This window comes from Taudactylus pleione, unplaced genomic scaffold (genome assembly GCF_031769625.1).
Source record: "Taudactylus pleione unplaced genomic scaffold, aTauple2 ptg000007l, whole genome shotgun sequence".
In the NCBI taxonomy this organism is placed as follows: domain Eukaryota; kingdom Metazoa; phylum Chordata; class Amphibia; order Anura; family Myobatrachidae; genus Taudactylus; species Taudactylus pleione.
Genome location: NW_028284410.1, coordinates 4,766,554 through 4,893,274, shown reverse-complemented (window position 1 = coordinate 4,893,274; position 126,721 = coordinate 4,766,554). Strand labels below are relative to the sequence as shown.

At 42.9% G+C, this 126,721-nt stretch overlaps 1 protein-coding gene across 3 annotated transcripts; it reads right to left on the bottom strand.

The window, feature by feature from the left end:
* Positions 1 to 24,322: 24,322 nt before the first annotated feature.
* CSF3R (colony stimulating factor 3 receptor) lies at positions 24,323 to 118,902 on the bottom strand. 3 transcript variants are annotated; one of them, XR_015873446.1, is made up of 17 exons: positions 118,797 to 118,902; positions 77,704 to 77,787; positions 76,991 to 77,269; positions 74,933 to 75,056; positions 74,647 to 74,846; positions 58,834 to 58,982; positions 55,946 to 56,099; positions 54,879 to 54,961; positions 52,352 to 52,562; positions 51,447 to 51,626; positions 49,724 to 49,825; positions 46,817 to 46,963; positions 42,742 to 42,878; positions 40,705 to 40,814; positions 27,571 to 27,649; positions 26,649 to 26,783; positions 25,451 to 25,517 (listed from the first exon to the last, which is right to left on the bottom strand). XR_015873446.1 is itself a non-coding variant. In XM_088460397.1 (16 exons), exons 2-16 carry the CDS (start codon positions 77,762 to 77,764, stop codon positions 25,044 to 25,046), a joined length of 2,490 nt encoding a protein of 829 aa, XP_088316523.1. In that variant the 5' UTR covers positions 77,765 to 77,787; positions 118,797 to 118,902; the 3' UTR covers positions 24,323 to 25,043. The 3 variants fall into 3 exon arrangements, 2 of the variants coding, with proteins under 2 accessions (XP_088316523.1, XP_088316526.1); XM_088460397.1 differs by lacking the exon at positions 26,649 to 26,783 and having other exon boundaries at positions 24,323 to 25,517; XM_088460400.1 differs by lacking the exon at positions 25,451 to 25,517 and having other exon boundaries at positions 26,619 to 26,783.
* Positions 118,903 to 126,721: the final 7,819 nt, after the last annotated feature.

Here is a 126,721-nt window from a genome sequence, read left to right as displayed (position 1 = left end):
GCTGACTGTGTTTGGCCTATTTCACACTTGCCGTTTTTTTTGCCGTGTGTGAATAATAGTGGTGGCTGAAAGCAGGTGCCTTCTATCACACGGCATCATCCCAGCGCTGCACTGCAAACGTGAAAAAAAAACATTAGGCCCAACAGCTACCATCAATGGCAGGAAACTATCTGAACCTCTGACATCAATTGTAAAACCATCTACTATCTGTGGATGTACAATGATTGCTTATAATCATTGATGGTCAATGACCATCCCTAGTCTTCTTACATCCTTTCTTAGAGACCCCTTCCACCATACACAGGGGGCTATTTAGCAAGCCCCATTTTTACTTAAAATAATGCTTAGCCCCTATGAAGACTTTATCACTTGAGATGGAAAGCTATCAGTTTACTGCCAAACTTCTCTCCAGGACAGCCTCTTATTAGGGGTGGTCACCGACCATCAATGGTTAGCAACCATCGATGGTCTGTTGGTGACGGTAAGTGTTTTCACCATTGATGGGATGCCACCAATAGAAAAACATTGGTGACTGATCCCAGATGGTGAGTGCCGACCCCGCTTTGCGCAGGCTACATCTACGCATGTGCATAGCCTAACAATCTATGGCCAATTACCAATGGCGTAAAACAGGAGTGGGGAACCTTTTTTCTGGCAAGGTATATTTTGATATATATAACATTATTCGTTGGCCCGGTGTAGGCAACGCCCCCTCCACGTGATATCACACGGGAGCGTGGCCACAATACCCGGTGATTACAGCAATGCACGGATCATCCTGTGGATACTCCGGAGAGCTGAAGGGCAGAAGTGTGACCATCTGAAGCTGCCTAAGGACGCTCCAGGCGGCACTGCTGCATAGATTCTAGTTGCAGTGTGCCATTCTAGGCACCCTGCTAGCCAGATGAGGTTAGCAGAAAAAAGCTCAGAGGGCCAGACCAAATGATTCCGAGGGCCTGATACGGCCTCCGGGCAGGAGGTCCCCCATCCCTGGTGTAAAACCATCAATGATTGATTGCAGATCCATCGATAGTCTTTATCTTATTGGAGCTGTAGTCTCAGTAGGAGCTTTTTCTTCGATTGAAACAAAAAAAATCATACCTTAAAGCCGTGATATGCAACAAAAATTATAAATAGGCCCCAAAATGCTCCGCCTCCTAATTACCCATTTAATTTACAATAGCAGTTACCTATGCTGACTTTATTTCTTGATAAAGTTTTTCTTTAAAATATCAATTTAGCACAGGGAGTGGTAACCCTGCCAATGGTTACACATGCACTTGAGTTTACCAGATGTGAGAGCATATAGGAAGACTAGTTTATCAGAAGTGACACATGTAAAAATGCTATTATCTGGATGTCAGCCATGTTTGTGTATCTCATGCAGGTTCGATGGTGTTTGTACTCATTTTTTTTTTTAAACATCTAAGTCCGTCAAATGTGCAGAAGTCCTGCATGGTGATGTGGTGGGTTCAAGACTTAAGGTTGTGTTCTTATAGGTGATGTGTCATTATACCAGGATGAATTATCCGAGTCTAGTTCCAGTGCTAGAGAGCAGTATAGTTCTCATAGAATCAGTCCCAATAAATTGAAGGAACTATTCACAACAGATGTTGTGTCTAGTGACTGGTTGATTTCTATGTTCAGAAAAAGAGGGCCACCAACCCCAATTTAAAGAGAGGTGAGCCCCCTAACCATCAGAAGAGCTCAAGAAACAGGGCACAGAGGGCCTGATTCAGAGCCGGACGCTATTTGCGGACGGTCGTTCCTAAAAAGGGGCCGGCTATTTAAATTGAGCGCTCGCTCATTGCGGTTTGTTGACGCCTCTATGTCTGAGCGAGCAAACGAAAAATGCGCTCGCTATTTTGTAAAGACGCCCCTTTGCCGTTCGCATCACACGTCATCTCCGGTATTTATTTGATTTATCGGGTACATCGAAAGGCATCTCAACTGCTCGCAGTGCTTGTGGTAGGTTTATCCTACCGCAATCACTGCGAGCAGTTCAGGCTAAAAGACAACCAAGTGACGTGGTCGATGACGCTCCTTTACTAATTATGCACTCCCATTAAACGCCCTTTTTACTGTTAGGCACGCCTGCATTCGGATCTCCACTCCCCCGTTTTCAAGCACCTTCCCCTGTTACCACCCACAAACGGTACATTCTGTCAATCAAATTAGCAGCCCCTCGCTGTTTTGCGAGCGCTCGATTTCCGACCGCAATGACTGGTTTGCGCATGCACATTACGACCTATACGCATGCGCAGTTGTGAGAACATCGCTCATAGCGAACGAGCGGATGCTTACAAGCGGCTCTGAATCAGGCCCTGACTTAGGGATGATGTTTATTGCATGCATTAAGGGTGAAGCTTTAAGACTTAATAGAAGTTATATCATAAATAAATCTCAGTTACAATTAAATCATTCTCTGATTTTTTTTATGATTATCATGCATCTTTTTAGTCAATGAGAGGTGAGAGGTGAGAGGTCCTATGGCAGTTGGCTCAAAAGAAGGAACCCTATGCCACATTGAAAGTACTGTAAAAACAAGAATTACTATAGCAAGGTTTAAAAGGTAAGTGGAGATCCTGATAAAGTAAAGTGAAGCAGGTTGAAAAGGTAAGTGGAGATCCTGATAAAGTAAAGTGAAGCAGGTTGAAAAGGTAAGTGGAGATCCTGATAAAGTAAAGTGAAGCAGGTTGAAAAGGTAGGTGGAGATCCTGATAAAGTAAAGTGAAGCTTAATAAAGTGTGCATGTTCATCAGCTTGCATTGGTTAAAAGACAATTCCCATAAATGTCTAATAAGACTTCTTTTTGTTTCACAGTTTGCAGTTGGATGTTTAATGAGAAACTGAAATTATGTGTTCTGTTGAACAATTTAGCAAACAATGCATCCACAGTTATTCTTGATGTGGCCCAGACAGTGTCACAGCATGGGTGAACCCAGCTCCCACTTACCGGGTCCGGTAGCGCTGGGGTCCTAGTCAGCGTAGGGAAGCAGGCAGGGAGTCTCCGGAAACACACTGCTAGTGTCCCGGCTCCCTCCTTGGTGGCTGTAGTGCAGGCGGCCGCAGCCCCCCTAAGGGAGCGGGCACCAGCCTGCTAGGAAATTTAAAGAGATAGACGCGCCAAATGTGACATCACATTTGGCGCGAGAATTAAACTCCTCCCTATAAAAGGGAGTCCCTGGGAACTAGGCAGGTATCAAAGTATAGGCTCCCAAACCATACTGCTGTGTTCTCAGTGATTACTATGACTCGTTTCTGACCGTGGCTTAGTTTCTGACCTGCTTCCATCTCATCCCTGGTACTGCACTTGGTATTCTGGTTTTAACCTTGGCTTTCCTCCGTGACCTGTTTTACATCTGCTCCCTGGTACCATCATGTCCATTTAGTTCTGACCCTGTTTGTCGACTAAGTGATACATCTGCATTGTACTCTGATCCTGAGAACACCAGCACCTGTACAAGGGAACCAAGATTGAGGGCTGTGATCTGCATGTTGGACGCATGTCGGGGTCCCTGGTGAATACCGCCAGCACATTATACTCCGCACACCAGTACTAGGTCTCGCCAGTCCCAATGTATAGGCTAGCATCCATTATGAGTTGTGACAGAATACTCTGGCCACAAACATGGATGTTGCTGGTAATCTTTCACCTCGAGATCTGCTGGAACACCTCCTAGCCAGGGTCTAGAAGCAGGAACAAGACCAGGCCCAGATTATGTAGTGCCTACAGACACTTATGCAACAAGATGGTGTAGTTTAGGTATAGCCAGCACCACCTCCTGTGGCGTCTTTGCAAGCTGCAGGTGCGTCCACACCATTACAGATTCCAAATCCCTCGAAGTATGATGTGGATCACAAAGGCTGTTGAGGATTTCTGAATTAGTGCCCGATTCAGTTCGAGGTGCAGGTGGCGAATTTTCCTTCCGAGAGGACGAAGGTAGCTTATGTTATTTCGCTGTTGTCCAGACAGGCATTGGCATGGGCTTCTCGGTTTCCTAGCAGCCTTCTGGAAGGTCTTCGATGAGCCCAGACAAGTATCCTCCGCAGGGTCGGCTATTCTGCAGTTGAAGCAAAGCAACCAATCTGATGGACATTATGCTGTGCAATTCTAAACCCTTGCCTCAGACTTAGGGTGGAATAATGAAGCCTCTGTTGCCGCAATTATGTAAGGTCTGTCAGAGCAAATCAAGGATGTACTGGCATCCAGAGAATTGACAGCAACCCTGGATGACATGATATCTTTGTGCACCCAGGTGGACCTTCACCACAGAGAGAGGGCACAAGAGAGGGAACAGTCTCAGCACTCCAGATTCAAGCTCATCCCATGTTTCACAGCTCTGGTTGAGTTTCCAGAAGAGCCCAAGTAGTTTGAGAAGGCTTGTCTCCCCACTGTAGAAAGGGAAAGGGGATTCAAGAATAAGCTATGTCTGCACTGTGGCGAACCGAGTCACCTCCTTGCCATCTGTTCCAAGCATCCGGGAAATGAGAAGCTCTAACTGATCGAGGGGTGGTCAGGTTAGATGCATTTAATCACACCCCAAAAGAGAGCAGTTGTTATTAGAAAAGACCCCAGAGACTCTCAGGCCTTCTTGGACTCAGTCGCTGACAGCAACTTCATTACAGCGAAGATGGTGCAGGAGTTAGGAATTCCTAGTGTGCCACTACAGACGCCACTCTGTATTATTAAAGTGGACGGGAATAAACTTCCCACAGCTACCATTCACTCCCAGACGACAGAAGTTACCATGCAAGTGGGTGCTCTCCATTGTGATTTGATATCCTTCTGCATACTCCTATCAGCCGAGAGTCCTATTATCCTGGGTCTTCTGTGGCTATGCAACCACGCTCCAACATTAGATTGAAGTTTGCCCCAAATCCTGTCATGGGGAGTTCAGTGCCATAGGACATGTGGACATGTTTGCCAACTATTAGACCTCCACATCATGTCATCCAGAGTTCATCCATCTCCCCAGAGGACCCTCTACCAGCTCCATAACAGTCCTTTAGACATGTATTCAGCAAGAAGGCTGCTGAAACAGTCCCAGCTCACAAGGGGGGTGGGCTGCTCTGTAGATTTACTGCCTGGGAAAATGCCTCCTCGTAGAAGAGTTTTTCCTTTCTCGCTTCCAGAGGCCCAAGCAGTATCTGAATACATCAAGGAAAACCTTGAGGGTGGGTTAATCAGGGAGTCTAAATTACCTGTGGGAGCTGGTCTATTTTTTGTTAAGAAGAAAGATGACGGACTGAGACCATGTATTGATGATCGGCGTCTGAATGCTATCGCTGTCAAGGATCGGTATCTATTACCTCTAATCTTAGAGCTCATTGACCGTATAAAAGGGGCAAAGGTTTTTTCCAAATTAGATCTCTGTGAGGCCTATTACCTAATCAGGATCCGAGAAGGGGGTGAGTAGAATATGGCCTTCAACATGTGGGATGGTCTTTATGAGTACATGGTCATGACCTTTTGGTTTAAGCAATGCACCTGCTGTTTTCCAAAAGTACTTGAATAACCTGTTATACAGGTTCGTAGTGGTGTATCTGGATGACATCTTGATCTTCTCTAAGGACATAGCGAGTCATCGTAAGCATGTATGTGAGTGCTGTTATGACTTTGGGGTAACAAACTCTTCTGCAAGTTAGAGAAGTGCTTTTTCGAACAAATGGAGCTGGCATTCCTGGGTGTAACAGAGTAGGTCTCTCCCACTTTCTGAGTAAAGGGTTAACCTCCTACAGCCAGGGAGGAACCACATCCTTACCTCAGTTAAGACCAGCTAAGGTATAAAACCTGTGAGGGAGAGGTTGCACCTTCAGCAGCTCTCTCTATGCTGGACAATCTGAACAATGAATGTACTATGAATACTCTGCTCGTTTGAACTGCTGTCTCATGTAAGCTGATTTATTGTTCCTGAACTGTATTTGCCTTATATAAGAAGCCATTACACTGGCTCTGCCTTTTCAACTCTGGAATTTCAAGCTTTCTCATTTGCAACACCTCAGTCTCCTATTGGTTGTCTGAACTTACCCGCTATACTGGGGTAAATAATTTCGGGCTCTAGTCTCCAAATGGACCATGAGAAGCTTTTTGCCATTATCAACTGGGGTTAAAGGTAATACAATGTTTCTTGGGCTTCTGTAACTTTTACAGTCAGTTTATTGTCTGTTGCAGCTCCCATCACTGCCCTCACCAAGAAGGGCCAAGACACCTGGGTGTGGCCTCCTGAGGCAGAGGAGACATTTGACCACTTAAAGCAGTGTTTCACCTCAGTTACCATTCTGAGGCAACCCGATTGTGACCAACCTTTCTTTCTACAGGTGAACACCTCTACGGTCAGGGTTGGGGCGGTGCTTTTGTAGAAGGACAAGGAAGGACTGCGGTACTCTTGTGGTTTCTTTTTCCAGCAAGTTTTCAGCTCCAGAGAAAAACTGCGCCACTGGGGATAAAGAATTGTTAGTCATCAAGCTGGCCCTGCAGGAATGGTGACATCTATTGGATGGGGCAAAATTCCCTGTAAATGTTTACACCGACCACAAGAACCTTACTTACCTCAAGACCGCTCACTGAACTATCATCAATCCAGAGGGTTGCTGTTCTCCGATTGCTTCAATCTGGTGGTCACTTACTGGCCAGGCAGCAAACACATCAAAGTGGATGCATTGTCTCAGACATTCAGTTCTGCTGAGGAGGACGAAGTTCGAAAGGAAAGCACATTTTGAACCGGGCCTGGTTTGTAGCAGTAACCATCAAGGTCAAAATATCTTCAGGAAAGACATTAGTAGCACATGAGCTCTGCTTAAAACTGCTACAATGGGCACATGGTTGTCATGCACCTATAAACAGAACTCTGGAGCATATCCTTAGGGATTATTGGTGGTTGTCGGTCCATCAGGATGTTAAGGATTTTGTGACAGCCTGTTCTACCTGTGCTCAACACAAGGTGTTATCTCACTCTCCCTTGGGTCTTCTGCATCCATTGCACATGTCTGATTGTCCTTGAACCCAAATTTCCATGGACTTTGTCACCGATCTGACATAATCTCAAGGCTTCAATACTATCTGGCTGGTAGTGGACAGGTTCTCTAAGGTGGCTCAATTTGTTCCATTTGAACCATGGGGTGTAATTTATCTCCAAATTGTGGAGAACATTATGTAAGTGTTTTGTGGTTAACCTGAGCTTTTCATCAGATCAGACTACCATGCTCAAAGTAACAATCAGACGAAGCAAGTGAAACAGAATTTAAAGGAATTCATCTGAATGTACGTGTCGGCCAGTCAAGATGATTGAATCTCTTTATTGCCATTGTCTGAATTTGCTCACAATAATCTGTTCCATTAAACATTCATCATCCCTGTTTTTCCGGAAGTACCAGCCCTTCAGTCGGTATCCCTCACAGCTGTCCGTGACACGGCGAGACAATTCCGCAATATCTGGAGAGAGCTAAAGAAGAATTTGTGCAATCTCTTCAAGGTATAAGGTGTTTGTGGACAGGAAGAGGAAGAGGGTTCCTTTTACTGAGTGCTGGTGATAGTCTGGTTGTTAACGAAGCATCTACGGCTGAAGGTGCCCGCAATGAAGTTCACTCCCAGGTTCATTGGGCCATTCCAGATCCTCCAAGTGATCAAGCTGTCAGGGTTCAGCCTAGGATCGGCTGTCTCTTACCTCCGCGCTGGCTTCCCCTGACTTCTTGTACGGTCAGACGTCTGGTGCGGCGGCGGGGATGTGCTGAGAATTCTGCCTTAGGGGCTATAGGATTCCATGGGAGGCCCTGTGGTTCGGAGATGGGAGTCTCTTTAACGTCCAAACCTTGTGGATGAGGAGATCATACATTCAGGCCCCTTGCCTCTGATTTCTTCCCCAACCTGGGATCTCTGCTTTCAACCCCTCAGTGGCAAGCATGACACAAGCCAATGCATACCACCTGAGGCTTCCTGGCACAATTAGGATTCTGAATGTCTTCCACATTTCTCTCTTGAAACCGCTGGTTCTGAATCAGTTCTTGACACCCTGTGACCCTCCTTCAGCTATTTTAGTGGATCATCAGGAGGAGTATGAGATGAAACAGGTTTCGGATTCCAGTGTTTCTCAAGGTACAGTCCAAATCCTTGTGGATTGGAAAGGTCATGGTCCTGGGGAACGTTTTTGGGTTAAGGCCTCGGATATCCATGCACCTCAACTTCTCAGAAAGTTTCATCAGAAGTTCCCTGGCAAGCCATTTGTGGGGTGTTCAGTGTCCACCCGTAGAGGGGGATAATGTCACAGTGTGGCTGAACTTGGCTCCCACTTACCATATCCGGAAACACTAGGGTCGTAGGGCAGCGAGCATGGAGACCCCGGCATGTGCTCTCTTCATCCTCTGCGGCTATAGTGCAGGTGGCCGTGGCTCCCCTAGACATGCGCGCACCGACCTGCAAGGAAATTTAAAGAGAAAGACGTGCCAAATGTGAGAATTGAACTCCTCTCTAAAAAAGGGAGTTATATTGCAACTGTCCAAATATTCAGTGAATTGTTAGAATCAGATAAGAGAAAACAAAGGCAAGAGATAAGGAAACAGACAACTTTCACAATCTTTGGTAAGCTTGTGTTCTAGTCTATATGCCATGCCATCGCTGACTACAAAATGTAAGTCTGAAAGAAAGGGATATCTTTGTGTTATCAAATCACTATGTTCGAGGTGATAAGGAAGACCCAGGATGTCCAATAAGCACTGAGATTAGCACTTCTTAACTTTACCTGAATAGTTTTGCAGCTGACCTTCCATTTTTCTAGATTTGCTCCATGTTGTGTCATTATCATATGATTGTGGGATATTATGAGCCTATGGGGTAAATTTATCAAGCCCCACATTTTAGCCCTAATATGTATAATTTCTTAACACTGCATTTTGTGGCATTAAACATTTTTGGAGTAATGTATTAAAAAAGTTATGCAGGGACACGGGTTTCAACAGGAGCACATCCCTGTGAAGTCTAAAGCTGCATACACTAGGGGTGAGCGGGTTCGTATTTCCGAAATCCGAACCCCCCCGAGCCCCCCCCGATCCGAGGCAGATCCGAGTCAGGCTCGACTTTTCCCGCCTGACTCGGATCTGAAATCGAGGCAAAACGTCATCATCCCGCCTTCCGAGTCTCGCGGGTTTTGGAACCTATATAAGGTACCCGCGTCGGCGCCATTTTCTCACTCAGCTGTGGACAGTGAAGAGGGAGGGTGGGAGTTAGGGCTGGCTGGGCTGTGTAGTGTAGTGTAGTGCAGAGTAGTGTTGTGCTGTGCTGTGCTGCGCTGTGCTGCTGTTCTCCACTACTTCAAAGTCCATAGGGGCTGGCTGTGTTGTGCTGTGCTGCTGTTGTTAATAGGGGCTGTGTCCACTACTTCAAAGTCCATAGGGGCTGGCTGGACTGTGTTGTGCAGTCAGTTCTCCATAGGGGCTGTGTCCACTCCAAAGTCCTGTGCAGTGTCCCAGTCCTAAAGGGGTGCTGTAGTGTTGTCCAGGGGGTGCTCTGTCCATCAGGGGTGCTCCCCCCAAGTGCTAAAAAAATAATATTTTTTGTGTGTTTGTGAATTGTGTGCGCAGTAGCCGCACGTGCATCAACAAAGTAGTGCCAAGCGTGCGCCTGTGTCATAAGTAAAGGGCCGGCTGGCTTGACCGTTAAACGGTGCTGTAACCCCCAAAGTACACTCCAGTCCAAACCAAAAAAAAAATAATTTTCTGTGTTTGTGAATTGTGTGCGCAGTAGCCGCACGTGCATCAACAAAGTAGTGCCAAGCGTGCGCCTGTGTCATAAGTAAAGGGCCGGCTGGCTTGACCATTAAAGGGTGCTGTAACCCCCAAAGTACACTCCAGTCCAAACCAAAAAAAAAATTATTTTCTGTGTTTGTGAATTGTGTGCGCAGTAGCCGCACGTGCATCAACAAAGTAGTGCCAAGCGTGCGCCTGTGTCATAAGTAAAGGGCCAGCTGGCTTGACCGTTAAAGGGTGCTGTAACCCCCAAAGTACACTCCAGTCCAAACCAAAAAAATATATATTTTCTGTGTTTGTGAATTGTGTGCGCAGTAGCCGCACGTGCATCAACAAAGTAGTGCCAAGCGTGCGCCTGTGTCATAAGTAAAGGGCCGGCTGGCTTGACCGTTAAAGGGTGCTGTAACCCCCAAAGTACACTCCAAACCAAAAAAATATATATTTTCTGTGTTTGTGACTTGTGTGCACTGTGGCTGCACGTGCATCAACAAAGGAGCAGCGCCAAGCGTGCGCCTGTGTCCCATAAGTAAAGAGCCGGCTGGCTCATGTCTTAAAGGGTGGTGTAACCCACAAAGTGCACTACTCTCCAGTAAAAATAAAAAAATATTTTCTGTGTTTGTGTGCGCTTTAGCCGCACGTATATATCAATATAACATAAATGGAGGACCAAACTTTCTCCGATAAAAATAAAATAGGGAAAGATCAAGAACCACTTCCTCCTAGTGCTGTTGCTGCTGCTGGGAGTTGTTCATCATCCCAGAGAGGAGGTAGGAACATCACTACTTTTACTAAACAATTGACCCTCCAACAGTCCCTAGCGATGAGGATGAAGTACGACAGCAGTCATCCTGAAGCAAAACGTATAACTGAGGCCTTGACTGCTATGTTGGTGTTAGACGTGCGTCCGGTATCCGCCATTAGTGCAGTGGGATTTAGACAATTGATGGAGGTAGTGTGTCCCCGGTTCCAAATCCCGTCTAGATTCCACCTGCATCCTCAAAGCAGCAGCGACAAGCGTGCGTCTGTCTGTTAAAGGGTGGTGACACCCTCAAAGTGTGCTACACAAACAATTAAAATATTGTTCTTTTTTTTCTGTCTTTGTGAAATGTGTGGGCTGTAGCCGCACCTGCATCCTTAAAGCAGCAGCGACAAGCGTGCGTCTGTCTGTTAAAGGGTGGTGACACCCTCAAAGTGTGCTACACAAACAATAAAAATATTGTTCTTTTTTTTTCTGTCTTTGTGAATTGTGTGGGCTGTAGCCGCACTTGCATCCTCAAAGCAGCAGCAACAAGCGTGCGTCTGTCTGTTAAAGGGTGGTGTAACCCTCAAAGTGCGCTCCATAAACAATAAAAATATATATTTTTTTTTTCTGTCTTTGTGAATTGTGTGGGCTGTAGCCGCACTTGCATCCTCAAAGCAGCAGCGACAAGCATGCATCTGTCTGTTAAAGGATTACATCGGTGACAGCATCCAAGTAGGCATGTCAGAAAGTCCGTACCTGTACTGGCAGGAAAAAGAGGCAATTTGGAGGTCCCTGTACAAACTGGCTCTATTTTACCTGAGTTGCCCACCCTCCAGTGTGTACTCCGAAAGAGTGTTTAGTGCAGCCGGGAACCTTGTCAGCAAAAGGCGTAGGAGGTTGCTTCCACAAAATGTGGAGAAGATGATGTTCATAAAATGAATTATCAACTCTTCCAGGGAGACCAGCCTCCAGAACGTACAGAGGGACCTGTGGTTGTGGATTCCAGCGGAGAATAATTCATACTCTGTGAGGATGAGGATGTACACAACACTGAAGAGGATGAGGAATTGGTGGATGAGGAGGATGAGGACGACATCTTGCCTCCGTAGAGCCAGTTTGTGCAGGGACAGATTAATTGCCAGCTTGTTTTGTGGGGGCCCAAACGAACCAATCATTTCAGCCACAGTCGTGTGGCAGACCCTGGCGCTGAAATGTTTGGTTTGTTAAAGTGTGCATGTCCTGTTTATACAACATAAGGGTGGATGGGAGGGCCCAAGGACAATTCCATCTTGCACCTCTTTTTTTTCTTTGAATTACCTACAGTTTGGGGCCTGTCTGCCACTGCAGTGCCACTCCTAGATGGGCCACGTGTTTGTGCCGCCCACTCGTATCGCTTAGCATAGTCACCCAGCTACCTCGGTGCAACCTTTTGGACATAAAAACACTATTGTGAGGTGTGAGGTGTTCAGAATAGACTGGAAATGAGTGGAAATTAAGGTTATTAAGGTTAATAATAGCATAGGAGCAGAAAAACACACAAATTCTGTGATTTTAGCTGTTTTTATGCTTTTTTTTAAAAAAATACAGATCCAAAACACAAAACCCAGAACCCAAAACACGGAAGGGTAGTTTTGGCAAAACCAATCCATATCCAAAACACGAAGAAAGATCCAGATCCAAAACCAAAACATGAAAAGTGGCCGGTGCACACCCCTAGCATACACACACACAACAATTTTGTAAATGAACGATTTTAGTAAACGATTTTTGTTCATTTTTTCAAGGGAAAAATGAACGAAAATCGTTTACTAAAATCGTTCATTTACTAAATGTAATGAACAATTTTCTTTTTAACTACAAATGATTTTTGCATATTCCTTTAATGAAAATGGTTGAGTTGGTCAGTCTGACTGAACTACAAACGTAAACGGGCATGAACGATAATTGTTCATCGTTATAACTCAGAAACTGAACGATTTTTTCAACGATTGAAAGATAAATTATATCGTTAACGATAATCGTTTAAAAAATTGTGTGCATATGCACTTTAAAAAGTAAAGAGACCTTTTATGTGATCACATTACTTTATGGTACATACCTTGCAGAGCTACTGTACATGCATGGCCATCCCTATGATCTTGCTCAGTAAAATAATGTGATGTTGAAGCCTATAGGCTATAGTCTATCGCCATCTAAAGCTTTTCTAGACAATCCTAGTGAAGCTACTCTTAATTGGTAATTTAATGACAGCGCCAAAGGCTCTTATTCAGCATAGACCAGATCTACATCATTACTTCACTTTACTGTAGCTGCACTTGCAGACCCCTGTATTGCCTCCCCAATTATAGGGGGCTGCAGGAGAAAATCTGCTGTCCACCTGAATGCACAATAAAATACACCAGAATGCTGCTCTTTAAAGCTGGACATGTTCCCAATTATACATGAGCTCCATTATGCGCTGGATTCACTGAAAACTGTTAAGAAAACCATCTAATGATCAGAATGAAGCAACAAAGTTACAATATGTTGAATAAATTGTTACAATTAAGCTGTTAATAATAATACTTTAATATAGTATATACCAATAATATACATACAACAGTGCAGTTGATCTGAAAACAATATTCTCACATACATTATGACTTCTTATATTTAAAAACAGAGGTGTCACCTGGTCTGGTGACACCTGGTGCGTACTCTATATCCCCCTCGCACTGGGATAGGGGGCATGGCCTAACATAACAGGGCGTGGCCTCACAGAAAATTCCTCCCCAGTGATGCTGGGCTGCCTCTGGTGGCTACTGCCTGCACTGTCGACTCCTCCTCTGTGACAGGAGCCGGGTGCTGCAGGTGAATGTCAAACTGCAGCACCCGGCTCCTGTCACAGAGGAGGAGCCAGCATTTTGGTGTCACCCCCCTCCGAGGTTGACATGTGCAGCCCGCACCCCCTGTGTCCACATAGCGATGCCACTGTTTAAAACAACTAATATCAGTCATTAAAAAAAACTTTTCATAATAAAAACCTTATTTTACAAATTTCTTAATTCCAAATGATTATCTCCTGAGTGATTTTATGTAGATTATCAATGAATTATGTTTTTCCAAAGCAGACTATTCATTTCTTTTGATTCCCCTCTATTACGGTCAATGGGCCTGATTCAGATCCACACGCCAATGTTTACACAGATTGAGTGATAGTTACTGTAGCTCGAACGCCACACACAGCGATTAGTTTGCGATCACGCACACGCAGAGGATTCACTCACAAAGTGAGTGACAGGTGGTCAGAGTTTGGCGGAGGTAATGGGCTGTGGTTAGAAGAATGCAGGAGTATCGGACCATTTTAAGGCGTGCATAAATTAGCCATTGCGTCCTTGCTCGCAGCAGGAGAGCTCTTCGTGTGTCTGGAGAATCACTATGTCTGCGACAGCTTAGACTTACTCAGAAGGCTGATGGCTGCCGGATCTCAGTTCAATGTTTCCTATGTTTCCTGTTTTGTGCATAAGCGGCGGATGTGATATATACTTCCAGGGTCATTAGCATATTTTTACAATTGTGATCCATGAGAGATCGCAGCTACTATGGCATTTGCATATGGATCTGAATCAGGTCCAATATACACAGGCCTTTTCTTTTGCACACATGGGGCCTCATGCAGAGTTGGGCCTAAATGCATTTTTCCCACAAGATGGGAAGGGGAGTAGCAGAAATACAGTAAGTCATTTTTTTTTAATACCAAACAAAGACATATGCATTTGTTTGAAGGTGGATCACTTACAGATGCTATCCCTGGTGCTAGTTGAATACATCTGAATAACTTCTGTTTTTGCTAATATTCTCATAATAATGTTGCTGCAATCTGTTTTGCAGGATTACAGTGAAATGAGTAACTGAGTAAAAAACACGATTCCAAGTCAGTTTCCAAAGGAAAAAGCTACTGATATCTTTATTATTGTGCATTTTAAAAATTGTATTTGCAACCTTAATTTTAATTTTCCATTCTCCCTGAGACATTTTAACATCTGAAATTCACTGTTCCACCATGTGCTGTAATGTGTGTGCATTACATACTGATTTTAAAGGGTATGTAGTAAGGAAGCCAAGGTTCGAAATGCCGACCGCCGGCTTCCCAACTTCCAAATCCCGGCAGGGGTCTAATGATAGGCATCAAAATCCCAACACTTATCATTATCCCTACGCCGGGAGTCCGATGCCCCGCATACCGAACGAAGGTAGGCCATGCGGCGGGCACGGACAGCCATGGGGGGGAGGGTTAGGGGCTCCCGGGGGGGTCTTAGTGTTAGGCACCTCCCCAGAAGGGTTATGGTTAGGCTAGGGGAAGGAGGGGTTAGGGTTAGGCCCCCTTGGGGGGGAGGTTAGAGTTAGGCACCCCCTGGTGATTTATGTTTAGGCTGTGGGGATAGGGGGTTAGGTTTAGGGACTACTGGGGGAAGTTAGGGTTAGGCACCCCTAAAGGAGGGTTAGGGGTGGAGAGAGGGTTAGGGTTAAATTTACTTACCCCATTGGGATCTTCACTTCCGGTCTTCAAGCTCCTAGATTTGAACCGCCGTACTTAGGTCGGCGGTTAATCATACTCTCCATATTTGTCCTATAAGTGAAGCACTTCACTATACCAAGATGGGCGCTGTTTCGTGTTCTGTGCATGCAGGGCGCCATCTTGAAGAATGCCACAGTGAAATATGGACGCATTCTACTTAGCTCCAGAGACCCTGCATATATCATGCATATTTTTACACGGCTGCCATCATACTGTATATGAAGACTGGTCCTCTGTATCCCACTCAAGCTCCACTCTATCCAGATCCCCTGAGTGTATAACTGTAAATATAACTGTACAAACACCTCTACTATATTTCAGTAAACCAAGCACTTGGTTAAGTACTAAGATTGCCTGCTGTATCTGGATTCTGCTGGTGTCTACTATTACAACCAGTATATGACCACAAATAGTACACACATATCAACAGTTTATGGGCCCAGGCACCTAAATCCCAGGCACCTAAATGTAGGGGCACATCAGGCTCCATAAGAAAATACACATGTCAGCAAAACTAAATCAGCAGAGTTAACCAAAGAAATTAACCATTTAGGCTGCATCAGTGTTTTCAGTATATTGCATGTACACAGGAGCTGCATTCATAATGGGGTTTATTAAGCTGAAAGGTTCAGTGAATCACATGGAAATTTGCAATGGAAATGCAAATTAAGCGTGAGAGGTTGTGGAAAGCTACTATGTATTAACCCAGATGACAGTCCAAACTGTGATGATGTAGATAAAGCCATGGAAACCATAGGCTAAAGTGTTGAACAACATGTTTTTTCTATCATACATGGGAACATGTCAGCACATGACATATGGACAGTCCTGCAGGCAGAATAAGGGTCTCATAATCTGAGGTGAATACTATACTATAATACAAAATTGAGTGAATGCACAATTGGGAGTGACTACATTGTTAAGAAGATGTCCATAACTCAGCAATTAATGTCTGTAGGAGTCCAAGTCAATGACAAGAAGATCGCTATGGCGATGCTACAGAACTTAACCTCAGAATTTGATATCCCAGTGGTCGCTCTAGAAGCTAATACAACCAAGCTGTCAACAGAGGTCGTTGGGAAAAAAAACGCTGCAGTTTCAAGAACGTGTACCAGTTAAAATGCTGAGAATACTGCATTATACACTAAAGATGTAAAGCTCTGAAAATTCAAGTACAAGCGCAATGTATTTCATAAGACAGAAAACAGTGTCTGAATGCAAACTGATACAGAACAAATTATTGAGCTTTAAGTGTCACAGACAGGCTATGAAGAGATTGCTGGTACAGTATATTGACTCAAGTCCCAGAAGACATTTCAGTTGCAATCAGGTGTGATTAACTACATTGAGCACTTGTGATCCTATAATAGTAAGATGTATAGGAGAAAAAGTACTAACAGCTACAAAAGTTGGGACAGTCACAACCCACCTGAGAATAGGCGGTTAAATTGAAGTCACAGAAATCCAAGATGTGTTATGTGTACCAGATATGGAGACAAACCTCAAAGCCATAAGTGTCCTGGAGCAGAAGGAATTTAATGTCCCAGAAGCAAAATGTGTCATGCAGAATAAAAGAGGGACTGTAATAGCAATAGGTACCCAATACCGACAACTATACAAATGTACACCAAGCCTCAATACACCATGCAGCGTGACATGCCTGTCATGAGTGAGACAGCAGGTTCCATATAACTCCCCTTGCACAGAGCGTCTCATTCAGAAATCACTAGTGCATGCAGAGGGGGTTCTGAGTACCTAGACATCCCCTAATGGATCGATTCCCCTCTTTACCGGCCACAGTGGGGGAGGAGCCAATGAAGCAAGCCGGTCCCGTTAACACCCGCGAATTCTGACATTACGTTGCAAGGGGCCTAGTGATGCCAAGGGCCCGTCCCCATTGGTGACCTGCAGCAGCTGCTACATCAAAAGTGTAAATATGTATGTGTACAGTGTATATATGTGTATCTATGTTCTGATGAAGGACCCATTAAGGTCAGAAACGCGTTAAGAAAAGCTCACGTTCTATGTTCAAGACTCCAAGGACTTTTGCTTCTACAGAAATACCCGCATGGTGGATCCTGGGTCCGGCAACTTGATTCATCCTGCCTTTAATTCCATTCCGGAACTGCGGTGACTATATCCTGTGAAGCTGTTGTGCCTGTTTGGAGTATTTTATCATGCTTATTTATCTTTGTATCTTGTGAGTGCAAATTTGTATTAAAATACAGTATCTCCCTTTTAAAAGGATAACTGCACTATATTTCACTTCTAGTGTCTCCCCTAACGTATATGCAAGGGAAAGGGAGACATTTGTGTTTATACCCAGAGACCTTCAAACAAGTGGAAACTCAAAGAGTGGGAACTATTCTGTGCTATTCTGTGCTTGTATGGTCAATGTTTGACCTTTACTACCAGTTAGAATATTAGGGTGAATATATCTTTTAATTATCTACACTATGGTGGTTTATTAAGGAAATGTGGTAATCATAGAGCGCATGTTATTATGTGGAATATTTTTCCTAAGTCAAGTAACGACAGGTGTGAGTGAATATCAGCACTAGACAAGGAGGTCACATCACGAAATGACAACAATACATGGACTGTAGTTGAGTCACCACAAAACAGTCAAGAGCAAGTGGATGTTCTGAAAAAAGATGAAAGCCGATGGGACTATCGTCCATTACAAAGCTTGCCTTATCGCAAATGGCTATATGCAAAAACTACACGTGGTCATTACTATAGTCTATTTCGCTAGTTTTTAAGTTTGTCCCCCAACTTTGTACTTTTTCGTCCCCTTTTTCAAAGTAATTTTTTAGGGTGTTCTTAAGTATTTTTTAAACTTTTTTTCACACAGTTTACCTTTTGGTGGGCTGTCCCAAGGGTGCAGGGTGGTTCCCGCAAGATTGCCCCCCAAAACCCCAATTCTGCACTTTTTTTCGACAGCTTTCATAGGCAAATCTTTTTTGCCGATTCCAATGCATTGACATTCCGCTCCAGCGAATAGTCTTTGGAATTGAATACTGGGATAAGTTTTCGCCTGGCGAAATGACATCACCGGCGATACTTTTCCACAGAAACTGACTTTTCGCACATAATTGAATATACCCCTTTGTCTCAGCTTTCTTGAATGGAGAATTAATAGAAGAGATAAAAATGGAACCTCCACAGCATTACTGCGAGAACATGTCTCAAGAGGGAGAAGTTTGTCTTTTGAAGAAAACTTTGTATGGTCTAAAACAGAATGGTCATTGTTGGTACATCAAACTAGATGCTGTAATGCAATAAATTAACTTGGTGTGTTCAAAGACTGATTATTCTCTCTACCACAAATACATAGAAGATAACCTATTTGTTATTGTGTATGTAGATGATATCAAGCAGCTGTTAGGTCAAAAGATGAATGATCTAGGTCCTGCACACTGCTTGCTAGGTCTGAGACATCTTTGCCAACCCTCCCTCATTGTCAGGGAGAGTCCCTGAAATAGTAGTAATCTCCCTGTCTCCCTGAAGAGCCCAGCAATCTCCCGGATTGCACCTTACACCCATTATGTAGCTGTTTTATAAAAAAAAAAAAAAAAAGATATATTCATTCAAATGGTATCAGTGTGTTTTCATCAACAAATAGATCTTACTAATTGCTTTGGCTCTCATTTACATTTGGATATAAATCTATTTTATGACACACCTCTCAGATGTAGCAGTACACGCCAACTTTAACGCCACGCTCATAGGTGTTGATTTCACAATCTCCCTGAAATGTTTTCTCAAAAGTAGGCATGGTCTGAGAATCAGCCAAGATTTAGAGAAAGGAATGATATCCATTGATCAGGAAACTTACATTGAAAATATACTTGTAATAAGCACTCCCATTGACAAAGGCGTCAAACTAACTAAAGCCATGTCACCAATGAGTGAAGAGGAAACATAAATTGTGAAAAAAAGTTCCTTATCAGAACGCTATTGGGCATTTAATGTACAGTACGCAAGTGTTGGAACTTGTAAGAGTACAGTAAGTCAATTTGCCATTGATCATAGGAGACAGCACTGGAAAGCAGTTAGATAAATTAATCTTAAAATGCTTAAAAGGTTACTCTTCCTTGAAGTTGGAATTTACCAAATCTGGAAATTCTACACTAACACAGATAAAAATTCCTTTGTGCTAATAAAATATGCAACCATAACAATTAACCAATGTAATATTTAAATGAAAACAAGTGAAAAAAATATATATATTTCAGCAGCTCGTTCCAATAGTAACTTGTGAAGTAATCCAACAAAGTAAGTGAACCAAAAACCAAAAAATGTGGAACAGCGCTTATTCCAAATGTTTTTAATTTTATATATAACAATAAAAAAATAGTGTCATATGCAGCAGGTGGTGCACAGTGTGTGTTTGTGTGTGTGACAAATTTGTGTCTTAGCGCACTGTGCTCATTATGTCCAATGTGTATGTCTGCACCAGCATGGTGACATCATTTTTATTAGTCTCCAGTTTTATTTCTATATACAGTAGAAACGACTCGCTTAGATCCATCTCTGAACTGCTTAATAAATCAAAGTTACCTTTTAGAAGTTAGATTTTATTGTTATACAAGCACTAATTCTCAATATATATATATATATATATATATATATTTATATATATATATATACAAAACAAATTCATATAAGTACAATATAATAAACATTTCAGATAATTCATATTTCTCATCAGTAAATAGAACATACACGTTTAACAAAAAAAGGTAAAATATACTTAGCTTATACTGTGGATACTGTAAATCTCTAATATAAAAAATAAGTAAATAAAAAACAGCAGTTGCTTATTACAAACAGAAATTTTGCTCACAACTAAGAGCTAATAATTAAAAATTATGCAAACTAATATGATTTCACTGCAAACATGAGGGCTGATGCAGAGATGAATGTAAGTCGACCTTAATTGCTCCGGCATTAAGTGCACAGAACTAAAGGTGTATATTCACAGACCGCCCATATCATATGCTTCGTTTCATAGTCGTCACCATTATTTATTCCTGGTGCCAAAGATCCATCTGAAAATAGATGTACTTATGCATCTGCGGGACTTTGCCTATTCTACGATTCAGTCCACATGCCCACACTGACCTTATCTTTGTGAGAATGTTGTGTTACTGCACGTCAGTCATAAATGTAGATGCGATCAGTCTGCTTGTGATACAGGGGCTGATTCAGAGATGGACGGTAATGAGATTACAGCTGCGACTTTGTATTCAACACAGCTGCAAAAATATACTAATGTGTGCAAAGATCACCCGAGCATAGGAACGCCCACTGCTGCCTTCTCATCTGCGTACAACGTCGCTTACCTGCTTAAATATCGGTAACATTGACGCACATCGAGCGACCATCTTGCCCTTGCAGCAGGTCTGTTACCACCCCCAAACGCTGACACTCACTTTGTGATTAATTCTCCTGTGTATACGAAATCGCAATGCGATTGCTGCGCATGCCCAGTGCGACTTGTACGCATGCGTGATGGCACACAGTCGCTCGATCTATGTACGTAATCGCCATTGTGTCTGTCTCTGAATCAAGCCCACAGTTGTGTTTGCTTGGTTCTAGAACATGCACAGAGCAAAGACACACAAGATACGCTCTGCAAGAAAACTTATATTCATCTCTGCATCAGCACAGTTTATGGGCAGTGGAAATGTGCTGAAAGTATAAAGTGCAGAGCAGCATTATTGTGTTGTGTTCACCAAACTGCTTGAAATAAAGTGTGTGCATGTGATAGATAGACAACAAGAAAACTTTCATGAAGATACATTTTTATATCTTGTGTGTAATTAAATGTTTTAACTTTGCTATCTGTTTTCATTATACTTATTGTTTCATGATGATGCTCCTCTTAAGGGCTTGTCCAGCATGAATGCTTTTTATCATTTCTGTCTTATTTGAGCCAAATGAAACATAGATGGAGGGGAACATGTAGGAAAATTATGTTTTGCAGATTGGGCAGTGGTGAAAAACTGCTCATGGACAATTAATATGGAAGAGAGTGGTACATGTATGGCATTTAATGTTCTCTTTCAACCTCCCCAAGTGACTGACGCTCCTTTTCATCATGATGGATGCTTCCTTGTTCATTCTTTCACACTGCTTTCCTCTATGAGACCACTATTGATCATCTGCTATCTCCCCTCCACCAATTTAACCTCTTTGCATTCTACAGTATCTCTACCAAGCCTACAAATACCAGCAAAATTCTCAGTTCTATTAGTTTTACGCTTTCAATTGCAACAAATTTTCTTGCCTGTTTTCTCATTCTCCTGCCCTGGTAGTCCCACATCATAATCACAACTTTGTATCTTTGCTCATTACTTCAATACATTTAACATTATTTTGAACCCTCCCACAGCAGCACCTCATACCACCATCACTATCCAGGCTCTAACTCAGGGGTGGGCAATAAGCAGTCCTCCAGCTGTTGTTGAACTACAAATCTCAGCATGCATTGTAACATTTAGCATGGCTAAATAGCAAAACTGTTGCAGGGCATTCTGGGATGTGTAGTTTTACAACACCTGGGGGGGTGCTTATTGCCCACCCCTACTCTTATTTCTCATTTTAAGGACATGATGGATAACATCTGATATAATTTGTAACAGCTTGATCACTTCCCTTGCCACACTCTTTGCCTCCTTATATTAATTTTATCCCACAAGTGTAGTCTTCTTCTTTCCTTTACCCTCTACTCACATATTAGTTGTTTTCTGTGCTCACCCCAGCCTTCATTGGCTTCTGTAAGTTTTCCCTCTCTACTCTTCTGCCTGACCATCTTTGGACAGACTTTCTTTCACGCAGCATAAGTATACTGACTATAGTGGTTGAAGATTTGATAACTACTTAATCTAAGTGCCACTAATTGCATCTTTGTGTTTCCGCTATGTTTGACAATGTCAATCTGATGCATTCCAACAAATGCATGTGCTAGACTTTTGCAACACTGTCTTAACCTGCTTCTTATCCTACCTATCAAGCTACTTTTTACTGTTTTGCTTCTCTGGAAGCCACCTCCTCTCCACTTGATTACAAGTTGGAGTACCACAAAGGGACAGTTCTTAATGGAAGAGCAATTTATTCACCTTATATGTGTGGTTTTTATATATATATACAGTCAGGTGCATAAATATTGGGACATTGACAGAATTTTCATATTTTGGCCTCTATTCACCACCACAATGGCTTTGAAATGAAACAAACAAGATGTGCTTTAACTGCAGACTTTCAGATTTAATTTGAGGGTAATTACATCCAAATCAGGTGAACGGTGTAATAATTACAATGGTTTCTATATGTGCCTCCTACTTTTTAAGGGCCCAAAAGTAATGGGACTATCAACTCAAAAGCTATTTCATGGACAGGTGTGGGCTATTCCCTCGTTATTTCATTATCGATTAAGAAGGTAAAAGGTCTGGAGTTGATTCTAGGTGTGACATTTGCATTTGGAATCAGTTGCTGTCGACTCTCAATATGAGATCCAAAAAGTTGTCACCGTCAGTGAAGCAAGCCATCATTAGGCTGAAAAATCAAAACAAACCCATCAGAGAGATAGCAAAAACATTAGGTGTGGCCAAATCAACTGTTTGGAACATTCTTAAAAAGAAAGAACGCACCGGAGAGATCAGCAACACCAAAAGACCCGGAAGACCACGGAAAACAACTGTGGTGGATGACAGAAGAATTATTTCCCTGGTGAAGAAAAACCCCTTCACAACAGTTGGCCAAATCAAGAACACTCTCCAGGAGGTAGGTGTATATGTGTCAAAGTCAACAATCAAGAGAAGACTTCACAAGAGTGAATATAGAGGGTTCACCACAAGATGTAAACCATTGGTGAGCCTCAAAAACAGGAAGACCAGATTAGAGTTTGCCAAACAACATCTAAAAAAAGCCATTACAGTTCTGGAACAACATCCTATGGACAGATGAGACAAAGATCAACTTGTACCAGAGTGATGGGAAGAGAAGAGTATGGAGAAGGAAAGGAACTGCTCATGATCCAAAACATACCACCTCATCAGTGAAGCATGGTGGTGGTAATGTGTCATGGCGTGGGCATGTATGGCTGCTAATGGAACTGGTTCCCTTGTATTTATTGATGATGTGACTGCTGACAAAAGCAGCAGAATGAATTCTGAAGTGTTTCGGGCAATATTATATGCTCATATTCAGTCAAATGCTTCAGAACTCATTGGACGGTGCTTCACAGTGCAGATGGACAAAGACCCGAAGCATACTGCAAAAGCAACCAAAGAGTTTTTTAAGGCTAAAAAGTGGAATGTTATGCAATGGCCAAGTCAATCCCCTGACCTGAATCCGATTGAGCATGCATTTCACTTGATGAAGACAAAATTGAAGGGAAAATGCCCCAAGAACAAGCAGGAAGCGAAGACATTTGCAGTAGAGGCCTGGCAGAGCATCACCAGGGATGAAACCCAGTGTCTGGTGATGTCTATGCGTTCCAGACTTCAGGCTGTAATTGCCTGCAAAGGATTTGCAACAAAGTATTAAAAAGTGAAAGTTAGATTTAGGATTATTTAGTTTGTCCCATTATTTTTGGCCCCTTAAAAAGTGGGAGGCACATATAGAAACCGTTGTAATTCCTACACCGTTCACCTGATTTGGATGTAATTATCCTCAAATTAAATCTGAAAGTCTGCAGTTAAAGCACATCTTGTCTGTTTCATCTCAAAGCCATTGTGGTGGTGAACAGAGGCCAAAACATGAAAATTCTGACAATGACCCAATATTTATGCACCTGACTGTATATATATATATATATATATATATATATATTCCAATGGAAATGAACAGGCGGCACTACAAGGCTGGTGAAGAAACGAGTGTATTCTCCAATCGACGTTTCGGGTATTTCACCCCTTAATCAGGATATAAATCAGTGACACACACAGTGCAAATAAATACTAACTCCAGCGCTGCCTGGATGGATTGCATGCGCATCCGTTTCCATGGAGACGCTGACACTAGGGAACCCTTGCTCCCCCGCATCCATTTCGAGTGAGAACACAACCGGTGAGATGTCACTTCCGGAAGCAGAGGTGCGGCATGTGCTGGACGCCGGTGACCCACGGGAGGACGGGTAAGTCCTGATTAGTGTTAGTATTTATTTGCACTGTGGGTGTCACTGATTTATATCCTGATGAAGGGGTGAAATAACCCGAAACGTCAATTGGAAAATACACTCGTTTTTTCACCAGCCTTGGAGTGCCGCCTGTTGAATTCCATTGGATTACGTATGGGTATTTGTTCCCTTAGAGGAAGGCACCCAAGCCAGTTCTATATATATATATATGTAGACCACACATATAAGTGACTATATAAATATAAAATCTTCATGTTCTAAAAATGTATTTCCTTTCATTACAATATAATCTATAGGGGTGTGTTGTTGCTTTATAATTAACAATGAAAAGTAATGATTGAAAATAAAGAAAATCCAGAGTGGGCAGGGATTGCTATCTAAGAGTACCTTCAGGTTATTGCATGACTTACCAACTCATCCAACACAATGCTGAATGGTCTGATATGCATTTTTGTGACACTGTGCTGTGTTACTGACATGTTGTTGCCCACATGAAAGTTGCCTTTGCTCATCTCTGTTTTATGGGTATTTATGCACATTCCATCAGCAACTGCCTTACTTAGTCAACCCAGAGTCAACCCTGAAGCCATTGCCTGAGAAACAGCACAGGATTTTTTACTTTGCCCCATGAACAACAGTGGAAGTTTCCAACTGCTCAAGCATCTCATGATGAATAGATGCTTTCAACTTCTGTTCATTGAGGTCAGACGCAACACAAGTGCATTACATACAATAGATGTGTTTTGGTGTGAAGCAACATATACAGATATTAGGTGTGGTGCAGTATTATGAGTGAATGCCACGTGTGCACAGCTTTCTGAATGCATTTGACCTAACAACTGGTTTGAAATTATTCAGTTGAACAAACTTAAGGCTTCTCCACCCTCATGAGTCTGCAAAGCCTTGAGAAAGGGGAAGTCGGCCAAGTTTTCCTCTTTTACCAAAAATACACTATCTTCCTGGTTGTTGCTGTGAAACCACAAGTTCTCATAATTCTGTGGGGTAGGAGATACATCACAGAGAAGAGGTTGTGTGGAGTCAGATCTCACATACATAGAAGTTGGGGGGCTTTGGTCACGGTAGCCCCCTGTAATCACCTTGGCATACTGGACAGTGTCGACATTGATGTAGGATCTCCATGTATTTGTACCTTCTGTGGAAAATGATGGTTGTTTATTGCATGTAATGAAATACTCTTGAAAGGAGGTTGAATTGGCTTTTGTTTCACTTTCTGCCAGTGGTTTCTTTCCTTGACAATCCTCCAAAATGAAGATATCACTTGTAATGGGCTGAGCAACTTCCACACTGTTAATAATCATTTTAGGTTTCTGCAAAGAAATAAATAATTCACTATATTGCCATGTATAATAAGAGGTGAATCCTTTTTTGACTAGACCAACATTTTGTAAATTGATATATCTACATTATTTGGAGGTGATGTAAACTCATACTTTTAATGGGAGGTCAAGTGCACAGAAAATGTGCTTGGCATATGGTTGCACACACTGCAGTGTAATATTTTGTGAAAATTACTTTACTGTAGACCATAGGAGACAGCTCTATAGGCAACTGAGCTTCCCCAATATTTGTGCTGTCACTAGCCAAGTCAACGCAATGCTTTTTTCAGTGATAGGGTAGGTAAATTAAATAGCGCAACCATTATCATTTTTAAAAAGTGGATTAGCATTTCTAAGGCGCTAGGCATATCCCTTGCCAGTTATGCATACTTCCATATATGTCCAGGTGACTCCCCTACATGAATTTGGACCACCAGAAAAAACTTCCTGTGAATGCCCATGTGAGAACATGCAAGAGTGTACAACTAAATACAAATTGATAAATATTTATGTTTTCAAAGTATAGATTTTTAGAAGGTGTATTAGCAAAGTTTATGCAATAATCACTCTATCACATCCATTGTCCATGGTTTATTATTGTGTAACACATGCAATACTTATTCAGTGACCATTAGCAAAAAGCACCAGAGTGACAGAGTGAGGTAATAAGTGCCATTTAAATTGCAATCAAATGCAAATCATATAAAACTGTAGGAAGTATGTTATACTCAGCGACTTGTAATTAGAGATTAACAGTTCACTTTTTGAGAAAACTAAACACCCCAGAACTTATCGGTTCTAAGTCAAACCGAGTCCCAGTTCAGAATCACTGTGGGGTTCAGAGTATAACCGAGCCCTGACTGGGGTCTTCTCACAATTCTGAACTCAGATTTAAAAGAACGATCTTGTGTGTTTTGTATTATATTTAAGTCCCTCCCCCTGTGATTTCAGGTGCTGTGAGTTGGTCAAAATTTATTGGAAATGAAAGTTAATATTATTAATATTATAGGAACAAAATCAGGTGCAAGTTACATGATTTTAAAGTTTTTTTTACATTTTTAAGGAAATCTAAAACCAAATCTGAACCAAAACACTTGAGGGTGATTTCGACAAAATCAAAACCTTTGAGGGTGGTTTTGGTAAAACCAAAACCAAAACATGGGGGTCCGCGCACATCTGTACTGATAGTACACAGAATGGCAGTTGCTCAAATCAATGTATTGGTCCATCACAGGTGCTTGTGAGGAAGGGGCTCATCTACAGAAGAAAGAAAAAAACACAGAATTCCCCAGCACACTACAAAGGACCAGCAAATAAGAATGTCATCCTACATAATAGCAATGTAGAGATTTTGGTTACATAAATTTGCAAACATGTGGTACATCACAATGAGTGGAATCGGTATGATTTACGGCCGGACGCAAGTCCGGCGGTTGGAATCCCGACAGCGGCTGCCCGACATGGGTGAAAATCCTGATCGTCCCTAAGGTAAGTATAGACTAACCTAATCCCTCCCCTAACCCTCCCTTAGGGGTGGCTAACCCTAACCTTCCCCCCAGTGCCTAACCCTAATCCGCCCCCTAAGTGCCTAAACCTAACCCCACCCTTCCCCGACGCCTAAACCTAAGTCCCCCGGGGGGTGCCTAACCCTAAATCCCCCCAGGGGGTGCCTAACCATAACCCTCCCTCCCCCTAGCCTAACCCTAACCTCCTGGGGGGGTGTCTAACCCTAAGTCCCCCCCAGGAGCCATAAACCTAACCCCCCCCTTTCGATCGGGATGCCGGGAGCCGGTCTTCCGGCGTCGGTAAAATGAAAGGCGTCTAGATTTAGATGCCTGTCATTTAACCCTAGCTGGGATAAAGCAGTCGGGAAGCCGGCTGTCGGGATTATGTCCGCCAGCTTCCCGACTGCATACCCAATGAGTTCTACCTCCCACAAGGTGCTGTTAATTACTTAGAGATTAATATGTATTTCCACTGGGCACCTGCAATACATTATCAAAATCTCTGGGTGAGAATTAAAGTTACCACATATATGAATTACCTCTTCCATGAAGGAAGCCCATTCAACCATAAGGCTTTTGGCTGGGTCTGGAACAGAAGGCCAGAAACGATTCTTTATTCTGTAGTGACAAAAGAAAAATTGAAAAAAAACAGTGTACTGAAATTATGAATAATAAATGACATCTACATAGAGTAGTTGGAGAAAGATATTTCACAGAAAGGTAGGAAAAGTCATATAAAGCAGTTATATGAAGAGATAGGAGATGTTATATGGAGCAGTTATATGGAGAGATAGGAGGAGTCATATAGAGCAGTCATATGGAGAGATAGGAGATGTTATATGGAGAGATAGGAGGAGTCATATAGAGCAGTCATATGGAGAGATAGGAGATGTTATATGGAGCAGTTATATGGAGAGATAGGAGGAGTTACTGTATATGGATAAATGGGAGGAGTAATATAGAGAGGTTATTTGATGAGATAGGAGGAGTTATATGGAGAAATAGGAGAAGACATATAGAGCAGTTATATGGAGAGATAGGCAAACGTTATATAGAACAGTTATATGGAGAAATAGGAGGAGTCATATAGAGCAGTTATATGGAGAGATAGGAGGAGTCATATAGAGCAGTTATATGGAGAGATAGGAGGAGTAATATAGAGCAGTTATATGGAGAGATAGGAGATGTTATATGGAGCAGTTATATGGAGAGATAGGAGGAGTTACTGTATATGGATAAATGGGAGGAGTAATATAGAGAGGTTATTTGATAAGAATGGAGGAGTTATATGGAGAAATAGGAGAAGACATATAGAGCAGTTATATGGAGAGATAGGCAAACGTTATATAGAACAGTTATATGGAGAGATAGGCAAACGTTATATAGAGCAGTTATATGAAGAGATAGGAGACGCTATATGGAGCAGTTATATGGAGAGATAGGAGGAGTTATATGGAGAAATAGGAGGAGTAATATAGACCAGGTATAAGGAGAGATAGGCAAACGTTATATAGAGCAGTTATATTGAGAGATAGAAAAAGTTATATTGAGCAGTTACATGGAGATAGGCAAACGTTATATAGAGCAGTTACATGGAGAGATAGAAAATGTTATATAGAGCAGTTACATGGAGATATAGCAGAAGTCATATAGAGCAGTTACATGGATAGATAGGAGGAGTTATATAGAGCAGTTATATGGAGCGATAGGAGAAGTTATATGGCAAGATAGGAGGAGTCATATAGAGCAGTTATATGGAGAGATAGGAGGAGTTATATAGAGCAGTTGTATGGAGAGATATGAGAAGTTATATAAAGCAGTTATATGGAGAGACAGGCGGAGTTATATCAAACAGTTATATGGCGAGATAGGAGGAGTTATATAGAGCAGTTTATATGGAGAGATAGGAGGAGTTATATAGAGCAGTTATATGGAGAGATAGGCAGAGTTATATAGAGCAGTTATAAGGAGAGATAGGAGGAGTTATATGGAGAGATAGAAAAAGTTATATAGAGCAGTTACATGGAGAAAAAGCAGACGTCATGTAGAGCAGTTACATGGTTAGATAGGAGGAGTTATATAGACCAGTTATATGGAGAGATAGAAAAAGTTATATAGAGAAGTTACATGGAGAAATAGCAGAAGACATATAGAGCAGTTACATGGATAGGTAGGAGGAGTTATATGGCGAGATAGGAGGAGATATATAGAGCAGTTATATGGAGAGATAGGAGGAGTTATATGGCGAGATAGGAGGAGATATATAGAGCAGTTATATGGAGAGATAGGAGGAGTTATATAGAGCAATTATATGGAGAGACAGGCAGATATATATATAGAGCAGTTATGAAGAGATAGGAGGAGTTATAAGGAGAGAAGGGAGGAGTTATATTGAGCAGTTATATGGAGAGATAGAAAAAGCTATATAGAGCAGTTACATGGAGATATAGCAGAAGTCATATAGAGCAGTTACATGGATAGATAGGAGGAGTTATATAGAGCAGTTATATGGAGCGATAGGAGAAGTCATATAGAGCAGTTATATGGATAAACAGGCAGAGTTATATAGAGCAGTTATATGGTGAGATAGGAGGAGTTATGTAGAGCAGTTATATGGAGAGATATGAGAAGTTATATAAAGCAGTTATATGGAGAGACAGGCAGAGTTATATCAAACAGTTATATGGAGAGATAGAAGGAATTATATGGCGAGATAGGAGGAGTTATATAGAGCAGTTATATGGAGAGATAGGAGGAGTTATATGGCGAGATAGGAGGAGTCATATTGAGCAGTTATATAGAGAGATAGGAGGTTATATAGAGCAGTTATATGGAGAGACAGGCTGAGTTATATCAAATAGTTATATGGAGAGACAGAAGGAGATAGGAGGAGTTATATAGAGCAGTTATATGGAGAGATAGGAGGAGTAATATAGAGCAGTTATGTGGAGAGATAGGCAGAGTTATATAGAGCAGTTATAAGGAGAGATAGGAGGAGTTATATGGAGAGAAGGGAGGAGTTATATTGAGCAGTTATATGGGGCTCTATTTATTAACATTATTTTTACTAAAATAAAGTGAAAAAGGGTGTTTTCACACCCTTTTCACATTATTTTAGTTTGACCTGTAGTTACTATAGGGCAATTGGAGTAGAATTAGTAAAATTCTACTCCAACCCCCAGTATCACTTATTTTTAGTAAAGCAGATCGCATTTCCCATAATTGTAATGGGAAATGTGATCCGACCATAGTTACTAAAAATAAATTGTAAAAAAATACTGGGGGAAGCCCTGTGATAATAACGCCACCTGGAGGTGGCGTTATCCAGGGTCTCCCCCGGTTACCGTGCTCCCACTCTGCTCTAACAGGGAGAGCAGAGGCGGGAGCCAGTACCAGTAATCAGCTATGTGGTCTAAACAGACCGCAAGCTGATTACTGTAAAAAACAGAAAAAAAAAATTAAACATTTTTTTTACTTACCTGAATCCAGGGACCAGTGATCGGGCCGCCGGTGATGGCTCCTCTCCGGTCAGCTGGTCTCCCATAGTGCACTGCGGCCCGGTCATCAGGTGATCGGGTCCCAGTGCAGTATGGGAGATCACCTGCTCGGGGAGCCCGGAGAAGATCACCAGAGGCCAGGAAGTGCAGGTAAGTGTAATGAAGGGAGGGGGGGTCGCGGGGGGGAGGGGGGATCGCGGGGGTACGCGATCGCGGGGGGCGGGGCTTAGCGTCGGTGGGGGGGTAGTAGCGGTGGTCGGTCGGCGCATGCACGGGCTCTTAGTCGCTGTATTTTTTCCGAAAGTACTGCGACTAGAGTGCGGATGGGATCCGCAGGGACAGAGCTTTATCGCAAATCCCTGTGATATTGCCTGAATTCACAATGCGAATTCACTCAGTAATATCACACTACATTCCGCATTCAATATGCGGATTGTAGTAAATAGAGCCATGGACAGATAGAAAAAGTTATATAGAGCAGTTACATGGAGATATAGCAGAAGTCATGTAGAGCAGTTACATGGTTAGATAGGAGGAGTTATATAGAGCAGATATATGGAGAGATAGAAAAAGTTATATAGAGAAGTTACATGGAGATATAGCAGAAGACATATAGAGCAGTTACATGGATAGATAGGAGGAGTTATATGGCGAGATAGGAGGACATATATAGAGAGCAGTTATATGGAGAGATAGGAGGAGTTATATGGAGAGATAGGAGGAGATATATAGAGCAGTTATATGGAGAGATAGGAGGAGTTATATAGAGCAATTATATGGAGAGACAGGCAGATATATATAGAGAGCAGTTATAAAGACTTAGGAGGAGTTATATGGAGAGAAGGGAGGAGTTATATTGAGCAGATATATGGAGAGATAGAAAAAGTTATATAGAGCAGTTACATGGAGATATAGCAGAAGTCATATAGAGCAGTTACATGGATAGATAGGAGAAGTTATATAGAGCAATTATATGGAGCAATAGGAGAAGTCATATAGAGCAGATATATGGAGAGACAGGCAGAGTTATATAGAGCAGTTATATGGTGAGATAGGAGGAGTTACATGGAGAGATAGGAGGAGTTATATTGAGCAGTTACATGGAGATATAGCAGAAGTCATATAGAGCAGTTACATTGATAGATAGGAGGAGTTATATAGAGCAGTTATACGGAGAGATAGAAAAAGTTATATAGAACAGTTACATGGAGATAGAGCAGAAGTCATATAGAGCAGTTATATGGAGAGACAGGCAGAGTTATATAGAGCAGTTATTTGGAGAGATAGGAGGAGTTATATAGAGCAGTTATATGGAGAGATAGGAGGAGTTATATGGTGAGATAGGAGGAGTTATATTGAGCAGTTATAGGGAGAGATAGGAGGAGTTATATAGAGCAGTTATATGGAAAGACAGCCGGAGTTATATCAAACAGTTATATGGAGAGATAGGAGGAGTTATATGGCGAGATAGGAGGAGATATATAGAGCAGTTATATGGAGAGAAAGGAGGAGTTATATGGCGAGATAGGAGGAGATATATAGTGCAGTTATATGGAGAGATAGGAGGAGTTATATAGAGCAATTATATGGAGAGACAGGCAGATATATATATAGAGCAGTTATAAAGAGATAGGAGGAGTTATGTGGAGAGAAGGGAGGAGTTATATTGAGCAGTTATATGGAGAGATAGAAAAAGTTATATAAAGCAGTTACATGGAGATATAGCAGAAGTCATATAGAGCAGTTACATGGATAGATAGGAGGAGTTATATAGAGCAATTATGTGGAGAGATAGAAAAATTTATATAGAGCAGTTACATGGAGATATAGCAGAAGTCATATAGAGCAGTTACATGGATAGATAGGAGGAGTTATATAGAGCAGTTATATGGAGAGATAGAAAAAGTTATATAGAGAAGTTACATGGATAGATAGGAGGAGTTATATGGCGAGATAGGATTAGATATATAGAAAAGTTATATGGAGAGATAGGAGGAGATATATAGTGCAGTTATATGGAGAGATAGGAGGAGTTATATAGAGCAATTATATGGAGAGACAGGCAGATATATATATAGAGTAGTTATAAAGAGATAGGAGGAGTTATGTAAAGAGAAGGGAGGAGTTATATTGAGCAGTTATACGGAGATATAGAAAAAGTTATATAGAGCAGTTACATGGATAGATAGGAGGAGTTATATAGAGCAATTATGTGGAGAGATAGAAAAAGTTATATAGAGCAGTTACATAGAGATATAGCAGAAGTCATATAGAGCAGTTACATGGATAGATAGGAGGAGTTATATAGAGCAGTTATGTGGAGCGATAGGATAAGTCATATAGAGCAGTTATATGGAGAGACAGGCAGAGTTATATAGAGCAGTTATAAGGTGAGATAGGAGGAGGTATATGGAGAGATAGGAGGAGTTATATAGTGCAGTTACATGGAGATATAGAGGAAGTCATATAGAGCAGTTACATGGATAGATAAGAGTAGTTATATAGAGCAGTTATATGGAGCGATTGGAGAAGTCATATAGAGCAGTTATATGGAGAAACAGGCAGAGTTATATAGAGCAGTTATATGGTGAGATAGGAGGAGTTATATGGAGAGATAGGAGGAGTTATATAGAGCAGTTATATGGAGAGATAGGAGGAGTTATATAGAGCAGTTATATGGGGAGATAGGAGAAGTTATATAGAGCAGTTATATGGAGAGACAGACTGAGTTATATCAAACAGCTATATGGAGAGATAGGAGGAGTTATATGGCGAGATAGGAGGAGATAAATAGAGCAGTTATATGGAGAGATAGGAGGAGTTATATAGAGCAGTTATAAGGAGAGATAGAAAAAGTTATATAGAGCAGTTGCATGGAGATATAGCAGAAGTCATATAGAGCAGTTATATGGATAGATAGGAGGAGTTACATAGAGCAGTTATATGGAGAGATAGAAAAAGTTATATAGAGCAGTTACATGGAGCTATAGCAGAAGTCATACAGAGCAGTTACATGGATAGATAGGAGGTGTTATATAGAGCAGTTATATGGAGCGATAGGAGAAGTCATATAGAGCAATTATATGGAGAGACAGGCAGAGTTATATAGAGCAGTTATAAGGAGAGATAGGAGGAGTTATATCGAGAGATAAGAGGAGTTATATAGAGCAGTTACATGGAGAGATAGGAGGAGTTATATGGCAAGATATGAGGAGTCAAATAGAGCAGTTATATGGAGAGATAGGAGGAGTTATATAGAGCAGTTATATGGAGAGATAGGAGAAGTTATATAGAGCAGTTATAGGGAGAGACAGGCGGAGTTATATCAAACAGTTATTTGGAGAGATAGGAGGAGTTATATAGAGAAGTTATATGGAGCGATAGGAAAAGTCATATAGAGCAGTTATATGGAGAGATAGGAGGAGTTATATGGAGAGATAGGAGGAGTTATATAGTGCAGTTACATAGTGATATAGCAGAAGTCATATAGAGCAGTTATATGGAGAGACAGGCAGAGTTATAAAGAGCAGTTATATGGTGAGATAGGAGGAGTTACATGGAGAGATAGGAGGAGTTATATAGAGCAGTTACATGGAGATATAGCAGAAGTCATATAGAGCAGTTACATGGATAGATAAGAGTAGTTATATAGAGCAGTTATATGGAGCGATTGGAGAAGTCATATAGATTTGTTATATGGAGAAACAGGCAGAGTTATATACAGCAGTTATATGGTGAGATAGGAGGAGTTATATGGAGAGATAGGTGGAGTTATATAGAGCAGTTATATGGATAGATAGGAGGAGTTATATAGAGCAGTTATATGGAGAGATAGGAGAAGTCATATAGAGCAGTTATATCGAGAGACAGGCAGAGTTATACAGAGGAGTTATATGGTGAGATAGGAGGAGTTATATGGAGAGATAGGAGGAGTTATATAGAGCAGTTATATGGAGAGATAGGAGGAGTTATATGGCGAGATTGGAGGAGTCATATAGAGCAGTTATATGGAGAGATAGGAGGAGATATATAGTGCAGTTATATGGAGAGACAGGCAGAGTTATATAGAGCAGATATAAGGAGAGAAGGTAGGAGTTATATTGATCAGTTATATGGAGAGATAGAAAAAGTTATATAGAGCAGTTACATGGAGATATAGCAGAAGTCATATAGAGCAGTTACATTGATAGATAGGAGGAGTTATATAGAGCAGTTATATGGAGAGATAGAAAAAGTTATAAAGAGCAATTACATGGAGATGTAGCAGAAGTCATATAGAGCAATTACATGGATAGATAGGAAAAGTCATATAGAGCAGTTATATGGAGAGACAGGCAGAGTTATAAAGAGCAGTTATATGGTGAGATAGGCGGAGTTATATGGAGAAATAGGAGGAGTTATATACAGCAGTTACATGGAGATATAGCAGAAGTCATATAGAGCAGTTACATGATAGATAGGAGCAGTTATATAGAGCAGTTATATGGAGAGATAGAAAAAGTAATATAGAGCAGTTACATGGAGATATATCATAAGTCATGTAGAGCAGTTACATGGATAGATAGGAGGAGTTATATAGAGCAGTTATATGGAGCGATAGGAGAAGACATATAGAGCAGTTATATTGAGAGACAGGCAGAGTTATATAGATCAGTTATATGGTGAGATAGGAGGTGTTATATGGAGAGATAGGAGGAGTAATATAGAGCAGTTATATGGAGAGATAGGAGGAGTTATATGGCGAGATAGGAGGAGTCATATAGAGCAGTTATATGGCAAGATATGAGGAGTCAAATAGAGCAGTTATATGGAGAGATAGGAGAAGTAATATAGAGCAGTTATATGGAGAGATAGGAGGAGTTATATGGCGAGATAGGAGGAATCATATAGAGCAGTTACATGGAGATATAGCAGAAGTCATATAGAGCAGTTACATGGATAGATAGGAGGCGTTATATAGAGCAGTTATATGGAGAGATAGGAGGAGATATATCTGGGGAGATAGGAGGAGTTATACGGAGCAGTTATATGGTGAGATAGGAGGAGTTATATGGAGAGATAGGAGGAGTTTTATAGAGCAGTTATATGGAGAGATAGGAGGAGTTATATGGCGAGATAGGAGGAATCACATAGAGCAGTTACATGGAGATATAGCAGATATAGAGCAGTTACATGGATAGATAGGAGGAGTTATATAGAGCAGTTATATGGAGCGATAGGAGAAGACATATAGAGCAGTTATATGGAGAGACAGGAGGAGTTATATGGCGAGATAGGAGGAGATATATAGAGCAGTTATATGGAGAGAAAGGAGGAGATATATGGCGAGATAGGAGGAGATATATAGTGCAGTTATATGGAGAGAAAGGAGGAGTTATATGGCGAGATAGGAGGAGATATATAGTGCAGTTATATGGAGAGATAGGAGGAGTTATATAGAGCAATTATATGGAGAGACAGGCAGATATATATATAGAGCAGTTATAAAGAGATAGGAGGAGTTATGTGGAGAGAAGGGAGGAGTTATATTGAGCAGTTATATGGAGAGATAGAAAAAGTTATATAGAGCAGTTACATGGAGATATAGCAGAAGTCATATAGAGCAGTTACATGGATAGATAGGAGGAGTTATATAGAGCAGATATATGGAGCAATAGGAAAAGTCATATAGAGCTGTTATATGGAGAGACAGGCAGAGTTATATAGAGCAGTTATAAGGTGAGATAGGAGGAGTTATATGGAGAGATAGCAGGAGTTATATAGAGCAGTTATATGGAGATATAGCAGAAGTCAAAGAGCAGTTACATGGTTAGATAGGAGGAGTTATATAGAGCAGTTATATGGAGATATAACAGAAGTCATATAGAGCAGTTACATGGATAGATAGGAGGAGTTATATAGAGCAGTTATATGGAGAGATAGAAAAAGTTATATAGAGAAGTTACATGGATAGATAGGAGGAGTTATATGGCGAGATAGGATTAGATATATAGAAAAGTTATATGGAGAGATAGGAGGAGTTATATGGCGAGATAGGAGGAGATATATAGTGCAGTTATATGGAGAGATAGGAGGAGTTATATAGAGCAATTATATGGAGAGACAGGCAGATATATATATAGAGTAGTTATAAAGAGATAGGAGGAGTTATGTGGAGAGAAGGGAGGAGTTACATTGAGCAGTTATACGGAAAGATAGTAAAAGTTATATAGAGCAGTTACATGGATAGATAGGAGGAGTTATATAGAGCAATTATGTGGAGAGATAGAAAAAGTTATATAGAGCAGTTACATAGAGAGATAGCAGAAGTCATATAGAGCAGTTACATGGATAGATAGGAGGAGTTATATAGAGCAGTTATGTGGAGCGATAGGAAAAGTCATATAGAGCAGTTATATGGAGAGACAGGCAGAGTTATATAGAGCAGTTATAAGGTGAGATAGGAGGAGTTATATGGAGAGATAGGAGGAATTATTTAGTGCAGTTACATGGAGATATAGCAGAAGTCATATAGAGCAGTTACATGGATAGATAGGAGTAGTTATATAGAGCAGTTATATGGAGTGATTGGAGAAGTCATATAGAGCAGTTATATGGAGAAACAGGCAGAGTTATATAGAGCAGTTATATGGTGAGATAGGAGGAGTTATATGGAGAGATAGGAGGAGTTATATAGAGCAGTAATATGGAGAGAAGGGAGGAGTTATATAGAGCAGTTATATGGAGAGATAGAAAAAGTTATATAGAGCAGTTACATGGAGCTATAGCAGAAGTCATACAGAGCAGTTACATGGATAGATAGGAGGTGTTATATAGAGCAGTTATATGGAGCGATAGGAGAAGTCATATAGAGCAATTATATGGAGAGACCGGCCGAGTTATATAGAGCAGTTATAAGGAGAGATAGGAGGAGTTATATCGAGAGATAAGAGGAGTTATATAGAGCAGTTTCATGGAGAGATAGGAGGAGTTATATGGCAAGATATGAGGAGTCAAATAGAGCAGTTATATGGAGAGATAGGAGGAGTTATATAGAGCAGTTATATGGAGAGATAGGAGAAGTTATATAGAGCAGTTATATGGAGAGACAGGTGGAGTTATATCAAACAGTTATTTGGAGAGATAGGAGGAGTTATATAGAGAAGTTATATGGAGCGATAGGAAAAGTCATATAGAGCAGTTATATGGAGAGATAGGAGGAGTTATATGGAGAGATAGGAGGAGTTATATAGTGCAGTTACATAGTGATATAGCAGAAGTCATATAGAGCAGTTACATGGATAGATAGGAGGAGGTATATAGAGCAGTTATATGGAGAGATAGAAAAAGGTATATAGAGCAGTTACATGGAGATATAGCATAAGTCATATAGAGCAGTTACATGGATAGATAGGATGAGTTATATAGAGCAGTTATATGGAGCGATAGGAGAAGTCATATAGAGCAGTTATATCGAGAGACAGGCAGAGTTATACAGAGGAGTTATATGGTGAGATAGGAGGAGTTATATGGAGAGATAGGAGGAGTTATATAGAGCAGTTATATGGAGAGATAGGAGGAGTTATATGGCGAGATTGGAGGAGTCATATAGAGCAGTTATATGGAGAGACAGGAAGAGTTATATAGAGCAGTTATAAGGAGAGAAGGTAGGAGTTATATTGATCAGTTATATGGAGAGATAGAAAAAGTTATATAGAGCAGTTACATGGAGATATAGCAGAAGTCATATAGAGCAGTTATCTGGATAGATAGGAGGAGTTATATAGAGCAGTTATATGGAGAGATAGAAAAAGTTATATAGAGCAGTTACATGGAGCTATAGCAGAAGTCATACAGAGCAGTTACATGGATAGATAGGAAGAGATATATAGAGCAGTTATATGGAGCGATAGGCGAAGTAATATAGAGCAGTTATATGGAGAGACAGGCAGAGTTATATAGAGCAGTTATAAGGAGAGATAGGAGGAGTTATATGGAGAGATAAGAGGAGTTATATAGAGCAGTTCCATGGAGAGATAGGAGGAGTTATATGGCGAGATAGGAGGAGTCATATAGAGCAGTTATATGGAGAGATAGGAGGAGTTATATAGAGCAGTTATATGGAGAGATAGGAGAAGTAAAATTGAGCAGTTATATGGAGAGACAGGCGGAGTTATATCAAGCAGTTATTTGGAGAGATAGGAGGAGTTATATAGAGAAGTTATATGGAGAGATAGGAGGAGTTATATAGAGCAGTTATATGGAGAGACAGGCAGAGTTATATAGAGCAGTTATAAAGAGAGATAGGAGGAGTTATATAGACCAGTTACATGGAGATATAGCAGAAGTCATAAAGCGCAGTTACATGGATAGATAGGAGGAGTGATATAGAGCAGTTATATGAATAGATAGAAAAAGTTATATAGAGCAGTTACATGGAGATGTAGCAGACGTCATATAGAGCAATTACATGGATAGATAGGAGGAGTTATATAGAGCAGTTATATGGAGAGATAGAAAAAGTTATATAGAGCAGTTACATGGAGATGTAGCAGAAGTCATATAGAGCAATTACATGGATAGATAGGAAAAGTCATATAGAGCAGTTATATGGAGAGACAGGCAGAGTTATAAAGAGCAGTTATATGGTGAGATAGGAGGAGTTATATACAGCAGTTACATGGAGATATAGCAGAAGTCATATAGAGCAGTTACATGGATAGATAGGAGGAGTTATGTAGAGCAGTTATATGGAGAGATAGAAAAAGTAATATAGAGCAGTTACATGGAGATATATCATAAGTCATGTAGATAGGTGGAGTTATATAGAGCAGTTATATGGAGCGATAGGAGAAGTCATATAGAGCAGTTATATTGAGAGACAGGCAGAGTTATATAGAGCAGTTATATGGTGAGATAGGAGGTGTTATATGGAGAGATAGGAGGAGTAATATAGAGCAGTTATATGGAGAGATAGGAGGAGTTATATGGCGAGATAGGAGGAATCATATAGAGCAGTTACATGGAGATATAGCAGAAGTCATATAGAGCAGTTACATGGATAGATAGGACGCGTTATATAGAGCAGTTATATGGAGAGATAGGAGGAGATATATCTGGGGAGATAGGAGGAGTTATACGGAGCAGTTATATGGTGAGATAGGAGGAGTTATATGGAGAGATAGGAGGAGTTTTATAGAGCAGTTATATGGAGAGATAGGAGGAGTTATATGGCGAGATAGGAGGAATCACATAGAGCAGTTACATGGAGATATAGCAGATATAGAGCAGTTACATGGATAGATAGGAGGAGTTATATAGAGCAGTTATATGGAGCGATAGGAGAAGACATATAGAGCAGTTATATGGAGAGACAGGAGGAGTTATATAGAGCAGTTATATGGTGAGATAGGAGGAGTTATATGAAGAGACAGGTGGAGTTATATAGAGTAGTTATATGGAGAGATAGGAGGAGTTTTATTGAGCAGTTATATGGAGAGATAGGAGGAGTTGTATAGAGCAGTTATATGGAGAGATAGGAGGAGATATATCTGGGGAGATAGGAGGAGTTATACGGAGCAGTTATATGGAGAGACAGGCGGGGTTATATATAGCAGTTATATGGGAGCGACAGGAGGATTTATATAGAGCAGTTATATTAAAATTTATAGTAGTGATAAGCAGTTCGGCTTTGCTTAAAACTGAAAAATGTTAGGGTTTTGATTTGAACCTAGTCTCGACTAGAGTATTCTTGCCAAGTTCTGAACTCGGATCTGAGAAATTTATCTTGCATATTTTGGATTGCATTTAAGTCCCTCCCTCGTGATTTCAGGTGCTGTGAGGTGGTCAAAATTAACTGGAAATGACTGGAAATAAGTGTTACTGATGTTAAAAATACTATAGGAACAAAAACACATCCAAATTATATGATTTTAGCTGTTTTTATACATTTTTAAAGAAATTCAATACCAAAACTGAAACAGAACCAAAACACATCTCTAATATATAGATCAATTATAAGGAGAAATAGGAGGCATTATTATGAATAATTACATGGAGACACTGGAGGAATTACATGGAGATAGAGTTATTGTAACATAGAATATTAGGAGTTGTATGTAACAGCTGTCCAGGGTGAGGTCACATTTAAATATTACTGTGGTTTGGGGGAGCTGCTGTGCAACATGCTGGATGTACCTTTCATGTTTCATGATGCAGATCACACACGTACAAATGATCATCAAGGAGCAGGACAGAAAGGAAATCAGAAGCATCAGATGTATGTCTTCATTATCTTCATTATCTAGGTTATAAACAAAGAATTCATTATAATAAACCTATAATGGATTTGGACCCCTGCCCATAATATAAATAATACAAGTAAAATAACATTGACATGCTTCTCAATAGAACATTTACCCAGAAAATAAAAAAAAAAGATTTATTTATGCTATTTATGAAGCATAAATAAATGTTTAGGGGTAAATTTACTAAATTGAGAGTTTTTAGAAGTGAGTTTTAAAAGTGATGTTGCCCATAGCAACCAAGCAGATTCTACTTAACATTTAACTATCACCTTCTAGAAGATAATAGCTAGAATCTGATTGGTTGCTATGGGCAACATAACTTTTAAAACTCACTTCTAAAAACTCTCACTTTAATAAATTTACCCCTCAGAGTCATTTGTTTTGTTTGCAAATTATATTTTCTCTACAAGTCACCTATAAAACTTCAAATATATCAGTAACAACTCCCCATCTCACATACGAGAAAAAGAAACAAAAAAATTGTTTATCATGCACACAAAAGCATCATATATACCCTAGCAAGGAAGAAGGCAACAATTAATGGTGCATTTGCAAACAGCTAATCACAAGCCATTCACTAATGCTGGCAAACGTCATCTTCATCCGCTATTTGCACCTGCCTTTGACCACTAGCAAATAATATGGCTCTCTCAGGCGCTTATGCATCTGTGTGTCTGTGTCCAGGTCACATGTGTTCACAAGACACATGCTGACCTGGATACAGTCTTGAAAATGTGCAAATTCAGGCATTTTTAAGCTTATGTAGCTGTGGCTTTACTGGAACATTACATTAATTCCCTGCGGCAGTACTCAGATCACAGGTGCTCTGCTTGCTCTCTTCTACTCAAAAGTTGACTGCCACTCAGTGCTCTGTCATTAACCATTCTGGTATGGTGCAAGGATAGTGTAAGAAATACCCCACTACCCGGGAGCTGTGCCCGCTTACTTCTTGTCTTACCCTGGCTTCTGCTCTGTCCTGTACTCTGAACCACTATGGCAGAGTGCCACTATTCCCATTGCTAACCAGCACAAAGAAAGGGTATGCCAGCCTCACCTTATACCCCTTTTACACCAAAATCCCAGGTCCGACCCTGGAATTTGAACACTGGTCAATCCCGGGTTGAACTCGGCTTCAGACCCCGTTTACACTGCAACTCGACCCGGGTTATTCCCGGGTTTGCCCCGTTTACACTGAACCCTGGTAATCCCTGCTTTTCTCTATAGAAGTCATTAAAAATGGTCTGCTTTAAGGTCTGACAAAGATGGTCACAAAAGGCAGCAAAAGAGAGGGGTGGGGACTGTTTCCAGCATTGCTACAGGCTGCTGTTCTGGCTGTGGCAGGCTGTGTGCCTGCCTGCTTTTGTGGCTGCTGGTCAGGTTGCTGTGGTGCAGGAGGTTAGGCAGGCAAGCGATGGCTTCATTTGAGTCTCTCTATGCAGGGCACTGACAAATTACATCAGCTGCCAGTGCCCCAGAAGCTCCAATCAGCATCATTCAGAGCTAGCCGGGTCAAATAAGCAGGGTAGCACCCATTTACACTGCCTCATGACCCGGGAACAAGCCGTTTTCAACCCTGCTCTCAACCCGAATAAGATTGCCTGGTAAATCGACCCGGGTTATTTTTTTGGGAGCCGTTCATACAGAGCCTCAACCCGGATCAACCTGGCAATAACCCGGGTTATTTGTTTGGTGTAAAAGGGGTATTAGAGAGTTCTATCCTGGTAACCCCAAATATAATACTGTGAATGAGCTAAGCTACAGGTATATCAACAAAACGTGTTTGAGCTTCCAAAAATATAGCAAAAACACTTTGTGCATCCTGATTTAGATCATCTTGTCTATGTGACTATGGCTGCCTCTCTAGTTGTTTGACTCTACTTAGGTGCTCTGAATTAATTCCTCTATTGACAAGATGTTGCTCACCTAGACTTTTGGTATGAATCATTAGAGAAGTCCCGTTTGCAGAGCCTCCAGCAGTTGAGCTGCTTAGAAACACTTGATATATTGTTGAAGGGAGCAAATTTTTCATCTCAAATTTTGTTGATGAGCCATTGACAGTTGAAGCTAACAAAAAGACAATAATTAAGTCAGACCTGAGTACAAGGCACAAGAACAAGACCTTATTTAGAGCTGACACTATATAAAACATTTTGGATAAATGTACAGCCATGGCCAAAAATGTTGAGAATGACACAAGTATTGGTTTTCACAAAGTTTGCTGCTTCAGTGTTTTTAGACCTCTTTGTCAGATGTTACTATGATATACTGAAGTAAAATTACAAGCATTTCATAAGTGTCAAAGGCTTTTATTGACAATTACATTAAGTTTATGCAAAGAGTCAATATTTGCAGTGTTAACCCTTCTTTTTCAAGACCTCTGCAATTCACCCTGGCATGCTGTCAATCAACTTCTGGGCCACATACTGACAGATGGCCGCCCATCATTGCCTAATAAATGTTTGGAGTTTGTCAGAATTTGTGGGTTTTTGTTTGGCCACCCTCCTCTTGAGGATTGACCACAAGTTCTCAATGGGATTAAAGTCTGGGGAGTTTCCTGGTCATGGCCCCAAAATTTCAATGTTTTGTTCACCGAGCCACTTAGTTTTGCCTTATGGCAAGGTGCTCCATCATGCTGGAAAAGGCGTTGTTCGTCAATAATAATGGCCAAATCAGCAACACTATTATATTTTTTTCTTATGGAGCAGCAGCCCATCAAACACTAGAAAAACTGCTGTGGTAAATAGATAGAACCTGCACACTAATTGATAGTAGAGGTCAGGAAAATAATAACTGTATCAGTAATCAGTATGGACTTATCCCTTAAAGTAACAGGTTTACAAAAAACAGAGGGCCTGATTCAGAGCCGGACGCTCTAACCAGAGCGCTCGTTCTGAATCAGGGCCCTCCTCCATGAAAATGGAGCGGCCTCTTGGACGCTCGGATAGCTGTGGGTGACAACCCACAGCTATAGCGAGCATCCATGATGATGGTCGCGATGGTCAAGACCATCACGACCATCGGGCTTGCGACGGAGACCCTGCGGTAGGGTCTCGCTGCCGCAAGCCCTAGAGTGATTTTGGCTCTATCAGAGCCAAAATCACTCCCACTGACATCACTACTGATGTCAGTGGGGTCGGCTTCAGACGGTAGGCGTTCCCATGGGAACGCCTCCGTCTGGCAGCCACGACCCCGACACGCCCACCAAAGGGGGCGTGCTGTCAATCAACATCGACAGCACGCCCCCTTTGGTGCGAGCCCCGGAGCGACGGCTATCCCGTCGCTAGCCGGGTCTCGCACATGCGCACGACGGAGCTCCCTCCGTCGTACGCATGCGTAGTAGGGCACCATCAACCCGCTTGCGAGCGTCCTGCGCTCGTGAGCGGGTCTGAATGACCCCCAGAGTGACATGAATATATTCATTAGTGAACTGCCTGCTAATTTTTAACCAAAAAGATGCACATCGATACATACGTAGCCAAGAGTCTTTCAGCAATAATTACGCATACGAGGTTTGTAAAGACGAACAGTCCAATAATTAGCCCACTCACTAATACCCCTTTTACACCAAAATCCCGGGGCCGACCCTGGAATTTGAACACTGGTCAATCCCGGGTCGAACTCGGCTTCAGACCCCGTTTACACTGCAACTTGACCCGGGTTATTCCCGGGTTTGCCCCGTTCACACTGAACCCGGGTAATCCCTGCTTTTCTCTATAGAAGTCATTAAAAATGGTCTGTTTTAAGGTCTGACAAAGATGGTCACAAAAGGCAACAAAAGAGAGGGGTGGGGACTGATTACAGCATTGCTACAGGCTGCTGTTCTGGCTGTGGCAGGCTGTGTATCAGCCTGCGTTTGTGGCTGCTGGTCAGGCTGTGGTGCAGGCTGCAGTTCTGGCTATGGCAGGCTGTGTGCCTGCCTGCTTTTGTGGCTGCTGGTCAGGCTGCTGTGGTGCAGGAGGTTAGGCAGGCAAGCGATGGCTTCATGTGCATCTCTCTGCAGGGCACTAACAAATTACATCATCTGCCAGTGCCCCAGAAGCTCCAATCAGCATCTTTCAGGGCTAGCCGGGTCAAATAAGCAGGGTAGCACCCGTTCACACTGCCGCATGATACGGGAACAACCCGTGTTCAACCCTGCTCTCAACCCGAGTAATACCTCTTTTCCACCAAAAACCCAGGTCCGACCTGGGTTTTTGGACATGGTTCCAACCCTGGTCAGACCCAGGTCAGACCCATTTACACTGCACCTTCGATCTGGGTTACTCCCAGGTCAGCCCTGTTCACACTGAACTCAGGTCTGCCCTGCTAAACCTGTGAGGTCATAAAAAGTGGGAGGTGACTGCTCCACAACCACCAATCAGCTCATTTTAGGCATGACCCAGGTTGGATAACCCGGGTCGCACCGTTTACACTGCACCATTACCCGGGTCCAACCCTGGTAGCTACCTGGGTTGGATTGCTCGGTCACTTGACCTGGGTTATTTTTCAGAGACCCTTTTACACTGAGCTGCGACCTGGGTAGACCCAGCAAAAACCCAGGTTTTTGCTCTGGTGTAAAAGGGGTATAAGATTCCCGGGTAAATCAACCCGGGAAATTTTTCTGGAAGCTGTTCACACAGAGCATCGACCCGGGTCGACCCGGCAATAACCCGGGTTATTCGGTTGGTGTAAAAGGGGTATAATTGTGGATTTAAAGAGAGTATAGATACGTATATGCAGTAAATGTTAACAATTCTCAGCGGAGCATGAATCATTCCAAAACATTTAAAAAGCATAGCTACATAGTATATATTGAAATAAAACATTCATGCAGGAACAGTTTGGAAACCCTATAAGGGAAAACCTTAATATTAAGACAAGCAAAAACAGATCACATAGTTAAATTAACAGTCTGCATGTGTGCTATAGGACCAATGTGTAAAGTTGGATTTATCCAGAATTCCTCATACATGTATCATGCTTAACATAAATGTGAACATAATATGGCTAACAGATGAAAGTTTCAGACAGGTAATTCCACATATTTTTACTATTCAGCCATTTTAGAGGACAGCGGATGAGAGAATAGTGTGGCCTTGCTGGGATGAATGATAGAAACAGAGGGCCTGATTCAGACTCGCTCGCTAACGCTGAGCGCTCGCAAGCTGGTCGATGTTGGCCAAGTGCGCATGCGCACGAGGGAACCGGCTCCGTCGTGCGCATGCGCAAGACCCGCATAGCGACGGGCTAGCCGTCGCTATGGGTCTCGCTACAAAGGGGTCGTGCTGTCGATGGTGAGTGACAGCACGCCCCCTTTGATGGGCATGCCAGGGGCGTGGCTGGCCAGACGGAGGCGTTCCCATGGGAACACCTACCGTCTGGGGCTGGCCCCACTGACATCACAAATGATGTCAGTAGGAGTGCTCTCGGCTCTGATAGAGCCAAAAGCACTCCAGGGCTTGCGGCAGATGAGACCCTACCACAAGGGTCTCGTCGCAAGCCCGATGGTTGCGATGGTCTTGACCATCGCGACCATCTTTTTGGCCGCTCGCTATAGCTGTGGGTGGTCACCCACAGCTATGCGAGTGGCCAGGAGGCCGCTCTAAAAAAAGAGAGGGAGGGCACTGATTCAGAGCGAGCGCTCTGAAAGAGCGTCCATCGGGGCTTGCGACGAGACCCTTGTGATAGGGTCTCATTCCCGCAAGCCCCAGTGAGCTTCCTGCTCTAATAAAGCAGGAAGCTCACCACTGACATCACTGGTGATGTCAGTGGTGCCTCCCACAAACGGCAGGCGTTCCTTCGGGAACGCCTCCGTTGGTGTAGCCACCCCCCCTGCCCGCCTCCAAAATGGGGCGAGCTGTCAATCACAATCGATGGTGGAGGCCCTGGCAAAATTTAAACAGAGTGACAGCAAGAGGAGCGTTGTTGCTTGGATATCACTTGTACATGATCTCACCCAAAAGGCGTGTACCAAAGGGGTGTTGCTTTTTTGTAGTGTTTGATAACTATGAACGGAAACTTACAATATTCTCTTCCATCTGTGTCTGTCCAGAAAATGGTGTAGCTGGTAATGAACCCATTGCGTTTTTCCATGGGAATTGGCTTCCAGTGCACCTCTGCCTTTGATTTGCTAACTGTGACTAATTTAAGTTTTGGAGAAACATTTGGTGCTGTAGAGACAAAGGGACCAGAAAAACAGGGGTCAAGTAAAGGAAACACTATAACCATCCTCAACTTACAAAGGAAAAAAAAGGAAAATTCCACCTGACCACATTTTATTATTCTGTTAAAATGTTTTTTCAAGCACAGTAAATTTAGCTGCAAAGTCCAATTTAGCACCTTGGCAATACTATGTTGTACTGTAGGGGATTGGGGGCACCCTAAATATGTGGATAGATTTACAGTTGGAAGCGGATAAAGGGCCTGATTCACTACCAATCGCAACTGGAATTATTCACGCAATCGGCCGTTTGTTGCATTCTGCGCGAGTATGCATCGCAGTGCGCGAACCCACCACTGCACTCACAGTGACCATGCAGACCCATCACAGACTGATTGCAAGGAAGTGCCATTTGTGGGAGGTGATAAGGGGGCAGGGTCATTAAAACGCAGGCGTACCAGTGCGTTTGAATACCGTTGCATGGGCGTACATAAGTGTTCCACTGCGATGCCGTACGCAGCCGGAGGACTCATAGCATGCGATGAAGTTAGCGATTCCTGAGTAAGGTCAGAGCTTGTGCAAGTGTGCGTGAGGCTGTGATGGTACTCGATTGTACTGACGGTTTTGCAGTCTTGCTAAACATTACGAACATGTTTAAGGTAAAGTGGGCGTCCTTATGTTGTGCTGCGACGGCATACCATACAATCGCAGTGAGACTGCATGCCTAATCGCTTTTGCAATCCCATTTGCGATTGGTAGTGAATCAGGCCAAAAGTCTTAACTCTAAATTAAATAAAGCTGCTCAGTATTTTTGTATTTGTTACAAAGCAGGCGGTATGTTCCCTGGATGGAAATAAACATGCTTGCATGGTCAGCCCAGGTGCAAATTTGTTCCCTTTTTCTAGAATTGCTCTCAACTGTAAAATAACTCTAATTTACAATAGGCATAACATGCTTACACATAGTGGACAAAACCTTCTGATAGAATTTTAGTCTATTGAAGTGAGTTAGGGAGGAAGGGGACCATAACAATGTGTACATTTAGGGAAAGTGTCAGGGGATGGAATGGAAGTTTGACTGTATCTATGACCCTTGGTTTGTACTTGTCACACACAAGTTATATATTTATAATGTTGTACTAACAGAATGTTACTTCCTATTTAGTCAGTTATATCCTCATGGTGATTCAAATATTCTTATGTACTAGGGGTATACATTTCTGTAATTTCATATTTTATCAGTGTAACTTATAACTTTATATTTTGTACATGTACATAGTAGTTTAATTATGAATGAGCTAAGCTTGCTCATTATATTGGTTCCAATTTCTTTCCAGTACCTAGCAATCTCTGTTATCAGGGGATTGGTACGGGATGCCAAAATCCCAAAGCCGACATCCCGACATGGTTAGATACCGACACCTGTCGGTAGGTATCCTAACCCTCCCCCTCTCCCTACCCTAACCCTAACCATCCCCCCCCCGGTGCCTGTGCCTAACCCCCTCCCCTAGTGCCTAAACTTAACCTCCCCTCCCCGCACCCTAAACCTAACCCTCCCGTCTAGTGACAAACCCTAACCCTCCCGCCCAGGGGCGCCGAGAGGGGGGGGAGCAGGTACAAATTACCCGGGCCCAGGCTTTCTGGAGGGGCCCGGTGGGGGCCCTGGTTCGGCACCGCCCCCTCCCCCTCCCTCTTACATCACAGCAGCCCAACACACGCTGCTGTGTGCTGGGCTGCAGTGGGAGACTGCTCGCAGCAGCTGGAGCAGTCTCCTAAGCCTATGGGGGGAGCGATCATGCTGATTGTGACCCCCATTGGCTGTGCGCCAGGCTGAGGGGCTCACAGTGCCCCCCTCCCAGTGAAGCGGCGCTGCTAAAATGTTTTTTTTTATTCTGTGTTTTTTTCCTAAGGGGGCGTAGCCACGCCTCCCCTGATTAGGCCACGCCCCCTGTCACCCGGGCCCGCCGCGGCTCTTGGCTGCCCTGCTCCCGACTAGTGCCAAACCCTAACCATCTCCCTAGTGCCTAACCCTAACGCCTAACCCTAACCTCCCCCCAAACCCGCTACTTACCTTCAGGATGCTGGTGCCGGGATTTTGATAGGTGTCGGGATTCCGGCACCGGTATTCTAAGCGCCGGCATTCCCTGTGTCGGGATACTGAATGTATCCCGTTACCAGCACCTTCCTGAGGTAGTCATTTGTTTAGACAAGGAAACAGCCACAATGTCACCCAATCAAAGGTCCAATTGATAAGTAAGCAAAAGAACTTTCCAAAGAAATCAGCATTGGCCATCTTTGTTGGGAGCACCATTGCACTGTAGTTAGTACACACTTAAGCTGTGTACACACCAGATAATTTTTGTTGCCTATTGTCCGATTCCGACAGATCGTAACGACAAATCCTTAAAATCGTCCAGTGTGTACCCACTATGTCGGGCGGTGCGCGCGCTCTCATGGGGTTGTCAGCTGCATCGTCAGGTCGGCCCTACATGCAGCTCAACCTGACGATGCGGCTGACGGCCCCATGCCGTGGGTTGTGGCAGGGCCCCTGGCAGTATCAGGCAGTCGGGCACCGGATCATCTAATGTGTACCGCCCACCCGATATGTCGGCAGGGGGGTCGCTCGTCAGATTGATGGGTACACACGTTGTTTCATGTGTACCCAGCTTTAGTACATTACTAGAGATTGTAACTGGGATTACTACTCAGTTTGTTGACAAAACACATTAGAGGTGTGATTGTATACTGAAATGGACACTACTTTAACTTACCACCTTCTTTGGAGTAGACTTCAGTTTGTGCTGGCAGTCCTATACAGTCTTCATATAGAGCATACAGTCTGACATTGTACATCTTGAATGGTTGGATGTTATCTGAAATAATAAAAGAGGAAGAGAGTGTTATATATACTCCAAAGAAGGTACTCACATTCCCATGATTCCAAGCCTCAGTGCAGGAACTCCAAATCTGAGGGGATACAAAACGGCAAACGGGAGGCACTCAGGACCCATGAATTAATTTCGGCGTTTCATTATTAAATTAATAATCAACTATTTATTTTAAGAATTAACATTGCAATGCTTCACACATGCGCTAAAATCCAGGATTGCGCATGCGCAAGAGTAACCGACGGTGTTATGAATGCGGATCCGTATTTGAGTGGTGAAAACACTACCATCACAAGAAATACATTGATGGTCATAAAAAATTGAAAATTAATTGTAGTATCTTATCTATGTAGATAGTTTGTCAAGTAATAGTAAGCTGAGGTAGTGTATCTTTAAGAATCCTGCAGCACAGGATGACACGTGATCAGGATGTAGAGATAGGGGGAAGGAAGGAGAAGAAGAACAGCAATGAGGAGACGATGGCTCTATCTACCTGTAATAATGCCAGTATTATAAGAAATAAACTACATAAACAGAATACTTGATGATTCATTGTTATAAGGAAAGGTACATCAGAATATAACATCAATGTCCATGAATGTAGATAGTTGTTTCAAAAGGTAGTAATGTATGAGTTTATTAGTTATTCTGGTCCAATAGTAGCCTAATATTGCAGAATATTAGGAGGGGGAGAATATAACTGAGATCAAAGATAGGTATCTATACAGTGTTGTTGACATGGGTATTGTAATAGAATTATTTGGGGAATTGTTAGGTAGTCACCTCTGCGGTCTCTTGTTGGTTGTGTAAGCCTCTACTGCTGGAGGCGTAAGTCCAGGTGGCCATCTAAGTACCAGTGTGTAAGTAAATCATTAAGGGAACAGCGGGTGGCTGTTATTGGTGGAAGATCGTCTCCCTGGCTCTAGAGGTCTTACACAACTGTGCGAGAACCATAACACTGTGGTTCCCAAAGTGGCCAGTGCTCTCACCCTTGGAGGGTAGGGGGGTGTACCTAGGACAGCTTTGTGGATTTGAATAATTTCAAATTATTATTATTTAGTGTTATTATCTTCCTGGGTACACACCTAAAGATTTTCTGTCCAACCATCCAACTAGTTGATTGGTTGGAATGAAAATCTGGTAAGGTATGAAAGCAAATGACAATCAGCAATTTGCTCCCAAACGCCGGAAAATGGACAAAAACTGTTGTTTGAACAAATTGTTTAGATCAAACATTTAACAAAGTTGTCTGACGACCATTTTCATCTGTTTTCTGACATTTAGGAGCAAATTGCTGATCATCATTTACTCCCATACGTTACCAGATTTTCATTCCAACCAATCAACTAGTTGGATGGTTGGACAGAAAATCTTTAGGTGTGTACCCAGCCTTAATGTGTAGGAGGTGCTGAGGAATGTATGGAACCAAGGGGCGTCAGTTGCCCCCCAAAATTTGGTATCTATTGGTTTTAGATACAATGCTTAATTTTGATTGATGCCTTTAAAAGTTGTGGGAGATGTGTAAGAAAATAATCCATCACACAGATAGATCTGTGAACAAAAACAAACAAGAGTCCAAAGAGACTGCTCCATTAATAGCACCTACCATATAGAATCGAAGAGTTGCTTCCTTCCAGCTCAGCTTTCCAGTTTATTTCACAATTTTGATACTCAGCACTATTACACCACTCCAAAACATAGCCCTTAGCTGAGGCCTGTGGATCCCATACTACTTGCAGGCTGTTGTCTCCATTGGAAGACACTTGCACCCCAGACACTGGCATTCCTATAATTGCAGAACAGTATATTATTCCTGATTCATTACTGATTTCATAGTCTCACCTCAAGCCCTTCATCAAACTCAGAATAAAGTGATGAATATTGAATGAGATTATTTTTTTACACTCATATTCTTGCTGTGTAGCTTATTCCTGTCCAAGACGACTGTGTGCACAGCACGACTTAGGGACCAATATATCTGGAACTGGCAGTATTTGCTAGTTGCATTAAGTGCTTTTCATTATGTCTAACAAGAAAACTTTCTGAAAACATGAGCCCTTATGTCCAAATGTACTTCACCCTCTGTCTGCCAGAGTAAAAAATAACCATCCAAAGAATCCCATCAACTGAATGTTAATTGTGCCTTAATTGGCAAACTGATATATCTAAACAGACCAGTGTTGTATCTAGAAAATTAAACTATACAGTGGCATATTTTTCCAGTGACAATAGTGTAAAGGTCATTTACATATAAAGTATCAATTACTGGCTTAATTGGTTATTAGAGAAAATCTGCTATACAATCCACAATTCATTTTGTTTATGCCTAAAGCAAGGGGATGTTGAGGCCCAATGTCCTAAGTGGACGCTTCAGCCGCTCCACTATTAATAGTGGGATCTCAACTATTCAGCCTGGAAGTTAATTTTTAAAACAACTTTTGGAAATGTTTTCTTCATATTGACACAACTGACACCAAAATAGTTATCTGGATGTTTGAACCATTTTCTTACCAGTCCTGGCAGACAAAGATATCTCTGTTACTGGAGAAGCTCCAACTGTATTGTAAGCCCATAGAAATACTCTCTTCATTCCATGAGTCAGGAAGACAGTGCAGTTGAGAGCAGTTGTGTTGCACAAAACAGAGTCTCTCTCATGTAGACCTGAGGAGTTCCTCACAATGTACCAGATATGATTTGCATTGGCCTCTTCTCGCTTTAGAGGCTATAGAAATGAACACACATTATTGAGACAGCATCACTTCTCCTGCGAGATTCCTACTAAAATTGATATCTCATTAGCAATGGAATATGTAGTACATATATGACAAGAACAGTTAAAATTTTACAGTTTTCAGCATTAATTCTCAGTGCATTGTTGTATATAAGGATGTTCCTAACCCTGAGATCACTAGAGCTCCTGACACGTATACAGTACACATCTACAAATTCTCAAAAAAGAAAAATAAATCAGAACAAGTTATGTTGCGTAATATTTGAGTAAGATTACCTCTGAAATAAAGATTTTTTGTCACGGCTCATCACAGCAATAGAAAATCTTGGTTCCCACTATTTCTGAAAACAGGAAAGCCACTGGAGCATCTAAGTGATGGATTCCCGGTGACACTGGCTGCTAGCGGTAAGAGTAATCTTTATACTTGCCAGGTAAGCTAGGTATCCTGTATGTGCACTGGTACAGGAGGATTCATTAAAATATATATAGTTTCTAAACAAGTAAAAACAAATGTTTTTCCTGTGGGCACCACTCAGATGGCTGTAGCTATCAGAGGACAGCAATGGTACTTGTACTGTACCTGTACTTGATTCTGATTAATAGACTTCCCCATGGTTTGCTTGAGGAATCATCGCAGAATAACCCCAGTGAAGGCTATCTCATGCCTTTTATTATACCATGAGGAAGGCTTTCATACGCAAGCAAAAGCCATAAATCCTGCAAAAATAATCACAGGATTTATGGCTTTATGACTTTGATAAATAGACCCCAAAATATCTTATTAATAGCAAAGTGTAAACATAAATCATTATCCCCACATTCATTAGATATTCATATAAAGGGAACTCGGTTTTGGTTTAGGTCCTGACAGAAACAAAGGTTGTTCATAATGTAAATTTCCACATTGAAATCCCGGCTGACGGGATGGTGCTGATCAGAATACCGACAGTGGCATCCCGACAGCCAAAATCCTGACACCCATAGGAAGGAATGGTAAGTACTTTTCGAACCCCTACCCTAACCCCTACCCTAATCCTTCCTGGTGCCTAACCCTAACCTACTCCCCTAGTGCCTAAACCTAACCTTCTCCTACCCGCACCCTAAATCTAACACCCCTTCCCAGTGCCTAAACCTAACCTCCCCCTCCCCATACCCTAATCCTAACACTACCTCCCTGTCGCATAACCTTAACCCTCCACCTAATGCCTAACCCTAACCCCGCTACCTAACCCTAAACAACCCCTAACACCCCGATACTTACCTTCGGGGAGCCGGCGGTCGGGATACTGGTGCCGGGATCCGGACCTGTCGGGGTTTCGGGCCGGGTTTCTGACCGTCGGCATTCCGCACAACGGGATGCCGACCCTCCCGACCCCCCCCAGAGTAAAGATAGAAATCTCCGCAGCAAGGGGGCCGATTTCGCAACTTGTGATGAATCGCATCATCATGGCCCCGCCCCCTGCTTCACAATGCCGTTAATTTGCCTTGACCCCAATATGTCATCATTGTCCGGCCATGCCCCCCCGCTGTAAGCAGACATTCAGCTCCATCCCGGAAGGAGGGAGCTGAATTTCGGCAAGTATGATGCACACACGTTCCCAATGAAAATATTTCTTTGTAAAACATGAGCATTTGTAAAAATGTATTATGATTCTGCCTGCTGCACCCAAAAACAAAAGTTTGTGAGCCCTTCAGGTCACCGGGGGCTGACAGAGAGGGATCCGGACCCCTCCATGGTACATCTGGGGGATCCTTAATATTTGCGGGTAACCCCCAAAAATGTCTGGTTTCACGAGATATTGCGCAAATATTGAATGATATATAGGCACCTTAAACTCAATTTTGCACATTTTAATATTGGATTCACAGAAAAAAAGGGAGATTCCCTCCAGCACACTGCAGCAATATCAACAAAAATACTTGAATCCTACATGATAATAGAAATTCAGAGGTATTAGTTACATACATCTGCAAATATATGAATAAGCGCCAGGCCAGCGTCAAGGCTCATCTATACTGGCGTCCCTAACATTAAGGGGTTCACGTCCGAGTAGCAAGGTACCCCAAAAAAATCCAGCCAAGGACCATCCCCAGGGCATTGCACGAAAAGGGGAAAAAAGGTGATGGTGAAGTGTAAAGTATAGAAGTGTAAAGATAATCAATAAGTGTTAATAAAATGAGGAAGAATTAAAATGACATAAATAATAAACAAATAGAAAGATGATGAAAAAATATCTATGTGTATTAATATTAGATTCACAAGATTTACTTTTTTTTTTGCAAATTGGCTTTGGACTTGCGCAGTACCTTCCACAGAAGCTGTATTTGCTCTGCAGTATCAGGAGTGGTCTCCAGCATTCTCCACCAGGCCACTAATTTACCGGTTGGAACTAAAAACAATAATATAGCATCACATTAAAAACATTTGTAGTTCTGTAAATCAGATTAAAGTCATTCAGTGTGTGTTAAGTGAGACAGAGGCCCTGATTCAGAGCCGGACGCTCTGACAGAGCGCTCGCTCTGAATCAGGGCCGTCCCTCTGAATTTAAGAGCGGCCCCGCTTGCATAACTGTGGGTGACCACCCACAGCTATAGCAAGCGGCCAAAATGATGGTCGCGATTGGTCATGACCATCGCGACCATCGGGCTTGCGACGAGACCCTTGCAGTAAGGTCTCGTTGCCGCAAGCCCTAGAGTGCTTTTGGCTCTATCAGAGCCAAAAGCACTCCCACTGACATCACTTGTGATGTCAGTGGGGCCGGCCCCAGACGGTAGGCGTTCCCATGGGAACGCCTCCGTCTGGGCAGCCACGCCCCTGGCACGCCCACCAGAGGGGCGTGCTGTCACTCACCATCGACAGCACGCCCCCTTTGGTGCGAGACCCATAACGACGGCTTGGCCGTCATTATTCAGGTCTCGCGCATGCGCACGACGGAGCCGCCTCCGTCGTGCGCATGCGCACTTGGCCAACATTGACCCGCTTGCGAGCGCTCAGAGCTCGCGAGCGGGTCTGAATTAGGCCCAGAGTATGTTGTGCAAATAGCATCACTGCACCCCTTGCAGGAGCTGGTATAATTAAACAAAATTTGTCAGTCTTTTGGAGAAGAGGAAACTATGATCGTAGAGACACATAAGTGACACTGAATACTGACTGATTATAAGACGATCTCACTGTTCTTAGTCGGTGTGCTGTGTTTAATAGGATAATATGAAAATTTGTAAAGAATCTATAAATAAATGTTGAAAAATGTATCACTTCTCAGGAATGTATGTTATATATTGTATGTTTCAAGTTAAAATTAAGAACATTTCAATCTATTCCCGATGATCCCTTGTATTCTGTGCGTAGATTCCTGTTTATATAAAACACTTACCTCTGTCTAAAGTGGTCAGGCTGGTTGATGGTCCCCATTCACTCCATTGCCCTGTAAGTTCTTTACGGATGCAACGAATTTGGAAGTTGTACTTTGTAGCACTTAACAGGCCGCACTTTTCCCTCTCTTTCACATCAATAGTTGCTTCTTCATCCTAAGAATGGAGGATGACATTTTAATAAAAGGTTTTTATTATTTAATACATAGGGTGGGATATACTATAGTGCAAAATGCGGTAAAACCACCGAAATTGCAGTTTTCGGGTGTTTTACCGTATTTTTCATATGTGCTTCGTCCCGGTGGGTAACGCCATCTTCGGGTGGCGTTACTCAATAGAAGCCTATGGGCTTGTTATTGGGACGCTCCCCTGAGAGGGATCCAATCAAATCCACCCATCTACCCCCGCGGCCTTCTGCGCATGCGCAGAAGGATGCCAGAGGAACTTCTGGGTGTTAAACCAATTGGTATTACTGAAAGTATAGACGATAAAAGTGGGTGTCTCAGTCCTTGCTCATTTAGTCACATGGATGTACATAAACTCTTTGTTAGTGGCATTACATAAAGTTGCAGATGGGCAATAGAAGCTGCTGCACTACTGTGTGAAACTCAGAATGCGGTCAGGATGGGGGATACCTGGGCATTAGAACCCCTGTGGACCCTCTCTGAACTTTTTAACACTTTCTGTACCATGGTGTCTTATTGTCTAATGATCACCACAAAATAACTGCTAAGGAGGCCCATTGTTTGAAAAAAATTGATTCCTCTCTTTCAAAGGATGGCACCCCTGAGTGTGTAGGTGCCAGAATAAGGGAGATTGGGCATATTAAGTGCCTTCATCTATCCACCAGCACTAGTATTCTATCCACCAGCACTAGTTTTCTATCCACCAGCACTAGTATTCTATCCACCAGCACTAGTTTTCTATCCACTAGCACTAGTATTCTATCCACCAGCACTAGTATTCTATCCACCAGTGCTAGTTTTCTATCCACCAGCACTAGTATTCTATCCACCAGCACTAGTATTCTATCCACCAGCACTAGTTTTCTATCCACCAGCACTAGTATTCTATCCACCAGCACTAGTTTTCTATCCACCAGCACTAGTATTCTATCCACCAGCACTAGTTTTCTATCCACTAGCACTAGTATTCTATCCACCAGCACTAGTATTCTATCCACCAGCACTAGTATTCTATCCACCAGCACTAGTATTCTATCCACCAGCACTAGTATTCTATCCACCAGCACTAGTTTTCTATCCACCAGCACTAGTATTCTATCCACCAGCACTAGTTTTCTATCCACCAGCACTAGTATTCTATCCACCATCACTAGTATTCTATCCACCAGCACTAGTATTCTATCCACCATCACTAGTATTCTATCCACAAGCACTAGTATTTCTATCCACCAGCAATAGTATTTTATCCACCAGCACTAGTATTCTATCCACCAGCACTAGTATTCTATCCACCATCACTAGTATTCTATCCACCAGCACTAGTATTCTATCCACCAGCAATAGTATTCTATCCACCATCACTAGTATTCTATCCACAAGCACTAGTATTTATATCCACCAGCAATAGTATTCTATCCACCAGCACTAGAATTCTATCCACCAGCACTAGTATTCTATCCACCATCACTAGTATTCTATCCACCAGCACTAGTATTCTATCCACCAGCACTAGTATTCTATCCACCAGCACTAGTATTCTATCCACCATCACTAGTATTCTATCCACCAGCACTAGTATTCTATCCACCAGCACTAGTATTCTATCCACCATCACTAGTATTCTATCCACCAGCACTAGTTTTCTATCCACCAGCACTAGTATTCTATCCACCAGCACTAGTATGCTATCCACCAGCACTAGTTTTCTATCCACCAGCACTAGTATTCTATCCACCAGCACTAGTATTCTATCCACCATCACTAGTATTCTATCCACCAGCACTAGTATTCTATCCACAAGCACTAGTATTTCTGTAGTGCAGGTTGACGTTATCTGATAATGACAGGTGGTCACCAGATAGTAATCACTAAGGGGCCATATAATTTGAAAGAGGGACCCTTCTCTTTCAAATGAAGGTGTTTCTGTATTTTATTGAAGCCAGGATGGAGAGAGACTCCCCATTCCTGGACGATCTTAATAATTTCTGTAGTGATCACATAGGACTTGATTATGAGTCTCATGCAAATCGACTGCAAGTGACGACAGCTGCGGAAGCCAGATTCATCACCTTATGCTACTGCCAGTATGTGCATGGCTTTATGTGCATAGTCACACCACTCATTGTTTTTCCATCCACAGCTGCTACTTTCATCATATTATCAGCACCTACACTTACAGTAACCCATGCTGGGGGCAAAAGGTTTGTCAGAAACAGGCGTTGCTTCGTCATATACACGCCTCATAATAAAATGAAAATCTGGCTACACAACCACGATACTCCCACTAAATAAATCTCTTGAGTGCATTCGCACAGTAGACCACCAGTCGACACAATGTTCTGTCATTTTCAGGAAGCCAGTGACAGAAAACCATTAATAGTTAGAACCATTGCTGGGGGTCACTCATAGGTACACGTGACTGTGGCAGGCCAACCACATTAGGGTGGGTCTAAGCGATGTACGACAGAAGAAAAAAGACATTGCCTTCTAAATATCGGACCTTCACCATCAATAGCAAAATCATCAATTATTGACTTCTGACCAACGATGGTTACAAGTTGAAAATTTGACATGGCTGATATATAATAGTGATTTACACATTATGTTAATGTTTTATAATTTTGTGATAAGTAGCAATGTTTGTGGGATGATGGATTATTATTGAACTTTCATTACAATACAATTAGCAAGTTCTTATGACTTACCTTGACCCATTCCATCTGAAATTCACTTTTGTAGCGCATCTCACATTTCATATCAGTTAAAAAGTCTGCTCTTTTTCCATTTATCCATCTCAATTTAACACAGTCATCATAAGGTTCTGCATCTTTAATGACGATGGGGTTAACCTTTACTGAAAAACACAATGCACACCTAATTGAGAAGATGCCATTTAATGCTGCATTAATGTGTGCTTGTTTTTTGCTTCCTCATATGGGCTGCAGTAAGTCTGCGTTTTTAATATCTTAAAGCTTTAAGCCCAGTGCTCCCCACTATGATATCAGAGGACTAGTGTACCCTGTCCATACAGACTAAACAGCTTTAGAAATAAGGTGTTAGCCTCTAAGCATCAGGGGACCTCTCCAGGCTGAAATATTGTTGTATAATCTAAAGGAGGGTATCCACTTAGCGATTTAACCAAGTGATTGCACGATAACGATGTCGTTATCGTGCAATCGCTTGCAAGTCGCGCATGCTTCGTGCATGTTTTGGTCAGAAGCCACCAGCGAAGCGCGTGCCCGCTGGTCGCTTCTGACATCTGATATCGCCCGTACATGCTGGTCTCGTCAGGTTCAGCATGAGGGATGTGCCTGGACTGAACGAGTGAACGTTCAGTCTAGGCACATCACTAGATATACAAACGAGAGCACAATTGCAATGTCGTAATCTTGCTCTCGTTTGTATATCTATTAGTGGATACCCGCCTTAACAAATGAAAGACAGCAATGGTCTTTCACCATTATTTCTGAATTTTTCCAGAAGAACTTGTTTATTTTGATTGTTTGATTTTTGCCTAGTGGGGTACTCTGATGCTCCTAGTATAGCCATATTTTCAATAAATAAACCAATAGTTCATCTGGTGACATGTAACCTCTATTATAAACAGTTAAGTTACATGTAAATAAATTCTAATTCTTTTATTTTATTATTTTACAGTAACTGTTTTATTTTTAGTTTTGGGGTTGCAAGGTGAACAATATACAACCCACATAAAACCCCAAATATACTGTATATATTTTCTAAACAATGGTAACTGCAAAAAATAAAAAAAACTACAGCTCCTATACAGTGCCCCCTAGTAGCCACACTCCCCCCCCCCTGTGCTGTGCCAGAAAAAAAAATACACACAGAAAAAAAAAAAAACAACTTACCTGATCCCCGCTCCTGCCGACGACCGACCGCTGTCCACTCCTCCGGGCCTGCTCTCGCTCCACACTATGGGATGGGAGAGACGTCATGACGTATCTCCCATCACCCGCTGTGGAGGGAGCCGGAAGACGGAGCTCATGAGTGAGCTCCAGTTGGCTCCCTCCGTGGATGACGCAGCAGCCAATGAGAGTCTGTCTGACTCTCATTGGCTGGCTGCTATAACAAACAGACTTTGTCTCTGCTGGTGCTATAAGGTTTGTTTTCCAGTATATCCAATTCCTCCTTCATGATCCTACATTCTCCCTTCCTTCACCTATCACACATCTGAGGACTAAGCAGCCTGGCTGGTAGTGACCCCTCTGATAGCTTCTCTAGCCAAGTGTTTCTTCTCTGGGTGCAACCAGAACCCCCTCCCCCATTTTACACTTCAGTTTTTTGTTACTTTGTTAAGTGTCCAGGTCTGTGTGCAGCTGTAATACAGCAGCAGCAGTGACAGTGTTTCTTCTCCTCGCTCAGCTCTACCTGCCCGGCTGTTGTTGTTTTTTTGCTCCGACTTCAAGCCCTGCCCCCTAATGGTGCATACACACGGTCAGATTTTTCCTTCAGATATGAACGATAACGATTTAAAAATCGTTCAGTCGTTCATATCTGAAGGAAAATCATTCATATCTGACATGCCTGAACGAAGGACGATCAACGATGCGCGTTCCCGATGGTCAGATAACGATTTCTGACAACTGATGTGTTTGCAGTCAGACTTGGACGATTCCATTAATTTTAATGCAGTCAAAAATCGTTCAATCGTTCAAATCGTTCAAAACTTTGGTAAAATCGTTCAAATCGTTTAATCGTTCAATCGTTCATCTGACAAATCTGACAAGTCTGACAAATCTGACCGTGTGTATGCTCCATAAGACCCGCCCACAATTCCGCCCCTTGACTAGTCATATAGTTTTTACCATCGAATTCTTTTGATGTGATGGTTAGTTACCATCACATTGAAAGATTCAATGGTGGAAGCACTGCCATCATATGACGGTGGGCTTCCGATGTCCATCCCTACAGTGGGGACTGTTGGGCCTGGAGTCCCGGGCCCAGACACTTGGGGGCCCGCCCGCTCCTACCACCGGCCCACTTCTTCCCTCTTGGCAAACTTACGGTCACTGATAGGTTCGGTCGGGGGGGTGTTCCTAACAGCGCACAGTGACCGCCCGCGCCCACTACTATCCCCTATTCCCTATCACTCCTCCCACCCATCGCTGTTGCTGCCGTCGTCTTTATGGCTGGCTGTGGGAGGCAGGCAGAGAGGATGCTCTTCTGCTGCTCTGTTCAGCTAGCCTATAACACAATCCAGCAGCTGGGCAGCTCGACTTCCCTGAGCTCCTCTTAGTAATATCGGAAGGAGCACATGTCACATCAGGGCAGGTTGCTGCATGGGAGACAGCCGCCATCAAAACACAAGAGCCGGCCTCAGGACAGAACGGGAGACCAGAGACCATCACCAAAGTAAAGAAGGTACATTTTTTGCGGAAGGGGAAGGGGATTATTGAAGGAAGGAGAGCGCTGTGGTGTGATTGTGGAAGGGGGGATTTGCTGTGAGGAGATTACAGAAAGGGGGCTTGCTGTGAGGTGACTACTGTAGGGGGGCTGTGAGGTGACTACTGTAAGGGGGAGCTGTGAGGTGATTATTGAATAGTGGGACTTTCTGTGAGGTGATTACTGAAGGGAAATAAGGGAAAGAAAATAAGAGCGCTGAGAAAGGTAACAGGTATACCAATGTATCTATAATTGATTGGGATCTGCAAGTGCAAGTAACATGTAAACCAATGTGTTTTTTTTTCAGTTTTTGTATTAATGTAGCTCAGAATTACACAGGGACAGCACCCTGTGTTATTGCCACTTGCTATTAACTATTTAATACTAAAGGTGCATACACACATGATTTTTTGAACGATTATCGATAACGATATATGTTATCATTCGATCGTTGAAAAATTTTTTCACTTTCTGAGTTAAAACGATGAACAATTATCATTCATGCGCGTTCACGTTTGTAGTTTGTAGTTTGTAGTTTAGTCAGACTGACCAACTCAACGATATTCAGTAAGGGAATATGCAAAAATCGTTTGTAGTTCAAAAAAATCGTTCATTACATTTAGTAAATGAACGATTTTTTTTCCTTAAAAAAATGAATGAAAATCGTTTACAAAAATCGATGTGTGTATGCAGCTTAAGAATTTTTTTCATAACTTCCTGTGTATTCTTGTAGTTCCTGAAACAGCCACAGTATCCTTTATTTATTTGTGCTGTTTGCTAGCAGAGAACTGAGTGATAATGACCTCTCACATAACATTCAAAATATTATTAAACAATTGAGTTTTAAAATCCAAAATTTCTTTTAGTTTGTTGCTTTTTAGTTTCCCTGCACAAAAGCAAAGAGCCTCAGTCATACATAACACCTTGAATGTCTGGTGTTTGTTAATGCACAAAGTTTTTTAAATTATCATTTTATTAGACCCACTCTGTCACATACCACCCCTGTTAAAGGGCAAACCTAAATCGCCCCTAGGCGGAAGCCTGACTCTCCAGCCCAGTTCGGGACAAAAAAATCTGCATTCATATGTAGACGTCCCGGTCTGTGCCGGACTTCAAAAGAAAAGGAGAACCAGGTACCACCTTGTCAGTCTTGCTTTAGAATTTTTCATAGACTGTAACCATTTTAACGGTGCATGAACAGTAGCCACAATAAACCTGGCCCACAAAGATAAGAGGCTTCATTCAGAGGCGGCCGTACGGTCTACGACCGCACGGCCGCCTCGATGGTTGTCCAGTACGCATGCGCACGAGGGAGCCGGCTCCTTCGTGCGCATGCGTGAGACCCGCTACGACTGACAGCGCCGGTCGTAGCGGGTCTCTTTCCAAAGGGGGGCGAGCTGTCGATGTTGATTGACAGCTCGCCCCGTTTGGAAGGCGGGCCGGGGGGGTGGCAGCCCAAACGGAGGCGTTCCCATGGGAACGCTTGCCATTTGGGGGAGTGATGTCAGTGGAGAGCTTCCGGCTCTGACAGAGCCAGAAGCTTTCCGGGGCTTACGACAAGTGAGACCCTACCCTAGGGTCTTGTCGTAAGCCCCGATGGTCGCGATGGTCTATGACCATCGCGACCATCACCCTAGCGGTCGTTAGAGCTGTGGGTGTAAACCCACAGCCTAACGACCGAAACAGAGGCGGCCGGTCAGGATGCAAGCGGCCGCCCAGTTTCTGAGCGACCGCTTGCATCCTCTGACCGCCTCTGAATGAGGGCCAATATCTCAATGACTCAAGAGCCCATTTATAGCAAGGCATTGTTTTTCTATTACAGAAAACATAGGGGCCTAGTTACTAAGCAGTGTTAGGAGACAGAGGGCCTGATTCAGACCCGGTCGCAAGCGCTGGTTGATGGTGAGCCAGGCCTTTACATAAAATATGTTTAATTTTGGTGAACGTAGACTGACTGAATTTTTCAAACGATCTGTTAAGAGAGCAGCTAAGGTAGAAAATTGAGGCAAAAACCTCCTGTAATAGCCTGCTAAACGCAAAAAGGACTTTAACTCTTTCTTGGTAGTCAGAACTGGGGCATCAGCTAGTGCCTGTACTTTACTCACAAGGAGCTTCAGACACCCACTGCCCACCACATACCCTAAGTACTTGGTTTCATTTTTGCCTAGAACACATTTCTTCAAATTAGCAGTTAAGGCTATCAACATGGGCATTCCAATGCTGACTATGGCCCTCATTCAGAGCCGCACGCTCTGCATGAGGGCCGGGCTCCATTTTCATGGAGCGTCCTCCTGGACGCTCGTATAGCTGTGGGTCACCACCCACAGCCTATACGAGCGTGCAGTTTGATGGCCGCGATGCGAGCCGGAGCCTGCGGTTGAGGTTTTCAACCGCAAGCTCCGGAGTGATTTTGGCTCTATCAGTGCCAAATCACTCCCACTGACATCACTAGTGATGTCAGTGGGCCGGCTTCTGACGGGAGGCGTTCCCGTGGGAACGCCCCCGTCAGGGAGGCACGCCCCCGGCACGCCCACCAAAGGGGGCGTGCTGTCAATCAACATTGACAGCACGCCCCCTTTGATCGGACACAACGAGCGAAGGACTTTCCTTCGCTCGTCGTGTCTGGCGCATGCGCACGACGGAGCTCCCTCCGTCGTGCGCATGCTCAGTGCAGACCATCGACCCACTTGCGAGCGGACAGCCGCTCGCGAGTGGGTCTGAATCAGGCCCTATATATGACAATATTGGGCCTGATTCAGAGCCGGACGCAATTAGCGCTCGCTCGTCCTGAAAATAGGGGTGGCTATTCAAATGAACCGTTCGCTCTTTGCGGTCTGTTCACGCCTCTAGGTCTGAACGAGCGTACAAAACTTGCGGTCGTTTTTTGGGAAACTACGCCCCCTGGCCGCTCGCATCCTACGTCATGTCCGCTATTTATTAGATTAATCGAGTACATCGACCAGGGTATGAGCTGCTCGCTATTCTTGTGGTTGGTTTTTGCTACCACAATTTTGCGAGCAGTTCTGGCTATAAAATAACCCAGTGACGTGGTCAATGACGCTGCTGTTTTAAATATGCACACCCATAAAAAGCCCGTTTTGACCTTTAAGCACGCCTGCGATCGGATCTCCACTCCCCGTTTTCAAGCACCTTCCCCTGTTACCACCCACATACGCCTCTTTCTGTCACTCAAAATAGCAGGCATTCGCTATTTTGCGAGCACATGAATTTCGGCCGCACTGACTGGTTCGCGCATGCGTATAACAATCCGTACGCATGCGCAGTTGGGCAAACATCGCTCAGAGCGAACGAGCTGCCGCTTACGAGTGGCTCTGAATCAGGCCCATTGTCCAAGTATGCTGCAGCATAATACTGATGAGGACGAAGCACCATGTCCATTATTCTCTGAAAAGAGGCCGCAGCACTATGCAAGGCAAATGGCATTGTTTTCCATTGCAAGAGGCCCAATGGAGTAGAAAAAGCAGATTTCTTCCTAGCTTCCTCTGTCAGCTCACTTTGCCAATATTAAATATTTGCAGTGGCGCTCATAACTTCATATAAACCACATAAAATAGTAATAATAAATGTCATAACATTTTTTATTCAAGGTAATAAGAACATATACTGTGTGGTTCCCGGGAGTAAACTAGAAACAATCACAATATAACTAATATAAATTCAGAGCAAATAGTACTACTTCAAGAAAGGAATAGTAACTACAGTATGTCTCTACATATAATAGAGAAATAATGAAATAGCGAGCAAAGCATAAAACCACGAGCTGATGTGACAGTCTCGAGTTCAATGTTCCTTTTAAGCAAGTAGTGGAGAATAAATAAATCACCCTTCATAGTCAATATATAGGAGGCAAGAAAAGCTGAACATGTGTCTGTAGGGCAGCTTATTGCATAGATGGAAATATTTGCAGAAGAGTTCCTTTATGAATACTGTTACAAGTCACGGTCACGACTTGTCTCTTTCAAGCAGATTACCCAGTCGGGATGGGGTTATTCCAGTTTTTTTCTGTTGCTAGGCGATCGGCATGCCTCAGGAAGTGATGTATTATCCTCAATGCAACCTGATTGGTCTGTCCTCCTGGTCCATCCTCCAGGTCCATCCTCCAGGTCCGTCCTCCTTTTTGTACACCCTGGACTTTTACCCCCTCGCCAACTATAGCGTTCCTGTGGGTTCTCTAGGCTCAGTGGCACAAGCAGTATCCTGTCAACTCTCCTAGAAGGATCCCAGTCTCCTAGGTTTTGTCTCCCAGCCTTCTCCGGCTCTTGTGGCCTCTCCTACGGCTCCCATTAACTCATGTACTGTGCTCCAGCTTCGTTATTCCACCTGCGGCGTCCTAGCTCTACTGGCAGTGACGGCCCTCCAAGCCGATCAGCATTCTCGGCAGGTCAGTGAACGCTAATTTGTACACAAACTTGTACTCATTTGTGTATTGTCCATCAGGACTTTGGATGCTAATTTGTACCAACCTGTACATAAACTTGAACTCAAACCTATTCATTTTCCATCAGGACTGTGGATGCTAATTTGTACACAAACCTGTACACAAACTTGTTTTCAAACCTATGTACTGTCTGTCAGGACTTTGGACGCTAATTTGTACACAAACTTGTACACTAAATTGTACACAAACTTACGTACTGTCTGTCAGGACTTTGGATGCTAATTTGTACACTAACTTGTACATAAATTCGTACTGTAATCTGTGTACTATTCATCAGGACATTGTATCTAGTTCAGTGGTCAAGCCACAACATCGGCTCTCCAAACCAAATCAATTGTCAAACTCTTCAGTACGGATTCTAAGCCACAACATAGGCTCTCAAAGCCAAATCAATTGTCTAACTCTTCAGCATCGGCTCCAAGCCACACCATCGGCTCTCAAAGCCAACTCAAATATCTTCCTCTCCTCAGCACGGGCTCCAAGCCACAACAACAGCTCTCAAAGTCAAATCAATTATTTGACTCTTTAGTATGGGCCTCAAGTTGCTTTTTCTATTCTTATAACCATACCACATTTACTACCAACAGCATCTTGAACCAGCTTCTTGCCATATCGATAGTGTACCACTTCCTGTTCTGGTTCTATTCTCATATCTACTATCCATGATTTAGTCTCCATTTCAACTGTTGCTCTCACCATTGTATCCTTTTGCTTATCCATGTGAATTGCTACTACCTCGAGCTACCGTATAAGTCCAGGCGGCCGCCTAAGTACCAGTGAACATATCCCAGTTCTAAGGGAACAACGGGCAGTTGTTATTGGCAGAAGATCTCACTAGCCTGGTTCTAGACTTTTCACATGGAGTAGGCATTGGATATCATAACAAATACTCACTAAGGGGTGTCCTCTATGGCTTAAAAGGAACATTGAACTCGTTTTATTGGATTATTTCTCTAGTATATGTAAAGTTACTATTCTAATAATAAGATTTTGATTTCTTTCTTGAAGTAGTACTGTTTGCTTTGAATTTATATTAGTTATATTGTGATTGTTTCTATTTTACTCCCAGGAGCTTATAGTATATGTTCTTATTACCTTGAATAAAATTTTTTATCAAATTTATTATTACTGATTAACTTTTTATGTGGTTTATATGATGTTCTAAGCGCCATTGCAAATATTTTGTGTTTGGTTGTTTTGTGTGGTGTGGAGACTGGCAATCTCCACTCCTTTGCTTTTAGATTGGCAGCTGGGACATCATCTAATTACTTTAATACAGATTCTAAATAGGCACCTGGATATTTTTTCTCAATTTGCCAATATCCCTTATTAAGAACATGGGCAGATATATATCTGGCCAAACCTAACCAATCAAACAGGTCATCCACCCTTGGCATTTGGTAGGCATCAAATTTGGCCACTGCATTAACTTTGCAGAAGTCTATGCAGAATCTTGCAGATCCATCTGGTTTCGGGACCAAGACAATGAGGCTACACCAGTTGCTAGACGACTCCTCCATTATCCCTAACTTCAACATCTCTTATATTTCCTTGATTACCTGCGCTTGTTTTTCCCTTGGAAGCCTATAGGGTCTTTGTCGAACTACTACTCTAGGTGGGGTTACAATGTCATGTAAGACTAAATTTGTCCTCCTTGGTTTATTAGAAAAAATATCTGAGAATTCATTAACAAGATTCCCCAAGAGAATAAACCCACAGGCACATATCCATCAGCCGCTTCATCAAATAGCCGGCAAATCCACCTGCTGATTACTACATGCGATCATCTTCCTGTTTCAGGATATCCCACACCAGCGCTCCACTCCCCTTGAATACACCGGGGTTTTCTGTCGGATGAGTTTCACCTTAAACTCACAAAACCCGCCGCTGTTGCAGAAGTTATACGGAGATCCAGGCTCCCGGTACAAGGTTGAGCCCTGCTAGTTACACCGTGAATTCCGCCGCTCTTAATAGAGGACACTAACAGCGGTACATTCCCCCTGTTACCAACGGAGGTAACTATCGGACGAGGAGCCTAGTGTCCCCAATTAGGACAACTTCAGCTGGTCTAGGAGATTTATGGAGATCCAGGCTCCCTTTAACAAGGTTTGAGCCCTCATAGTGACACCGTGATCTTCACCACAATCTCGCATACAAGGGCTTTGGCTGTTAGTGCCATTCAACACATTTTTTCCAGGAGTATATTTCTCCAACTTTCCAATTGGCTGGCAAGTATATATATATATACACTCTGAATTTGCTCTTAATACTAGAAACAATATAAGACTCTTTGTGAGTCACAGGACTTTATGTTCAAACTCTGCAACAAATTGTGTTTTAATGTTTATTTTATATTATATGCAATATTAGAGACATAAGATTTTATGTTCTGATACATTTTAAATTATTTGATAATAAACACTGTTTAAACACTGTTTAAAAATATCGAACCTGTTACATTGTTTACACAACCTGATTTTCCAGCTGCCTTTTCTATTTTCTAGATTCCCCAAGAGAGGCTTCAGCTTGTCTGAAATCAAAGGTTCGAGGGGTGGAGAGACCCCATCGGACTGAGGAATCTGTGGACAAAGGCCCTGATTCAGAGCCAGATGCTCTTACAGAGCGTTCGCTCCAAATCAGGGCATTTTTTTTTATTATTGGACCCAGCTTCCTGGCCACTCGCTAAGCTGTGGGTGACCACCCACAGCTTTTACGAGCAGCCAGGTGATGGTCGCGATGTTCTCGACCATCGTGATCATCAAGCTTGCGACGAGACCCTTGTGGTAGGGTCTCATCTGCCACAAGCCCCAGTGAGCTTTCAGCTCTAATAGAGCCGGAAGCTCACCACTGACATCACTCATGATGTCAGTGGGGCTGCCCCCAAATGGCAGGGTTCCTTCGGGAATGCCTCCATTTGCACAGCCACCCCCCCTCTCCACCTACAAAATGGGGTGAGCTGTCAATCAATATCGAGCGAGTAGTGAGCCCAGGAGCGACAGAGCTGCCGTCACTCGCTGGCGCTTGAGCATGTGCACGCCGGAGCCAGCTATGGCGTGCGCATGCACAGTGGGGGACCATCGATGGTCTCATCTGAATCAGGCCCTAAGGTCACTATGGCCATTACCAGGTTAAACAAAAAACACCTCTTGATCCTTCCATGCTTTCAACAGGTTAACATGGTAAATCTGCCTACCTCTACAGGAGTCTGGTTGAGAGACTTCATAATTTTCTTCGCCACCCTTTCTAATTTCTTCAAATGGCCCTTGCCACTTTGCTAGTAATTTACTTCCCAGAGTAGGTAACAGCAAAAGGACTTTATCCCCAGGTGAAAAACTCAAGTTTTGGCATTACGGTTATAGAGAAGTTTTGAGCCTCCTGTGCATCTACAAGATTTTCCCGGGCCAATTGACCTAGTAGGTCTATGCGATTACGCATCTGGATAACATTTGGAAGAATGCTTTCGCCCTCTATTGGTTGTTCTTCCCATGCTTCTCACAGAAGGTTGAGAACACCCCGTGGCTTAATCCAATAAAGAAGTTCAAAAGGGGCAAAGCCAGAAGAAGCTTGGGACATTTCTCTGATTGCAAATAACAAATACGGTAGAAGCTCATCACACCTTTTTTCTGTCTTTATAAACTTCTTTAACATAGACTTTAGTGTATGATTAAATCTTTTGACTAAGCCATCTGTTTGGGGATGATATACTGAGGTTCTGACAGATTTAATTTTTAACAACTTTAACACCCCCTGCATTATCCTAGACATAAAGTTTGTCCTTTGGTCGGTAAGAATTTCTTTAGGTAATCCAACCCTCAAAAACAGTTCTAATAACTTAGTCGCTATCTGCTTGGCTGTAGCGACCCTTAAGGGAAAAGCCTCTGGATAACGGGTGGCATAGTCAACCACAACTAAAATTAATTTATAGCCTTTAGACGGTGGTTCAATCGGACCCACTAAATCAACCCCTATTTTTTCAAAGGGGACCCCTACAATTGGGGGAGGAAGCAGCGGGGCAGGAGACGGTCGGTTTTACTGTTGTCTTTTGACACTCTGAACAAGCGGAACAGAACTGTGAGACCTCGGCATAAACACCTGGCCAGTAGAACCGGGAGGTTATTCTCTCCACCATCTTATCCCATCCCAAATGACCACCCCAAGGAACTGCATGGGCTAAAACCAGAACTTGCTTTCCGAAAGGACCCGGGACCACCAACTGTCGTATCACCTCCCCCGTTTGTTTGTGCTTGTCTAGTCGATATAAAACCGCTCTAAGCAACACAAAATGGGGATATTTTACTTCTGATACATGTGATCAGAGGACACCATCCACTGAAAGAAATTGTTCAAAGGCCCTTTTTAAAGCCGGATCTTCATATTGGGCCTTTCTTAAATCAGGTTGAGGCAAAAGGGGAAGTGTTAAGACCTCTTCATTAATACCTCTTAATTAAACCTCAGCATTATTCCCTGTGCCATGAGGATTAGGCGGACTGCTAAACACATCAGTGTTCCTAGACCTCTCAGCATTACCATGGACATCAGCATGCATAGGCACATTAGTAATGAAAGGTTCAGAATTATCAGATACAATAACATGAACAGGAACATCAGCATTTACAGGCACATTGCAAGCAGTAGCATTATTTGTCCCAATAAAACATCACAAGCAAGCCAGTCTCAGTGATCCCTTCTCCTTTATTTCTGTTAGGAACTCAGGGTTAATCATGCAAGATCAAGTCTAGTGTTAGCCTGGAGGGCTGATTTGCATTGACTAGCCATGGCCAGAGGGCTGAGGGAGTGATACAGCCTCTGGGCTGTAGAAGCAGCCTTGAGGGCTGATTTGCCTTTACTATGTCACGCCTTGACTTGAGCTTGGACCCAGAGTGGAGTCAGATGATGTTCGTAGGATTGCCTTTTGGTACTGAAATGAAGCCGGTCTTGGAGGGGTATAACATGAATGGCAAGGATGAAGGAGCAGACTTGATAGCAGGTGCACGTGGAGCGAGAGAACAACTGTGGAGACTCCGGCGGAACTCAAGGAACCAGGGTTGGCAGGAGAACCAGCAGAAGCACTCTAGCAATGAGGAGTCGGAGAGATATGAGGCAGGATGTGGAATGACCAGAGTGGTGGATACAAGCTGGAACTGTAGGCAAAGCACTGAACAAACGGGAGCACAGAGAACTAGCTCACAGCGTACACTGTGATAGACATTGCACTGGCAACTAAAGGACTTCCTGACAGTCCTTAAGTACCAAGAGATAGTGCAGGATTGACTGCTAGAACTCCCAGGCCATGCTGCAACCAGATTGGCCCAACCAGTCACCTGATGCAAATCCAAGATGGGGGCGCCCAGCAGTCTACAGTGCGGAAGTGCTGCCAGGCTCACCCCTTCTCACTTGTCTCCTGATGGAAGTCCTCACTGTGCCCAGCGCTGATCTCCAGAAGCCTGCACCCCCACCGGAAGACCCCCAACCAGAGAGCCCGGTCCAGTAAGGGCCGTGGTCTCCGCAGCCTCTCAGCCCCAATCGTGACATACTAGTTGTGACCTGTGGGCCGAAGGTGAGACACAGCCTTTGGGCTGTTGAAGCAGCCTTGAGGGCTGGGTGGTTTTTACTAGTTGAGGCCTGTGGGCTGAAGGTGAGACCCAGCTTATGGGCTGTTGAAGCAGCCTTGAGGGCTGGTTTGCTTTTACTAATTGAGGCCTGTGGGCCAAAGGTGAGATGCAGCCTTTGGGCTGTTGAAGCAGCCTTGTGGGCTGGTGAGTCTCTTTATGATAATGTGAACAAGCCGCTGAGATGCTACCAATGTTGCCAAATTAACACTGGCATCAGATTGTGCACTTTGGACGCTGATGGGCTACCAATGTCACCGGGTTGACACTGGCGCCGGTGCACCGGATTGCGCACCTAGGACGCTGAAATGCTACCAATGTTGCTGGGTTGACACTGGCATTGGTTCACCAGATTGCTCATTTGAGACGCTGAGATGCAACTAGTGTCGCTGGGTTGACACTAGCCGCCGGACGCTGGCATGTGCTGGGATGACGCACGTGGCTGAGGGCAGAGATACACACTGTGCTGCTAGATGACTTGAGCAGCACACAGCAGATGGAATGCAGACCATGCCGCCTGGATGGAACAAACATCAGTGAATAATACTTAAACTGGACACAGGTACTTGACTGAACAAACAGGAGATTGGAACAACCGGAAGCATGAGAAACTCTATCACCAGCATGGAGTGGAGGGCTGGCTGGAATTTAGCAGAAACAGGGCCCAACCAGAGCAAGACATCCTTAATGACAGACTAGTGTGCACAGACAGGAGAATCAATTAGTGTGCACCTGATACTGCACACAGTCAGGCAGTAATTAGTGTAGTGCCTCAGTAGCAACTAAGGCTGGAAACTACAAACAATATGATCTGCTTAACTGCAGATCCTAACAGTTTCTTAGATTTAGAGACCTTTACCCGACAAAGAAACAAATCAAGGGAGAAGGGAAATGTGTCTCCAAGGGCTGCTGCAGGCACCTGTTCCTCCAGCAGAACAAGAGCCTGTAATTAAAGACAGTCACAACCTATTAGCACAGGCATTGGTAACCAAAGACACACACCCACACATAGTTTGGCAGTCTTTTCCCTGATTATCAAAGGGACCATGGCAACAGGAAGGTCCAAAAATCTCAATGCACACAACAGATGAGGACTAGTTCATGGGGCAACAACAATTCTGGGAACAACAAATCCCTTTGTATCAGGGTAGTAGCAGATCAAGAGTCCACCATGCTCTCGACCAGTCTATTATCGACTTGCACACGTACCTGTATTCTAGGCAGAAGAGGGCAGGTCTCTATAGCTGTAAAGACACCGGAAAAATAGCAATCCATCTGTGGACATGCCCATTCTTGATGCCCACCTTGGCCACATGAGGAACACACTTGAGCTGGAGTTATTGGGAAAGTCCTCAACACTGGACCCCCATCTCCTGGAAAATGAGCCGCCATCACCTTCCCCATAGATCAACTTCTGGGCCTAAAACCCTCTTTACATGAAGAGAAGGGCGAAGCTATGGGCCTCAATTTCCCTGGAGCCATCGTCTGCGAGGGATACTGGTGCCTTTCCGAATCCATACGTGGGGACACATTATCCCAAGAGAATGCCCACTGTGGAGACAGACAGGAAGACTCCAGCATAATTAAGGAAGAAAGGTTCTCTATACCATCCTGCGCCAGCAAGGCATTTTCCACTAGCCGGACAGTGGAATCCAAATTCTCAACTCGATGCAGCTGGACCCAGTGAGCAACTTTGGCAAGGAGAAGTGCAACAAGCTGTTCAAGAGTGACAAACTCTACCAGCTGGGTGGAATTATGTACTGTAGGTCCAATTGCAGCCATTTTACTGCAAGGTCAGCCAGTTTCTGGGCCAGAACGCATGACCTTCCATCAGGATCATAGGTCACAGACCTGAATTCTGCCAATATGCTTCTGGATAGAGGCCAAACCAATCCGCTATGGCAGTCTTCACTCAGGCATGTATTTTTGCATGTTCCAGGGAGAGGGCGGCGTATTTGCCACTTGAGCCTCCCCTGTTAGCAGAGGGGCAATCTGTATGGCTCAGGAATCTTTGGGCCATGCTTACAAGTTAGCAAACCTTTCAAAAGTGGTAAGAAAAACCTTCACATCATCTGAGGCCTGCATTTTGGGGAGCACTGGAGCAGTTACCACTGCTTGCTGCTGTTTAAAAAAGTCCAATGTTTGTTGCAAAATGGCTTCCATGGTGGTCTCTTTAGGATCCTTGGCACAGGACCCACTTCATCCCACTTCTGGCACCACAATGTAGCGGGTAACTTCAGATGACCAATGCGAGATGGAAATGATGCAAACAGGTAAGCTTTTTATTCCAGGCTTGAAAAGGCAGTGCCAGTGTAATGACTTCTTACATACGGCAAACACAGTTCAGGAACAATAATACATCTTACATGAGATAGCAGTTCAAACAAGCAGAGTATTCCCAGCACAGACATGTGGGGGAGACCCACTCTGTCACAATCTGATTATACTTATCACAGCTACACCTCTCTACATACTTTTGAGTGTACAATGGCAGCTAGGCCCATGTTAAATTGAAATAAACTACCTTCAGTCCCTTCAACCCTCTCCATTACCTAAAAATGACACCTAGCTACAATCTCCCCACACAGTGGCGTAAGTTCATCCCAGATGCCCGGAGGCAAGTCATAATTTGGTGCCGTACCCCCCGTCACAGCCGCTGGCACTGTAATGTAGCAATTTGCATGCAGACAGGCTATAGATAGACGTAGGCAGCAGCTGATGGTCTGACATGGAGCTTTCCACTAGTGTATGGTGGCTTCTCAGGTGCCGGGTAAAGGTGCCATGTATTGGGCGACCATGATGGTACACTCCAGGTACATAGTTACAGCCCTAAGTGGGGTGAATATGTTGTGGACAATGGAGGAGGTGCCCCTTCAGTGCTGGAGCCCGGCGGCAGGCGCCTCCATTGTCTCCCATAGTTCTGCCACTGTCCGCACATGCTTTCTAATATTAAAGGCTTTATGTTTAGAATAATGTTTGCTTCGAATATTGGAGAATTTCAGAGACAGTACGACCAGTATTCTGTATACAGTAAATAAACATACCATGATCAATTGGGATCACACAAAGAGGGTCAGATGTAGCAGATCCTAACTGGTTTTCCACAGTAACCCATACTGCAAGTGGATAAAAGTTCTGAAAATTTTCACGAGAGATGTGGCATGAATTCTGATTCTTTGTGGGATTGCAGATTATTTTATTCTGTTTGGGGATTTCACACTGTTCCTTGGATATATTTCCAAACCTGCAAATGCAAAAAACACAAGCAATATTTTACAAGTCTGTTTTCTATGAAAGAGGTTGGAGTCTCTCAGCTACAGCATCACTTGCCTGGAACTTAATAGTGTGACGTTGGTTGCTAATCCTGAGTCTTTCCCGAGTTGCCAAGTGCAGTTCACAATATTAGCTGTAAGGTTCATGAGGCAGCTGAGGTTGGTGGGCGGAGATGGTAAAGCTGTAAAATTGAGTAATGATTATCATTGGTTTGTTTTATGATGTAAGTGGATGCAACTTCTAATATTAAAATTCTGTAGTGTTATTAGAATTATAGGATCAACACACCACTGTGCATACAATATTTGGAATCATAGATGCTGATTTAAAATTTTCTCTTTAGGTAGTAAGTAACCATAATAAAGTTTATTTTTTTCAAATACAGATGAATCAGGGTTTGTCAGTACATAACTGATAACTATTCAGTGTGATCTATGCTATCATGTGACACACCTGATTAGCTTAGCTGTAAATTGATCAGTATATTTTCATTGAAAAAACAATAAATTATGTTCTATCCTTAACAGTAATCAGAATTCCGTTTGCAGCTAATGCATTACATCAGAATTACAGCTGAGTTTATGTTCATGATGAGCAATAAATGGACCACCAAGCTTTCACTTGTGGCTCCTTGCTCCTTACTCATTTATGCCCATCAGCCCTTCTGCCTACTTTATGCTCAATACTATAGCTCTTATTCTTTATGGTATTCCCCACCAACTTTCACCAGCAGTCCATTTCCTAGTAAGTTAGGCTGGGTACACACGCAAAGATTTTCTGTCCAACCATCCAACTAGTTGATTGGTTGGAATGAACATCTGGTAAGGTATGGAAGTAACTGATGATCAGCAATTTGGTCCCAAATGCCAGAAAACAGATAAAAATGGACGTCAGACAAGTTTGTTAAATGTTTGATCTAAACATTTGTTCAAACAAAAGTTTTTGTCCATTTTCCGCCGTTTGGGAGCAAATTGCTGATTGTCATTTGCTCTCATACCTTACCAGATTTTCATTCCAACCAATCAACTAGTTGGATGGTTGGACAGAAAATCTTTGTGTGTGTACCCAGCCTAAGAGTTTGGCCCGAGGGTGAAGTTCAGTTGGTCATGAAATAGATAAATAATAATAAGACTAAACTTGATTTTATTATTTGCTCAGAGAGGCCAACTGCAACATCATGTGACCTTCTCCGTATAATGTTGCAACCACCCGACCAGAACAGATAGAGGTCACGCAGTATCAGCATATGTGAGATCTGAGGCGGATGGGCTGAGTGATTCCTGTGTACTTCATTAAAGTGCAGTGCATTAAAGAATGTTTAAGTACGAGTATGTGAGATTACTAATTTGATTAGTGGTGGGTCTGGGGTACTCACAGTGAGGGGAGAGTGATGGATTGGTAGAGCATTATGTATGAAGTCTGAAGTACTTTGGGATATTAACGGGTGAGTGGGCAGTTGAGGGGCATTTTAGGGTTTTGGAGTGAGCGGAGGGGCATGAGTGGCATGTGGAGTAATATGAAAGGTATTTTGAAGTTCATTTGTGATCTATTCTAAGGAAATTTTGAATAGATTCCTTTGATAACATATATAATTTTATCTTATTACTGGAACAAATCCCTTCACTATGGATAATATTCCCTGTCCACAATAGCATTTGCAGGTATTATGGTGTTGTTTTTATATTACAGACATCTAGCAACAATGATTGTATGTTAAAATACATTTCTAGTTTTTGTAATGTGACATTTTGTAGGGATTGTTCACATCTTAGCAGTTAATGCAGCTTTGTATGGATTGTATTTAATAGTGCATTACAAATAGAAATCAAATGAATCCTATCCAGTTATGCAGTGGATACCATTACGTCCATAGTGCTGTATTCAAAATTTTAGAATATATCATGTTCTATTTATCAAGAATTAGTGTTTTTTATCCAAATCATTCAAACAGATTTAGTCCTGCTCAGTGAAAAAGCACATATTATATACAAAAGCACATAAATTATTTTATTTTTTTCAAAAAAATCTGATGTCAATTTGACTTTCACTGTTAAAAAATAAGGTTTTTGTCTTGCGTTATGTATATATATATCTGAAAATAAGAATAAAACTCACAGCCAGTGTTAATATGAATTCTATCAATCAGTTGTGGCCCAGCGCTACTGTCGGCAAAACACTCAAGCAATCCTTTAGACTTGTTGAAGCTACTAAAATATACAGAAGACGTGTTCTCGGAATCATTGCTGTACTGAGCGTTTGGGATAATTTCACCATCCAGTTTCCATATCACCTGGAAGCTTCTGAAGTTGGGGCAATAGGAAGGACAGGAAGCTAGTAGAGGAGAACCACGCTCAATTGTTGTAGAAGCTACAGTAATGCGACAAGAGTGGACACCTGTCAAAAAATGCATGATATTAATAAAATCATCAAATTAGAAAACAGAATTTTTCAAAATCTATGTTTATCATTAGAATGCACAATACACTACACTGAATCTACATGCCTCTTTATTTTTTGCAGTATAGTGGTGGAAATGTTTCTGAAACAGAAACAAGTAGTGTAATAATATTTATTTCTCATGAAAAGGTGCAGTAAAATATTTAATATTTAATTTCACCAGTGAGTTTAAATAGGCACACTGTATTCTAAACAAGAAAATCGGAGGTCGGATAAATTCTGCAGTGAAATAAAGATTCCTGTTATGAATTCAATGATTTGTCATATATACTGTAGTATAGTAGTAGCAAATAAAAGAGGTAACTAATTATAGAAACTGTATAATGTTGCGCACATGTGACTATTGTGACTAAATGTATAAACTGACTTACCTTCAGGTAGAAAGAGAAGTAGGAGCACTTCAACCAGCAGGGCACCCTGGTCTTTCTGCATTTCTTCTTCTTTTACCCCATAAACTGTCAGAGAGAAAAATGTAAACAACTGTCAAAAGATTTGCAACCACTATCAAAAGATTTGCAACCAAGTAAAAATCAGCATGTAGAGACCCACAATGGGGAACAGAATGATGTAATATAATATAAGCTATAGATTTTATACATAGTGCAGCTCTCATAAAAATGAAGCAGAGGTGACCTCCACCGCCACTGAGATGAAAGATAATTTTGGCTCAAGGAAGATCTGAGTTAGGTACAGGCTCCTGACGATCACAATGCAGACTGTTAGAATCCCGACACGGCAACCCGAGGGTCAAAGTACTGACAAATTTTGGTAAGTATTTTAATCCAAATCTTAACCCTAACCCACCCCTTTCGCAGTCTAACCCTAACCCAACCTCAGCCTAACCCTAACAATCATGTCCTGCAGCTTAAGCCTGACCTGGTGCTCCAGCCAATCAGTTCCCAACTGTCATCGGTTTCAAAAATTACAGCTGGGAGCTGACTGGCTGGAGCACCATTTATCATACGTTTTATCACTAGTTGTGAATGATAAAACTTGTTGATAAATAGGGCTCTATATCCCAAGGGTAGCAATATAACAGACTGAAATGATAATGATTAATTTCATTGTCATATGCAGGTCCTCCACCGATTTCCTTCTCAGGTGCGCCCATGAGAGTCAATCACAGAGAGCAGCCACTCAAATGCAAACATGAAGTTGGTCCGGCACTCCGGTTAATTATATATATATGTTTATATATATATATATATATATATATATATACACACATACTATATACTGATTTGTATCTTCCGATACAAAGTATCGTTCATAAATAAATACATTTATTGGAAAAATTAAATATGTGACACACACAGACTATCGCACACACTACCTGTGAGGGGTACTCCAATATATTTATATCTTGCAAACTCATTGCTCCTTCCAGAACCTCAGATGGATTGTGAATGTTTCATATCTGGTTTTGCAATAATTGATTTATTTATGAACCATGCTTAATATCTGGAGCTGGTTTCATGCAGTTTACGTGGTATCAGAAGGTTGACAAAGAAGGTGCATATATGAAGATTATCCTGGCCAAATGATCTTACAATCTAAGGTGTGGGGAACACAATCACACATAAGATCATGGAATAACAATTGTGGCTGGAAGTGGGAACAATTCTGTGTGGCTACAGTAAGGTAGAAACATGAAATATGAACCAGTGACTGTAGAAATGCTGGCAACCATGTCCTTATTAATTTAGCTCAATGTGACCTCTTTCTTGTTTTGGAAATGGCCTTGTGAGAAAACTGTTGCAGGACAAAGGGGCATGTGAGAGAAAACTGTTGGGTATAGGGACATATGAGGGAAAAGCTGGCGGGCATGGGAGCATGTGTGGGACACAAACTTGTGAAGATTTTTTTTATATCTCTGATTTAGAATAAACACTTTTAGGACCTGATTCAGACCTGCTCGCTAGCAAGCAATTGCTCGTTGCTGGCAATGTTCGCTAATGTGCACATGCGTGTACTTTGCAGTGCGCGTGCGCAAACTAGTATGAGCGACCGGGATGCGCTCGCTCACCCTGCAAAGACAGCCCAGTGGAATGAGTGACAGGAGAGGCCATTTGTGGGTGGTAACAGGGGCAGGGCAGTAGTAACGGGGGAGTGGAGTTGTGGATGCAGGCGTGCCTAAGTGTTTCAACGCCGTTTTCAGAGGCGTGCATAATTACCCGGCAGCGTCATAATACACGTCACCAGTCCATGCACTGGAAAGCACCATCATCACCAAGAATGAACAAAACACGTCAAAGCAAATCCAAATTCAAAGCTATGTTAATTGTTTTCTTTTTTAATCAAAGGTGTTTTGGAAGACTGTTGGCCTGATTCAGACCCGCTCGCTAAGATGCATTCTCTCGCTGCTGCCGATGGTATGCAGTGTGTATGCATTGTGTGCATACATCGCAGTGTGCAGTGGTGTCAACCTGTCATCTGCACCCCAAAGCAATTCTCACAAAAGACCTGTACGTGAAACAATTTGAAGTGTTGTGTTTATCTAAAAACAAAACAAAGATTGCATAGTGTGTTATCCTTCCACAGGGCCGCTGACAGCCACACCAGGCCCAGGTGACTGGGGGCGTGGCCTGTTCGTGGGATGCGTGGACACGCCCCTAAGAAAAAAAATTGAAAACAAAATTTTGCAGTGCCAGGCGGCGGGGGGGGGGGGGGGCGCTTTGTGCCCCCTCAGCCCGAGGCACAGCCAATGGGGGGTGCGATCAGCATATCGCTCCCCCTCATAGGCATAGAAGACTGCTGCGGCTGCTGCTTTAGCAGCTGTGACCAGTCAACCAGTGCAGCCCAGCACACAGCAGCATGTGCTGGGCTCCTGTGAAGTAACAGGGAGGGGGAGTGGTGCCGAACCCGGGCCCCTCCAGTAAGCCTGGGCCTGGGTAATTAGTACCCTCCCCCCCCCTCTTGGCGCTCCTGCCCTTCCAGTGTAAGCACCGGTATGTGCAGTGGTGTCTCCCCATCATCTGCACCCCAAAACAATTCTCACAAAGACCTGTCCCTCCAAGTGCATGAAAACAGTTTCCAGTGTTGTCTGTGGGCATGATTCACCAGTTTTTGGAATCTGTGCAGGTGCATGACTCGTTCTCTGCATGTGAAGAATGGGTATGCGATCCCGCTCACAGGCTGGCAGTGATTGACAGTCTGCTGCCATTTGTGGAAAGAGAGGGGGTGGCGATGGCCTCTGTTTCCTGAAATGGAGGCATGTCGCCGCCATTGGGGGGAGGGAAGAGGCAAAGATCTCGGCTGACGGAGATTTCCTGGTCTCTTCATCTCAACTGTAGCGGCTAACTGCGTGACCCAATGGGTCACCTTAGCCAGCCTATGTTACACAGATTATCCAATGCTGCGTTGGCTGGTGCCAAAAATATAACTAATCATGAATCAGTCAATAGAAGAGTAGAAGCAACATCCCAGTACAAGTGCTGCAGCGGCTGCCAGTCATGATAGTACTTCAACATCTAGTAAAGGTGGTCAAGGGGAAAAAGGTTTAAGAAAGGGCACCTGAAATCTAAACAATATTTCACAATGTTAAAGAAAAACACATCACCTCTAACAATAACAGGAAAAGGTACTGCTGAAAATTGTACTCAGTGGCAAGGAAAGGCTTAGACCATGGCCTGCTACTGGTGTTTCATGCCATAGAATGTCTATTATGGAAGCTGGGGCTAAACATCTTCCTTAACCTTGCATGCAGCACTCTATTGCTCTGAGTTTAGAGGTGTCACCTTTAAAACAGACAAATCAGTGCTTAAAATAACCCACTAAGGCTGAAGAACAAATTGAGAAGAGTCTAAGGGTGTCCATAAGTGCTATGTGTGAGTCTGACATTTCTGACACTAATCCTAGTGAAGCCTCCTTCCACCATTTCTGCAAATGTGAGGATGTGGTGACATAGAGATTCAGGATGCTACTATAGAAGTGCAACCGGATGAAGGGGATATTTGTGTATCTTGATGCTAATGAGGATATTGAGGATGAATGTGTTGAGCAAAAAGAAGTTAATAAAATTTAGGAGGAGGATGTTGTTTGTGTCAGCCATTCTCATGCCTGGGAATAAAACCGAAAAAGCCACCTCTTTTGTGTGGAATTATTATTACCCAAATCCTGACAACATTTGTCAAGCCTTCTGTGCTGTTTGTGAAGCCAAAGTAAGTAGAGGTAGGGACGTTAACCATCTAGGAATTCCCTGTTACATCATTTGCAGCAAGCTTATGCAAATCATTTAGTAAAATCTCAAAAATCCTTTCAATAATAACAAGCAGTCCAGCATCAACTGCTAAGAGGACTAATAGTTTCAAACAACTATTGACTGTGAAACAATCCTTAGTGCACAGCAGAATAGTCTCGAACATGTTTTGATCCTTTAGATTGGAGATTTATCAAAGGAACTAACTGAAGCAAGAGGTAGTTACCAGGTGGAATCTCATCCTTTATATGCTTCAGTGACTGGAGGAACAGCAAAAAGCCATCTAAAGCAACACTACAAGCCATGATATAGGGAGAGGAGGGGGAATGTACTCCAGCACAGTGCAGAATACTCTGTTTTATGCAAGATACTGAAACCATTTGAAATAGTAACCAATGAAGTGAGTCCAGGCACTGCCAACCTCAATCAGGTGATTTCATTACTTAAAATACTGGAATACCAGCTAGAGACATTTAGCGAGGAGATGAAACTAAGTGATTTCGCTAAATATGTTGGATTTATAGATCAAGTTTTTAATTTGCTTCACCAGGTCCAAAGGGTCTGCAACATCTTGCAATAGGATCACTACATTTTGGCAACCTTGCTTGTTTAAGTCCTATGTAATGTCTTTCCAATGGACAGATTTTAAGAGATACAAAGAGCTCCTGGCCACCAAGTTGTGCTCAAGTGACACATGACACAATTATGTCTTCTGTTTCCATTTTTCCTGCAAATGCTGCTGTCAGAAAAAAAACTGACCTTTCCCAAGAGACCCACTGGTGATGAGGATGAGTCAACTCAGTGCACCAGAGTAAAACACCATTTTGACATCTGGTCAGGTTTAAAAGAATTATCCAAAATAATTGACACCACTACTGTGACTCAGTCTGATACAGACAGTATCAATTAAATGGTGGAGGATTATTTTAATGATAATGTACAAATTAGCATATCACACAGTCCCTTTGAATACTGGGAGGAAAAAAGGCAATTTGGAGCCCCTTGTACAAACTATCTTTGCCTTACTTAAGCTGCCCACTCTCCAGTGTACTTGGAAAGAGTGTTTAGCACAGCCGGGAACATTTTGAGCAATTGGCGTAGGAGGTTACTTCCTAAAAATGTAGAAAAACTGATATCCATCAAAATAAACTACAAATTCTATGAGGAAGACCTTTCCCGCCAATTACAGAAAGTACAGAGACTTTTGTAACAGTGAATTTCAGTGCGGATGAGCTAATGTTGTGTGATAATGATAATAACAACACTGATGATGGTGAGGATGAAGATGATAATTACATCTTCCAACTGTAGACAATGACATCTTCCAACTGTAGGCATGATTAACAACACAGGGCCTGATTCATTAAGGAACGCAAAGGAGTGAACACAAGGACTCACTTGGCCAATGTTTCCACACTGCGCATGCATCGCACTGCATGAGCGCAAACTAGCCAGTGCGATCGAGTTAGGGTACACAGACTACACGCAGTGTGTACGCAGACCATTCCAATATTGATTGACAGGAAATGCCGTTTGTGTGTGGTGATGGGGGGTGTTCAGGTGAATGCAGTGGTTAGAACGCTGTTATAGGGGCTTGCATAATTAAGACAGCACGGTGGCATATGCACCCATACTGTAAGCTGTACACAAGAAGCGGCCAAAATCCTGTGGCAGGTCAGGTCAACCGCTACTATGCTAATGGATCCAATGGTTCTCGATGTTACTGATGTTTCTGCTATCTTGCGTGCTGATCAGGATGTGAGCAAAGGGAGATGGGTGGCTTAATATGGGGCTGGGCATCTCCATATTGTGCTGTGGTCTCCGTGCGCGTGCATTGATTAGTATATTCTCACAGTGGATGGGTGCGTGCATCTGCATTCGTAAATTCCTTGCTGAATCAGGCCCACTGTTAGTCACCTTAAGCCCATTGGTAGCTTGTTTTGTGGGGCCCAAACAAACCAAGCACTTCAGTCACAGAAAAGACAGTCCTTGTTGCTGAAGTGCTTGGTTTGTTAAACTGCGCATATCCTTTTTTAATATACAACATAAGGGTGCCTCTGAGGAAACAGCCAGTTGATACAAGGCAGAGAAACACATTAGGAATCTCACTAAGACCAATTCTATTTGCTGGGACACCTGCATTCATCCGGGATTGCTGTGGTTACATCCACATCCACTCTACAACATGGCTCATCCAGCATTCTTTCAGCACTTTTCTAACAGCCACAAGTGCATTCTACTCTGGACATAGCAGACTCACAGCCAGAATAAGCTGTTCACTTGTAGCAGCTGCCGATACCCGCAACTCCTTACACAGCAGACCTACAGTGCACTGCACACTATCCTTCTTTTCCCGGCTGGGACCAGCTGTAAAGCAGGTAGCGGGCGCTTTCACAGTGACTATTACAAGTATTAATTCACAACATCCATCGGGTAAGGACTCCCATATATTGGTTTTGCATACAGCCTTAAACTCTACATACAGGGCATCATATAAAAATTATAGTCTATCCAAGCAAACATCATACGGCATATTTTTTGAACTGGGTATAATAACAGGACTTTTTTTACGCTCACATACTCATTTGTCCTCCATTCAAGAGTCAAATTACTGTGTTTTTAAATATATGTCATAATTGTTTTCTTTACCAATTTGTATCCGTTACATGTCAGTAATTTTTTTGTCAGATTTTAGTGTATGCTAATATTTTTTGGATTTAAGATAATTATTAACATTATATATCAGTTTGACACTATTTTTTCTCATTGGCGCTCCCTGTTTCTTTCTTTTGTTTCAAATATTCAGGGTTAGCCTATCCTTTAGGTGAGCAGCTTTTGCATCATATCACATTTATTAACTGGAGCGCCCTATTGTGTGTTTTCTTTCTACTGGGTAAGAGGGCCCAAGGATAATTCCTTTGTGCACCTCTTTTCATTATGGGCTTTGCCAAGATTGTGTGTGCTTGACAGGCTGTATACTGTATATTAATGTACTTTAGTAAGGCGTTCTTGGTCATTTGTATATTGCAATGCCAACCATCACCAGCTTCTCATCCAGGCATACATATTTCATTTCCTGCAGCTTCTCATCAGACACAAACTAGTATTATCAAATCATATAATTAATAGTTCAATTATTCAATTTGACTAGGCTATTACTTCACCTTAAATCCTGAGGAATCAATATCATGGGGATTTTAGATGTTTGTTTTTGGTAGTGTTTTCTATTTCTCCTATTTACTTTTTTTATAGCTAAATTATTAACACTAATCAATTAATTAATCAATCAATCTATCTTATATGGATTATTGGTTTTTAATGGTTTGTTTAATGTATCAATTTTTTATAAATTTATAGTTAAATTCTGTAATCAATCAACCTCATTTGGATTCTTGTTTTTTAATGGTTTGTTCAATTTATAATTTTTTAAAATTAATTTATAGTTATATTCTGTAAATAAACAATCAATCAATAAATTTCATTTAAATTTTTGTTTTTAAGGGTTTGTTCCATTTTTAAATTTTTTTTATTTATAGTTATATTCTGTAATCAATCAGTCAATTAATCAATGCTTTACCTAACTTCCACTAAATAGTACTCTACATTCATTTACCTGTGCTCGCCTCTTGCCTCTAATCTCGTTTTTGAATAATGAAAACATTTTATAACAGTGTATAGTTTATGTCAAACTACCATCTTGCCTGCCATTGCAGTGCCACTATGTTTCCTAAATGTGCTATATTCTTTTTTAAAGTGCCATGTGTTTGTGTTGCTGCTCTGTTGCTTAGTGTAGCCAATCAGCTCACTGCAGCCTTTGGCCAATATGGGTGAAAAATGAAAACAACATTGTGAGCTGTGAGGTGGTCAAAATTGACTGGAAATTACTGGAAATAAATGTTATTGAGGTTAATAGTACTGTAGGAACAAAAACAGGCCCACATTATATGATTTTAGCTTTTTTTCATCAATTTTTAAAACAAAATCCAGATCCAAAACCAAATCCAAAATCTTTGAGGATTGTTTTAGCAAAACCAAAACACAGGGTTCTGCGCACATCTCTACAATTAATATACTTATACTTTCTATACTAGCAATCTTACAAACAATGGTATGCGAAACATACAGTAATACAGTATGTCTAGTTATACACTTAAATATACCTTTAGGTGGTTTAGGAAGTAGAGTCCCAGGAAATAATCATTTCCAAATGAACAATATAAATTATACCAATTTTTTTTTTAAAATCCACTCATAAAGTGTTCACAGTAAAAAAGGTGACATATAATATTTTTTTTATTTTTGTGCACATAGAGGCAATCTGCAATATAATATTGAATCACACTGTTTAGATAGATTCTATGTAAACAAAATCAAGTAACAATACATCAAAATGTTCGAATTTTGTGGAACCTTAGTTAATATACATGTCTTTAATGGACATATAGACCATTGTAATGAAGCATATAAAACAACAAATAACTGCTCTGGAATATCCTAAATTTAAATAGTATTTATAAAGATCAGTATGGAGCATAAACATATTTATTTAAAATACTTATATTAAAACAATATTTAAAAATATTTACATATTGGATTGACCTCATGCATTACATACTGCATTGACCTCATGCATTAAATGAGGTCAATCCAATGAAGTGCGAGTTCCCCCCAGCTGTAAGTGTGACTATATGTGGCACTTACAGTACAGGGGTGCAAATTTCCATGTCGTTGCTCCTGTTCCTATTCTGTTCCAAGAGCAATTCACCCCCTTTGCACCTAATTGAATTGACCCCATAGTGTTTTCACTTGCAGCTAACACAATAAAACTATTCCAGAGAGTGAAACAATGTATCTATGAGGAACTTGCATTAGCAGCAACACAGGTTGTATGTCTCTGCTCAAACCTGTTTGCATATAAACTCTGAAGACCAGGAAAGGTTCATGCAAGATTCAGTGTTATAATTTGATATTATAGGCCAACAAGATCTTTGTATGAGCCAGCAGTGATCACCATTTATCCTTGCAGATATTAAATAGGAAGTTCAAACTGTACATATTCCGCAAACATAAGCAGCCAGGAAAAGTTTTACTGTGTTAGCTACAAGTGAAAACGCTATTAAAATGTGGATTTATATATGTGAATATTTTAAAATATTTTGATATATGTCTTTTAAATAAATATGTTTGTGCACTATACTGGTCTTTATAAATATCATTCATAATTAGGATATACCAGTGCAGATATTTGTTGTTTTATGTGGGTTATGTAAGGTTAGAAATCACCTATTTTTTACTGCTGCAGGTTTATACCTATAGATCTATAATGCGAAATCAGGTGCTTTATTAATATATATTTAATTGTGTTGTAATGAATCAACACCCAGCAGGGCCGCCATCTGTGGGGGAATGCCGAGACTGTAGTCTCGGGCCTGGACAGAAAAGGGAGCCCATCCCTGGTTCCTTCCTCTTCAGGCCACCAGGAGCTCGGGAGGGTTCCCTGAGCTCTTCTCAGTGGCTTTCCAGGCCCACAGCCTCTAACTCCTCCATTTAGGGTCGATTTTAAAGGCACGGTGACAGGGGCATGTGCAATAACAGCATGCGTGACATCATGACGATGCGCTGTGCCACTGAGAAGAGCTGCAAGATGAGTAGGAGCAGATGCCAAGGTAAGGTAAGTGAGTGATGCTGGCTCTAGGCACACAGGCTGGGGTTGGCTGCAGACAAAGAAGGGAGGCTAGCTGGTGACATAAAATGGGGGGCTGGCTGGAGACAGAAGTGGGCTAGCAGGTGATATAAAAGGGGGACTAGGTGAAACAAAAGTGGGTCTGGCTGGAGACACAGGTGTGCTGACTGGGGAGACAGAAAGGGGGCTGGCTGGTCACATAAAAGGGTGCCTGGCTGGTGACACAAAAGGGGGGCTGGCTGGAGACAGAAAGGGGGCTGGCTTGAGACACAGAAGGGGGCTGGTTGGGGAGATGGGAAGGGGGCTAGCAGGAAACACTAGAGGGGTGCTGTCTGGAGAGAAAGAAGGGGATGGCCGGGGAGACAGAATGGAGGGCTGACTGGAGACACATAAGGGGGGCTAGCTGGATACAGAAGGAAAGCTGACTGGAGACACAGAAGGGGTGCCGGCTGGAGAGACAGAAGTGGCTGGCTAGGGAGACAGAATTGGGCTGGCTGGAGCTGTAGAGACACTGCAGGACTGGATTTGCAGAAACACTGGGGTGGGGGGGCCCTGCCTATTTTGTCAGTCCTGGGCCCCACAATTTCTGATGGCAGCCCTGACACCAAGTGATCTAGAGTTCATATGGTCCCATGGATTGTAAGACAGATGCAGGCTAGTTACAATGTTGCAGGCTGAAGAATACCACAATAAAGCTAATATAATCAGTGCAGACAACCCCATCATTTCAACATAATTTCATGTAATACGGCCATAGCAGTAGTAGTAGTATATGATGATGATTCATATTATTATGATTACTCATTATTATTATTTCAGTATATGTAAACCACAAATAGCAATGTGCTTTTAAAAAAATACAATGAAAACAAAGTCAATTTGCTTAATAAACTTTTCTAATTACTTTTTTTTTCTTGGAATATTTGTGGGTATCCCAAAAACATGCTTGAGTTTCTTTTGTCTATGGTAGAACACAATCCATGAATATTTGTATTATGAAACGGCATTGACACTTTTTCTGCTTTAGAGAAATAAACATAAATCATTGGTATAATATAACTAATATAGTTTATATTAGCTTATGTTTATATATAAATAAGAAATATATAAGTCACAAAACTATACCTTAGCTTGCTGCAAAAGAGTTCACCCTTTCGGTAGAGAAGTTAAAAGATAAATCCCAACTAGACAATTATTCACCTGACTCTTGAATTAATTGGAAGTCTTGAATTCTCAGGAATAGGGAAACAGGAAAAGTGCATTGCATGTTATGAAGAATAACAAATTATCATAATATTCCCCACTGTGTCTTGAACAATGCATCAACTAAGATGTCAAGGGCCTCCCAAGAGTATTGAATCATGGTTATATGTATTTTTCAGTGTTAAAGTTTCACCTGTCACTATAACTACATACATACAGTATAAAAAACTTACCTGTAAAAGAAATGATAATTTTTACTATTTTTGGTAGTTTTAATAGCCCATTGGAATATAGACATTCACCTAATGCTAATGCAATTCTAGTATACAATAAGGACAGATAAGTACCATACTGCTTCTGCCATTCAACCCTAGTAACACATGTATTTAAACCCATCTTTTTAGGGGCAATCCATAAAGCATTTGCGAGCACTTGAAAAATACCTACATACAGAGGTTTGATCAGATTGTTTTGTAGTGCATGGGTAATTGCAGTGCCTTACCAAGTGTTCAGAGTCATTGAAAGTTTTTAAACATTGCTAGATTTGAAATTATGCACTTCATTGCCAAGCAATACTGAAATTTTATTATACTGACAAACTCAATCATAACATAGACAGTCGGTCAATGTATGTATTTGCATATTTAAAAAAAACTGCTATATATGTATCTTAAATAAGTATTCATATCACACTTGCATACCTTTAGAATTTCAACTCCGGGAGAAGCCTAGAGAGGAGACGCAAATGGGTGGTAATGGAGGTGGGGCTGGACTATTTGCGCCATTAGGCCCCTTGAATTATGCATATTTAAATAGGGGCGAGGCCAAATGATGCAGTTATTATAGAATTGTGTCATTAGGTACCACCCCCTCATCACAGATTCACTGATTCCAGGTAAGATTCTCCTCATTCTACCCACTTCTCTAGGGATGTGGGAGGAGTGCCTACTCTTCCGGGGGTGTGGGGGGTAACCCGAGTGACAGGGGGCTGAAGTGACAGGGAGCAGGTGTGGCAGAGGGCTGGTGTGACAGGGAGCTGGAGTGACAGTGGGCTGGTGTGAAAGGGGGCTGGAGTGACAGGGGGCTGGACAGACAGGGCAGGAGGCTGGAAAGACAAGGCAGGAGGCTGGAGAGACACGGGGCAGGAGGTGACATGGGGTACGAGTCTGTTTGAACCTCTGTTGATGATGATGACATTGGTTATATTCCTACACAAACAGACATCTTCTGGACCAAGTGTTGGCTAAAGACAAGTTGTTTAGCACTCAGGAATTCTGATGTGTATTCTGCACACACCAATGTACATGGTGTAAGAAGATTGGCTGACATGGCTCAGGATCTTTGACACTTTGAAACGCTTATCTTTGAAGCTCGGACTAAGTTCCAGAGAGCATGGCTGATCTACTGCTGGGCTGTCTGACAAGTCAAAGAAAGTATAGGCTTATCCTTTATTAAACCAGGCTAGCGCTAAAGCAGTTGACAAGGCTGACACATTTGTTTATTCATAGGAGGAGGATAATGAGGAAAATGCTAATAAGAAAGTTTGATGAACTATGCTTATCTGTAAAGAATGTGATCACGGACAGGCAGGATATCAACACAGATATACAAAGACCCTGCGAAAGTATCCAGTCATATGTTGCTAAACTCAAATAGCTGGCCAATAAATGTAAATATGGCATCATTACAAAGATTGTCTGTGGCATCTGCAATGATACAACACACATGAAATTATGTGTGATAAAGAGCTGACACAAGACTGCTTTACTGAAAATTTACTGTATGTAAGCTGCATGAAAAAGTTAATAAGAGCACCCTGGGGTTCAAGCAGGAAGCTGAGGAATGTGGTGTCCATTATCACCCTCAGCAATTTGTATGCCTCATGAATTGTGGAAACCCCCATTCCAATAAGTGTCACAAATGTCCTGCATTAAATAAACAGTGTAATGCATGTGGCAAACCTCCACTATGCAAGGTAATGCAGATCCAAGTCCAAAAAGTGAAGATAGATTGGTACATACAACACAGTCAATTTTCCAGCTACACAAAGCCGACACTATAGAGAACAAGCCAGACACTGCAACCTTCAGTAGTTTCCACTGTGAAAACATTGATCTCAGGATGAATTCAAAAGACGTCCTCCGCCACCCAAATTCACAGGTGGGCATCTATCATTCGCACAGATTCAGAGTTGGACACTATTTGGTTACGGTTGCAATTGACCGATGGTTTTTTTGCACATGTGCCATAGCCAGAGCCACAGTGTGCATGTGCAGTGATGCTGTCGCTGCTCCGGCCGCACCTAGAACTGGCTTGCAGTGTGATTGACACACTGGAGCCGTTTGGGGTCGGAGATGGAGAGCGTTACAATAATCGGGTGTATTGGCCACTGATGTATGCAATGTGATGTCATAAGACATCGTCTGGAGCTCCATGTAGCTGATGCACTGCCCCATACTAATTTACCACAATTTGAAGTTCCAGATGGTGATGATGACTTTGATGTCATGGAGTTTGATGTCTCATCTTCTAGCACTAGTAAAAAGACACAGCACATGGGCCACCTCAATGTCTGACAGCTGCTCCGACCCGCTCAACCCCCCTTCCTTGCTTAGTACCCTGCCCTGTTCTGCCTGCCCACACTCCATCTAAAACACCCACTCTGCAGCACCCACCTTCTTCTCTGTCCCATCCCTCCTCCTGATTCCATGTTGCTGGTGGTGGATTTCTCCTACTCCACTGATTCCTGCTAGGCTAAGTTCTATGCCATCTCCCTAGCAGTGGGAGCCATTGGGGCTCGTGGTGTTGAGAGATGAGACAGACCTAACATCCTGTAATTATTATATTTATTATTATTATTATTATTAATAATAATAACAATAATTAGCTACTAATTGCAGATACAGTTTAAAAGTTATACACTAGTTGGTAATGAAAATTATGCCTTCAGTTGATACCCAGGTTAGGCAAACAATTTAAAGTCTGACCAGGAAAGCTTTATCAAATAATTTTATAGTTTATATGATTTACTCTTTCAAGTATATTACTTATTTATTTATTCATTTGTTTACTTATACTCTTTTTTATTTTTACATACTTTACATGATCATATTGTGTGATTATTCATTACATCTACATTGGTTTAGAGGGATTTAAGGCTTAAGTGGCAGCCTCCGGTTGAATAACGCTGTCACTATTTAGGTGGTTTACAGATTAGGAATTTGACCTTTTCTGTTTGTCTGCTTGTGCTTTAATTGGTGTCATATGCATATCAGAAAGGAATACATGAACCTGTGGTCAAAATTTAATTACAGAATTTTCCGCTATGTCATTTCAAAAATCATGTTTAAATAAACTAGAATTATAAATGTAGAAATTAATTTTAATTGGACTTTATGCTACAAGTAAGTAGGTAGCTCCTTTCTCTCAGCCAAGTACTTGAGCTAATTTATATTTAAAAAAAAGAAAAATACAGTTTATTGGCATTAGAAATGTATTTCTTTACACTAGCTTATTTTTTAAAAGCATATTCAGGGGTGCAGTATTCTGAGTGATTTCTCTGCCTGAGATAATACTGAAAACTACTTCCCCTGCACCTTCCAGGACAATTGTATGTGTTGGAAAAAGTGACCAAGCTAACACATGCCTTACTGGTTACTACTGCAGCCCCCCGGGGCCATTTTTACGTATAGGCACGCTGGACAGCCCCCAGGGCCCCATGATTCTAGGGGCCTTTGAGCAGTGACAAGCTCGGGGCATTGACATGGAGTGTTCAGCTGCTCCCTCCGTGCATAGAGCTTCCCTCCTTAGATGAGCTTATAAATTCCGGTACTGTGCAGCATGCAATTATGTTTTTGCAGACAATTTGAAAAGGCAATCTAGTGCAATATTGTTTATGACGAAGGTACCAGCTTTAATAAACAATTGCACTCACATAAGTAAATACAGCAAAAATCATAAAATGATAACAGCAGCTGCCCACCAGAATGAAGAAATGAAAAAACATTGAACAATATTGCATGCATTGTGTATGTCCAGTACAGGTATAGTCAATGCTTTTTTATTTGTACATTGTGTCTTAAGAATTAATCCAGTGATGATTGAAGACATTTATTACATCTATATCATAAAGGCATGACCTATAGACGATGTTGAAAAACTCTTTATCCTTTTTAGTCTAAGTGGCAAGTAGAGATATTTGTTTTTTCTGAAATATGAATACACCTGAGTTGAATCGAGTCCTAGTTCGGAATCACTTTGGGGTTCCAAGTCAAACTGTGTCCTGGTTCAGTTCTGCAGTCAGTTCGGAACTCAGATTTAAAAACCGAACTCAGGTTTTGGATTGCAGCTCCAAATTACATGATTTAGAGATTTTTATCGATTTTCTTTTAAAGAATTTAGTTGATTTATAAGGAATCTAAAATCGAACCAAAACCAAACCAAAACACTTGAGGGTGTTGCCAAAACCAAAACACAATGATGAATCAGAATCAAAACCAAAACACATGGGTCCACGCACTACTCTTAGCAAGCCTTTGTTTTTTAAAGGGGTTCTTGAAAGCCCATTTCCATTATGTGGAACTTTGGACAAATTACATATTTTCTTTCCTAAACATGAGAATATTCTTTTGAAGTAATAATTCTACAGTATGAATTGCTTATTTTCTTTATGTAATATAAAATATCTCTATGGATGTCTTAAGAAAATCTTAATAACAGGTTTTCACCCAAAAAAATAAACAAAGATTGGTTAAAACACATTGCACACTATGCAAAATATGTATTTTCTTTTGCAAGTCTTTGGTTGTGAAGTTTTAGTAGACTTCATTTTGCTTTTTAACTTGGACTGCAGATATCTATTTATATGTTGCAGCAGTGGTGTGTCTATCATGGGTGCAGTGCACACAGCTTTCAGGGTACAGGGGGGCCTCACCTGTAATTCTGGTAAGAACAAAGCACCTGGTCCAATAACCCTTTTATTGGCTGTTCTTTCCACGCTTCCTGAAGAAGGTCGAGAGCACCTTGCGGCTTCCTCCTATAAAGAAGCTCAAAGGTGGCAAAGTCGGTATAAGGCTTGGGTACCTCCCTGACTGCAAATAACAAATAGGGTAGAAGCTCATCCCACCTTTTCTCATTCTCCATAAACTTCTATAAGATAGACTTTAGTGTGTGATTAAACCGTGCCCTTATTACTAAGGCTGAATAGAAAAAAATGGAAATCTCCATAGAGAAATCTGGAGGGGGGGCATGGTGTTTAAGGGGCTACACCTCAAAAGCTATTGGAGATACCAAGCTGAAATTTGGCATGGGCGGGTAGAACTGTCGCGCAGTGTTGCATGCCAAATTTCAGGGCAAAAAAATAAAAAATGAGGATTTTGGAGTAATTTAAAGCTTTAACTGTCAGTTTTTTCTGACACTCTCAGTTAGAACCACTTTTCTGCTGTTTTCTATGGGGGATATTTGGGAAGGCATAACTCAGGGTAGGGGGCAAATTGAGACTTGGGGTTTGTTTTATTAGGTAGCTATTGTTCCAGGGTAGGGCCTTTTGGGGTTCAGGTAATTGAGAAAGTTAGTTTTAAACTATTACTTCACAATTGCACCATTATAGGGATAGGAAGATTCTTTTGCGGGTGGTAGCGGGCACCGGGATGAAGGAAGTTGGCATTGGCTGTGGCCAGGACCCGGGAGGAGGTGGCAGATGTTAGCAGTGGCTGAAACCATTAGCGGCCTAGATGGAGAGAGTGGCGGACAGTATGACCCAGAGAAGGTAGCCGGCATCAGTGGCAGATGACGACTCGTGAAGCCTGCCTCTGTATGTAAAAAAAAATATGGAACATGTGTAAAATAAACAGTGTGGCACCCCCCCTAAAAGAGCAACCAGCACCAGCTTTTAGTGACCCAGTGCTGATTGTGCAAAATACGGAGGACAAAAGACATAGGGGTCCCCTGTATTAAGCACAACCAGCACCAGGCTAACCAGAATTAGTCCTGGTTGCCAAAATATGGGGGACAAACAATGTAGGTGTCCCCCATTTTCAGCGCAACCAGCACTGGGCTCTGAGTCAGTCATGGTTCTGGAAATACAGGGGGAAAAAAATGCGTAGGGTCCCATGTATTTTTCAGAACCAGCACTGGACTTTTTCTAGCAGGGGGCTGATGCCACGGCCAGGGGACTCCTTTCACCGGGCCCCCCAGCCAAAGAATCAACCCTGTCCGCTTTTCAGCCCAGGCTGGGGATCCCCAGGTCCCCCTCTTCAGGGCACCCCAGGCCTAGGCTGATAGCCCGGGGCTATCTCCGGCACCCCTGGGGCGGTGGGTGCTGAGTTGATAGTGTAAATGTGGTGTCAACATTTTTTATTTTTAATATTGTCTTTAGCTGTGGTACTACACAGCCTCCACAGCATGCTGGTACTTGGAGAACCACAAGTACCAGCATGTGGGATTTTACGGGCCCGCTGGTACCTGTAGTTCTACAGCAAAATAAATATTAAAATAAACTCAGGACACACACCGTACAAAGTAAAAGTTTATTAAACATACATGCACACACACATGCACACACGTATGTACACATACTTACCTTTGTATCCCTGTAGCCATTGGTCCACTTCTCCAGTAGATTATCCATAGAGTACCTGGAAAAAAAAACATACTCACCTTCTCCTATGCGTCGATCTGTCCTTTTCGGTCCAAAGTAGGCAATCCCAGGGCTTGGCAAAACAAAAAAATGTCATATGTGACCCACGGACATCCTGAATGAGAGCTCAGCAGTTTGATTTCACTATGGAAACAGCCGCCGCTGAGGGCTCATTGGCTGAGTGCTCATTGGCTGAGAGAGATGAGCCTTCTGCCTCTCAGCCAATGAGTGGTTCTCACCATTGACTTCAATGGTGAAAACCGGGCGTGCCCATATAAAAGCGCCATTTTTTAAACTTAAAGATGGCCACCACGAGCCCATCACGGCTCGCAATGTCATTGCCCTGCCCACTTGGCTGGCTTATATAAAGTCAGTCCGAGGCGCCGTTTGGCCAGACCATCAGCCGGGTGGTAGCAGTGAAGAGCTGCCGAAGAGAGAAAATGCCGGGAAAGTCCTGTTTGGGCGGTGCCCTCCAGGTGAAGTCACCATGGAAGTCCTGGGGCAGGTGACAGACAGGAAAAAGAGCTTAAAGGCTACTGCCCCCCAGGTGAAGGTGCAGTACAATAAAATAATAAAACTAACGGTGTCTGTTTTTTTTATTTTTTATTTTCTTTTACAGGGGTACTTTTACCAGCAAGCCATTAATTCCCCGCTTGCTGGTACTTGTGGTTCTCCAAGTACCAGCATCCGGGGGAGGCTTGCTGGGACCTGTAGTTCTACTGCAAAAGACAATATTATATTTCTATTTTTTTACACTACATTACACTATCAACCCAGCACCCACCGCCCCAGGGGTGCAAGGAATAGCTCCGGGCTATCAGGCCTTTATTTGGGGAGGTCCCCAGCTTCCCAGGGATACCCAGCCTGGGATGACTAGTGGTCAGGGGTGATGCTTCAGCTGGTGGGCCCGATGAAAGGGCTCCCCTGACTGGCATCAGCCCCCCCCACTAGAAAAAGCCCGGTGCTGGTTCTGGAAAATACAGTGGATCCTTACTAATTTTTCCCCTGTATCTCCAGAATCAGGACCAGCTCAGATCCCAGTGCTGGTTGCACTAAATACAGGGGACCCCTACGTCATTTGTCCCCCATATTTTGGCAACCAGGACTGGTCCTGATTAGCCTGGTGCTGGTTGTGCTTAATACAGGGGACCCCTATGTTGTTTGTAAGCCATATTTCTCCCCTGCAGGTGGCATAGGTTGCTCCTTTAAACCCTGATAGTTATAGTTAATAAATTTTAAAAAAAGCAATGAAATTCCATAGACAAAAAACCTTACAGTTTCACATGTCCCATTAAGGCTTCTTAGACATGATCTGAAATTTCATAAAATCTATTGAATTTCTGCCACTCAAACTTCAAAATGCAATGAAATTCTGATCATTAAGGCTGACGCTTTACTGGACGTGTTCCTTGCGTAATACAGATATGGTATGACACCATGTGGTTAACTGCAGATCAGCACTCTCACAGAGTGAGAATGTTGTCACTCACAAAATGGTGGAGCTGCTAATTCACAGAATTGTGTGCTCATTGGAACACACTCTCTGTGAGAGTGCTGAATCTGCAGTTAACCACATGATGTCATGGCATACATATCTGTATTACACAAGGCATCAGCCTTAATGATCGTAATTTTATTGCTTTTTGAAGTTTGAGTATCAGAAATTCAATAGGTTTTGTGAAATTTCAGATCAAGTCTAAGAAGCCTTAATGGGACATGTGAAAATGTAAGGTTTATTGTCTATGGAATTTTTATATACACAAGGAGAGAAAAAGAAGTCTGTATATGGTGCACATTAAATACAATTTAACCTTTATTGAGTATATTAAAATATATCTTCAAAGCAACACAGTAGCAAATTATGTTTAAAATGTAGTTTAAGAATATGTGTGTAAAAATAAAATATAAAAACTGGTGCCTCTTCCATGTCTTCTTTCTATATATAATGTGTTATTATTCTGCATATATTGTCCAAAAAAAAATGATTGTATATTGTTTTAGTATCTCAGATATCCGTATCCAATAAATCGATCAATGTGTAAGCCACTCCTAGTATGTACAAATGTATCCAGTTCTGGGTAAAGATATAGAGTTTTCCTAAATTAGATATAATGTGAATTTTATGGCTATTAATTATCACAAAGTGAAGTGCAAATTTGACACTGCTATGATGTTCTTGCAGGAAATCCACACAGACGCTGAGGTGTGGCAGGCACTGACAATCCACGCAGATGCTCCTGTGTGGCAGGCACTGCTCTGAGGTTACTTGCAGAGAATCCACAAAGACGCTGAGGTGTGGCAGCCACTGCTCTGATGTTACTTGCAGAGAATCCACACTGACGCTGGGAAGTGGCAGCCACTGCTAGATGTAACTTGCAGGGCGTAAGATGCTGGGACATGAGGAGCACACACAGGAGGATGAACTTCTCACTTGAACCGGAAGCCACAAACAAACGCTATACCCGGCACCAAAGCAGAGAACCAGCAGAGGCAAAAAAGGAAGGAGATTGTATCAGTGCAGGGAGGCGGAGACAGAACAGTCAGGTAGAAAGACCTCATGGAGCAGCAGCCCGGCATTCTTGTCTCCTAGCAATGGGCCTGAGCAAACCACCCAGAGCACCATTGTCAGACAAGGTGCAGCGGTGGCTTGTGACAGTACTTCCCCCCCACACACTTGATGAAGGTTTAAGGAAACCCTAGAACCGGGCTTATCAGGAAAAGCCTCTAAAAATTTTCTTTTCAAGGCAGGAGCATGTAACGATTTTTCAGAGACCCAAGAACTCTCCTCCGGTCCGTATCCCTTCCAATGGAACAAAAACTGTAGACCTCCCCATGAGAATCTGGAATCCAAAATGTTCTCCACAATGTATTCTTGATGACCCTGGATTAGAATAGGAGAAGGTCTAGCTAGACGTCTGGAACTGAACCTGACAGAAGAAAAACTGGTTTAAGTAAAGAGAAATGGAAAGTATTATTAATCTTCAGTGTGTTGGGTAACTTCAGCCAAAAGGTAACCAGATTGATCTGAGATATGATTCTGAAGGGACTGATAAATCTAGGACCCAACTTTTGTGAATGTTGATAAATGTTGATGTTCTTTGAAGACAGCCAAACCAGATCTCCAACTTTGAACTTGCATGGCTTGCGATGTTGATCAGTCAATGCTTTGGAACAAAAAGATGCTTTGAGAAGACACCGTCTAACCCTCTTCCAAACTAAATAGAGTCTAGAGACTGGCATAGAAAAATAAGTTCTTCCAGAGATGGTCTCAAAAGAATTAGCTCTAGGATGCAGTCCAGGATTGCAAAAAAATGGAGAAATGGTAGATGAAGAATGGCAAGAATTATTGCAGGCAAATTCTGCCAATGGTAAATGAGAAACCCAATCATTTTAACATTTGGAAATAAAAAAACGGAGATATTGCTCCCGGCTGTAGTTTGATGGCACAGTCATATGGACGATGTGGAGGCAGGGTATCTGCTCTTTTCTTAGAAAAGATGTCAGCGAGGTCCCGATAAGGAGCAGCAATAGCAGATGAGGACTTCTCCTGTACAACAGCAGCTACTTGAATTGGTAGAGCAAGACATCAAGAGGAACAGGTGGACCCCCACTGAAGCACTTCACCTGGCTGCCAGTTAATAACAGGGTTGTGGTTCCTAAACCATTGTAATCCCAGGATTACAGGTGCCAAAGGACAATGAAACATAAGGAATGTTTTGTTTTCAGAATGTAAAGCTCCAATAGAGAGTAGGATAGGCGGAGAGCGAGAGTTGACTACTCCTTTGGTAATGAGGATACCATCCAGGCCGACAATAGAGACTGATTGAGGTAAAGACTCAGGAAGCAAACCTAATCAGTTAAAGAATGAAATGTCCATGAAATTGTCTGCAGAACCACTGTCCAGGAAGGCAAATATGCTTAATTCTTAATCAAAACCTTGGATAACTGAAGGAATGAGGACAGCATTATTGGGAGAGACAGATGCAAAGCCTAGATCTAAACCCTCTGAACATCTAGGGGTAAATTTACTAAGATTCGAGTTTAGTAGAGTTTTTTTTTCTTTGCATCGCTGAATCTTCAGTGATTTTCCAGTTTTTCATCTTGCAAATTTACAAAAGTGAGTTTAGCTGAAAGTGAGTTTTCCGATGGTGAAGCAGATCGAGATATCTCCCCCGAGTTGCATGTTTAGCTGAGATTACTCACCCGAGATCGTAGGGGTGCGGGGAAGAGCCCCGGGCTTCAGACCAAGCTTGGGGTTTTGGGAGAGAGGGACCCCCACCTCACTTGAGATCCCCGGCTTGGCCTGACCGGCTTGGGTGAGAATTCTTTGGCCATGGAGACCCGATAATAGGGTCTCCTGGCTGTGGCATTACACCCTGGTCGATTTGGCTCCGATGCTGGTTTTAAATATAGGGGGACCCCTACGCAATTTTTTCCCCCTATATTTAAAACCAGCACTGGCCCTGCAGCCAGGTGCTCGTTCCTAAATTATGGTGGAACCCTACTCGTTTTGTTCCCCCCTAATTTTTGGAACAAGGACTGGATGACCAGTACTGGGCTGGTTATGGGTTTTGGGGGGGGACCCTACGTCATTTTTTTCAAAATAGAAACACTATACATTAAGTACAGTACACATGCAGAAACATACACAAATCACACTGATTTGTGTATGTTTCTGGAAAACTCGTAGCTCCAGAGGTGAGTGTTTAAAACTTCAATTTCTAAGCGAGCTTGCTGTCATCTCACCTGAGATTGTAATCTCAATTCTTGGTAAATTTGCAAACTGCATCTTTTTCATGAAAAGTACTTGCAAGTTTGCGATCTCACCCGAATTTTACGAGTGAGATTAAAGAACTCTCTCACAAACTCACCAGAGTTTGCCTTTAGTAAATTTGCAAGATGAAAAACATGCCTAAACTCACCTGAGATTGTCATCTCGACCAAATTGGAACCTTAGTAAATTTACCCCCCAACTTGATTGGGCAAGCATGGGCAGTATGTCCTTTACCACCACAGTAAAGACACAACCCCAATGATCGCCTTCTACACTTTTCCTTGGATGAAAGACGGAAGACCCCTAACTGCATGGGCTCTTCTTGATCAGAAGAAGTCACCCAAACTGGAGATCGTGGAGAGAGGGTAGGCAAATCTTTCTCCAATCTACGCTCCTGAAGTGGATGGTCAATACGGATGGCCAGATGCATTAAACCATCCAGATTTTCAGGAGCCGGGTACTGAACAAGTATGTCTTTGATTTGGTCAGAGAGACCCAGATGAAATTGACTACGGAGCACAGGATTGTTCCATCTGCAATCAACTGACCACTTGCGAAATTCGGTGCAATAATCCTCTGCTGCTTTCTTCCCTTTGTATTAAGAATTGAAGACTAGCTTCGGCAACGGCCGCTTTTGCTGTATTATCATATAACAGACCAAGGGTAGAGAAGAAAGATTCTATAGAAAGGAGTGCTGTATGAGTAGAAGGAAGTCCAAATGCCCAAATTTGAGGATATCACAATACCCACGCATTGAGCTTCTGAACCAGAGGATTGAGGGCACAGTTTAAAATACAATGTGCAACTCTCTCTGAAGTTCAAGAAATCTATATGACTCCCAGAAAAACGGTCAAGAAAGTTCAATTTAGGCTCTCAAACTGTAGCCTGAGCTGAAGAAACTCGAATGTCTATAACCCGAAGTGACAGTTCTTGGACCTTTTGGGTTAAGGCTTGGATTTGTGCAGCTAGAACTTGGGCTGGATTTTGAGTAGGATCCATGGTTAAGGCGGACAGCTTCAATTCCAGTAATTGGCCGACTATAATGTTATGAATCTCTGCGAAGATTCACAGTGAAACCATTACCAGGAAATTGAAGCTCGATATATTATAGTGAGTTGATTGATTGTGGAGCTAGGTAAGTCAATTGATTAAGAGTCGATTGACAAAACATTCTTGTAGAGTCAATTGATAAAGAGTTAATTGATAAGGAGTCGTGAGGATAGATGGCTCCTGACAGGAATGTGGCCTTAAGGCTGATATATGCTTGACCAGTTGCAACCTTGAGAGCTGAATGCACTTGGCTAGTTGCAGCCTTGAGAGCTGGTATGCACTTGGCTAGTTGCAGCCTTAAGAGCTGGTATGCACTTGGCTAGTTGCAGCCTTGAGAGCTGGTATGAATACACAAAAAGTTCACACAGTACTGAACTGCAAATTTGACACTGCTATGATGTACTTGCAGGACATCCACACAGACGCTGAGGTGTGGCAGGCAATGCTCTGATGTTACTTGCAGAGAATTCACAATGACGCTGGGAAGCGGCAGCCACTGCTAGTTGTAACTTGCAGGGAATACACAGATGCTGGGACACGAGGAACCCACAGGAAGATGAACTTCTCACTAGAACCAGAAGCCACAAACAAATGCTATAGGTAAAAAAGGAAGGAGATCCAATCAGTGCAGGGAGGCGGAGACAGAATAGTCAGGTAGGAAGACCTCATGGAGCAGCAGCCTGGTGTTCTTGTCTCCTAGCAACGGGCCTGAGCAAACCACCCGGAGCACCATTGTCAGACAAGGCACAGCTTCGACTTGTGACACATGTGTTGCAATTTTCTGCTTTGAACATGAGAAACCACATACTGTATCATCCTAGCAATTGAATCCAGAAATTATAGCTTGATATTTCACTATTTGTCTGCCTTCTGCATCCTCTGTTGGCAGCCCATTGGTGGGTCTTCATGTAGAGGTGCCAGAGGATTCTCGTTGTACAGGATACAAAGCATGGATCACCCAAGATATTTTAGATGGGTGCACATGATCATCTGTGATCATTACAATCATCTACCAGCCTATATATATATATATATATATATATATAGATCGGAGATGGGAGGCACTCAGCGAGACTTACAACTGAAATAAATCACGGCAATACTGTGCGTCCTTTGGTCAACGTTTCAGTGTAAACCACTTTTATCAAGACATGATAAAAGTGGTTTACACTGAAACGTTGACCAAAGGACGCACAGTATTGCCGTGATTTATTTCAGTTGTAAGTCTCGCTGAGTGCCTCCCATCCCCGATCTATATACTGAATTTTCTGGGAAGGACACCGGAGCTGTTTTCTCTTTTAACGGAGTGCCGGTCACCTAGTTGTCTATATATATATATATATATATATATATATATATATATATATATATAATGTGTAAAACCACAATAATTAGGTATCACTATCTATTGTTCAAGAGCCACACGGTTTGCTGCAGGGGATTACAGCCCCCACAACAAAGTTGTCAACATTTCAGCTGCCTCCAGGTTGGCAGTGTGGGATGAGGGAGGAGCTCAGCTATGTGGGAAGTGACGCCATGATCGTGTAATCATGACCCCACCATCCACTATACGTTGCATAGATTACCGACCTTTAAAACACGGATGGGACCATGATGATGTGGTTCAGCACAAATCGCATTATCAAGCTGCCTGGACTGCCTACCTCATTAGGGAAGTAAGGGCCTTCGATAGACTTGCTCACTTTTCCGGGTGTCCAGTTGAGCCACCGGTGATACTGTAGTCTGTACATTCTGGGAAAGTAGGCAAGTATGCACTGGGAAAAAAACCCTAACAGATGGAGAGATTACAGATAAGTGGCAGTAATTGTCAGCAGGCTGTGGAGAAGCTCCCTTACCCTGAGACTGCTGTATCAATCAGGAGTGGTAAGGGGTGCTGCGCAGACTTGTAAGGAGCGGAGGTATGGATGGAAACAGCTCCAGAGTGAGAGTGACATCTTGAGGACAGCAGCAGAAAGTAAACAGTGATATACTGACAGATAACTGACACAAACTAAATGATAGCTGCTGTAGACTGAGAAACATCTTTAGAGAGATCAAGAGAGTCAACAGAAATAGGGGTTCTCACAGTGAATTTGCACTACAAATTTAATTTGCAATTCAATTCCAAACGCGCATTCATTTTTCAAGTGAAAAAGTATAATATACTGTTACCATTACTTAGCAGTCTCGCTTGCCCAAAGCAAGAAGTAATGATAAAGGTTACCTGACAATTGCTGAATTTGGTGGTAGCCTCAGTCACTATTTTCTGTTTGATAACCTAAGCTGCTGAGATGTGAGCATCTGATAGATAAACCTCCAGGTTGATGTGATACGAGGGTTGTTCAAAAAGTAATGCCTAAATGTTCATAACTGAAATAATATGCAACATTTCTTTGAATCTCTGTCAGTTTGTAGATTAATATGTCTGCTAACTATATATGTAGTTTTGTTTAGGTAGTCCAAGAAATACCATGGAATCCAAGATGAAACAAAGAGCCGTCATTGAATTTCTGGAAAAAGAAGGCTGCAGTGGTACAGAAATCCACAGAAGACTGAAAAAAGTGTATGGTGAGCGTACAATTGACTATAGCAATGTCAGAAGGTGGATGAAGCGTTTTCAATTGGGAGAATCGTCCATGTGCGACAAACCTCGTGGTGGCAGACCATCAACTGCAGTGACAGCAGAGAACCGACACAAAGTCGATGCCATGATTCAGAAAGACCATTGTGTGACCATCAGAGATATCAGTGATGAACCTGAATGTAGCCATGGCACTGTAGAAACACTAATCAATGATTTGGGATATTGTAAAGTGTGTGCTAAATGGGTTCCAAAGTAATTAACCAGGGATCATAATCCCAGAGGGTGGAAGTATGCAATGACCTTTTGACCAACATTGAAGCCAACCTTGAGACGTTTTTGGAAAATGTAATTACAGGAGATGAGACCTGGGTATTCCTTTTATAACCCAGAAACAAAGGCCCAATCAAAGCAATGGAAATACCTAAGTTCACCTAGGCCAAAAAAGTTTAAATCACAGCGATCCGTAATCAAAGTCATGGCCACATTCTTCTGGGATTGCCGAGTTGCTATTCTCATCGATTACTTGGAACAAATCCAATCAATCAACAGAGATTGATACATTATTACACTTAAGAAGCTGAAAGAAACCATCCGCAAAAAAAGGTCAACAATACGACTGTCAAATGTCATCTTACACCATGACAATGCCAGACCTCACACTTCGATGGCAACATCTGTGGCCATTGCCAAAATGGGGTGGGCAATAATGCCACATCCACCATACAGTCCTGATTTGGCCCCTTCTGACTTTCATCTGTTTGGCCCTATCAAAAACTGTTACCGGTGCCAACATTTTGAAGACTTAGAGGTTGTTAAAAACGCCATATGTTCCTGGGTCAAACACCAACCACTGGAATTTTTCCAAAGTGGATTCACAGCTTGGGTTGAGAGGTGGAGAAAATGTTTGAGGGCAGGTGGTGAATTTTTTGAGTAGAGTCATTCTGTTACTAAGACTTCAAAGTATTTTACTGCAAATTTTCAAATCTGTATCTATAATAAAATTTGAGTTGTGAGCATTTAGGCATTACTTTTTGAACAACCCTCGTATTATCCACTTTTATTTACTTTAGAAAATGTTTTGCACCCAAGCAGACCATATATTCAGTGATGTGCTTCTCACGCTTATTCTTGTTGTAAAGAGGGGTTGTCTTTCAAGGGAACCAAAGTGGTAACCGTACAGTATGTATAACCTAATGTCACAAGTAGTCACATACATGTTTTCCCTAAACTAGACACACTTTTAAATCTTACAAATGCTGACTCTGTGGAGTGTTGAAAACTAGCGCTGGAGGCAATGTCATAGCTTTTGGGTCTGGTTGAATTGGAATTTCCTCCAACTCAAGCTCTTTTCCTGGAACTAGAACCTCTGGAAGCGGGATATCAGTACTCACCATGCAGCTGTGAAAAGTGACTCTCATAGGTTTAATATTCATTTTGTAATCAATATTGATAGCAACAGAGATTTCAGATGAAGAGTAATTTTCATAGCGACAAGATAGTGCTACGAATATATCTATTTCTACTAATTAATACAAGTGATAGTGCAGTTATCACTGTTACCGATCAGAGGAAATACTGTGTCAGATAACACTCATAACACTAACTACGGGAGTGATACAGAGATAAATCAGTTCCCTGTTAGAGCTGAGTGAATTTAACTCATTAAAGCATCTGATGTGTGGAATTAAAAATTCTGAGTAATAAAGTACTCATTGCAATTTCAGCATAGATTAAGGAATTTAATATTATATTCTCCTTAATGTAGTATCCCTCTGTATTAATGTGTAATAAAGAAGATGAATGGCTAAAAATCCTCCACTTTGTGATAATTAATATAGCCACAGAATTCACATCATATCTAATTTAGGAAAACTCTATGGCCCTGATTCAGAGCCGGACGCTCTGACCAGAGTGCTCGCTCTGAATCAGGGCCCACCTCCATTAATATGGAGCGTCCTCCTGGACGCTCGTATAGCTGTGGGTCACCACCCACAGCATATACGAACGTGCAGGATGATGGTCGCGATGGTCTTGACCATCGCGACCATCGAAACTGCGAGTAAAAGCCTGCGGTTGGGTTTTTCAACCGCAAGTCCAGGAGTGATTTTGGCTCTATCAGAGCCAAAATCACTCCCACTGACATCACTAGTGATGTCAGTGGGGCCGGCTTCAGACGGTAGGCGTTCCCTTGGGAACGCCTCCGTCTGGCAGGCACGCCCCCGGCACGCCCACCAAAGGGGGCGTGCTGTCAGTCACCATCGACAGCACGCCCCCTTTGATGAGACACTCCGAGCGAAGGAAAGTCCTTCGCTCGTCGGGTCTCGCGCATGCGCACGACGGAGCTCCCTCCATCGTGCGCAGTGGGGACCATCGACCCACTTGCGAGCGGACAGCCACTCGCGAGTGGGTCTGAATGAGGGCCTATATCTTTACCCTGAACTGGATACATCCTGCAGAATTTTGAACTTCTCATTTATTTGTACATACTAGGGGGTATATTTATTAATGTTCAGTTTAGATTTTTGAGTGATATGACATTCGATTTGCATTAAATTTGCATTTAATTTTGTCTTTGGAGATTTATTAAAGGCAAAACCGAATGTCAAATCGAACATAAAACCGAATACCACTCAAATCCCACTCAAAATCGAACCTCTGCAGAACATCAGTACTTTTACATAGACCAACATACAAATCCCACATTTACTAATATTCAATTTTAAAAGGAACACCAAAATGAACTTCAAATTTCGAATTTCAAATCCCCAAAATAACAGACCTGCTTCATGCTGGTGATTTTAGCATGAGAAGGTATGAATTAAACAGATGCATGCACAGATCAGTGAGATCTGTGCATGTTTATGTGTGTAAAAAGTTTGTAAAATGTTAAAATAAAAAAAAATGGCTTGGGGGTCCCCACGTAAAAGTACAACCAGCATCGGGCTTTTCTGAGCAGGTCCCAGTTGTGAAAATATGGGGGACAAAAGAAGTAGTGGTCCCCTGTAGTTTTCACAACCAGCACTGGGTCCCATGTCCAAAGCATTATACCTGATCACAAGTCAGCCCAGGCCAGAGATTCCAGGGGAGGTGGTGACCCCCAAAAAGGAAGTTCCCCCTATCCGGGGCACCCCAGGCCTAGGCTGATAGCCCGGGGCTATCCCCGGCACCCCTGGCCGGTGGGTGCTGGGTTGATTGTGTGAAAGTGTAGTGTAAAAAATAGATGTAATAATATTGTCTTTGCTGGAGAACTACAGGTCTCCGCAAGCATCCTCCGCATGCTGGTACTAGGAGAACCACAAGTACCAGCATGCAGTAAATTAAGGTACCTCTAGTTTACCTGCAAAAGAAATATTAAAATAAACACAAGACACACACACCGTGAAAATAGAACTTACACTCACACATACTCACCTATAATCCCTGTTAAAGTCCTCTTCTTCATGTAGGCATCCACGTCTTCCAAAAATAAAAAAACGCGAAGTCCCAAGGACGGTACTTCCTGAATGACAGCTCACTGAGCTCAGCTGCGGCATTTCACTTAGAAATACATGGGCTGAGCGGTCATTGGGCCTCTCTCAGGCCAATGAACGGTTCTCACCATTTTCAATGGTGAGAACCGTTAGGTAACCTTTGGTTCTCCAAGTACCAGCATGCGGGGGAGGCTTGCTGGCACCTGTAGTTTGACTGGAAAGACAATGTTGGCTTTTCTAATTTTACACAACACCGACTCTATCAACCAGCCACCCACCGCCCAGGGATGGCGTTTATAGCCCCAGCCTAGGCCAGGGGTGCCCTGGAGAGTGGTACCCCTTGATCGGAGGGGTACTCACCTCCCCAGGGATCCCTGGTCTGGGCTGACTAGAGGTCAGGACTGATGCTGTGGCTGGGGGGCCCGGTGAAAGGGCTTCCCTGGCTGTGGCATCAGCCCCCCCGCTAGTAAGGGTCCAGGGCTGGTTTTAAATATAGGGGCACCCCTACGCAAAGTTTTGCACCTATATTTAAAACCAGCCCTGTCCCTGTTGCCTGGTGCTGGTACCTAATTTACGGGGTAACCCTATTAATTTTGTTCCCCATTATTTTAGGTACCAGGACAGGCTGGCAAGTTCAGGGCTTGTTAGTGTTTTGGGGGGGGACCTCACATCATTTTTTCCAAAAAAAATTTTAAAATATGATTTTGGCATGTTTCTGCATACTGTGACTCACTGATCAGGGGGTGAGTGTTTAAAACGTCAATTTGGCAGCGAGTTTGCAGGCATCTCTCCCGAGATTGTAATCACGATTCTTGGTAAATTTGAGAGCTGTATATCTGACAGTAAAAAACTGACTGATTTTTGCCGATGGCAAGTAAAGGCGAGATTTACATCTCGGAAGAGAAAAAAAAGTGAGAAACCAAACTCACTAAAAAATCCACCCGAGTTTGCCTTTAGTAAATTTGCGAGATTAAATGTTAAGTGTAATTTGATTGGTTGCTATGGGCAACATCTCCAGTTCTAAAAACTCTCACTTTAGTAAATATACCCCTATTTATCCAATGTGCAGATGAACTTCTAACCAAACTTTCTTATTATTTATCATTACCATTACCATCACGGTGAATTTCTGATAGGGGTATATTACTATATGGCATTTTTATGACTATACTACTTATTATATTGAGTAACATTCTATGATTGCGATTAAATTGGTACTAAATTTATAAAATGATCTGTGTCTTGATCTTTTACTGCCCTACCAGTGTCATACACATTTTATACTGTATACTGTTCCACACTGTCCTTTTTTTCTGTTAATACTTTAGTGGGTGGATTTGTTCACTGATTCCAATATTGGAAATAGCTGTTTTTTTATTTTTACACATAGGTGTCAATTTTGGTCATTACATTTAGATATATATTCCAAAAATAAAACAAATATGCAATTGCTTATAAGCGCTGTGGAAATTATTTTCTCTTTTTCATTTTTTTGGGATGGTCACATTGCAACATCAATAACAGTAATTATTTCAGCAGTATCCACGCACACTATACCTTGGTTTTTGTTTTCAGAAGACTTTGGGGAATATTTAGAATGCAAGCTCTTACCTTTAGAATGTAAGCTCTTACAAGCAGGGCCCTCTTCCCCCTTGTGCATCTCCTTACTTTACTTTCATCTACTTCTTACTCCCCACTAGGGCACATAACACTTGGTTGCTTATATGGGTGTTATGGTCACTAATGTAGCAATGTATATTAACCTTGGGCCTGATTCAGACCCACTCGCGTGCGGCTGTCCGCTCGCAAGTGGGTCGATGTTATGGACTGAGCATGCGCACGACGGAGGGAGCTCCGTCGTGCGCATGCGCCAGACGCGACGAGCGAAGGAAAGTCCTTCGCTCGTTGTGTCCGATCAAAGGGGGCATGCTGTCAATGTTGATTGACAGCACGCCCCCTTTGGTGGGCGTGCCGGGGGCGTGCCTCCCTGACGGGGGCGTTCCCACGGGAACGCCTCCCGTCAGAAGCCGGCCCACTGACATCACTAGTGATGTCAGTGGGAGTGATTTTGGCTCTGATAGAGCCAAAATCACTCCGGAGCTTGCGGTTGAAAACCTCAACCGCAGGCTCCGGCTCGCAATTTTGATGGTCGCGATGGTCTCGCCCATCGCGGCCATCACAATGCACACTCGTATAGCCTGTGGGTGGTGACCCACAGCTATACGAGCGTCCAGGAGGACGCTCCATGAAAATGGAGCCCGGCCCTCATTCAGAGCGTGCGCTCTGCTCAGAGCGTACGGCTCTGAATGAGGGCCCTTGTCTTCATCCTGTATTGTATTGTACTGTAAAGGTGCGTATCCATTAGGTGATGGGATAACGACAGTATGATTACGACATCGTAATCGTTCAGTCATTCCTCATCCTGTAGGTTCCCACAATGAACGATATGTAGTTCAGTGCAGGCACCCTCCCTCATCCCCGAACATGCCCAATCTGTCGTTATCGGCAGATTGACCGGCATGTTCGGGCGATGATTGTTGTTGAAAACGACCACCAGGAGTGCGCATCGTTGGTCGTTTTCGACATTTTCATGCCCGATTAATGAGCGATTGAATGATAACGATGTAGTTAACGTTCAATAGCTCTGTTTAAACGGCAAGTGGATACGCGCCTTAAGTCACTGGTCAACCTACAGTATTTGTTTATGTACTTTGTAAGATGCTGCAGAACACTTGTGGTGCCATATAAATAAATGATGATAATAATAATAATAATTTTTACTAAAGGTCGATTTTAAATTGATGAAAATCAATCAACATCAATGTTGTGTTACTGGGGCTAAATCACACATTTGGTAATAAAAAAATCTAATTAGAAATTGTCTGTTAGTAAATTAGTGATTTAGCCCCAGAAACACAACATCAATGTTGATCGATGTTGATCATGTTTAAATCGATCGAATCGATTAAAATCGTTCTTCAGTAGGTAGTCCCTATGAATTTTCCGAAATAAATATGTTTGCTTATTTCTCCTCAAACAGTAAAGGCAAGCTATCCAAAATGGCCAAGAAATGCCAGCAAGTACCAGCAAGACAGCAAGTGTATGTATTTTTTCCTAACCACCTCCAATAAAACTTTGTGGTTCTGGCACTGGAATTAATCCACCTTTCCAAACCGCAAACAATTTGATTCTACACGTAGGTTTTCATAATAAAATCTGCACCTTTTGTTTCACAAGTGAGAATGTATCACTTACAATGTTTAGGAATGATAGCAGTAGCAGTGATATCAATAAAGTCAGTGATACCCAGTGTGACAAATATTCCACCGTGCATGCTCGAAAAGGTGGCGTGACCTCGAGGGTGAGTGTGGCCTCGCAGCCGCCCATCTTTTCACTACTCAAGGGGCATGTCTGGCACTACCAGAGATGCTGGGCTGCCCCCAGAGACTCTCCTTGCATTGCTGGCTGCTCCTCAGTGACCAGTAGCAGGGCGCAGCATATTCACGTCACAGTGCAGTGCCTGCATCCCAGTCACTGAAGAGGATCCAGCATTTTGGGGTCACCCCCCTCAGATTGTGACACCCAGTGCAATCTTTACAACTCCCTAGTGATGCCACTATATGATGGCCAAACAAAGCCTACCATCTTTCAAAGTAGATACAGTTGGTATATGGACTGCATTACTGTGCTACCTCCTTGATGCTCCATAACATGAAGCATCTGTCCTTTACCAAGACGGCCAACGTTAGTCTGCGCATTCGTGGTGCCATCTTGGCACATTGTGCTTGAGCAACACAGTACTACATAGGTGTGTAGCACTCAGCTCCATTGTGACTGTAATATCCTGCGATACCCCCCTATGTACATGACCAGATGGTCTGCTGTATGCTCCGCTCCATCGCCTCTGCTTGTCTGAGTACGGCTGTACAAAACCTGTATGCACTGCAATAAACCCAAGCTCCTGGTTAAGTCTATCTGGCTAATGTGTCTACAACAAAACTTTCTGGTGATGTGTACTATTTACTAACTGTGTACACCACAAAAAAAGTACACACATATCATACTGATACTATCCCATCAAATGAGGTGATCTCTGTGTTTATTCATGGCAGCATGGGAAAGATCTCTAGGCAGTAGAACTCTGGACTTTCTGTAGTATTAAAATGTTATTATCTGGTGATCACCAGACAATGGCCCTCATTCAGAGCCGTACGCTCTGAGCAGAGCGCACGCTCTGAATGAGGGCCGGCTCCATTTTCATGGAGCGTCCTCCTGGACGCTCGTATAGCTGTGGGTCACCACCCACAGGCTATACGAGCGTGCTTTGTGATGGCCGCGATGGTCGAGACCATCGCGACCATCGAAATTGCGAGCCGGAGCCTGCGGTTGAGGTTTTCAACCGCAGCTCCGGAGTGATTTTGGCTCTATCAGAGCCAAAATCACTCCCACTGACATCACTAGTGATGTCAGTGGGCCGGCTTCTGACGGGAGGCGTTCCCGTGGGAACGCCCCCGTCAGGGAGGCACGCCCACCAAAGGGGGTGTGCTGTCAATCAACATTGACAGCATGCCCCCTTTGATCGGACACAACGAGCGAAGGACTTTCCTTCGCTCGTCGCGTCTGGCGCATGCGCACGACGGAGCTCCCTCCGTCGTGCGCATGCTCAGTGCATAACATCGACCCACTTGCGAGCGGACAGCCGCTCGCGAGTGGGTCTGAATCAGGCCCAATGTCTACTAAGGGGCACACTGTTTAAAAGAGGGTTCTCCCGAGTGTGTAAATGTCAAAATGGGGTTGGGCTATCGGGCATGTTAAATTTTAAGTCCTTCACCCCATCCGCTGGCTCTACTAGCATTTCTGCAGTGCAGGATGATATTGCCTGGTAATGATGGGTGATCAGCAGAAAATGGGCCTGATGCAGCATGGATTGCTATTCTGCTTATATGCACACAACGCAGATGCTAATATCAACAGTGATATGTAAATGTTTGCATTCGCATTGCGATCGCAGCCTAAAATAAAGACGCCCACTTCACTTCACCTCACTCACATCCGTATACTTTGACAACATAGCTAAACAATCGGTAACATCGGACCCATACGCACAGTAAAGGCAGGTCAGACCTCACTCAAGAATTGCTTACCTCAGAGCACGCTATGAGTACTCAGGCTGCATCTGGTATCGCAGTGGCTAATTTATGCATGCCCATGCAATGGCGTTGAAATGCACTGGCACGCCTGCATTCGCCCGACTACCCCCCCGTCACCACCCCCAAACTGCACTTCCTGTCAATCACTCTGCCATGGGTCTGTGTAGCCTCTGTGATCGCAGTCCCACTCGCAGCATCTGGTTTGCGCAGTGCGACGTGTACGCATGCGCAGTGCAAATTGATCGGCCGATTCCGTGTGTATAAGCAACTGCGTTCCTTGCTGAATCAGGCCCAATAACCAATATTGCATCACATTGTTTGAAAGAGGTGACTCTCTCCTTTCAAGTAAAGTATCCCTGAGTTGAAGCCAAGAAGGGTTACTAACATTTAGGGGGAAAGTGCCAGAGTAATGGACAAAAAGACGGTTTCTTGTGGCCACCAACATTGCACATCTTACCCTATACCTATAGAGGTGCACAGGAAAAGTGTTACTATTGGGGTACCACATTATACAACATTGTGTGCAGCCAAACATCGTGGATGCACATTACAACTGCACATTGCTGAGAATTTAATAATGGAATTAAATACTGTAATACATACTGCAATACATAGATTCATTTTACTATGCAAATCATACATGCATGTAGAGTAGACATGCTCACATAGATACGGTCATATTACAATATATGTAAATAAGGCACACATAGAAGGATTGCTAATATTCAGTAATCCCTGCTGTATACTATTACATTCGTTTAGAATTTACTTTTTACCACATCTAACACATGCTCATTTCATGTATGTTGCTCAATGCTTACAGAGCAGAAGCAACACTTGCTCATATATGACTTTGGATGAGGTCTGACTCATTGCACCAGCACCTGCAATTTATTCCTGATACTGTACATAGCAACATTTTACCCTCTGTGGATCTGCAATTTATCTTAAGCAATTAAGAAAACATTATGAATGTATTTCTAATATAAGTATTTTTAGTACTATATAATTTACTTCCAGGTGCAGAGAGTATTTGTTTTCTGTTACAGAGCTTTGATTTCCATTTTGTATGCTTTCTGATAATACCCTAGCAGTTAGTATCTATATAGACTCTGGGCCTGATTCAGAGCCAGACGCTCTGACAAGAGCGCTCGCTCTGAATCAGGGCCCTCCTACCTAATATTGGAGCGGCCTCCTGGCTGATCGCATAGCTGTGGGTGACCACCCACAGCTTATGCGAGCGGCCAAAAAGATGGTCGCGATGGTCAAGACCATCGCGACCATCGGGCTTGCGATGAGACCCTGCGGTAAGGTCTCGCTGCCGCAAGCCCAGGAGTGCTTTTGGCTCTATCAGAGCCAAAAGCACTCCCACTGACATCACTAGTGATGTCAGTGGGGCCGGCCCCAGACGGTAGGCGTTCCCATGGGAACGCCTCCGTCTGGACAGCAACGCCCCCGGCATGCCCACCAAAGGGGTCGTGCTGTCACTCACCATGGACAGCACGTCCCCTTTGGTGCGAGACCCATAGCGAAGGCTTGGCCGTCGCTATTCGGGTCTCGCGCATGCGCATGACGGAGCTCCCTCCGTCGTGCGCATGCGTACTAGGGCACCATCGACCCGCTTGCGAGCGCTCAGCACTCGCGAGCGGGTCTGAATCAGGCCCTCTGATTACTTATTTCGATTAATATAGTCTTTATTTAGCTATACTACACGCGTTTGTTTTTTTTTGTCTCTTTTTTTGCTGAATCCTCCATTATTGTTTTTGAATGTTGTTGTCTGTGATAAGCATTTAATAAATTGTCATGGCTTTGTTCAATCAGCATTTACATCCTGTTATATGTCTTTATTGCCAGTGAGTATCTATATGTGGATTCATGATAAATTAAGTTACAGCCGCATTCATCATTCATGTAACGCAGTGTTAAAATTTTCCCCCGATAATTTCCACAGAACCCATACTTTAGTATGGAGATATAGAAATTATGTAATTCATCATGTTCCGAAAAAGCATTTTTTTCAGAACTTGGAAATGTTACTGTATGTAAACCTGAGATGGCGTACAACCCTATATCCCATCACAAGCTGCCATTTACACAGCAGCTTGTGCAGCAGAGGGATATTTTCAGAACCCTCCGCATTGTGTCCTCCCTTCCTGCGTCTCTCAGCTGCACTGTATCAAAATATTGTCATATTTCTCTCTATAAACACTTTGGAGATGTTGGGTCATTTAGCAAGTTTCTGAGGGGGAATGAGGGGGCACTTTTCTGGAGGGGGGGGTTGCAGGAAGACATGGGAGGCTCATTTGAAAACTTGGATCCTGAGCTAATGGATTGTACCACCAGCTGGGTTCTGGGTCACAGTCCGGGTCAAAATAAATCAAGCATCTCACTCCTGCAGCACAGTTACAGACTCCTAACTCGGCTTCTAGCAAGCTCCTGGGGTAAAATTGTAAAATTGCAAGCACCTTCCTGTCAGTTGCTGAATGGTCTGGGAGGTCATTGGTCATGTGGCAGTGCAGATGGATGAGTACAGGTCTGTTGGATAGGAGAGACTCTAGGCTTTCTGATGGTACCATGGGCTAGGTTCAGGGTAGCACGGAACTGGAGCTGGGCTGGTTTAAAGTGTGAGGTCCATTTCTTTCTATAAACACTTTGGAGATGTTGGGTCATTTTGCACATTCTGAGGGGGAATGAGGGGGCACTTTTCCAGAGGGGGGGTTGCAGGAAGACATGGGAGGCTCATTTGAAAACTTGGATCCTGGGCTAATGGATTGTACCACCAGCTGGGTTCTGGGTCACAATCTGGGTCAAAAGTCAAGCACCCCACTCCTGCAGCACAGTTGCAGACTCCTAATTCGGCTTCTAGCAAGCTCCTGGAGCTAGTTCCATGTTTCAAAATAGAGAAGGCTTGGGGTAACTGGAGGTACTTTCAGCTAGCCCCTAGCCCCCGTGGAACTGGAGGTATTCCGATTTGATGTTACTGGGACAGGTAAGCAGCTGCAAGCTCCAGATACACATGGTTGGAGGCTCCTAGCTCAGCTACTACCTGGTTTCTGGAGTTGGAAAATAGAGGGGGCTTGAGGCTACCAGGGGGTCATTTCAGCTAGCCCCCAGGGTACTGGAGATTTTCTAGTCTTCCAGAAACCAGAGTCTGAGACAGCCTGAGAATGCTTCGGCAGAAGGAGCAGATTTTCAGAAGTGATAATTAAGCTAAGGAGGCATGATGATCCTCTGATATTTGCATTGAACTCACTCCAAGTTCAAAACATAATTATCACATGATACATTTTTATCATGATGAATAAGTCCCATAGACCCCTAGTACTGTGTAGCACAGTACACTTAATCTTTCATACACCATGGGGCTGATTCAGAGTTGGGAACAAAGCAAAAAAAAAAAATGAACACTTTAGCAAAACCATATTGCACTGCAGGTGCAAATTACAATAGATAATAAAGCTGTCCAGCATTTGTGGGCTACATGCAAAAGCAGCCAGTATTTACACTGCATGCAATATATATGCGATGGTGTAAATTGACTCCTTTTTGTTTGCTTTCCTTCCAATTATGAATCAGTCCCCATATGCACAGATTTATTTCTGGTATGCATTGATTTATTTCACCATACCAACAGGGGGAGGGGGGAAGTGGCAGAAATCAGAGAGACAGGGGCGTTTCTATAATAGGTGCAGGGTGGGTCCTGGGGTGATCACACCACACATAATGCACACATATTTTTAATACCATGCCACCAGAGTCCCACGTCGGCGCCGGTATCAGCGCTTTCAAAATCGCCCGAAAAATGGCAGCCGTGGCCATTTTACCAGCGTTTTGTGTATGCACAGTAGGAAAAACATCTGAAAATGGGCACAGCGCCATTTTCCCAGAGACCTGCACATACGCTGTAGTGTCTACAGGTGCGGTGCTGCGCTCAGTGTGCAGCCGGGTGCCGGAGAGAGAGGAGGGAGCCCCGGACAGAGACTGCACACGGTCCCCCTCATCTCTTGAAATGCCCCTGCAGAGATAGTGGGGCAGAGATGAGAGAGATGGGGTGACAGATGACAAAAAAGAGACATATGGGGGACAGAGATGATAGAAACACAGGGAGGGGTGGCATGAGGCTGGAGAGACACAAGGGATTGATTGAGGCTGAAGAGACACAGGGGGTGGCATCAGGCTGGAGAGACACGGGGGAGCTTGAGGCTGGAGAGAACATTGAGGGATGCGGCGGGAAAGACACACGGGATGAGGCTATATGGCAACCACAATAGCTAGCGACATGGCCAATGATGGGTCAAATATGCTAGCATGTATAATATACTGTACACTCTGTGCATGCATCTGATATATACACATTCACCCAAGAAGCAATGTTCTTTGTTCTGTATTCATACATGTTTCACCACAGTATTAGCCGATGTAGAAAGTGCATGACATGTATGGTATCAGATAAGCTGTTATTCTCGTAAACAAAATGAATGGGCCTGATACAGACACTTGTGATGTCAGTGGGGCCGGCCCCAGACGGTAGGCGTTCCCATGGGAACGCCTCCGTCTGGCAGCCACGCCCCGGCACGCCCACCAAAGGGGGCGTGCTGTCACTCACCATCGACAGCACGCCCCCTTTGGTGCGAGACCCATAGCGACGGCTTGGCCGTCGTTAATCGGGTTTCACGCATGCGCACGACGTGCGCATGCGCACTTGGCCAACATCGACCCGCTTGCGAGCGCTCGCGAGCGGGTCTGAATTAAGCGCCCACAGCCCGTAAAAATGTCAATTAAATGCTGATTGGTTGGTACTTTAATTCTCCCCACATTATCTCTCTCCAAGATTTGATACATCACCCCCATCTTTTACAGGAACACTGTGTTACTATAGACATTTAAGGGAATGCAAAAACAACACATCTCTTCTACAGGTTTAGTATGTGTGTGTAGTAACTTAGAAAATATGCTAATGATTTAGCTCATGTCTTGTGCCCAGGGGCGCCGAGAGGGGGGGGAGCGGGTACAGATTACCCAGGTGCGGGCTTCCTGAGGGGCCCAGCGCCACCCCCCCTCCCTCACTCACAGCAGCCCAGCTCCTATGCCTGTGGGGGGGAACGATCACACTGATCACGCCCCCCTGGCCTTGAGCATGGCTGAATGGTCTCAGAGCGTCCCCCTCGCCCCCCTCCCCAGCGCGCAGCAAAGCTTTTTTTTTTTCGGGGAAGTGGGCGTGGCCATGCATCACGCGATTAGGCCTTGCCCCCAGTTACCCAGGCCCGCCGCGGCTTTTGGTAGGCCTGCTTGTGCCCACCAGTGTCTCACATCCTCTGCTTGTGTACAAAAGACGAAACATCAGGAACAACCGTCACAAAACTAACATCTGAGCAAGGCTATGCTGTCTCAGAATACATGTCTCACTCACCTAAGAAACCAGGGACTCTGCGCCTGCTTATAAATTTGCAGAGGCTCAATAGGGCATTCTCAGAAAATGGACACAACATGCCTGCGTTGTTGTAGTCACCCCCCACCAAATGCTGCTTACCTCTACCTCACTTTGCAAAAAATTCCTTGGTGTGACCGCCGTCTCGCACCTATCACCACGCATGTGCAGTGTGGTTTTGGTGTATCCGACATCAACACTGCGTCCACCTCTAAATCAGGCCCTTAAATACATATGATATTTTGCATTCAGGACAATGAGCTGGCTCCATGACGCATCGCAATTTGTATGCAAAACATGCTGCCGTTAATTACGCCGGCATGTGTTATTAACGGCGCAAATTACAGCTCTCCTGATAAGAGCTGTCCTTTACGAGAGAGCGACTTCCGGGTTTATGACTCAGAAGTCTCTCTGGCGTCCTGGGGGGTGCTGGGATGGATCCGATTTGATCCCTCCCGGGGGCATCGTGACTAGAAGCCAATAGGCTTCTATTGGGCGACGCCATCTAAAGATGGCATTTTCGATGGTTTGATCGCATTTCTGACGTAGGTGCATTCCACGCATGAGTGTGAAATATCCTGCTTGATATAACGAAACTTAATTAACTATGAAATCATAATTCCTACAAACTAGAAATATATAATCATGTGAGAAAGTTTTAAACAAGTTGAGGAAATTCTTAGATCTTTTATCACATCATCAATTTGATGTAACACAGTGATAATTCTCTATTTATAGCATCCCAGTGAAATTGCCATCACATACATTGCTGGCATCTGTAGTGGAGTGTTACAGGCTGAGGTGCAATAAATGAAACATGCAGTTAGTTATACATGACATCTTGTAAATGTAAATGTATCTATCGTTCCTACAATCCTACAGGTAAAAACAACCAATGAAACAATAATAACTATAAGATAGAGTAGCACTCATTGAAAGGCTAATTTATAGTTACGATTGGCAACTGACCAGTGTTTTATTAGTAATAATTGGACCTTGCGCCAATATAATAAGCTGCTAGAAAACAGAGGAAAGTCAGTAATGTTACTAGAAAAGATGGCTATGGCAGTTATACCACCTGTGTGCTATTTGCACAATGATAAAAACTGTACAAATCAAAGATAAAATAAATTGGTATGAAAATATCAAAAGTGTAAAAATATCCCCTATCTGAGCAGAAAGATATTACTGCATAATGCTGATTTATTTTATTTTTTTCGTTATTATTTACAGAAAATAAAACTATAATAAAAGCAATAATTTGTTTAGAAAAGTAATTGTACTCACCAAATGGTTTATCGCCTGCTCTATTATATACTGAACTTCTACTTCAACATACATGTGACTTCTCAGCCAGCACGTTGGTTTTCCTGCAGCTTACATGAAGCTTTTGTAGCAGCTGTTCCCAGTGTAATGATGCCGTTACTGTCTCTCCAACCCACTGGAAATTGCAAAACACTTCCCTGAACATTGAGCATACATGACTGAGCAGGAGGAGGGGAGCTATGAAACACTCAAAAACCCACAAGTGAGACCTACTGTACAAGGAGAAACCAATGATGGTATCATTTCTCATCTAAAAGGGGAGATTTCACTATTACAAATCCATTTTCAGGCAGAAGGATGGCTGCCTAATTATACCCATAATCTTATGTGCTCTAGAAAGTAACTTGGTCATTGAAAATAGATGAATAATTATCATTTGATTATGAGTAAATAGCTGTAAGTTTCATTGTTTCTGGGAGAAGGGGGTTAGTGTTCACAAAGCCGTATTACACTTGAGATTCTGTTTGTGACATCATTTTATGGTCACATTGAGGTACAGCAGTGGTGCCATTTAGTAGCCAGCTATATCTCATTGACTAGCCAATAAAAGATGAGTGATGCACTATTCCAAAGCACTGACATGTTGTGATCACTAGTCTTGTTGCTATCCATTCATGTCCAGTACCTTGGCCTGATATTCAATCCCTGATTCTAGTTTTAATTCAACCACTTTGTTTGTTACAGTGAATGCCCCAACATGACTTGCCTCCAGTGGGGTGTACCTGCCTCTGTGTTGTTATTACAACCCAATGTGATCACTTCCTGACATTCAGCAGGCATTACTAGCTTGTCTCTAGCACGGGGCTATGGCACAATACCAAAATTGCAAATGTAAGAGCCTTATATTTAAATTAATGAATTGAGGAGTTAATTGGGAACATTTTAAAGTGTTCTCTACCTGTGCAAAGGGTCACGCAGGTTTTCACAGTAGAAACAGGCTAAATGTTTCTGCCTGGTCCACGTGCTCATTGGGGCATGCAGTTGGGCTCCCTGAAAAGCAATGTAGTATATAAAAAACATTAAGAAAAAAAAATGGCACATGGGTGAAACACGGTCTGACCTCTTTCTTCCACAAACTTCTTTTTTGAGACAGTGGAACAGTAAAACCTCAATGTTAGGGTACTATGACCTGCAAACTGTAATTGTTCTAGGAATTAGGATTGCAAACTAGCCACAGTTAGTGGGTTTAAGGGTAAATCTCCGATCCTCCACTGAAGGCAGGGAAAGTGATTTAAAATAACTTCCCTGCTGATCTAACTGGAGCTGCTCCGCATACAGATGGTGGCTCTTTTGCGTCACATACCCCCTGGCAGCTGCCCCCTAACAGCTGATAGAATCAGATTTCCAAATGCATATGAGAGTAGGAGATCTGACAACTGAAAGGACATTGTGTCCATCTTCCAAGCTCCTCTGGTCCAAACTCTGGACACAGATAACGGGGTTTGAGTTGAAGTGTCTGGAGCCCCAAAGAGTTGTACTATTTTGTGGAATATAGAGGCCTTTAGGACAACCATGTCTAGGGTGAGACATTGGCCCTCATTCAGAGCCGTATGCTCTGAGCAGAGCGCACGCTCTGAATGAGGGCCGGCCTCCATGAAAATGGAGCGTCCTTCTGGACGCTCGTATAGCTGTGGGTCACCACCCACAGGCTATACGAGCGTGCATTTTGATGGCCGCGATGGTCGAGACCATCGCGACCATCGAAATTGCGAGCCGGAGCCTGCGGTTGAGGTTTTCAACCGCAAGCTCCGGAGTGATTTTGGCTCTATCAGAGCCAAAATCACTCCCACTGACATCACTAGTGATGTCAGTGGGCCGGCTTTTGACGGGAGGCGTTCCCGTGGGAACGCCCCCGTCAGGGAGGCACGCCCCCGGCACGCCTACCAAAGGGGGCATGCTGTCAATCAACATTGACAGCACGCCCCCTTTGATCGGACACAACGAGCGAAGGACTTTCCTTCGCTCGTCGCGTCTGGCGCATGCGCACGACGGAGCTCCCTCCGTCGTGCGCATGCTCAGTCCAGAACATCGACCCACTTGCGAGCGGACAGCCGCTCGCGAGTGGGTCTGAATCAGGCCCATTATCTGCTAACTTGTTTGAGTGATCTGGTAAGTAAATTACTTTGAGGATTATTTCCCTCTGTGTTTCCATGCATAAGGAAATTGGACATGTCCCTCCCATGCGGTACATATATGACATTGCAGTCAAGTTGCCCAGGCATAGAATTGGAGCCTTGCAAAAAGTGGTAGAAACAGGTTTCTGAAGAGCTAACTTTGCTGCTGTGAGTTCCAATATATTATATGGATAGAGTATTTTCTCCTCCTGACTGCTCTTCTCTAATCTGCTCTGTGTGATGACTACGCACCTCAACCTGGACGAGAAGCATCTGACGTTATTGTGACCAGACGTGTGACATCTATGACAAGTCTGGGAACTGGGAGGTGCATTGAAATCCAGAATGTCGACATTGTGAATGTCAATAGTCCTCATGTCGATTATGCGGTTTTCCATTGACAAAGTGAGTATCCCTAACCTAACCCTAACCTTTAATTCCTAATTGCAGCCAACCCTTACCTTAAAATCAGTAAAAAATATTCCCTTTCGATATTCACTATGTCATTGAAAACATTGTGAATGTTGACATTCTGAGCGTATACCTGTCTTTGTATAGTAAACCTTAAGGATTTGTCTGAATAGGCTCTGGGACTGTCTGCAAAATAGGAGAACATGAAATAACCCTGGAAATAGAGCTACCATTTCCCCAATAATGGTAGGAAGAGGGATAAATCATCTTTTTCTAACATAAATTGAAATCTGGATCGCTGACCATTTCTCCAGGGGAACACTCAGGGAAAAAGAAGAGAGAAAGAAGGGATATGGAGCACAAACCCCAAAATTGGAATCTGGTGAGTTGGGACTACTGTCCATTTGAGTGAATTTATTATGAATGCTCATTCTGGTAATAGAGACATAGACATTTCTCTGTGATAAATCGATATATTTTGATCTATAGTCGTCAGCTGCAATAATTCAAATTAACTAAACATTTAACTCCTTCTGACATAGGTGCAACAGTACAGTTTTCACGACCCTTGTAAAAATATATCCAAAATTGAGCACTGGTATAGCTGACCTTACTAATAGAAGGGGAGGTGCCTGCTGTGATTTGTGGTAATTGAGAATGGAAAGCATCCGTCAGGTCTATCTTTATGCAATAGAAATTCTGATCTAGAAGATATGGTATGTGTTCTAAGCCCTCCATGCAGAATCGTCTCCTTTTCAGAAAGTGATTAAGCATCTTTACATTTAAAACAGGTCTAAATGAACCGTCAGGGAAAATGTAAATGGTTCATCCAGCCACACTTGGATTTGCAAGCTCTATTTTACCCTGACAAAGAGGTTTATTGTCCAGAAGGTGACTGCAATGGGATGCAGTAAGGATACCGACAGGTGCTATCCCGCCCAATGATATCCTGACACTTACATCCCGACATGGGAATAAAAATAGCCCCATTATGGAATCCCGACACCCGGCATACCGAACGAACGTGGGAGGGGAGGGTTAGGTTAGGTTTAGGGACCACCAGGGGGACTTAGGGTTAGGCACCCCCGGGAGGGTTAGGGTAAGGGAAGGGGGGGTTAGGCTTAGGCACCACTAGGGGGAGGTTAGGTTTAGGCACTAGGGATGGAGGTTAGGGTTAGGCACCCCTAAGGGAGAGTTGGGGGGGAGAGGGGAGGGTACTTACCTTTAGCTGTCGGGATTTCGACCCGCTGGGGTGCTGCTGTTGGTATTTGATCCAGTGGCTAAACCGCCGACATTACATACTGATTCCGACTGCAATACCTTTTCCTCCTCAGCAAGCTGAGACCAAATTGAATTGACCATAGCAGCCTATTGTCTGTGGTAATCTTCTGCCATTTGGGGAGTGTTTGTGACAGAACGCCATGGGAAGGTGTAATACAGTGCCTTTGCCTCAGGTCACCAAACTCTGAGGTCTTAGCGTATAGCGTGAATAAGTCTGGGTCGCACCTCTGGCTCTAGATGTACAACCACCATATAAAAAAGGGCTGCTTGCTATAGTAATTTCCACAAATGACTTCCTAGCCTTGTAATGGGACTGTACCTGAGTGATAAATCCAGTCCAAATAGATCTGGGTCTATGAAATTTGTACAGTCAAGAGAATGTGGTGCTAAACTAGCTAGCCCTGATCTAGTTAGCCATCTGGACCTTCAAGTGTTGGTGTCATAATTGAAGGTCTGACCCACTATTAAGATGGCTCTAGGCTGATTGCCTTCAGTAAGGTGAATTTGGGGATTACTAAAGCTTCTAATGAACAAGGAAGTAATTCTTTCTCATCTTTGTTCAATACATTAAGGAGCGGACCAGCTGCATCAGCTATATTTTACTGAAAAAACTGTATCAGTGGAGTCTGCTAAAGAGCAAAATCAATATCAGGTGGAAAAAGGGCTGGGTACATCAGGCTTCTGAGCATCCATTCATCCTCCTTGATAAAGCCTATTTTTTTGCTAAATGATATACCTCAGAAGTATATTTTAAAGCTCAATGGGAAGAACAAAGTTTAAGAGATGGAGTTCTACCTGCCTAGGACACTCTCGTCATTTGAAGTTTACTGAACTTGCCTCCTTTAGAGAACGCTGCAGACCTGAGAACCGCCTCAGATTCCCAGACCACACTAGAATGCGGAGGTGAATAATAATGAGATGGACCTGGCGTAGACATTTGAAGAACTATGTACCACCCCCATAAACAGCTAGGCGAGCATAACTCTCCCTAATACAAGTCAGGGTGGATAAAACCCCACACCAGCACCATAAGGGTGGAAATGACTCTGCAAGGACTCATAGCCGCTGACCGCTTATTTGGACGGTACAGGAGGGAAGGTTCAATCAACTCTACATTCCTGACGAAGCCTGTGATCAGGTGAAATGTTGAAGCAAGTGGAACATATCGATCCCGCATCTACCGCCATAAACTGTTATACACAGGAAACGGAGACACGGGTAAGTCTGCTGGCAGACCCTTCCACATACCACCATAGCGTAACACGCACACCCGGCTTACTGAATACACCTGCATGACCACAGCGCCTGTACATCAGTAGCCAGACGGAACCTGGAAATCAAGGGAACTAAGGCTGACCAGCCTTCAGAGGCATGATATTGAGCACCTGACCACACAGTGGACCTCATTCAGAGTCGGTCGTACGCATCCGATGTTTCCAAACCACGCATGCGCATGGTTAGTTGTGCGCATGTGCGTACGAGGCTTTGCGATCCAAAATGTTGTAGATCGTATGGCTTACGAGCAGGAAGTGGCTTCCGAGAGCTGATTGACATGAAAGGCCGTTTGTGGGTGTTGACGGTGGTGGTGGTCTGAAAACGCAGGCGTGCCTCAGCGTATTGAGGGCGTTTTAGGGGCATACATAATTTACCTGCTACGACCGACATAGAAGTCCGGAAGTAGTAAAACGTCACTCTGCGAGCAGGTTCGAGGCCTGGCTGATCATACAGCTTGAGGTTGGGTACGTGGTCTCACAAGCCAAAGAGTACAATCGATACTATCGAATGTTATTGATGTTAGGATTGATGTTTCTATTTTGAGCCACACAATGCAAGAAGCTAATAATTTGTTAAAGCTAATAACACTGCTAATTGGCTTGTAATTGATTCAGCTGCGTTAGCATTAGCGAATAATAACAATAAATAAATTTCATGGGGATGGCTTATTCTATGCGGTTTTTTTATATTTTTAACATGCATTTAACAACAACACAACATTATTATTCCAAAATCCGGGTTTAAAATCTTTTTAAATTACAAACGCACTACCAGTAAAACATCTGCATGAACTAAATGACATTTGAACAATACAACACAAGCGGCCGCAACATCAGAAGAAAACATACAGCGACTGACAACGACTGACAACGATTGACTCGATCACTAGCTGCTATCACTCGCTAGCTAGAGGAGGTGCATTGTTCACGTATGGGCGTCACTTTGGTTGCGACCGACCGGCCGTCCGATTGCTTCCTTCTTCAGTTTCTCGGTCGTTAGACGTACGACTGAGCGGCCGCTTACGACCGACTCTGAATGAGGTCCAGTGTCCCTTTCCTCTAAATACTATCATTGGGAGCAAATCATAAAGACACCTCTACTGGTGTGAGTAAAACGCACTCAGCGTATCACCACCAGATATTTTTGATATTTATACATAAGGACATTGGACCTCATTCAGAGTCAGTCATTGCGGCCGCACGGTCGTAAGGTAAAAGGGGCCGGATATGCAAATGAAGCGCTCACAAGTTGTGTCGTTAAGATGGGATCGTTAGCTGGACGAGCGAGGGGAGGATGCGGCCGTAAGACTAAAAATACGCCCCCTTCTCGTTCCCATTACACGTCATCTCCGGGCATATAAGGATTAATCGAGACCATCGGGAACCATCGGAGCTGGTCGTAGACCTTAAGGTTGACCATACCCTCTCTTAAGCACTACGATCAAGTCAGTGTAAAAACCTCCCATGTCACATGTGCCATGACACTACTTAGTTAATTATGCACTCCCATAAAACGCCGTTTGCATAGTCAGGCACGCCTGTGTTCGGATCTCCACTCCCCCGTTCACAAGCACCTTCCCCTGTTACCACCCACAAACGCCTCATCCTGTCACTCAAACTAACGACCTGGCCAAGTTGAAGAAGAAAGCAATTTCTGATCGTAATAGCTAGTTTGCGCACGCGCATTGCGAATTTTGCGCATGCGCAGTTTAGCGAACATCGGTGGCGTACGACCGTGCGGCCGCAACGACCGACTCTGAATGAGGTCCATTATCCCCTGACAGACATTGTTACAAGTGGGGTTATTCCAGTATACACAGAAGTTATCCATACGTTTCTGGATTTTATATGATTTATGTTGTACCAATGTGGCATTTTTTATGTTAACGTGATATATATTGTCATGTGGTAATTTCATATGTTTTGTATACCGGTATTAGGTGTTTGCACTTCAGAAACAGTTTTTAACAAATTGATACATGAATTTACATAATTTTTTTTATATATATTTTTAGTAAAGTGTACAAATTTTATATCTTTATGAACCTACCTAATCGATATTAAATCCAAAGATTCCCTTTAGTAGATTTTATCACCAATAAATTTCATATTAGATTACTGAGACTTTGAGTCATTAATTTTATGAATCTAACGATTTGGATATATACTCATACTGTAAGGTATGCGCTAGGACTTACTGTCTTTTCTGTATATGATTATTGGGGTTTGGTTAGTGCACCCCCACTTCTTATTCCCATAGCAGCAACCCGTAACTACAGTACATTCTTTATGTGCAATAAATTAGCGCAGCTTCTTTACACTTATTCTAACTATATGAAGATGGAGACCCTTTAGACCAGGGGTGGCCAAAACGTAGATCGTGGTTGACCGAGGTCACGCAAATGGTTGATCGCAGTGTATATCCGGGAGCAGCCAGCAGCAGCGAATAAGAGTCAGGCCGACTCTTATTGACTGCTGCACTCAGGGCCGGCACAATGCGCTTAGTGGGCCCTGCACCGCCGCTGACATTTTGTTACCAGCGGGCGCCCGGCAGCTCCTTCCCTGCAGCGGCAACCAGATGCTGGAGCCAGGGGCGCAGAGAAAGGGGGGAGCAGGTACTAATTCCCTCCCTCTTACCTCACAGCAGTCCCTGGCCTTCCTCCTCCCCAGTGCGAAGCGCCACTACTCGGTGCTGCAAAAATCTTTTTTTTTTAATCCTAAGGAGGCGTGGCCACACCTCCCACAATTAGGCCATGTCCCTTCCCCCAGGCCCGGAGCAGCTCTTAGCACCCCTGGCTGGAGCTCA

Bases quoted from the DNA above. Each gene is read 5' to 3' on its own strand.
- CSF3R (XM_088460397.1), bottom strand. From the start codon at position 77,764: ATGCAGAAAGACCAGGGTGCCCTGCTGGTTGAAGTGCTCCTACTTCTC. The intron at 77,270-77,703 runs GTAAGTCAGTTT...ATTTTTTGACAG, and splicing joins ACTTCTCTTTCTACCTGAAG to GTGTCCACTCTTGTCGCATT. The intron at 51,627-52,351 runs GTAAGAAAATGG...CTGCAATTATAG, and splicing joins ATCTTTGTCTGCCAGGACTG to GAATGCCAGTGTCTGGGGTG.